General features: G+C 40.0%; 2 protein-coding genes and 1 long non-coding RNA gene across 4 annotated transcripts; 2 read left to right on the forward strand and 1 right to left on the reverse strand.

Annotated features, from left to right (window-relative positions):
* Positions 1-2,542: 2,542 nt before the first annotated feature.
* Positions 2,543-79,692, reverse strand: LOC137605898 (roundabout homolog 1-like). 2 transcript variants are annotated; one of them, XM_068330809.1, is made up of 29 exons: positions 78,875-79,692; positions 63,805-64,131; positions 24,524-24,681; positions 20,797-20,917; positions 20,078-20,216; positions 19,847-19,974; positions 16,127-16,251; positions 15,879-16,050; positions 12,782-12,987; positions 12,613-12,694; positions 12,368-12,533; positions 12,116-12,282; positions 11,872-11,993; positions 10,934-11,168; positions 9,733-9,854; positions 9,404-9,575; positions 8,710-8,907; positions 8,099-8,125; positions 7,119-7,158; positions 6,766-6,920; positions 6,254-6,619; positions 6,063-6,182; positions 5,845-5,974; positions 5,588-5,719; positions 5,069-5,463; positions 4,649-4,789; positions 4,344-4,565; positions 4,122-4,258; positions 2,543-4,013 (listed from the first exon to the last, which is right to left on the reverse strand). In XM_068330809.1, exons 1-28 carry the CDS (start codon positions 78,936-78,938, stop codon positions 4,122-4,124), a joined length of 4,569 nt encoding a protein of 1,522 aa, XP_068186910.1. In that variant the 5' UTR covers positions 78,939-79,692; the 3' UTR covers positions 2,543-4,013. The 2 variants fall into 2 exon arrangements, with proteins under 2 accessions (XP_068186910.1, XP_068186909.1); XM_068330808.1 differs by having other exon boundaries at positions 5,069-5,499; positions 78,875-79,690.
* LOC137605899 (uncharacterized) lies at positions 24,017-24,972 on the forward strand. The gene is made up of 2 exons (XR_011037803.1): positions 24,017-24,099; positions 24,573-24,972. It is a non-coding gene; the product is annotated as an uncharacterized lncRNA (long non-coding RNA).
* A 17,576-nt stretch (positions 79,693-97,268) lies between the features above and the next one.
* LOC137606029 (protein phosphatase 1D-like) lies at positions 97,269-102,718 on the forward strand. The gene is made up of 7 exons (XM_068331054.1): positions 97,269-97,912; positions 98,352-98,580; positions 98,746-98,870; positions 98,982-99,163; positions 99,304-99,531; positions 99,743-99,830; positions 100,535-102,718. The coding sequence occupies exons 1-6, from the start codon at positions 97,396-97,398 to the stop codon at positions 99,824-99,826; spliced, it is 1,365 nt and encodes a 454-aa protein (XP_068187155.1). The 5' UTR covers positions 97,269-97,395; the 3' UTR covers positions 99,827-99,830; positions 100,535-102,718.
* Positions 102,719-117,921: the final 15,203 nt, after the last annotated feature.

Raw genomic sequence — 117,921 nt, forward strand, 5'->3', positions numbered from 1 at the left:
TTCCCAGGTTAACCAACAAACAAACCAAGAATGTTTTCAAAACCTGATAAGTAATATTCTGAGTTGAATCAGACATGCCTAGATAAAATCAGAAGTAAACTGAGGTGAAACAATCTCTCATCAAGGACATAAAAAAGATCACGGTACCTCCTAATCTTATCTCATCACCGCTGAGTGGAGCTGGTTCAGGGTCAGCCTCATTAATAAATCATGAGATCTGTTTAATTTTAAAATCACTATAATTGTGAATAATGTACCACTTACCGTATTAGTTGAACTTGACACTTACATTCATACATAGACTTTGTAAGACTTGTGTGAAAGACTTTCAACAGCTCACAGCTGCTCAGATGAAGGTTCATAAGTGAGGTTAATTAAACAGCGCGTCTCATCTCGTCCTCACAGCTTTCCTCTCTCTTCCTTATCTCCTTCACCTCGATTCACAACCACACAACCGTTCGGTTTACCAGTGAGATGAGCTACAAGTAACAACTGGCCACAGCCCAAAATCAGGAACTGAACTGAAATGAAGAATATCTTTGAAGATGTATCAATGTTGAATAGCATTACCATGTAACTAATGACTTTTCTGGATCTGTTGGTGAGATTCTCAAGAGTAGTTTGCTGTTTGAAAAAGTAAGATTAAAATTTAAATTTGTGCAGAAATATTCCGTGTGGGATACTTAAAAGAACGAAGGAGGAAAGTTTTCTTTTTCCTTGAAGGTACTTCTACACAGACTACAGTTTCTCATATCTCGTTTTTTTTTTTTTTTTTCAGGCTCTTAGTTCAATAGAAATGGGTCTGACGTTATTGCCATCCACTATTTTAAAGCTTTACTGTGTGTGTTTTAAAGGTATACAATGTAGGATTGGCTGGTTGGTGGTTGTAACAATGCTCCTTCCATTTCAAAGATCTGTGGGGGGTGCTTCGGGAGTATGGGGTACCGAACCCCTTGATAAGGGCTGTTCGGTCCCTGTAGGACCGATGTCAGAGTTTGGTCCGCATTGTCGGCAGTAAATCGGATTTGTTTCCAGTGAGGGTTGGACTCCGCCAAGGCTGCCCTTTGTCACCGATTCTGTTCATAACTTTTATGGACAGAATTTCTAGGCGCAGCCAAGGCATTGAGGGTGTTCGGTTTGGTGGCCTCAGTATTGCGTCTCTGCTTTTTGCAGATGACGTGGGGCTGTTGGCTTCATCAAGCCGTGATCTCTAACTCTCACTGGAACGGTTTGCAGCAGAGTGTGAAGCGGTTGGGATGAGAATCAGCACCTCTAAATCTGAGACCATGGTCCTCAGTCGGAAAAGGGTGGAGTGCCCTCTCCGGGTTGGGGATGAGATCCTGCCCCAAGTGAAGGAGTTCAAGTATCTCGGGGTCTCATTCACGAGTGAGGGTACGATGGAGCGGGAGATCGACAGGCGGATCGGTGCAGCGTCTGCAGTGATGCGGACTCTGTATCGGTCCGTCGTGGTGAAAAAGGAGCTGAGCCGAAAGGCAAAGCTCTCGATTTACAGGTCGATCTATGTTCCTGCCCTCACCTATGGTCACGAGCTGTGGGTCGTGACCGAAAGAATGAGATCCTGGATACAAGCGGCCGAAATGAGTTTCCTCCGCATGGTGTCCGGGCTCTTCCTTAGAGATAGGGTGAGAAGTTTGGTCATCCGGGAGCAACTCAGAGTTGAGCCGTTGCTCATCTGCATCGAGAGGAGCAAGATGAGGTGGCTCGGGCATCTAGTTAGGATGCCTCCTGGACGCCTCCCTGGTGAGGTCTTCCGGGCCTGTCCTACAGGGAGGAGGCCCTGGGGACGACCCAGGACACGCTGGAGAGACTATGTCTCCCGGCTGGCCTGGGTCTGGGCTACCCTGCTTAAACTGCTGTCCCCGCAACCCGTCCCAGATAAGCGGAAGGAAAATGGATGGATGGATGGATGGATGGATGGAAGGAAATTAGTCAAATTCCACATTTATTTTTGGATTTTCCAAACTGTGAAGGAACCCTGTTGTAAACATGTCTTTCAAAAATCTTTCCTCAGCAGCAGCACTGTGAGCCAGAAACAACCCAGAAACTACTAAATAATAAAAGGATATAAAAAATAAACAAATAATCCAGGTAGAGAGCAGGATCTCTTACAATTTTTTTTTTTTTCCAAAAGCGAAACAAAGGAGCCATGAAAAACGCTGACTTGAAATTAGCAAGGTGTCTCCCTTAACTCTCATGTATAACTCCATCTAATTAGTCTGTTCCACCTACTTATCCTAGTGAATTTTAGAAAAAACACATGAAAAACATTTTAGACAAAATGGCAACTAAAAGGAGATTGAGGTGAGAATCTCAAATTTGTCTCCTGAGCTATAGAAGAGCAAGCTTTGAGCAGTAAATTTTTCCTCTGGGAAGCATTGGTTTTTGCAAGGACTGTTTTTATATGATTCTAAAGTCTCTCATTATTTCTGATTGGAAGTCAGCGTTTCATTTGCAATTACAAAAATGATATTTAAAAAAAGTTTAAAAGAAGAAGCATTTGGTTCTTGTTGTTTTTGTTTAAAGAACAGCAATATTTATTGAAACAGAGTATTTCAAAGTGACATATCCACATGTAACTTACAGAATAGGGCTGGACAATATGACCAATATCTATCACACAATGACTTTATTACTATAAATAAACAATATATTTACTGTATAACCTTTACATGTTAGTGCTAATTTTATCTAATAATAATAATGATAATATGGGTAGACTGGCTTATTGAATTGTGTTAAATGGTTGTTGTGGTGCTGTATGAGTTTAAATTATGTCATAATTCATAATCAATAATACAACACATTAAGTGTATTGTCCAGCCTTACTCCTGAAGTGTAGGTTGAGGAAACAGGACTAAATAAAACCGATTCAATGTAGAGAAAAAATAAATGTAAGCAGTCCATGTCCAGGTTTTTCCATCATCCCAGGGCGGACAAAGCAGTCAAGATGTTGAGTGAACCATCCCACAGGTGAATCTGCATGCAATTCTTTCAGTACACAACTGTTCAAATCTGAATGAAAGCAGCGCAAATGTACACAACTGAATTCACAATCACAATCAACTAGCATTTTGTCAGTCTAAACTGCTGACACGATCAACAAGAATCCAAAGAGCTTTTTCCTCTAGGCTGAAAAATAATATAACGACGTAGAATAAAATTAAGTGATTGTGCTTTTATAACCAATGTAGAACAAATAATACAGAGACGAGATGTACATCACTTATAAAACATTAACACTGTAATATAAAATCTTAATTCGAAGCACTTCTGTGGCAGTAAACAGTTTTAAGGATTTACAAGATGGCTGGCAATGACTGAATGACAATTACAGCAAAAAAACGAAACAACTGACGAGCGTCAAGCACTCATCATGGACAATACTCGCGTAGACACTTCACAACCACCATCAAATGTGCATTCATCTTATATGGTGCTGAGAAACCAGCGGTTCAGGCTTCCGACAAACTGGTCACCCATAAAGCAAACAATCAGTGCAGACTCAAACATTCCACTGCAACTATTAACTGATCAACTGATTAGTTGTTCACTGTTAAACTAATGGCCAAATATATAATGTTTGAGTAAGAAGGGGAAATAATCTTTGATTTCAGCATCTTAACAGTGAACATTTTTTGATTTGTCAACTCCCCCATGACAGTAAACTGAACATCTTTGGGTTGAGGACAGAACAGTGCATTTGAGGATGTGATCACAACCTTTGGTTAAAAACGAAGAAAACATTTTTTGAGTGATATTTCACATCACAACAACTAATCAATTAATCGAGCTAATGATCCACAATGAGAAAGATTGTGAGTTGCAGCCTTACTTAAACATGAGAGCACTTTTTTTTTTACAACACCTAATGAGAAATGCCAAGAAACAAAGCCATGTGTTGTGGAGTCTTTTTCCATATCATGAAGGTCATTGTCCTTTCTGAAGCAACTGTAGGTCATTTGTGCTCAGGCTGCTTCTTAGTTATGCATGAACTGTGGAGATAAAGGCACATTTATGCCATTTAATTAATTGAAATTGTAACAGGCAATGAATGGATAACACAATTATATAAAGTAAAATATCAAATTAGAAACATTTACCTATTCCACTTGTTCCATCTGTTTGGTTAATGAGTCTCCACATGAGACAAAACTGGATGAATTAGCACCATCGGGTTCCTTCTGAGCTTGACCCGATGGAAAAGATGGACGACTGTACAGGAAGATGTCCCCAAATTCTAAAGGAGGGAGAAAACAAATTCTAAAGGAGGCTTCATCACTCAGTGAAAACAGAAATATAATATAAATAAAATCCATGCATACCTGAATGCTGTTGACTTTTGTTGTTTCCTTTTCCTCCGTGTGGAGTCCTATGTCTCTCGTGGCTCTCCCTGTCATCTGATGCAGCATCCTTGACCCTGTGATTCCCAGTGCTGCCTCGACGACCTCTGGGCTCCCCGGCGCCCATCCGTGGCAGTGTAGCCCCCCTCGCTTTGCTGTCACCGTGGGACATCTGGTTGGAGAAATTCAGCGGCATGCAGGAGTCTGGGGAAGCAGTAGAGGTCCAACTGTTAGTGTCATTGGGAGAGGAGTGGGAGATGACCTCTAATCTCATTCCTGGTTTTTACCGTCATTGAAGGCATCGTTGGGTTGGTAGCCCTGCTCTCCAGATGGGTTCTGTTTGTGTCTCCTGGGCCTTTTATGTGTTAATGCAGGACTCATGTTGCTGTCTGTGGACATGGGGCTGCTGGGTCGCTGGTGCCTTCGCCCTGAAATCAACACAGGCATTCACCACATATCATTATTATTATTGTTGCAGTTGTTGTTGACATGTTAGAAAAAGTGAAATAATGATGTTGTTGTAGTAGAAATCTTTCATCTTGTTATATTTATTATCTCTGGCCAGTTTCATAACCACCCAGTAATTGTCTTGATGTTTCAGGCTGGCCTAAATTATTGAATTGAATCCCTCCAGACACGACACTATTGTACTAATGTACAGTATATGAAAGTAAAGTAACTTCTTTCTTCCCAGCAAGCGTACTCACCTCCCTCCTCTGTGTATCTGCACATGCGAAGGCCTACAATATCTCGTGAGGAGGCTACTGCCTGGTTGAAATCGCCGTCCGTGAAGAAGGATCCTTCTGAAGTGCTGACGATACTGGACCTGCCCGATGATATGTTGTCCTCAGAGGCAGAGCCCCAGCTGTTAATCATGGACCCTGTGACTGATCTGTCCAGATCCCCAATGCTGGAAGCTGGGGTTTGCTCCAGCCCGTGGAGGAGCAGCATGTGTGGAGATGGATGGTGTAGCTGGTGTTTGTGCTTCTGCCGGAGGGGTTGCTGGCTGTAGCGACTTCCAACGAGTTCTGCATCTGTCTCCTCATCCGCTTCTTCCTCGTCCTCTTCGTGCTCATCAGTGTCCACAGAGAGGGGTATGGAGCTGTAAGTGTGTGTTGGGGAAAGAGGGCGAGGAGGGCTGGTGATGTGTTGATTGGAAGATGCATTAGAAAGAATAGTAACACTGAAAAGGCTGACATGGTGTCTGGAGGGTTTAATCTGTTTACCCGTGATACTCGGTTCCATCTTGCAGGCCATTGCTCAATTGAGCTTGTGACGGTGTCATAGATAGGTGACTATATGATGCTTCAGTAGGGGGTGCAGTAGGGCATCCTTCTATGGTCTCTTCTGGATCAAAACTGTTAAGAAATATACAAAATAAAGATGATGCCCATGAACACAGGGTGCTGGAAGCCCTGGCAGTTTCAGTTTGCAACCAGTGGAAGGTGTACTGCAGAGAACTACATGCATTTTCCTCCAATACCTCCTTTCCATGGGAAGGCTGTACTCATCGCAGTCACAGGCATTTGCATGTGGAGGCGTTTCTACCCAGGTTACTGCGTTATGTTTTGGGTTCTTTGGAGCCCGCATTCCCTTCTTTTGATTTTGACTACCTGAAAAGATATGAGAAGATATCAATGGTAACACAGACGTATGGTTCGCCTCATTAAAACCCACCGCTGCTGTAGCTGACGGCCTGACCTGAGGTGCTGCTGCTGCCTCTATCTGAGCTGTGGTGTGAGCCCCCTGTGCTATGATCCCGGGTAAAGTTGTAGGGGATAGTTTTTGGATGGCTCATTCCTTCGGTTCTTTGTAGATTATCTTAAGAAGAAAGAACCAAGTGAAAACTCCACATCTTTCTCATTTTCATACACAATTCCAGTGGATTTTACCTTTATTAAGCAAGTTTTGCTCAGATATGTTATACTGCATCTGTGCTGCCATCTCCTTTGGTAGTGGAGGTAAGTTGGGGGGCTGCTTCCAACATGGTACGTCCAGAGGTTCTGCTACAGCGCCACCAGTGACCGTCTTATTTTTAATGCTGGCCTGAATGAGCTGCGTGGTTGCATAAGGAATGGGTTCATATGTGGCTGTTGAATCTCCGCCTGGACTCACATAGCTCAAGTTGGAATTGGCGAATGTTTTAATCTCATTGAGCTTGTTGGAGAGGTTCACATCGCTGTAAATGGCCGTCTCGGAACCAAGCTGTCCCCCTTGTTTGTTGTCTGGATGGTTTCCATAGTTGACGACACAGTCGGCTGAGGGGAACAAAGCAGCGCAGGACAGCAATAAATCACATGATAAGGCTCCAACATAATAGGAAGCAGATTTTAACTGATGCTTAACATATCTCAGAGTCTCTAAAAGCACCTGAAATATGACATGACCTCAGTGTTGCACAAACCTGGTCGGCTGTATGTTGTCATGTTGCTGTCACTGGTGCCATTGCCGTTATTGCAGCAGTTGATGCTGCAGTCCTTGTGATTGGCACATGCGTTTGGCCAATTGTCTGGCAGCCACAGCTGGTTTAGAGGTTCGCCCATGCTGAGAAGGCCAGGTCTGCAACAAGGAGGACCACAGTGCTGTCACTCAAGAACTGCTGTTCTCAAGTCTCTGCTGAACAAGTATGGTATGGCTGATGCGGAAGGTTCATTCTATAAAGCAGGTAGACACCTCCCCCTGGTGTTTCCACAATGCTAGTGCATTGTCTTGTTCTCTAGTCTTAATATAACACAAAGGAATAAAAATATCACTCACCTGCCAGCGTTGCACATAGACTCTCCTCTTTGATATGCGACTGCAGAGAGAAACAGAAAAACATTAAACCTTGATGAGCTGACAAAAGTGGAAGTGCCAAAGGCAGAGAAAACACATGAAAGGCGAGTTATTCTAAGCAGAGCACTTAAATCAAGTCTAGACTGACTTCAACTCCTGTTTCCATCAATAGGCCAAAAAGTCTATGCAATGGTTTAATGTGCATGAAGAAAACACAAATAATTGGCTCTGCCTTTACTGATCTCAGCTTCAAGTGTTTGAGATGATTCCTCTTTCACTACAAGTAAAATATCACACAAATATAGAATACATTTCACATATCCCTTATTTATTCAAACGAACATAAACTAAGGAGCAGGATGGCTCGGCAAACTATCAGACAAGAAATATTCATACAGAAACATAGTGCCTCTCATTATGCCCAGCAAAGTCCAGTGTTTATTTCATTGCTGAGGCTGCAACCATGAAATTCATAGTGTCGATTTGAGGGCTAAATTCTTGCATCTGCTGTATTCTGCAATTAGATGTTTATAAAAATCCTACATACACTGTGTGTTATTTTAGCTTTTTGTGATCTTTCACCTGAGTTTGCCATATTCAGATTTCTAAAACAAAATCCATTTGTTCATTTTCTGTACCCACTTTTGTCTGCTAGGGAGCTGAAGCCTATCCCAAACAACTGGGGGCCTGAGGCAGGGGGCACCCCGGTGATGACACCTATGCACCACAGAGCCACACATAGACAGACAAACACTCACGCACGCACACCTACGGTCAATTTCATAGTGGCCAATTAACCTGAAGCGCATGTTTTTGGAGGTGGGACGACGCTGGAGAACCCAGAGAGAAACTACACAGACAAGGGAAGAACATGCAAACTCCACAAAGTGCGGGACTCCAACTGGGAACCGCCTTGCTGTGCAGTGACAATGCTGCCCACAAAATATCAAAAAGACACATACCTGTAGGTGTAAAGGTGAATGATGGGACTGTATGGTCAGAAAAAGACAGGGAAAAGTAGACGATGAGGAAATTTAACCCCAATCCAAACTTTACTGTAATAATTGCTGCCCTATCGCATAAATGGTTCTGTTGTGTGCATGCATGTAGTTAACGGTGTATGACGAACATTTCTTTATATGAAACAAGTACAAACATGTAAATAATGATGTACTATCTGCTTTATCGCTGTCTCTGACATAAGTGTCCAGGTGATGATTAGTGGTCGGTGACAAGCAACCAGAGAGTGAAAATTGCAGTAGTGTTGCAGCAGACATGATAATAACAGGCTGACAAGCTTGAACTTGAAGAACTGTACTTCGAGGTGGAAATTTTACCCTTTGGTTTGACATGCTTTTCACCCTCTGAAAACATTCCTTAATATCACTTTAATGAAGGCTTGCTGTGTTGCGTGATAGAGTGGCAACAGATCATAGTGTGGTCTACTTTACAGTGTTCATGTCTTTCAAATGTGCCCAGAACTATAACACGAGGAACCCATTTTCCATTCATGCGCTGTATGGTTAGCATCTTTAACATATATCAATTTAGATTTCAACAGAGAAATACAAACCTTTGCGAATGCCTGTGTATGTGCTGCTGAGACCTCTTCTCTTCTTCCGGTGACGGTACAACCACACGCTGAAAATCATGAGGATCAACCAGCAGGTGGCGCCAATGCCAGCAATAAATGCTGGTTTTCTCACCACATCCGAAATCTGAGACAAAGTGCCTTTGTCCTCACTGATATCCATCATCTGGCCTGCAGAGTCTAAACAGTAAAAATAAGGTTTTAAAAAAGCAGAGGGAGAGAGGGAGAGAGGGAGGAGAGAGAGAGAGAGAGAGAGAGAGAGAGAGAGAGAGAGAGAGAGAGAGAGAGAGAACTAATAATGTGCATGTAAATGTCATGCAGCACATGCAGCATCAATGATGAACAAAGACGTAAATAATAATTTTAATTTATAATAATTTTTAATTAAATTTAATAATTTTTTTTACAGCGTGCTATATAACAGGGTGTAGTGACACTGAGATACACTACACACTGTTGATGACCTGGTTTCGAGACATCAAACTCAAATTAAAATCAATCAAATTTGTGTAGTGCCCACGATTAGCTGCAGTCTCATCCAGGGTGTACTCTCACCCGTCGCCGTCTACAAGAAAATTGATGGATGGTTGTAAATTTGTACAGCTCAAATTGTCATATGACAAGTTGCTTCTGAGGGCAAACTAAATAGGTAGATGTTTTTAATGAGGTCTCTCACCTAACTGAAAGAAAGTGATGTCACTCTTCACTCCAGGTCCAGCACCATTGCTGGCTGCAACTTCTACACTGTAGCGAATTCCCGGTGCCAGACCGGGAATGAGCACGGAGAAGGTGGAACCTTCAACTGACTGATTTACATGGTAGCGACTCTCGTTACCCAGACACCAAATCTGTCAAGAGAAGGCAAAGAGAAGATGAGATGACAGAGATTGCCCGAGGGACTCATCCAACAGCACAAGACACTATTGCGGAGATGCATTTTACAGCTTAACTGGTCCACACTGATTCAGAACATGAGTGCAGGAGATGGCAGGAGCATTATCCCACCTTGTACTCCTGAATGATTTCAGCTTCTTTTAGTTCTGTAGGCGGTTTCCAAGCAACGAGAATGGCAGTCCCATTGGCATCACTCTTTGTCACTGTTACACCTTGGGGTGCTCTACTAGGGGCTGCAACAAGGAAGCATATATTTTACCATGTATGCCATAAACATGACAACATTTGATGCTATCAGGTTTCCTGGAATGGCCTATATCTCCTTATGTTATCTCTTTGCACGCCATTAAAAGTGATACAAGCAAACCTTGGTTTTCGAACGCTTTGGACATCAAACAAATCGGAATTCGACCAAGAAATTCGGAATTTTTTGTCTTGGAAGTCGGACAAAATTTGGAATTCGAACGCGAAACAAATGCAGTAACATCCATCCTCCTCCCATCCTCTCCAACATTCATGTATGCCAACTGCTCACCACCACAAAGGTAAAAATTCTTATCTTTATTGTTCTAATGCTTTAATTGTAATGTGCTCTTTATTTTAGTTTTCTGTATTCAATAATTTTTCACTTAATTTGCATTCCATTGCCTGTGGTACGAGTTACGGTACCGTAAACTTCTGTCCAAAAGACGACCTTAACTCGTACCGAATCTGCGTGGTGAATGATAAGCGACGAAACAAAATAAGTTTTTCTCTTCTTTATTGAACCAGAGCCCGCTACGCTCACCTGAACACACAATTGAACACAGGCACATTACGCATGTGGCACTCAGTAGAACAAGAGCATTATATTTACATGCAACCTCTTCCGGGTACAACAGAAAGTCCCACAGGATCGTACTAAAACTCTTTCTAGTGTTTGTTTTCTTTTACATTTCTTTGATATGTTTTCTTACTATACAATTTTATATATAAATGACATTATGAAATAACATATAGTACACGGATACAGCGGCATAAAATGGGTGGATATTATGTTGAGAAAGGTAGTTTTCTTGCGTCTTGGAACGGATTAAGACCATTTACATTATTTGTAATGGGAAAAATGCATTTGGAACTCGAACAAATCGGTATTCGAACAGCCTTCAGGAACGAATTGTGGTCGGAAACCGAGGTTTGCCTGTACTTGGCTTTTGTACTATTTTTCAGATAATTGCATGCAAATTCTAGTAAAATCGCAGCACTGGTATTCAATGTCTCTGAGCTATCTTTGGATATACTGTATTTCATTTAGAAAAAAATTCTAAGTCACCTTCTTCCAATGTCCTGACCACTTTCACCTCACTGTCAGCTCCTTGGAACTCATCAAAGAAGGGACGAACTTTGAACTCATAGATGGATCCTCTTTTCAGTTGACCAATTATCACGCCATCCTCTCTTGGGGCATGTACCTCTAAGATACCCCACTGCCCTTCTGGCTGGCCATGCACAGCGGACAACCTATAAAGCACCTTGTAACCCTGAATGTATGGGGAATGTTTCTCGACCTGGTGGAGAGGAACGGATAAAATGAGTAAATGTCATGTAGTCTAATAATGAGACACTTAGGGATCATGACCAACTAAGCCTCTGAGTCTGAATTCAAGAAATGCAAATGATGATGCAAATTTGCAAGTCAGAATCACATATCTAGGGAAGTTCAGAGTCTTGCATTGTGTAAAAGGGAACATCCTGCAGGACTAATACAACTCTGTTCATTCCCTTCCCCTTGGGGTGATGCAGATTAATATATCCCATATCTGAGAGTTCTCGCTGTACACCTGATACAAGGTCAGCAATAGTTTCCCAACAGCATGTTTTTGGTAAAATTCAAGCCAAGAGGGGGCAAAGCCTCTCAAAAAATTAAAAGATCTCTTAAAAGATTTCCGCGGAGCAAAACACCGTATATCACACCAATGTACAATAAAGTCTGTGAGCAGCGGATTTATGACCTGTTGAGAAACATTTCATCAGGAAATAAATGCTTCATTTCACTTAAGGCAGTTTTAGCCTAGATGCTCCATCTGAACTACTCCAATGTCTGTCGAGGTATCTCTGAAAGTGTCTTTTCTTTTTCATCAAACTACACCTCAGCAAATATGTCAGAATAAGATATGAATCATGCCAGGCTTTCATAAGATTTATTGATGATACTTTGAAATTTTGTCACATATATCCAATTTTCTAGGTGTATGTATGTCATGACATTACCATCCAGTGCACCCTGACAGCAGAGGATGAAAGAACGGTTGGTGTGTGCAGGTGGATAACCACATCTTCCAACTCCTTCTGAATGTGATGGTGATCCACTCCCTGCATGGTAGAAGTGCCATCTGTAGTGCAAATTTTATGGTAAGAATAAAACAGAAGGTCAATGATCTATTAATTTTAACCTAGAGAAAAGATACAGTTTAAAGTAAAACTAGAAGAATGGAATAAAAAGCTTTAAACTGACCCTGTGTTCGGACAGAGTCGGAGATTGGACTGGGGTCACTGAGGCCATAAGTATTCACTGCTCTGACCATAAACAAGTAGACTGTGGCAGGCTTTAGGTTCTTCAGGACAAATGTCTGTGATTTCACATGGTCAGCCAGGGTCATCCATCTGCTGCCTAATGAATAACTGCAGGGAGAGTTGAAGCCACATCAGATTTCAGATACACCAGTAAGCAGGTAGGAGCTGAAACACGCTTTTGCAAACATCTAACCTGAAGGCCTCGATTAAGTAAGACGTAGATGTTGGAGGGTTGAGGTTTGATTTCCACGACAGAGTGACAGAGTTATGGCTGATGTCAGTCACCTCGGGTTTGGATGGAGCGTTGGGAATCAGGTTAGGGTCGACAGGGTGATTGGAATGAACAACGACTCCAAACTCTGCCACAGTTAAAAACATGCCAACTTAAGAACAGAACACATAACCTTTAATCAAATATTCTAAACATGTGTAACCTACCCTCCACCTGTAAATATGCTGTCCAGGAAGCCTCTCCATTGGGGCTGGAAGCCACACAAGTGTAGAAGCCTGTATCTCCCAGCTAAAGAGGGCAAGAAAAGGAGCAATGTGGCATCAAAGAACCGCTTCAGCTTCTACTTAAAAAATAGTGTCTTTCTTTACCTATTACCTTAGCGTAGTGGATCTCCAGTGATCCTGTGGCTGCTATAGACACACGGGAGTCCACCAGAGACACCACCACACCATCCCTTTTCCACTGGATGGTAGGAGGTGGAGACCCAGCAGCCTGGCAACCCAGGACAACTGTGCTGTCTACAGGTACGGTCTGATTGAGGGGACCCTGCCTGATCACAGGAGGGGGGTGGTCTGACCCAGCTAATAAAAAAAAACCCAAGAGAAGGAAGTAAAAGAGTAATAATGCTAACAATTGAGTTTTAAGTAGGGTCATGCAGAATGTTCCCACAATGTCCACAATGTAATACACAGTGAAGATTAATGATCAACAAGCGTAACCCTATGTGCCCCCTTAGGGTGGACCATAAAAACAGGAACTGTGGGGGGGAGACAAATGTCAGTTATGCGTACTGAGCATATATGAAACTTTGTTCAGCTGTTGAAATTCAAATCTACAAAGTAAATAAAGACAAGAGTCAACACAGGATTCCTGTCAGAAAATTATGAAGCCACAAAGTCAAAGGTAAGAGGTCTGATGGAAAAGATATCGTTCCTTTATTAAATAGAGGACTGTGCAAACACAATTGCATTCTGTTGTTCTAAAGTGTTATACTGTCAAATGTCCTAGAAATATCACTTTTACATTATATTAAGACTGTTGAAAAGACAAAAGTCGAGTAAACTGTCTTTTTTTGAACAGTCTAGCACGTTAATAAAATTCAATGTTTGACAGAATAGAGAAGGTCTGCAGTTTCAGAAGGACACAAAGACAATGGGACAAAGGACACAGATGCTCCTGCTACTAGAGAAACTGAGTTTTTGCTGATGTGGAAGGAACACAACCTCTATCACAGCAGATTAATAGCAGTTTAAGACAAAGGTCAAATGTGCCTAAAAATGTTAAAATAAGCAATGTGTGAAAAAGCGAATAGATCAGACCCCCATTGAATCTCTTATGTAAGGACTGATGGACAAACAGCTGGACAAAGATAGCCCTACAATACATCAACATACCAACAAAACAAAAGTTAAAACCGTTTCATAAATGTTAGTGTAGTGATGTTTCAACTGTTAAAAAAATTAATTCATGATTGGTGGTGATTTTCCAGTACTTTCTGCTGCTATCAGTCAGAGATATATTTTTATTTGCAATCCAGCAATTCAAATGTAAATGTATTTTAAAGCTATCAAAAACATGATTTTTTTTTTATTCAAATGAAATTAAAAATTACTGATTACTGCAAACACAATTATCCTCTTGGTCTATAGTTTCTGGCGTTTTGTTTGTGTGTCTTCCATGATTTACCTAGAGGATCCAGTGCATCTTAATTCATACCCATCACAGGACTAAAGCTGAATGAAGGACCAAATATGTAGACCAGATAAACACAACATCCCAACAACATTGTTTGATTCCATCAGACTTCTTCCCCTTTTCTTGTTCTGTCCTTTCCTGCCTCTATCTTTTCCATCACAATTTAATCAATGCAAAATTTGTAGAAAAAAAGAAGAAAAAAACAGCACACCGTTTCCAATACATTATGGAACTATAAATTGGGAAATAACATTCCCAAAAGATCAAAGATATGAAGTCAGACAGACAGAAAAGTGAAAAAAAGATGAAAGTGTAGAAAATGAACATGAAATGCTGCCAAAGAAAATGAAAGAAAGATAAGATGTGAAAGATACTGAGAGGCAAAATTGGTAAAGGGAAAACAATGGGTTTATGTGGATGTGCAGGCGGTGAAGGGAAAAAAAATCAACTTTTCCCCTCCAGCGGAGAGCAACTAATCGTTCACTCGGCAGAAGGTTCTGCTGGAGCCAACTCCAATCACAGTGGCAAAGCCCAACTAATAACAATTCCACTTAGATAACACAGCTCTCTTTTCTCTCTCTGTCTAACATTTTAAAATTCAATGGATGGCGAAAGGGGTTTAAAAAAAGTGATGGAAAAATGCCAGAGGTAATGTGGACCAGTTATTTCCATACAAATGCACCACTCCAAATGGGAACGAGAGGAGTGTGAGGCATAGTGGGATAGGAGAATTTAAGGGAATGGAGGATAGAGAGAAACAGGTACAAATGATTATTTGCAACAGAGTGTGTGTGTGTGTGTGTGTGTGTGTGTGTGTGTGTGTGTGTGTGTGTGTGTGTGTGTGTGTGTGTGTGTGTGTGTGTGTGTGTGTGTGTGTGTGTGTGTGTGTGTGTGTGTGTGTGTGTGTGTACATACACATACACACATACACTGTATATATTTTACTCATTCATTTTAAATACCTGCTTCTTTACTGTATATACAGTATATATGCACATACATACACACACATAGTATGACTTGTTTTCAACAACTTTTATAGATTTTCCCCTGACTGCAAAATTCACGACCAACATGAACAGTAAAGGACTAAAATTCTCAAGCTGAAGTGAAAAACCTCAGTATTGCTGCTGTCTGTTTAATCTTAAAGCAATTATCTTCTAAGATGCACAAGGTACAAATTTACCCAGACCCACACATGTATTCATGATCACACATGTTGTTTAATTGGGAGCTTTGCTAACGGTAAGTAATTAGTTATATGGGCCTCCAAGCACATTTAAATTGCTTTTTCAAACAATTAACACACTTATTTCATCACCTAGGATTTAAGTGGTAGTCTTTCAGACCACACACACAATATGAAAGTACCTAAAAATGTAATGTAGTTTTTTTTTTATAAGCATTCAAGTTATCATTATTTAGGTTGGTACTGTACAGAATAAAGTCAGGAAAGTCCATGAGAGGTAAGGAAGATAGGACCAGACGCTAATACACATAGTCGCCATGGAAACAGAGCATTTTTGAGCAGATTGTGTGATCAACACCTCCTTAATTTCCTTCTGTCCTGAAAACCAAGGCCAGCCAGCATACCTACAAGTCAGTGTAGTCACCCCCCAGTCTGCAATCAAGGCCATTTTGTAGACTAACACGTCTGCTCACCAAAGCTGCATCAGCAAAGTAGTCTGTTTAGCCAAAAGGCAAAATACAAAAGGTAGGAATGGGATAAATTAAAGTACCACCATCTGCCCTTCATCCCTCATTCCCTTAAACTCACTGTCTGTGACCTCTAGCAGAGCTTTGGTAATGACACTGCCAGCAATGTTGAGAGCCTGGCAGCTGTAGAAGCCGCCATCTGAGCGCTGAACATCGGTAATGGTCAGGCTGCCCATCTGGGAAACGGAGAGACGGCTGAAGGGCTGTGGAGGCTGGTAAGAAAAGAGGAGACTCTAGAGGGGAAGACAAAGATCACAGAGTTAGTCTGTCATCACAGTAAATCACTATTCCATGCACACAATGTCTCACCTCGCTGCCTTCCTTCTGCCAGAAGATAGCAGGCTGTGGGTTGCCGGTGGCCTCACACTGGAAGCTGACCACTCTGCCCACTGCCACCGCCTGATTCCTAGGGCGTACGACAAACGCTGGGGGCACTGTATAGGAACAAAGTCCCCAGTTATACTGCAGCAATACACATTTTATCACTTTTAAATCAACAATAAAAAATTTTTAAAAACAAATATCTATGGAAATGTAATTTAGAATAAGAAATAAAACAGCAAGCTTCAAATCCTTTACCAACACATGACAGTAATTACATACTGCATTGATGGATGGAATTACAAATAGGACAACAGGGACTTCCATTTGCTGTCAGATGGTGGATGATGGATGGATGACAACTTACCAGTATGGACTACAAGGAAAAAGACACAAAAGAGAGGACTGCAATGAATAATAAAGGCATGTAAAAAGCGATGGAACTAAAATGACATGAACATTATTGTGAGAATAGCAGAAGAGGGAACAGGTCAGAAATATAAGAATGAAGACAAAATCTGTATTTACAGATTCTTTCATAAATGTCCTTTTATTCCCATAATTCTACCTTAACTTCGTATTAATAACATTCACATTATGCTTTATTCTCATATAGAGAAATGTGACAAAGGGGCAAACATTTATAAGTAAAATTATGATCTCATAGTGAACCTGTATTCTGTTTCATCTTTTCTTTACTTCCTGTTTCCTAATGTTGGTGTGTCTCTCTGTTTGTGTTTGTGTGGCCACCTCCCGTTTCCCCAACAAATATTTTCTTATTTCAAACCCTTAATCCTCTCACCTGTGTTTATTCACCCAGGAATTTGTTCTTGTTTTTTTTTTTTTTTTTTGTTAATCTCCTTGGTGGTTTGTTTTGCATTTCAGTACAGGTTTGTGTACAGTCTTGTATTATTATTTTTTTTGTTATTTCTCCACAACCTTTTTTTCATGAGCTGGTTTTATAAAACCTATTCAGGCATGATAAGTATGATAATTATGGTTGTCAATTTTCCTTTTCAATCAAGTTGAGAATTAACAATCTGCTTGTGAACAGGTGGTTGGTGTTTGCTGTCTTTCACATTCATTCATCTTCATAACCCGCTTGTTCAGCTGTTGCGGGTCGCAGGGTGCTGGAGCTTATCCCAGCTGGCTGAGGGCGTGAGGCAGGGGACACTCAGGGCACGACGCCAGAGCATGTCATCCAAGTCAATTTAAAAATATGTTTATCACTTTTTTTGTTGGCAGTAGTGAAAAAAATGTACCCATAGATTCATCTCAGTACTACAAATACAGCCCAGCAAACTAACATTATAATGTGAGACAAAATGTTCTAAAAGTGTCATGAGGTTTTGCAAACTGAACACAGAGCAGGTCTGACTCTTATACCCAATTACATGTGTCCACATTTCCCTCATTTGCTTTGCAGGTTCTTCGCTTTAACTGCAAATTCTTACCTGTTTCCCCTTATCAGCCACTTAACTGGACAGTTTCTGTAAGGTCCTTAAATGTCAGGTTATATGTGGTGCTATGTCCTCTGTGCGTCACATTTTCAGCCTCTGCACTCTGGTTCATTTAAACGCCTCTGTCTGACATTTCGGATTTGCCGCTGTATCAAGCTTTCATTAGCCTTTGTTTTGCTGTTATACATTAGTACAAATTCATTCCAAAATCTCTGAACATAACCTTATGTTTTCCACTCTGTGAGTCAGTCAGATTGACAGAAAATATGCATGTTTTTCATATATTCTTGCACCTTTCTTTAAAAGAAAAGAGAATGTCTTTGTCCAAAGAACAGGGAAATCACTTTCTGTTCAGTCATTTCTGGACCCAGCATGACTATGAAATGTGAAAAATACAAATTACTGCAGGTTTAGGTTATAGAGGCCCTTATAGCACACGAGGAAAATATGTAATAGCATGGACCTGTGAGAGGTGAAAAGAGCATTGTGTCTGAAATATAAAGTTTGAAGATAATAGTGTTATTGATGTAGGAAACAACTGTACATTTTAATATCTATGAACTGCATTCAAAATGAAATTGCTTCATAAATGTTGTCTTCAAATAATTCTTTTCTAAATGAACATGACAAGTCTCCATTTGAAATATGTTTTTCATGTACGTGACAATATAGTTTCTCCCAAGTTAATATCTGAAATTAAGAGCCTTTTTAAAGTCAGTCAAATATAAGCTGCTTTATATCAGTCTAATTTTCAAATTCAATGAAATGATACCACATCACCTGCCATCATAAAAGAAAAAAATGGAAAATGGGAAAAAAAATAATTAAATGGTTTTATTTATCCAGTGATTTGTGTTACATAGTTATTTTCCATTTAATGTCACCAATTTTACATTATTTTTTACTCAAAATAGCTGAATTTTCACATTTACCGCTGAAATACTGAGAAGAGACCTGCAGTGAGGCACCAGGCAGCCGTGCCTCACCATGGATTGCGCAATGGCTCAACTAGCTGTGCTGGCAGGCTTTACAGTGAGACCGTAATGCCATCTCTCTATATGTCGCTATTAAAATGTTCAAACACGTTTGCTCTATGAACTGAATGTCCATAATTTAGCTAATGTATATAATGTACGCATGGACTTCATTTATAAGTAAATATAACATATAAAAAAACATGTAGGTAGCAACATAAGTTTTTTAATCAAATGTTCTTATTTGTGTGTTACAGTTTGTATGTGTTAATAATTCTGCTACCAGAGTTTAAAAATAACCCACTCATTGTTGCTTATTAAATGGTGAATAAGCTACACTGTAGGTTAGTATTTTGTAAACATCTTCATCTGATTATGATGAAGTCAGTGCCTCACTAGCCATGAACCTCACCCCACGTCACTGTGAAATAGTGACCCACCGTCATTGTCTTTCATAGTGATAAGAAGTGCCTCATTTTCACTCCGTCAATGTGGATCGACCATCTTCATCAGTATCCTTTGCCTCATTATTCCGCTACCGCCTGGATTCTAACTTGGTGTTGCTAAGTGCAGATTCCGTTTGATCACAAACTGCTAGAGGTCCAGAAGCCAGGAAATTTCTCCCGGTATAAACATCATATACCTGCTGCAATAAACATTATCCTTCCTTCATTCACACATCTTTACCGATTGAGCATATTGCTGCCTTTGTCTATTCAGTGACCAAATTGCCTGTGATCTCCCCTTACTGTTCATAATCTCAGGTTTGTCCTGGGAGAAGAAGGCAATATAATTGGAACCATCTCCCAGCATGTCTTATCTTTAATTAGTTATCATGTCCTTGCAGTCCGTGACACCAACTGTGCCATTCCTGAGTGGGTGTACATACAGTCATAAAAAGTACTGTGTGTATGTGTCTGTTTGTCTGTCTCTATCATAATCTACTGTATATACAGTATCTTTCTGGACTCTGCATCAATGAACTGAAAAACAACACACAAACAGAAAAAAAGAAAAGGGAGAGGAGATGGATAAATTATTTCTGCCTGTATTATCTTGAGAGCAACAGCAGCCTGGGGTGAAATAATGGAGAGTTGGCCTGGATGAAAGGTGAGTAAAAAAATCATTGCCTGCTAATGTGTGACACTACAGGGCACTTAGTTCTGCAGTTAGAAGCAGCTGTCTTGATCATCAAAAAATGGGAATCAGAGGCTTTGAAAGTAGAACTTTATGCAGAAGAGAAGATCAAAATTAGGTTGGTGGGTTGCACTGACCGTGTACTGAGAGCATGGCAGAGGCTTCAGATTTTCCCACCATGTTCTCCACCACACATGTATAGGAACCCTCATCAAAAGAGGTCACTTGGCGAATGACTAAGGTATTGTCCTCTAGGATGTCAAATCTGGAGGCAGGACGGACACACATAATCAAGAGTTGAAGGAAAAAATGGAAACACTGCATTTGGCTGCTAAAATTAATGTGCATTGAGGGCCTTTGTGCATTACCTGCCCTTTGGAAGGTCAGAATCATCTTTCCTCCAGCGGACAGTGGGGACAGGGTCTCCTTGAACAACACAGTTGAACTCCACACTTTCATCTGCCAACACCACTGCACTGCTGGGCCTCTTCACAAATGTTGGGCGCTCTAGAGGGCAGCAAAACTATCAGTATGATCATTACTGTCGTGGCTGTTATAGCCCTATACTTTATGCTGTATCATTGCCTTGATTATATACTATATTCTGCCTGTGTAATCTTTGGAAAAATATAATAAAATAGTTATAAATTGTTGAACCTCTTGGGTAGTTACGATAAAAATATTTTATTATGCACAACCTGCAAAACTACAGAAGTACTAGTAGAAAGGAGGTACTACACCCTAACCTCCAACAAGGTCATATAACCAGGCAGTGCAGAGAAGAACTCCCTTCTAATGGGCAATGGTGTGTGGGAGATGAAAACAGTTTTTCTTGCATATAGAGGGGTCTTGCAGGTTCAATGGAGAGCTCCTGGAATGTATGGTTTGAGGGAATGTTGTGTTGCAGCGGGAGATACTGTGCACACTTTCACTAGAACTCTCAGAAACAGATGAATTGGATCGTAGCATTGTTTTATCAATGTAATTAACAGATTGAACAGAACAGATCGGCAAGATAAACCACTGTGAAATGAGGGGCCATTAAGTGGAGCACTGCCATACGGGGAAATGCAATCATGAATCTCACCTAACACAGTGAGTTCAGCAATCTCACTCTCCCTCTCTCCCACCATGTTGGTTCCAATACAGATGTATTTTCCGGCATCGCTCTTCCTGGTGTTGGTGATCATGAGCTTGCTGCCACGAATCTAAAACAAAAAATCCAAAAATATTTGCATAGTTAATTTTGAATTTAAATAAATGTAGCTTCAGCTGTGGATGAAAACTTGAAATCCTGACTTCACCCACACATAATCACACCTTTTGTTCTTTCGATCAGTTTTCAAACATACATTTCTATGCGTGGCATGACAGCAAGTACTGTTTTATATGTGCACGTGTATGCATCTCTTCATCTTAGGAGGAGAATTTGTGTCTCCTATAAGGCTGCACAGAAGGTCACCTATTATGAAATTCCATAATTCATATCCAGTCCTACATTAGAACAGAATTTTGGAAACAAAGACTCTCTCTTTGTGGAGACGTTCCTCAGATGTTCGATCAGCCCGCTTCACCTTTCTCAAACTTTTTACCTTTTCTTTTTCTGTGCCAGTATCTGCAAACACACAACCATGCGCATACTTAGATGCCCTCACACATACATCAAAAAGATGGAAGATATAGGCATTTCATTCATTTTGTAACCTCTCCCCCATACACCCCCACAGGCTATCTTAGCTGTTTTTAAGGTGTTTAAAGTGTGAACTATCCTGTGTTAGAGGTGACACCATAGCCGCAGTGAGCAGATGTAAGCTACTGCTGCGGTCACGGGAATACTGATTCAAAGACCTCAAAAACAAACACCCACACAACTGAAACCATCTCCCAGGCATCAACTTGCATTAAACTTTCATCCCGCTTACTGTGATTCAAGATTTCCTGCTCACCCAAACTGATGGGCCTTTTCTGTTGATAAATGCCTACAAGAGACACGCATTTCTTAGCAGGGGTCATAGGTCAAGGCTGCCTATGCTGCTGTGTCCGTCAAGCATGGATTCAGTCATGCTACGCAGCATCTAACATAACAAGCCTTCTGCGCTCACCAGAGTGCAGATGGAACGCATCATGCTGCAGAGATCAAACCATCAGCCTTTCATTTACTAGCCATCCCCTCTCTGGGCTGGCCTTCATACCATACAGGGATAAATAACAACTAAGAGATGCCAAACTGCGGCTGATTTGTAATAAATATGTTGCAAATTATGTGGCTTTAATAGCTAGACAAAAAATAGGTGGTGTCTATTTACTTTTCATAGACAACGATAACCAATAGTAATCACGAGAGAAAGTGGGTGTCTGTGGTCTTGAAAATTCAGCATTAATTAGTTTGATGTGAACGCATGGATTCACATTAAAGTCAATAAAAAATGTTTTCGTAAGGCTGCAAACAGAAATATATAATTGAATACAAACACTTCTGCTTTCGGCTTTTCCCTTCGAGGGTACTCCATTTCTCTTCCTATCTACACCATGATAGAACAACTTGAACCCTGCTCCTAAACTTCTAGCCTTGCTACCTTTCCACCTGGTCTCCTGGACACACATTATGTCTACTTTCCTTCTCTGCATCATGTCAACCAACTCTCTAACTTTTCCTGTCATAGTTCCAACATTCAATGTCCCTACTCTCAGTCTTATACTCTTGGCGTTCCTCTTCTCTCTTCCAACAAACACACTTTCCTCCTCTCTTTCTTCGACCAACAGTAGTCCAATTTCCACTGGCACCCAGTAGGTCAACAGCACTGATGGTGGTCGCTGTTAACCCGGGCCTCGACCGATCCGGCATGGAAGTCATAGATTGGATTTGTATGTTTGATATGGCAAAAGTTTTATGTTGGATGCCCTTCATGACACAACCCTCTGTATTTATCCGGGCTTGGGACCGGCACAATAAGACACTGGCTTGTGCCATCTTGCAGCTACATTTCCCCTTTTGCGGCTAAATTTGCCCTCTTGTGGCTACATTAAAAATTGAATACAAACACAGGGTATTAATACTGCTTGTGATTAAAAATGAACCCACATTAACGCATGAGTAGCATGGCAGCATTATTAGAATCCTAGCAACAAAGAAAGGCTTTGACAGGCAGCGATAATACTTACAGTGTTTTATTGGACCAGAACATTCATACTAAAATAGATTAGTTTATTTGTAATACAGTTGAATTACTAACACCTAAAATGAAACTGTGTGATTAAAACGCAGTTACTAATAGAGTAAAATTATAATATGTCAAATATGAAATAGATATTGTGCCAAGAATGATTTTGTTTGTTCAATTGAAGGTTGGTAAAAATCTAATATTAGCTCATTAGTCATAACATTTCCCAAACTGTATTGTTCCATTCTATATAGTAATCTTTAAAATGAGAGCTCCTTCAGTTGAGACTAAATTATCTACTAGCCTATGCTAATATCATGTCAATATAATGAGATGCTTGTAAAGTTTTCTTAAAGCAGATGATCCTACTTCAAATAATTCCACTTACTAATGTTTTTCTGCTTTGCAACATCTTGCAGTTTGCTGGAAATCCTGCAGCAGCTGATTAAAGAGCAGGCCCAGTGTTTTTTTATTTTTTTTATTTTCCAGAATAACTGCTCCTCTTTTACCTTCACCCATCCTCACATCCCCCACGGCTACATACTGAAGTAGCTTATAGCGTGATGATATGATTTTCTATATTAAATGCCGTTAATTCATATCCAAAAATCACATTTTTATGTATAAAAGTCTTCTGAAAGCAGCTATTAAGAATGAACTCCAAACTTTATCTGCATATTGATTAATAAATGATGACCAGGCCGGAGGGAAACACTGACAGGAGACTAGTGCCTGTGAATAACTTCTTTCGTCTTTGTACAGTAAGTGATGTCTTTGAGTGAATTCAAAGACATATTTTCATGCAAAGAAGATGATTAAGAAGGGCAAAGACAGGCAAGCAGAAAGTACAAAGCAAAAAAGCAGCCTTTGTATTTTCCTCAGAGGAGCCTCCCCCCGGCTGGTATCCAATGCCGCTCCTTAAATCAGAGATAGTTGCTCTGTCCATCACAGCCCCCAGGAGACACTCTACCTGTCACTCCACACTAACATGAGCTTTGAATCTAGTCTTGTGCATCCCTGAGAGCATGCACAGACATTCAAATAAACAAATCAAAACACGCACACACAAACACACACACACACACACACACACACATATGCACATGAAATCATGTGATTTACTGACACCTGGTTCCTGTTTTGACATAAAGGAATAAGGAGTTGTCCTGAACCGTCATACTGGTCTGGAACCACTTCAGACTCAGAATAGAGAATGTCAGCTGCGTATGGTATGTCATATGTACATTTAATATATCAGATTTATAATGTGCTATATCTCATATGATGACAAGTAGTAAAATAAAATTATGGTTGTGTTCTGCTATTGTGGATTTTTACAGTCAGGATCATAAAGGAGTATATTTCACATACAGTATGTACTGGTTTCTTCACAATTTCAGTTTCTGTGGATTCTGAGAAAACTTATGACTCATGTTTTATTGACTACAGGGCAATTATTTTATGATCTCAGCTTGACAAGCATGTTTTTCCACAGTTAGAAGTCAGTGAGGCAAGAAGAGGTTCTGAAAAGAGCGACCAAATAAGATTTATGACAAAGGAGATGCATTTCACAGTTAGAGATAATGCGTGCAAATTTATGTGCTAACTATTGACTATATGTGATATTTCAGGACAAAACAGCAATCTACTTACAGAAATGCGTTCATCTTTTTCATTAAAACCAAAGCCATCTTTCCTCCAGGAGATGGTGGGTTCTGGATGTCCTCGGGGTGGTTGACACTCCAGCACTGCGGGCTCACCCACTGCCACCATGACGTCCACTGGGTTCTGTCTGAAGTCGTCACGTAAAACTGGAAAAAACACAGCAAATACCAGGATTTGACAAACGTTGGCTTTTATCATCAACACCTTTAACTTGGGATTTTTTTTAAAATTGTGACAGCGAAATTAGTCAGTTTTAAATTGCTGACTGATCTTCCATTAAAAGCTCTCATGAATGTGAATGTTGGAAGTGACACACTTATCTAATGCTTTTAAGTCACAGGACAGAGAAATTTGTTATTTTTGTCACTTTCCTACCTATTTCTTGATCGATGTGTGATCAAATTATGCATTATGCATTAAATCCACTTTTGACACTGGCATTTTTATTGTCGTGCAAAATAACTGCATGTTCAAGTGGTTTCATTCTTTGTTTCTGATGTTGAAAATGAATCAATTGTACTTCACAAAATAATAAAAGATTATGGCTTTGCTAGTCACATATTGTCAGAAGAGCACAGAAACTCAAAAAAACACCTTTATCTATTTTAAATTTTAATTAACGTAAATCAGCACGGAAATGTTACCACAAAACCTGCCAAGATCATTCATTAAATGTACTCCCTAAGTTAAGCAGGGGACAATGTCCATTGAAAAACACTGCTGAGTAAGCTGGTGGTCTGATTGCTGTTAATAAGACAAGGAGACACTCTGTTAGGGAGCAATTTGGAAAGGTGAGATCCAGACGGCTCTGCTTGCAGACAGTAGAAAGCTGCAATTGCAATTTATCATCTCTACAAACTGAATAGCCTGCATTCAGAGAGGGAGCTAGCCAGCCGGCAGCTGAAACGAAGACAAAGCAAACTCACATCCGGCCCTACATGATAAGCAGGAGTGTGACGTCTGCTGGCCATTAGCAGCTCTTTCCTGTCTACACCATAAGAATTCCAATGCAAAGCCCAGACAGCACGGGAAGCAATCTTCTGCAGACTCCTAGGAGATACTTAAACCATATAAGTGGTAAAAGAAATCAGCCAAACCAATGTCAGAGCCTTACAGTGAAACATTGCCATATTACTTGCAAGATGACGACATATCATGAATGAAAACAACCTCCAGTGTTGTGTAACTGAGAGATTTTCTGCTCCTGATGAGGTGAACAACATGTGCTAATGTGGCTGCCAGTGCATGAGTGACTGTGGTTAAGCATTCCCAGTCTTAAATTTTGGGAGGGGTTGGAACCTGAACAAGCCAAGGGACCAAAGCCAGCACGGAAAGAGCACAACAGCAGATCTCAGAAGGGGTTGGGGTGAAATAGACAGGAAACAATGAGGAAAAGACATAACCACTCACAGATGGTGGTGACTTGTTCACCTCTGGCTATGGATTTGTACATAACGCTAGACAAGGAGAACGGAGACACCGGACCAGAACCAAAGATATGGGAGAACGAATTGGGACGACCTTCTAATTGGAAGCATTTTGGCTCATGTACTTCTATGAGCCATGCTTCGCTGCTCTGCCCCCTTGAACCTCTGAGCAGGGTTGCAACTGGCTGACTGGAGTTGACTGAGCGTTGATGGGAAACAGCTGTCTGACGACCCCCACCAACACCACCACTGTGTCACATGATAAAAGGCATTCCTCATGAGACACAAAACTCTTGTTGAGGTTACTTCAGCAGGAAGACAGTGAGACCATCACAACTTTGTGTAAAGTGTATTTGGTTTGTGAGTGTGAGTGTGTGTCTGTGTGTTGATAGATTAACTGATAGCATCTAATAATTTCACTGGTAATCAGGTTACACGTCTGTTTTTTCTATCGTGTGAGGTCTAAATGGCTCCATATGATCTCAGTGCATGGGCTACTTCCCCAAATGCTTTTATTTGTGATGATAAATAGGAGTTAGTGTAAGAGACATGGTGAGGAGACTTAAATGTTGAAAAGAGGAGGAAGCTATGAAGGTTTGCGAAATATGCTTTTGGAAGTGTGCATGCTTCTCCATGTGATACTACAGTATTGGGTAAGCACACAAAAAACCTGGAACATGCATATATAGAACTGTTCATATTCTCAGAAGGGAGCACATCTGTTTATTATGTTTTAATAAAAACTGCATGAGAATACGCAAACGAAAGCACTTGGATTCTCAAAACCTTAACTATGCTAAAGCAAATTCTAACAGTCTTGAATGCTGTTTCTTGTCTCATCATGCATCTGCACTGCTAAATATATATAATTTCTAGTTATTTCCACTCTTTTCCTGACAAGCTACATTCTCTTGGAGTGATGTCGCTGACAACATTGTCTGAAAACCCTAAATCCCTAAAGTCAATGGTGTCTGCAAATTGAAGCTTCATTTGACAGATGCATACATTTTTCAAATGTAGGAAAATAAAAAGTGTTTCAATGGTGGCTCTGATTTCAGGGGCATTTGAAGGATTGTGCACCACACATTAAAGCCCCTCTTTTTAATGCTACTATTACAATTAAGAAAAAATGTCTCATCAGGCTTTGAGATCAGAATCACTAATATTTCTTTTGTACGTATTTCTTGTGTCAGTTTCAACAACAAAACCTTTTTACTTCATTTTATTTTTATCTCTTGCATCTGTACAATCAATATTGATTTATATCCTATTAAGTCTGTCAGTTATTCCCACATCACACTCATGTATTTTGCAGATTGGACATATGTGAATTTCATCATTTTTCAAAGCCCTTCATCTTATGTTTGGACTGACTCCTAGCAGTGAATCCTACCTCTTTTTAAAGCTAACTCAGCCTGCCTATTTAACAGGAGCCTTTCACCTTTTCTTCTTTTCTTCTACCATCCAATCCTTCTACATGAAAATCTCATAGGCTACTTCAAAGCACCAGCTCTGGGCAATACTACCCTGGATCTGACAGTATCTGACATGTTGTTAGTCTTGAAGAGCTTGAACTAGATCTTGAAAGACCTACTACAGCCCTGCACAAACAATCCTCCGTTCAGATTTGAAGTGGACCAAACAAGAAGATTACAAATGGGTGGGATGCAGGCACACATAGTATGAATGAACAAATGTATTGCATGTCCAGTTGCAACATTATATTACCGTAGCAATTATTTGGATGTCTTATGGTTAGCATCAATATCATTGTAGAGCGGTAATTGAAATTATAACTTAGATTTGCCGAACAGCTGTGCATTCCTCTGCATCCAGCTGACATTACAGCACTGCAAGACAATCAGCAATCAGCTTATTCCAAATCTGAGGACAATGAAAGTTGATATTTCCATATTATGCATTGGAGATGTTTTATATTTCTCTAAGATTTGTAAAGTGTAAAATTATTTCTAAAAAAATTAATAAATAAATGTAAAACCACGAATACAAACAAAGAAACATGCCACCATGGCATGAGGTCATTACAGACTTATGATTTAAAATAGAACTTCTTTTAAATTTGATTTAGTAGGATCTGTGGTTGATAAGCAGCTGCCAGCTCAAATTTATTGTGAACATAATGGTTTGTTTTGAAGTGTTACAGTTAACAAAGTCATCTTGAAGTTAAAATGAAAAGTGTAAATATTTTTGTTTGGTGAAACTGCCATTTTTTTCATACGAGTGGAAATTGATAACTTATAACTGACATCAACTCTGTCTTTGCATCAAAAGTCATTTTGTGGTAATAAAATAAATGAACATTGTAATTAGGGATGAGCGAGTACACCACTATCTGTATCTGTATACATATATATATATGTATACATGTATGTATACATATATGTACACATATATGTATGCATGCGTTTGTAATCAGTAGCTAGAGTGTGCTTTCTTAATTTCCCTTCGGGGATCAAACCAGTATATAAAATTTTAAAAAAAAAAAATTAAAAAATTAAAAAAAATTAAACCATCTAAATTATCTCTATCCATATCTGTACTCGGAATGGGAGGGGCTTAAACCGGACGTGGGTGTGATTTGACCGGAAATGGGTGGGGCTCAAATCGCTACATTATTTTAAGTCTGAAATTGATATTGATTGATCAAAAGTTGCTATATTTATTGTGTATTTAAAAATAATTTACAGAACAGCCTCTAAATTGATATTCAAATCAATGATTTTGAGCACAAAAGTAGGAGCAGTAAGTTTTTTATTAACTCAACATGAAGTGCATTAATGAATAAAACGCATGCAATAGGAAATTATGAAGTACAAAGTATGCATGAACAAGAACTGTCATACTCAACACAAGTTTCAATTTTTATTTTTTTTATTTTTATTTTTTTATAATCAGTTTTTTGTTTTTTGTTTTTTTTATATTACCACCTAATGTTCTTGCCATTTTTTTTCACACGAAGTTAAACAATGTTGATTAACACTTGAACTCCCAAGGCAGTCATTTTGACTGCTTTCAAAATTTGCAATGTCATAACTTGGTTTTAAAAAAACACATGTACCTCCAGGAGCCTGACTTTTCCTAAATGTGTGTATATTTTATTCTGACATTGTTTGATCATTAAAATTCAAAAAACAAAAGAGATCTGAGTATTACTACCTAGAACTACCATAGGCAGTCATTTTGACTGCTCGGACATTATTTGTATATAATTTGGATTATCATTAAAATGTCCAGGATTAATTTGGGTGGAATACGTAAAAACACATCAGGACACTAAATCAAAACTATAATGATTGAATGTTTTATTTATTTAATTGACACAATATACTGTAGTTTCTCTGGAATTATACATTCAAATTTGAACTTTGAAATAAAAACAAATGTATCCTGCTTCAAAATAGTTTAGTATCATCTGGAGGCCCTAGCAATGAAAATTATTAACTATTATGAGTAATCCGAAATGCTATGATGGCTGCCATCCAGCTGGAGACACTGATGTTACAATGCCGAGATGGTTTGCTTATGGCTCCCAATCACTCACAGTCAACACAGGTAACCTGTACCTTCCTTGTGCAACTCATGCTAACTTGTGACATTTGACACAATTATAGTTTGCTTTATTATTCTTACACATTTGCTTTATTTTTATTACACACTCTTCACCTGGTACTGCTTTCTCCTCTCCATATTCTGCTGCTCCAAATGGGAGCACCATCACTTGTCAGGTTTTGCTTTCATGTCTCCTGAGCAAAGTTCCTTTGTGAGTCACATTATGAGGTTCCTCTGTGACATCATCTTATTGGTGCATTTCTTGAACAGGATCAAAGCATTTATGGCAGCCAGGTTAGGAATATTACAAAACACCACCAATGGCCATCATCATGTAGGAGCTTACACTGAATATTCCCTCCCCATTTGATCAAGCACATCTACTCCAACCTTGATTCTGTTGTGGTACTGTACGTAACAGTCTCCAGTTTAGCCTCATGGCCACTTGTGATGTTGACAGCTGTGTGGATTGTGTTTAGAATGGAGACATTATTCCTTGGTTAGCATTGATAGACTTTTAGAGTTGCACTTTCACATTTCAGCAGCTCTTCAGTGTGCAGGGCCCTTTGCTCCTCTATAGATGGAGGAAGCTCTTGTCTACTCTTATTTACTGGACCAACAAGGCAGGTTTTCTGGGCTTTTAGTGACTTTGAAAGTTCAAGAGAAGTAAAGCAGTTATCAGTGATGATATTTACCCCCCTCAACAAAAGTTACCTGTGTTGAATGGGGGACATATCAGTGTTTATGAGCCACAAGCAAAACAACTTTGTGTTGTAACAGCAGTGTCTCCCGCAGGCTGGCAGCCATCACAGAATTATTGAATGTTCATAATAGTTAATAATTTTATCAAGGTCTAATGATGACACCAATCTATTTTGAAGCAGGTTACAATTGTGTTAATTTCAGAGAGATACATTTGTTTTAATTTCACAGTTCAAGTTTGGATGTGTAATTGCAGAGAAGCTATGTTGTGTCAATAAAATAAATGGAAAAATTCAATCATTATAGTTTTAATTTAATCCTGATGTGTTTTTATCTATTCCACCAATTTATTTTAAATATTTTCAATGATAATCCAAATTATATACACATAATATATACACATAAGCTCACCATAGAAATGCAGCAATCATCCATACCCAGCAGAAACAAAATCCTTGACTTTTCTCACAATCCATGTCCTGACCTTTGTCTGCCCCTCCCTCTATCCCTCTGCCCCTTTATCCTCCTTCACCATCTCCTCATTTTCCTCCTATTCTTTTCCTACCCATTACAGAGTCTGGTGAGACTGCAGGAGAAACTGCTGCTCCATAGTAAAGCCAATATTTACTGCTCATACATTGGGAAGTTAGTAAGATAGACTGAATACATATGAACATGCACATATACAGTACATTGACTCACGCAAGAGGTCCAGAGGGTCCTGTACCCCTTTGGAAACACATAGCAAAGCCAATAACACAATATGAACTGCAACCAAGCAAATCCAATGGAAAAAATGCAGGTCCTCATACAAATTAGTATACACGCATTAGCTCAGCTTCATAACTATACCACATGAGATTTGCAGAACACGCTACAATCCAGAAGACACTGCAAGCTGCTTATAAAGGAAACAAAAATTCCTTGGCTCTTATCCCTAAGCTCCCCTATTTGAATTTCATTTTCTGAAAAGAAATCATTACTTACAAAAATCCCTGGGCAGCCAGTTTTTTTCTTGTTTTGTTTTTTGTTTTGTTTTTTTGCTTGCATGCATGCAGCGCAATAAATCCATCTTAGTTTAGCCCATTAAATCAACACAGGGGCCAATTTACCAGGATCAAGCTCACGATCAAATTTCACACCTAAACTTTTCTTTTCTTTCCCCCTCCTTCTGTCTTAGACTCAGATAACCTTCCAGAATAAAGCTCTATCAAGCCAAGGTATTAGTTTCATGGGCTGCACCTCTACACCAAAGATGCCTATGTTAAAAAAAAAAATTGTAAACATGTTGAAACAATGGCTTTGGTTGTCCTATCTACAAAATAAATAAATAAATAAATAAATAAAAATTGCACCACAGTGTTACAACAATAATTAATTTTAATTAATTTTTCTTCATCTTTTTTCATCTCCTGGTACAAGTGGAATATAAAAATGTACTGTAACTCCACAGACATTTGAACTTTTAAGATTAATTCAAATGAATTTACCCATATTTTACTTGTGAAGAATTGTTACATTCTGGCAGTGTCTGTGTGTGTGTGTGTGTGTGTGTGTGTGTGTGTGTGTGTGTGTGTGTGTGTGTGTGTGTGTGTGTGTGTGTGTGTGTGTGTGTGTGTGTGTGTGTGTATGTGTGTGTGTGTGTGTGTGTGTGTGTGCACATGCAAGCGTGCGTGCCCGCCAGCGCCGTATGTGTGAGTTTGCGTGTGATAGAGGAACCGGTTCATCAGTTCTCAGATGTTCTGCCACTCTAATCCTGTTGATGTATGTGCAGAACATATCAGTCGTGAGGGGCAGACATTAAAGCCAGCTAAAGGGATTGTGTAACCTCCATTTTAATCCCTTCTCCTCATCCTATCCCTCCGTAAGAGGAAGGATAGGAGAAAGAGAAGGAGGAAAAACGGTGCTGAGAATAAGGAGAGGACAGATACAGACAGACAGACGTGCATGAAACAGATTAGGAGAATTAGAAGAAGAAGAGCTGAGTAAAAAAGGAAATTGTCATTCACGCAGAATTCCAAGATGTTGACTCACCTTGAATAAAGTTTTGATTTCATTCATTTGCTTTCTGAAAGTAAACACTGAAATATGTAATAACAGCTGTGCTGAGATGAATAAAAAGTTAAATGCTGTAGAAAATTATTTTTTTTACTGTGCAGCCTTCGCTGGATCACATTTATAAAATTACAATGAGATTTCAATGAAGTTGTAAACACATCACATTGCAATTTTTCTTTGACTTAAAAACCTGATTTCAGCTGTAAAAAATGTATCAAGTGCAGGTTTTGTGACTAACAAATTAAGACCACATCGACACATTTCTATCCTACAAAGGCACAGTGTGGTGTTTTATTTTTTTAAAATCTAACTTTTTGACCAAATTAAAATTTTTGTGTGATCTGTTCAGTCTCTCATTGCAATTTTTTTCTACTGCTGGAGTGAACTGTCAAAGCAAAGCACAGTAACCAAATTAACCTACCTGCCACTCTAATCTAATAAATTCACTCATCTCTGAACACATTAAAACTGCATGATTATATTATTATATTATATACTGTATATACTATAAATGGTTACTTACCATACATTTTCACTTCACATCATTTCACTGTACGGCTAATATGGTCACTTTTGCAACACTCTAATCTTCTAAAGCACAGTTCTACTTTTCTTCATGGAAATAACATCCCCAGATATAACCCCAGTCTTTCCCCACTGAAGCATACAAGTAAAAGCAAGAAGATTCTTCCCTTGAAGATCAGTCACTTAAAGGATATAATATTTTAGCACATAGTACTTTGACACAATGAATTACATACCAGCTGTATATGCATCAATTTTATTTCAAAGACAATATTGGTACCGTGCTGTAATGCTATGCTGAAAAAGTGACTCCGCTGTGTAATCCAATGTTTTTTGCTTTCTGTAAAGTAGCTCAGTGTCAATTAGAATGGCTTTATAGTCTACACAAATAGTTCAGAGACCAGGTCAGGGTATGCTTTGATTCGTACAGACTTGACTTGAATGGCTAAATGTCAAGGATACAATCAAACCTGGCCAAAGACATCTGCTACAAGTCCATTCCAAATATATTGTTGTCTTTCTTTCCAAACAAACGAAAAAATCTATTTCAACTCTAAGTCACTTCAGTGTTGAAGTAAGGCAACAGAGGTCCACATTGTTCAATTTTGGGCCCATGTACTTGAATCCTTGAATCCTTGGAAAGTAAATTAGAAGTCTTTTTTTTTTTTTTAAATATCATATTGCATTATTTTCTCTATCATCGACTGAGAAAACACGACTATCTGAAATGGTAAATACCTTTAACAGCATGTTCTAATTAATTTTCCTCAGGCTTTGTTTCATTAAATAAAGTTTGTAAGATACAAAATGAAATAATAGAGAGTAAGACAGCAACCCACCATCACTCTTCCCCCCAGCCTCTCTTTCTCCTCCTAACCTACCGACACCCCCTCTGCAGCAGCGGAGCAGCCCCCCTCAACCCCCCTTCCCCCGAGCATCCCTCCTCCCCCCATCCCACTGCCTATCCTACCTCCCTAAAGCCCACCTTCACCTATCCTAGCTCCCCCCCACTCTCCCTCTGCCACTCATTCACCCCCAAGCCCTCCTCTTTACTGCACAGCCTCCCACCACCGTCCCAGCTCCCACCACCATCACCCCCTCCTCCCTGCTTCAAGGAGGCCTAGGTGAGAGGAGAACTGAGGAAGCTGCGGCCCCAAAAAGCAGCAGGACCAGATGGAGTGAGCCCCATCTCGTCAAGGCCTGCAATCAGGGAACCACTGCAACAAGTCTTCAACCTGAGCATGCATCTCAGGAAGAAGCCCACCCTCTGGAAGATGTCATGCATCTTACCAGTTCCGAAAAAGAACCGGCCCAGCGAGCTGAACGACCTCCGACCAGCTGTGCTTACATCACATATGATGAAGACTCTGGAGCGGCTCTTCCTCAATCTCCTCAGGCCTCAGGTGCAACATGCTGTTGAGTCTTTACAGTTTGGAAAAGGTCGGTCTAGAGGACGCCATCCTCTACATGCTACACCGAGCCCACTCACATCTGGACAAGGAAAACGGCACTGTGAGGATTCGCTTTCTGGATTTTTCAAGTGCCTTCAACACCATCCAGCCCTGTATCCTACAGGACAAACTACTACAAATGCGAGTGGACCCCGGCCTGGTTGCTTTGATACACAACTATCTCACCGACAGACCTCAGTTCATCAGGCTAAAGGACGTCACGTCTGACACAGTGGTCAGCTGCATTGATGCTCCACAGGGGGCTGTCTTGTCCTCCAGGGCTCTTCACTCTGTACACGGCGGACTTCTGTTACAACTCCGAACTGTGTAACATTCAGAAATTTGCAGATGACACACCGATCTTGGGATGTATCAGAGACAATGAGGAGGAGGAGTGTAGATGCTTGGTGAGGGACTTTTTCGACTGGTGTCACAGCAACAGCCTGCAGCTCAACAACTCCAAAACTAAAGAGCTGGTCATTGATTTCAGGAGGGACAGACCCAGACCTAGACCAGTTCTGATAGGAACGGAGGAGGTGGAGGTGGTCCAGACCTATAAATATCTTGGGCTGTGGCTGGACAACAAGCTGGACTGGACCAGCAACACGAGGCAGCTGTACAAGAAAGCTCAGAGCAGGATGTACTTTCTGAGGAGGCTGAGGGTCAACATCTGCAGAACATCTGTGGATGTTCTACCAGTTTGTGGTCACCAGTGTCCTGTCGTACACTGTGGTGTGTTGGGGAGGGAGCACGACAAAGGCAGATCTCTCCAGGCTGGAGAAGCTGATCAGGCGGGGCAGCTCAGTGGTCGGGATGAAGCTGGACCCTCTGGCAACGGTGGCAGAGAGGAGAACTCTAGACAAACTGCTGGACATCATGGACCATGTCAGCCACCCTTTGCACACCGTTGCAAACAACCAGAGAAAAACTGAGAAGCCTGACCAGCCAGAGGCTGCTCTTCCCAATGTGCAGGACCAACAGACTGAAGAACTCCTTCAACCTCCGAGCCATTTAACTGCTCAACTCCTTTCTGGGAGAGAAGAAGAAGAACATGAGAGTCCACGCAAGAGCTGAGGGATGATACGTACAATAACCATAACAACTGCAAACACTATAAACACTTTAACTTTTCCTATGTGTATGTATGCCTTTTTATCCTATGCCTATTTATGCCTTTTTAAATGTATATTCATGGTGGGTTATTTTTATTCCTTCTGGGTGTTGGTCCTTCTTTCTGTATGCTTTTTCTGTGTGCTTTTGTGTAGTCACTGTGCTGCATGTAGTGCGACCGAAAAGTTATTTTCCCTGGAGGAACCTCCTTAAGGGATCAATAAAGTTCTACTCTACTCTACTCCACTCTACTCTACTCTCTAAATTAGAGTCGATATGGTTGTTTGGTCCTTTCAATCAGTGCAAATGATTCCAAGAAAGATTCTTATTCCTTTGGGTTCATTACACATGTGGAGGACAGAGTTCGTTGAAACGTGTCTGCAGGCTCTCACCCTTTTGTTTGTCATTGCTGTGTTGCTGCAAGCCATGTATGATTGAATAAAATATTTATATGTGGGGGTGGGGTCTGTTTTTACTACCTGATAGTTGGGGGAAAGCCTATTTTTGTATAGCATGAGCATTTTACCCCCAAGCTTTAAATTCACACAATCACAAGTAAACAATGCTCACTAAACTAAACTCATTAAGCTTTAATTACCAGTCACATGTGGAGCCACATTCTGGTCACAAATGTCCCTTTAATTACACCAAACTAAACTCCCACAGGTACAAGTGATAATAGGACTCAGGGAGGTTCACAACAACAGCAGGTTAGAATGGTCATAGAACACCAGCAATACCTGAGAATTGTTGAACTTAAAGCAGAATGACCTACATACTGAGATGTGTACTAACAATACCTCCCCATTGAGACCTGACCTCCTCCAGGGAGATGGCTCCCAATTTGTTCCAGTGGTGCACAGCCATTGCTTTGTTACATTTATGGTCTGCTGATGATGTGAAGTAGTTCACTAAGAGAGAGACTTGTGATTAAATAAGATAAAGTCTCACAAGTAGACATACACACACAAAAATAAGCTGTTTGCACTGTAAATTGTGACAGCAACAGTGGACACCTGAATCTTTTATATAGCAAGAAGATAGAAGGAATAGTAATAAAACGGAGCATAAAACCAAATCAAGCCCTCTTCTTCTGAATAATGAAGCAAGCTGGAGGCAGAAACCCGGCACTTTTTCTCCAGGGCAAAAGCCCCTCGCATGAGAGTGGAGAAAACCACACACACACCACCCTTTAACCCTCTCATTAGTGTAATCCTGCATGTGAAGAGTAAATTGTCATGAATAAATCCACTTAGAAGCCAGCGAATGAAAGACTTTCACTTTGAGATGGTTTCATTACCATTTCAATCAGCATGCCATGCTGCAAAATGTTGGCAGTGTTTGACAGAGTAATTGGAAACATTAACGAGTAGATAAAATATGGTAAGCGAAGGGAAGCGTATCTGTGAGCAAGCCAGTGTGTTATTGTGTCACTTGGGTTGTTTTTAGTGACAGAAAACACATTCTTGGTTTTTTTTTCCCATGGACAATACCAGTAAATCCCCCTGAAACAGAGAGTTTTGAGATATACTTTTGAGTTTGTTGGACAAAACAAAAGAGCTGGAAATTAGACAAAAGTCATACATAGAGACAAATGTATTATATCATCTCCGCCCATAGAAACCTTTGTTTGAGCAGTAAATTGACCTTCGCAATGGAGTTCACAAAATCTCCTTGGGCTAGGTTGAGTTCTAAATAAGCACATTCTCTGAACTGTACGCAAAAAAGAAGTACAGAGGGGCAAACTTCAGGTTATGTGCAATTACACTCTGCAGACAGAGCATAAATCTGAAGCTTTGTGGGATACCCTTTGTTTAAATGAGTATCTAGTCTAATTCCTACCTGGCTTTTGTTTGTGAAAAAAGATGGAGTGGGCAGAGATAGAAATAATAAAGAGAAAAACCCAGGAGAGATTCTCCAAGAAAAGAGTGCACCAGGGTCACAAAGAAAGGTGATGGAGAGGAAGAAGAGGAAGATCTCGTGGTGGGGAGGGGGAAGTATTGTAACAAAGGGAAAAGTAAGCCAGACAGACGTACCAGCTTGGGTATACAAGTAAAAGATGCAGACACAAAGAGACAAAGAGCTACGGTGAGCGCAACGCCAAGCGAGACGGCTCAACTCTGCTGCAGCACAGTGCTGAAATAGGCCAAGTTGTACCGTGATGAACACACCTGCACACACTCACATGCATGCAAATCATACTAAGCATGCACACACACACACTCGCTCAGTTACAGCTATGTTCCACATCCTAATACACCCCGAGGTGCCTTAGTCCTTTCGCTGTCATCAATCTGAGAGACAGTTCAGGACCCAGGAGAGAAGGAGGTTGTGGGCAGGTATGTAACACTCTCTAGTGTGACGAAAAGGATGATATGAATCAGAAGACACTAGACAAAATCATAGGCCTTTTTCAAAATAAAATCTGAGACTATGACATTATATTCCAAGTCATATTATGCCGATTGACATGTTATATTCTGCAGAGCAATAAGCAATGTAGCACAACAATGCGTTTATTCAACTGGGAAAAATTCCAATTGCGATTTGGGGAAATGTGCTGACAGTGCAAATACAAATAGCAGAATCAAATGTCTCCAAGGCGAATTTGATATGATCCTGTGCATATTATTTATGTACAAGCGATGGATGCTGGTATACTATGATGCATAAGAGTAAAAAAAAATCCTGAATGATTGGCTGATTTGGAACCATTTAGTGCAGCATATCTGGTGTTTAAAACTGATAATGATGTGTGAAGGAGGGGGGAAGTAGATGTGGTAAGCGCTGCAACACTGCCATGGTTATCAAGCAGCTGGCTTTCATTTTCATAACCATGTATTTCCACCCAGAAGAGGTTTCAAGACCAAAAAAAAAAAAAAGACGGAGTATTACACATTCAGCGGGTGTTTCAGATAAATAAGCATTTCTCTATAAATTTAAAAAGCTGACAAACAGTAGTCTTTGGCACTTAAAATGCCTACAAGTCAAGGAGGAGCTGGAGATTTACAGTCGGAAAGGAAAGAGAATTCGTCTTTAACCACAACCTTGTTTGGATTGGACAAAACTGCACTAGAGAGGAATGACTGCAGAAAGAACCTGAATGAGGGGTGAAAGATGAAACTTTAATGATCTCTCTGGGGAAATCGGGTCATTGTTGCAGTGTCAAAAAGGGCATAGATAAGAGCAGACTAAAAGTAGACTGCTGTTTGTAATAAAAGTAATTAAAACGAGATAAAACGCATTACAATTATATGTTCTTTAATAAATTTGAATGTCAAAAATGTCTGCATGACTGTCAAACAAGTAAAAATGTCAGATGTCAAAATGTTGTATTGGACACAAGTGGAAATATGCACTGGGAAATGGTTTAATTATCAAAAATTGCACATTGCAGATGAAGACTGAAAAGAGTGAGGACAGAGTGAGTGGAGGAGGGAGGGAGACAAGGAGGACTGTGCTGAAACAGTCTCTCAGCCCCTTTAATTGATAGGAAACAAGAGGTCTCTGAATAAACACCCGCCACGAAGGAGAGCTGGGCTTATTTTTTCCCTTCTTCGTGCTATACTTCTTTTTTCTCAAGTATTTTAATGACGTTAACTCATGTCACGCTTCCCTCAAAGTTCTTCTTTCTCCTTCCTCTTTTCACTTCCCCTTCTCAAGATTTCCAAATACAACAAAAAAGCAGATTTCCAATCTGCCCATGTTTTGCAATCCTTTTTTACCGTCTCTCTTGGCCTGCCTTCTCTCTTTTATTACTGGTTTCAGGTCTTCCTCCTAATTACCTTGTGGAGGATGAGGTTGCTCCCTACCATCCCCCATACCTACAGCACTGCTACAGAAAGACCCTGATGAATAATTTCACGTTTCTCTCGCCTTAATTCTCACATACTCAAATTGATTATTGTACAGAAAGCACAGCTAAAAGAGCAGCCGACTGGGTAATTTGTCTTTTTGACGAGGCAAGTTCATGAATAGGTGTGGGGGAGGGAAGGAGGGCTAGAAATGATATCCAGAGGAGGAGAGAAAACGAAAAAATTTATATTGGAGGCTTCGCCTGGTCCTGACTCTCATAGTTCATTCTGTTTGATGTTATGGTCAAAAGCACAATTAGAGGGAGTGGACATTTGCATGTGCGAATGCTCCTAACAAAATGAGCAAATTGTGATACGTGCATCCCTGAGAAGCATGTTTAATTACATAAAGCCCATTGGAAAATAAAGCTAACGCAGCATGGCCGCCTAATTCCTATTGCAAACACTGCTGCAGTCTTGTGGCAACAAACATTCATTTCTCAATTCTTGAATCCATTTAGAAAAAATATGATGCCCTGATGGACGATGTCAGCATCCAGGTGTTTTCAGCTTCCACAATGACTAGATCACTGTTCGTGTGCCAAGCTGAGGTGATGACAGGGATGAAGAGTATCATTTGGACATCACAGGAACAATCACTGGGTATACGCAGGACCGTATTATTAGTGTGAGGCATTTTATGAACCAGCTCTGGTGAAATACACACATCTAACCGGACTCGTTCTTCTGCACCATGAGTCACTAAACTGGACTGAGATTAGGTGCATCCCGTTGGCACAAGCTTTGCACTACTGAATTCTGTATGGATGCCAAACAGGATAGATATGCAGGATCTAGCTTCAAATTTGATTGTCTACCAGTGGAAACTAAGCTGAATCAGCCCCCCACCAAGTGTCTTAGCTCTTTTCTTTCCTGCATGTACAGTAGTGTACACCCTCATCACTCATTCTCCCTCGTGTTTTCCTGTCTTCCAGCTTCAATCTCTGCTTACTCTCATCTCCTTTGTTTCCTCTAAGCTATCTCACCATCTCTCCAGGCTTTGCTCCACCCCTGTCTTTTTTCTATCTCTCTCTCTCTCTCTTCTGCTCTAAACTCTTTCAACTATGCTAGATTTGGCTCACTGATTTTTAGGCTCATGCATGTCTCGTTCTGTCCTCTCCCCGTTGTGCATTCTCCATCCCCACCACCACTCCAACCTCCCCAAAACCTCCTAATGGATCCCATGTCAGCAGAATACCAGAGTGAACCACACAACTGTGCTGTGGCTTTATGTCTGTCTCTGCTTCAATGCCTGTCTCTTTCTATGTATAAAAAAACAAGAAGAAAACTGCAGCCTAATATTACAGTGAAAGAGCTCCAATAAGATTTCTCTTACTGAACAAAGCTGTGTCTTATATTTCAAATAAATAACTCTACAGGAGCACATTCTGTTGTCTGGCAGCCAACACACATCTATTATTTCAAGATTACTTTTGGGATTTGGACTCTTTTTTCAGGATTTTTTTTTTTATCAAATGTTTTACATTTCATTATTTTTCATAGCTTGAGTTTAAGTTTCCTTTATCCATGTAGCATGGACAATATTCATAAAATGATGAGTCTACAATTCAATCTGCTACAGTTTAAACTGTAGATTAAATTCAGCTTTTTGAGTGTATGACGACACATCTAACAATTTGTGCAAAAGCATGTATTGTTAAAAAAAATTTAGTTTTATTTTTCTTAATGAGTATATGGTTCTGCTTCCAGAAATTCTGTTGTTGTTTTTTTTAAATTTCACAATTAGCCTAGAAAAAAAACCTCCCAGCTGAATGCTTGCTTGTGGTGACTGACGACAGACATAATGGTCATGGTTAAGCCTGCAACCACCACACACATCTTACTGGTCATAATGGTTGATTTAGGATGAAGCTGATGCTTCAGCCATATGCAAATATATTTTTTATATTTTTGTAGACCAATGATATATGGATGAGATTCATACCTGCAGGCAGTCTGGTTAATCGATGAATCAGGCAGCCCAGCTCATAAAATTTAACATTCTGGTTGGGTCCACCAAATTTACAAACTTGGAATGAAAACCGAAAGTCAAACCAACATGTTTGAGTTGATACTGAATGGGCTGTGGATGAGCAGCAGGCATCTCCACATCACCAGAGACACTGTGAGTTCATTTACACATGAGACACAGCAGCTTAACTACTCTCATTATTTAAAGGTACTGACATGGCTGCAGGTTTGGTCAGGATCTCATGTTAATTAACATGTTCATTAACGTGGGTTAATCACACAAACCATCTAGGTCCATATAGTAAGCCTGCTGTGAGTAAAGCATGCTGTCCTCCTTTCACATACTGAAGCATTTGAAATACATTTAGATTTATAAACTGAAAGCCTAATACCGTTGCTTCAGAAGAGTAGCATCTATCCAATTATGTATCAACAGTTTTAAGAAATGTAAATGCTTAAAATACTGAAAGCAGCCTCTTTCATAATTTAATCATTCTGTTCAAGAAAACACATAGACTACATCAATGCAACCCACATCATAAAAATCACCTGGAAAGTTTGTGTTGCTTGAAATATTTTAAAACCACATTTAGCCAACAGTGACCAGTAGGAGTGGAATTAAATGTCTGTTGCAGTGTTGAGTTTAACCACGCCTGTTCAGAATGGGCTGCTGGCTCTGTCTGTGGTATTGCTGGTAGTCATTTTGTTGCTGTTAGCACAGTAGATTTGTGAGCAGCATCCAGCAGCAAAAGTGACCTGCAGTAAATAAGGTGTGGTGAACGAAGCCCAGCTAGGTGAGGACAGATCCGACTCGGTCCATAGAGCCCTGGAGGTATGCCTACATTTTTGCCACAAACAGTCCTTTGCCCAGTGCAGACTCACTCAACAGAAGTTACAGCCCAATTTCTGCAAAAGACACGGTTGGCCTAAATGTATTAATATTGAGTGTGTGACCTACCCAAACTCAACTACATTCAACAGAAGCAATTCCATGGGCTCCCAACTCACCAGCCAAGTTTGAAATAGATCAAACAATTCTCAGAGTAGGCAAATTATGTACAGACAGACAGACATTCCTCGCTTCATAGTTATACATTTGATCCTGTCGGCAGCCTCATACGCTTGCTTTACCTTCTACTCGACATATGATTGAGAGGGCTGCATAAGTCTCAACTTGTTCTCTGCTTTGGTGAGAAAGTGACTTAGTAACAGTGCATGCACTGGCTGTAACATGCTCACGGGGACATGTATCACATACAATTGATGAGGACATCAAGTGGAACTAAATTTCACATCTCTGCTAGGCTTTACACTCCATGGGTCAGCCCTTTAGGTGAAAAATGGGCTCAATTTCCATATATTTATCTGCCTGTTGCGTGGACCACAGAACACATGCTGATCTCGTCATCATAAACCTTCATCCTGTCAACACAACGCCATTAAACCATCACATTAGACCTCCCAATGAGCACAGACTTACCACACTTGTCAGCCCATAATCCATAAAGTACATCAACACATCATGACAGCTAAGAGGAGGCAATGATCATATCACTGCAGACAGGCAGTATGAGTCTTGTGTATCCAGACACAGTAACAAAAAATAGAGGTGATGCACTCAGAGATTAAATCGGGCCCAAAGTCACCGCACTTATGACATAAAAATAAATTCCTGCTGTACAAATAGCAGAGCCTGGAAGAAAGCCAGTGACCGTGATGGGGTCAGGGGAGAGGGGGAAGCACACATTTATACTGTTTAGATTTGATAAGGCCTGGAAATTGCTGTGAGAACCCCCCAACCTGCCGCCCCACACCATCTGGAGAGATAAGCATCCTGCCTGTCTATGACACCAGCAGGGTTGCCTCAGCGAGGAGGCCTTGCAAGACATGACGTCCCCTCTGCTATTAACCTTTGCACCAATATTTTGTGTCTTACAAACATATTCATGTCATCAATGTCCAATCTACAAACACTACCCTAGAATTATTGTTTCTCTCTCTGCAAGTCAGCTCACAAACAAACCAATTTCACAGCCTCAATCACACCCCCTTCTCTTTCAATGAAATTAACGAACACCAACATAGTCTTCCTGCTGGTTTTGTCATATTATCTGACAGAACACCGACAGATTTTTTTGCTCATTGCCAAGCGAACAGCGGTGTGAAAGGTTGAGCTGATAGATTTAATTATTGCTGTATCCATATGGATTGCGAAAGAGGCAGGCGCATGCATAACGGAAGACTATGTCACATTTCCACCTGATCAGCTCTTAACATTTCCTACGGTGGCATGCATGCACAAATCCACACATAAGTACCCACACCAGAGGAAACAAGAAGGTGTGTGGGGGGGCTGTAGCTTTGTAATTAAGTGATTTCTTTGCTGTAAATTTAAGTGGTTGTAGCACCTATGGAAAATAAAACAATCAAGATGGCTTGCTGCACCATGTGCACAGAGACAGCTGCTCTGATGGGTAAGAAGAAGGAGGGAGGAAAGTGAGTATATTGCTAAACAGATTACTTACCAGCAAGCTTGATAAACAACATACTGTCATCCTCGCTACAGAGGAATACAGATGGATGGAGGTACATGTTAATGTACCTTTAATGCACCATACTTGCGGACATTAATTTGGCCACTCATTCACCTTCCTGCACATTCATATTTCACAGATTTTTATTAAGGATTAAGAAATCTACAGCGACAACTGTTTTTTTTTGTGGTTGATGATGACTTGATATATTTTTACAGGTACATGTAAAATTTAACATATGCCTAGCATGCTTTTCAAAAGCATTATAGTATCAAAACACAAGATGTGGTTTTATTGGAAACTATATAAATTAGAGTAAAATTGCACAAAAGTAACAAACATGTCTGTTTAACGCCCTTACACCATTTTGCATTTATATTTATATACAGTGGTACCTCTACTTACGAATGTCTCTACATACGAAATTTTCTACTTATGAGACGCCTCAACAGGAAAATATTGCCTCTAGTTATGAAAGACATTTCGAGTTACGAAAGGTAAAAATTCAGTATGGGCTGCTACTCGTAGCTCCCAAAGGTTCCTGAACGCAACATTCTTACAGCTTCTCTGCCATTGGCTATTAGCTAGCATCCTGGCATCCCATTGGCTAAGAGGGACCTCTATGTGTAGCTAGATAGGTTTCTATGCAGCGTCCTCGTCATTCGGCCCTCGACCCATGAGGTGTTCTAATAAATGTACATAAGTATATTAACTTTTAGCGTATTCGCCAAGGACCCCAAGAAACTGATCAAGAAAAGAGGAACAGAAAAGACGAAGAAAAGAGTTTTTAGTCCGTACAAAGCAAGAGATAATAGAAAAGCATGAAAAAGGGATGCGTTTGGTTGATCTCACCAAAGAATATGGCGGTAATGCATCTACAATCGCCACGCTGTCAAAAAAAAAGGAAGTCTAAGGAGTTTAAGGCTTTGCGGGGGTGGTTGGAGAAGTTCAAAAGGAGGACTGGAATTCACTCTTGTTCGGCATAGTTAGGCAAGAGCGCATAAACCAAAGAGGGTTAAAAACAATGACGACAGTAATTAAAAGGTATATGACCATCATTTTTATTTACTCTATTCTTTGTTTTTTACATTATGCACAACTCTCATTTATTGTGTAATAATCTAACTGTAACATGTATTTGTTACATGTTTTGATGCATTTTTATGCTTTATAAAACATTCATGACTGAATTTTGGGGGTCTTGGAACGGATTAGGGCTTTTGCACGGAAAACGCATCTCTACTTACGAAATTTTCTAATTCTACTTCTTCCAGAACCAATTAATTTCGTAAATAGAGGTACCACTGTAATTCAAAGAGAAGATGTATGCCACCAACATGGCATACATCATGAAAATAATAGAATTATTAATTAGACATTATTATGCCCTCATGGAAAAATCCTACTTACTTCTGTTCATTCTTTCACTCACTCTTCATTCGTTTGTAATCAGTGCAGATAAATGATGGAGATAAAAGACAAAAATTATAAAAGTATGTTTTAAAATAGTGCCGTAAACCAGACACATACATCCACCATATTATACAGTATGCACTAGATAGTGGGACTTGACAGGAAGAGAAGGCAGGGATTTTTCACCTGACCAATGAGATTTCCTTTATTAAAGTGTCAGTTAGTCATTTTAAGGCCAGCAAATGAGTCAAATAATCTTTACGTCTGGAAACATGTAGTTTCACTAATGGATCTGCAGCCTGAATGGATGGTTCCTTTGTCTCATTGCTGTCCTACCGGTGTTGCCAATGCACAAGACAAATAGCGTCATTGTTGATGGGTACAGATCAGGAAAAGAAAAAATGTCAATAAGGCCATGTTATTCTTTACCATTACCAAAACCACTTAAACTAAACTGTGGTGTTTAGTTTCAGCTGTATAAATCGTGAATAACTCGTCATGGTGCATACAATGTGGTGAAGGCTAAGCCATTTTTTTCCTGCAGCTAAGCTCTGTGTGAATAATAGCATAATCCACTAGAATTGTGTATAGATATCTAACAATTAGCTTACTGTAATCCATCCAGCTGATTCCTGTTGGTGGGCTCAGAACTGTCTGGCTCCAAATAGGAAGAAATGGGAAAAGAGGGCAGTTATGGATAGGAATATCCTTCTGTGGGAAGGATATTCTGCCATTATTGACTCAAGGAAATGTTGTCCTTCATAGCCTGTGGAGAGACAGAGAGAGAGGGCTTCTTTGTGTCTCTAAGGGTTCTATGGAGATAAAAATGGAATGCAACAGAGTCGAGGTCAGCCGTAATAATCATTTCTACTTCAGCAAAACACTGAAGCCCACATTATGGGATGGTTCCGTTCCAGTTTTCTTGATTTCAGTATATCGTTTTACGGCAGAATGAAAATTTACTAGTTTACTGTTGTGTGTGCCGCTGAAATGAAACACTGCAAGTCGTCTGAGGCTTATTTACAAGACAGGGAACAGTGTGATTTACTAGGGCTGAAACAGGTGACTCTGTGAAAGGTACCCTGTGTTTAATAGCATCTATTGAAGCATGCAGAATAACATGCATGATTAACATCCCAGTATTTGTGAGCATGTTGTTCTGTTCAGAAACCAGATTGGAGTGACAGGGAGGACTATTGAACATGGCAGATTGTGTATACTGTAAACATTGTACAGCACATTCCCCACTGTGTGCTCACGGGAGTGTGAAGCTTCGTGCACTTCTCCCACCCTGAAGCAATTTGGTACTGGAGTTGTCTAGCTGTGATGTTTCTCACCAACGCATTCACATTCTCAGGGAGGATATCGAAATATCTATTGGGGTTGTTCTGTTCGACAACATCACTGGAACCTTTTTTTTATTTCATCTCTCATGGACAGAAATGTTTTCTTACTTTTGCATAGTGATTGTATTTATACATGTACTGTAGTTTGCTGCTACCCCAATGCAATGACTCCGAAAAGCGTGTTTCTAAAAACTTTTTAAAAATGATTTGAAATAGCATTTCTTCGTCAGACAAGTTGTCCAGTCATGATACAACCTTGAGCAGCTTTGACAGAACTACCTTCTAGTAAAAAAATATTTCCCAACAGAAACTATTGACATGACTGAATATTGAAGTTGGGCATTGTCTGAGAAAAAATGGTTCTATTGAGCTTGAGTTTCTGTTGCTCACATTGGAAATTTTCTGCCAGACATCACTTCACGAAAGTGTCAAGTGCACAAATCTCCAATTATTGCTGTGAAAACTCTCAGAGACGTATCTACCAGAATGTATGAAAGCAACAATGTTCAAGGTCAGACTGAGCCGATCTTTAGATTCATAATGAGAGCAGGAACAAAAGAATGTCTGCAAACGAAGCACCTAACCTCAATCACATCTGCAGTACTTTACACATGCACGTGATGTCTACTGAAAAACACAGGCTAATAAATTTGGTTTTAGTGATACCTGAATATAAATGGTGCATGCACTCATCTTTTGCCCTCTCCTCTGTTTTTTCTCCCCCTAGCACCTCTCTATCCAGTGCTCCCTCCACCCCCCTACGGCAACGTGAGGTGGGAAACAGTATCCACTCCATTACAGAACCTCTAGAGATATCTGCCTTCTCAGCATGCATGAGATAGAACCGTTGAAAGAGATTCACACACATACAGTGTAGTATGTGCATCCACAACCACGCAGACACACACACCTAGACACGCACACACACACGCACGCACGCACGCACGCACGCACGCACGCACGCACGCACGCACGCACTCACACACACACACACACACACACACACACACACACACACACACACACACACACACACACACACACACACACACACACACACACATAGTCATAATCAATGCCAACAGAAAAGCAACAGAGAGAGAAGAGAGAGGCCAACCCAAGGCCAAGGTCTACTCAAACAAAGATAAACCAAAAAAGAAAATATAATGGGAGAGGGAATATGAATGCCCTGACCCAAAATATTTATAATTCTCTTGGTTGTGTACAGTATATTTAACAAGAATACTTCAGACTTACAATGTACATCAGGTTTTAAAAATGTAGCTCAGTTTGAGACAGAAAAAAACACAATAGAAAACTAAAACAACAAAACTACAGATTAATATAAATGTATTGTACTACAAAAATAAATTCATGTAGGAGAATGCAGAGGAATGAATTAAAATCTACAATTAAATGGGGATGTGTATTTGTAGGTCTATGTCGCTATGGATTTTTGCTTGTTTTCCCAGAAGTATGAGAAATATGGGGGAGAAGGGAGGAAACAAACATGTCTCTGGCTTTTCTTTATTTATAAATGGCACTTCCTGTGAGTGAGAGAAAATAGGTGGCAGGAAAAATTTAAGACATCAGACTGACAGGGATCCTACATCACACTCGCTGTCGAGGCACATGCTGTCGACAAACCTTGAGGAAAAACTGACAAGATGCGCAGGTGTCCAATGGCTATTAGTGTGAAAACTTCCACATCTGTCAGCGAGGAGAACCAGTTCACGAAGCAGCTGTCAATTAAACAAGCACTCAACTTGAGAGGCCTCTCACTCTCCATACACAGTGGACAAAGAAATAATAATAAATCACAGCTGTTTCCGGTGAGTGGGACATGTTGTTGGCCATTGACATTTTGGTGCATGATGATCTCATAGCATTCAATTCAGGCCATGAGGAAAGGTTTTGTCCTGTGTACAGGTAGATCCAAAATTTATTGATTATGAACAGTTTTGTTCATAATCAATAAATGTTAGTCAAGTTCAATCAGACAAATTTAAACTGCATGAATGCATGATGAGTAGGGATGCAACCAATCACTACTTTCATTACCCTTTAACTTGTTAATATTTTTAACAATTAATTAAATTGATAGTATGTGACATTTTTTTATGTTGCTTCTTTTGACCAGTCAAAAATCTAATGATTCAGTTATATTAAAAAAACTAAAAAAACTAAAAAAAACAAAATTCTTAGGTTAAGGATAACAAAGCCAATAGATACCTGAAAAATTATAATTTATTCATTGTTAAAGTTGGCATTAATTTTTGACTCATCCATACTGCACATGGTGACACCTTACAGACTCTACAGCTATAAAGATCTAAAGCTATCAAACATGTTCATCTTCAATCAGCAATTTCCATATTTCTTCCACACACATGCTGGTATATATATATATATATATATATATATATATATATATATATATATATATATATATATATATATATATATATATATATATATATATATATATATATATATATATATATATATATATATATATATATATAGATATATAGAGTGTGTGTGTGTGTGTGTGTGTGTGTGTGTGTGTGTGTGTGTGTGTGTGTGTGTGTGTGTATATACACAAATTCGATACCTCTAACACTTAATTGTCTCACTCTGGGTTTGACTTACAGGAATATCTGAGTAAACTCAAAGTAGACCACATTAGATTATGACACAACTTTGCCAGTCCTCTCAGACTATAAATAACATTGCTGTGGAAAACGGAGGATCTATAAAGTGTAAAGCACATAAATCTTCCAGCTTTTCTGTCAAGTTTTGGACTGGCAGTCATGTTTCATGTCAAGTTTGTAACATTTCCATTCTGTCTAGTCGCACTTTGTTTTACTGTCCTTGTGCACTTATCATTACCAAAAACATATAATATAATGTTACCTTGATTGTAACATACAGAAAATGAGGCACAGGTAGAGTTTACTATATTAAACAAATCAAAAGGTTGAATGGCAAATTTATACAGTATATGAAATAAATGATAAATGAGAAGAAATAATTTTGTAATTAAATAAGAACCAATATTTCTGGGTTGATATCAAGAAAAAAAATGTTTGATAAAAACCTACTTTAATATTCCAATTAACTGCTCTCATAGAAATAGTATATGTCCATACAGTATACTGTATATTAGATTACAATATACTATATAAAAACCTTCACTGTCGATGTAGCTGAGGACATGCAGGGAGCAATTCCATGCTGCTGCACGAGCACCTTTTTGGGTGAAGCCAGACTCTGAATAGCATGTAGTGTTGAAATAATGGCTGACAAATGAATTTCTGCTTAAGAAAAAGCATCTGAAATAATACAAAAACTGGAAATTTTAAGTTATTTCCTCATTCACTCTTGGTCATTCAACTGAACAAAATTTAAGTAATAATCAGATGAGACATTTTCCAATTTGCACAGTGCAAAATACCCCCACACTTAGCTAGAGATTGTTCTCAGGTAGAACTATTCTTGAACCCCTGGATGTGCATTTTTAGCCCATTCGCTGCCATCCTGGCATAGTTGTGATCAATGATGTTACCTGTGCCAATACATCCCAGCCACTTATGCACAGCATGCTGCTTATTTTTAAACACTGAGAAAGGAATCTAACTTGCAGAAGTATATTTATTTGCAAGTCAGACAGTGTGCATCTAAAAGCCATACCTATTTGGTGATGGGTACATAAAATGGTATAAATGCATGTCTGTGTAATGGCATCTATGTGTGTAAATGAATGAGTCCCAGTGCTGAGGGCTATATCACCTTGAAGATCCTTTTAATTATCTTCAGTCCCTCTTCAGTGTCTCACCATTTTCTTTCTACCTCCCAGTTTCATCCTGTCCTTTGGCTCATAGTGCCTCATTTTACGCTCCCTGTGTTTGTGCTTCTCCGTTGAGTCTCTGAAATTGCCTTGGGAAGTCTGAGAGAAACAGTACGGGGAGTTTTCCACAGAGAAAAACATGGAGTGAAGAAGGATAAGCAAACAGAAGGGAAGGCTTTATTGGCAGAGGGAGTTATGCATAATGAAGTACATTTATATATTCTTTGGCATTTGAAGAATTCCCACATTTGAGAGAATGAATAGAATAGAAAATTTACCAGATTTCTAGGCAATATTATACTGAGGAAGTCTCGGTAATTGAAACCTTTAAAATGGGCATTGATCACAAACAGAATTTAGTCCTTGGGCGTGGAAGGAAGATGCAGCTTAGCAAACTAAGAGATCATGAAGATTAATTATTTCTACATTGGTAAATAGCAGCACAATTAGTCTGAAAAATATTGAAATTGCCTTTGGTAAAAAAGTGACGAAAAAAAGAAAGAAAAGAAATGAGACAGTGTGGCGCAATGAGCCAGGATCAGACACAATGTTGGGTAATTCCCTATTTTTCAGGCACTTAAAAATTAATTCCATTCAAACATTTTATCTTGCGTGCATGCATGCATGCACATGTGTGTAACATTTAAAATAAAATATATAGAATAAACTTATTTTAAGGACAGAGAAAAATAACACAAGAATAACACATAAACACACCACTGTTTTACTGTCTGCTGCTGCATATTTCGCACCTTTAAGAGACAGACACAGACTTGCATACCATTTGTATGGTGTGCATGAAAGTAGTGGGAAACACAACCCTGGTCATCAAAGCTTTCAGCATGCAGCTTCAAAATCACCAGCTCCAAACCTGTCTGCACCTTCCAAAGTATTCCCACTGGAGAAGAGGAGGAGGAGGAGGATGAGCAAGAGGAGGAGGGAAAAGGCAAAATATAGGGGATGCACAACTGACAGCCAGGCAGGCACAATAATGGTTATCGTGTGTCGGAACTGTTCATTCCTTTATTCAGCTTTCCATTGAGAACCACTCCTCTCTCTCATTATTCGTGCCCAATTTTGGTATGGCATGCCATGAATCACCACATCTGCAGCCTATTAGAGGGGATACTGGGTCTTTGGTTGTGAATGGTATGCAGCAGGAACACCACTGCATAAACGTGCATAAATTTTACTGTGCTGCTGCACCAGCAACTGTCTGTCACTCCACTGTGGTGTCAGTTATGTGTACCATTATATTAAGACACAGTATTCATTTAAGCACAGTACCTTTCACATTATTGAAATGTAGGCTGCTTGTAATTATCTGCATTATGTTTGGCTGACATACCTGAATACTCAATTTCAAAAAGTTATGTGTAAACATTGTTTCGCTGTTATCAATTTAATGTTCATAACTGCCTCAGTTCATTACCATGTGGATGATATTCAGATTTATTTCTCAGGTAAACCGAGCAATTTCAGTTTGTGGGTTCGATTTTTCTTTAGCTAATAGCAGTGAAATAAAACTCTCACAGCTGCAGATTTACCGTGCAGATATGTGAGCTGTAGCAGGAAACCAGCACTTCAGTATTTGGACTTTAATTACCTCTGTGAAGGAAGTAATTAAAGCTTTTGCTGCTTTGTCTGTCTGCTAACAGGGCTACACAAAAACCACTTCACAGATTTCTCTGGCACTTGGTGGAAGGATTGAGCATAACACATTGACAAAAGCACTTAATTTTGTCACGTATCTGGTGAATCCAGGAATTTATTTCTGTGTGCAACATGGGGCTTGTTTTTGAAACCATTCCCATTGATAATGCATGAACACTAACATGAATTTTGATGAAGCTTGGTCGGACAGTTTCAGTTAGGAAGATCCTGTACAATTTTGAGTGGATTGGTTTAAAAGGCCAAAAATATGTAAAATTATTTTTACAGGTTTGACCAATGTAATTCTTGGACTGAAGATTAGATATAAATATTTCAAGGTGATCTTGAAACCAGGTAGAAGGGTCAGTTTTTGGATCTTAATTCTCAGGGAAATGAATACCTCAGAACTATAATTGTCTGACAAGCAGAGAATAAAGAAGTTTTCATCACATCGGCTTCATTTCTAAAGAGGTAAATACACTACATACAGGTATGTACATTAGAACACAGAAGTATAGGAGCAACATTTTTATTTTGGAAAAAAATGCTAAATTAAAAGCAATTTTTAAAAAAAACCCAATCTATTCAGCTCAAGGTCCATTGGGAATTGTGGTACTCTACAATATCTTATGTAGTTGGACACACTTTGATCTGCTCCCGCTTACTGTGTTGTGCTTTTCTCATCTTGCTAGGTGGTAAAATGGAGAGAAAAAACACTAATTGGTTTCTTTAAGACACAAGGAGTGAGAAAGCAAGAAAGGTTTCATTGCATCCTGTGCTACATAACATTTTACCTGTCATCCTGATCATTCTTTGACCACAATAGTGAAAATAATGCAATTAATAATAACACCATTATAATACTGCATACACAGCAGTCGCTCGAAAATAGACCCACATTGGTAGAGTCAAGAAAAGCACACCAGTAAAGCAGTGAAAAGTAACACCAGTGAAAACTGATGAGGTGAAGGTTACCTGCCCACCCGGTGATGCCTACATTCCCATTAGCAGGATAGTTCAAGGCTTTTTGTGCCTATTTGTCCAAGAGGCCAGACTATCAAACCCCACATTGCTGCGTGTTGAGCAGGACATAATGACTGGCAGGTTTCCCATCATGATTGGTAATTGAAGCATGTTTAGTCTTAATATACTTCTGTTATGAAGAAGTCAGTCAGAATGAATATGAATTATTAATTAAAATTAAAACTTTCTATTTACTGCATCCCAGCACCTGTCTGTGTTACTGCCTGGGTTTTTTTGTGTGAACAGACTTTGTATTTGATTGCTCTGTAGTGCAGTAGACCTGTTTTTTAGACACGGATTTACACAGCACAAAAAAAAAGCAAACAGCTATTTTATGGTTGTGGATGTTAAAATGACTTAATCCCAATAAAACCCTAGGGTCTCTTTGCTCAGGGTGCAGTTCCGCCCTTGCTGTCTGGCATTCATTCTGGCTTTGATAAGCAGAGTCAAAGCAAACCACAATTAAATAGTCATATCGAGATTTCTCAACCATGATGCAAGCCAATAACAGCTACCCTCAGAAAAATTTCAAAATTTCAAACTGAGCACATGACCTATGGGACATTTCTCTTGCCATGATACACAAACCGAAAAGAAAAAAAAATTATATAGATATAGATATAGATATAGATATAGATATAGATATAGATATAGATAGATAGATAGATAGATAGATAGATATAGATATAGATATAAAAATAACCTGACACGGAATTCTATCAGTAATGGATCAAATCTGGTCATACTACTACTCTAAAGCTGCAGGGAAAAGCAACCAACAAAGATATTCACTGCTCAGCGAGGAAAGATATAAAAGATTTCATTTCATTATCCAGTAACAGCTACAGCACATGTGTCAAACTCAAGGCCCAGGGGCCAAATGTGGACCGCGAGACCATAAAAGGTCAGAGTATCTAAAAATAATTAGGTAAAAAAGTGTGTTTTCACTAAAACTACATTTCCCACAATGCAGTAATTAAACCCATTTTAACATTAACAAAAACATTTTGAACAAAGTTAATGTCCTAACTTGTGTTTGATGTTATTTCTCTTTATTCTCTTGGATAGTGGAGTTCTATGGGTTTAATAACCTGACAAATTAAAAAGATTTATGTTATAATAGAGAATCAAACATATTTTTTGTGCAACTGTAATGTTTGTAACTTGAATAAGTAATAAATACAGAGTTAAACACTAAAGAGTAGTTACCTTTATTTTACATTACATCGAGTTACATCTGGCCCTTTTAGGACAGCCATAATGCTGATGTGGCCCTTGGTGAAAATGAGTTTGACACCCCTGAGCTACAGCTACAGCTTTATGTTACCAAAATGTTGTGATGTGGTGACATAAAGATGAAATGGAGAGCACAGAGATAAAACGGTATCATCCCAAAATGAGCACAGAGGAGAATACTGTACACAAACGTCATCTTAAGACAGATTTGTTGATTTGGCTCTTCAAGGTCCTCAGCTGCCCCCCCCCCCCACACACACACACACGCATGTACACACACACACACACACACACACACACAAGCACACACACCCCATGGCATGTCAGCCTCACCTTGTCAGCAAGTTATTCTCCAAAGAAGCTCAAAATGTGTAAAGCATGAAGAGAAAAAAAGAAACACACAAACACACACACACGCACGCACGCACGCACACACACACACACACACACACCAATATTTCGGATAAAGGAGGCTACATACTGTATGTCTGCAGTGTAGTAAAAACCTTGAACGGTACAGATACTTCACCATGCCTGCGAGCTTATTACAGTACATGAAGCAAAATGCTTGTTTCATTTTACTGACAAAGCAACAACAAATTAATGACTAATAAAACAAAGACTAATGTAATATGCAAAATAGAGAAAGCATTATGAAATCAAATTTAGCTACAATTTCACAAAATTGTTAATTCAATTAACTTGAGAAATGAATTAATTTTGTCTTGTCAAAAAACAAGACATTTGTCATTTATGGCACATGTGTATAGAACACAATACTGGTTTAACATACACAAAGACACACACAAAGAGAGACTTTCCCATTTCTGACATTATTGCCACACAACCAGGAGCCATATGGTCTTTGTCTGCAGCTCTTTAGTACTTCCTCTCTCTTCCCCTTACGCCGTGCTGCAGCGAGCCAAATGAACTCCACATTCTGACACTCTGGCACAAATCCTGCTCTTGGAAACGTTGAGCCTAGGAGAATATGGGGGCTAAAACTGTTTACACAATACTTGCAGTGCACTCGCCCCTGTCTCCAGACTGTAAACACAAACCAGCTGTCCCCGGAGTGTGATACTTATTCGCTGACTGATCTAAACGTAGGCCAACTAAGAGAGAATGAAGCGCAAAACAGGATGAGGCACATGAGACTCCAGCAGCATTCACAGATCCTCATGGACAATTAGAAGTAAACAATGATATCTGAGTTTGTGGCTGCAAATCAGGAGTTCTTGCAATGTGTCGGCATATCAAACTACTGTTACTCATCCATGTAGAAAGAACAACAACTTCTCTCAGATAGAAAGAACCACTAGAAATGTATTATTGTGTACATCCTCAGTGATGACTACAGACTGCTGTGGGCGATGGTGACGGTTACCTGAAACACACAGCCATTAGTTAATGGAGAGGGCCGAGTAGAGGAGGAACCTGACCTTTGAGAATCCGTCTTTCTCCTCTCCGCTTTTTATGTCTTCCTCACTCCCTCGTTTCCAGCGTAAGATTACAATCAAAAGGAGCAGACAGGGAGGCTGACCAGGGGTCCCACCTTGAGCTGTCAATCTCACAGTGTAAGTGAGCGGCACACATCCCATGATCCACTTCAGAGAGCATGGCATAATGATGAACATGTCCGTCATGTTAATGCACTCATATGATTGCCGCAAACTATCTCATGCCTATACTGCTGGCTTTTCTTTTTCAGGATTTCAAAAGGAACAGGGCTTCACACAAAATGAATGTTAGAATAAGAATACAGTATGGAGATTTATGTTTTATGGTCCATGCATGCATAAAATATGCCAGTTTAAATCTAGCAGCTGTTATCTGGTGTTATTTGAAAGTTATCTGGCAGAAGATTGAGATGGGAAAAAAAAATCCTTATTAGGGATAGAAGTCTGGATACCTTTCTTGCTCTGTTCATCATGTCAGTACTTGTCCTTGTGTTGTTTTTCAAGAGTTCTTTCATGCTGACCAGGAACATCCCTGCATTCAGGATCTCTGCTGTTGCCATTAACTCCAGCCCTTATTGCCTACGCCGCTCAGGTTCAATGCTCTAGAGCAGGATGTCTCAGCTGGACTCACCTACCCTCCCTCAAACCTCAAAGGACAGTAAATCCAAACTAATCTCCTTCTCCTCTAAGGCTGCTTCTAGATCTAACAAGAAAACCCTCAACCATTAGAAGTATCAGTAATGAAAGATCATTTAAAAAAGAGTTTTGCATATTTCTGATTGATACAAGTAAAGAGTATAGATAGGAATGGTGTCAAATGCCTGTGATAAAATATAAATCCATATTTAGAGAATCCCTAACTCTTAAACTTTCTGTTCATTAACATCTTACATCATGGGCAAGAATTTATGACGAGAGGGATAACAGCTTCAAGGCACAAATGTACAGTAGTTGCTCTTTTTAACTTTTCTCTGTGATTTCCAAGCCCCTCACTTTTTTACTTTTCCCTGAAAACAGAGTTACAAGGGGTAGTGGTTGGAATCGTTGATCTGGAAAATAAGACACCACTCATCACGTCATCAGATAGCTACGTTATGGTGAAGTTAATTATCGCAGACATTTATATATTGGCAAATAAATCCAATAGTCACTTCACCCACTCACTCCCACAGTAGTTTGGCAGCAAATTTCTTTTCTACTGGAAATCAAATTAGATGTCTGTTTCTGTTCAGGTATCCCTTGCAAACATAAAAGTGCTATAGTTCTAAGCTTGCTGCTGCTACCAGTATCAGCTAGTGACAAATCTGACCTGATTTACAGGACAGAATAAAAGAACGGATAAAAATAGCATAACTGCCAGCAAAAAAATATGTTTATTGTTCAAAACTGAATGAGGACAGAAGGTAAAAACATCTGGTGTGAACAATCCAATTACCTAATCCTATACTTCCACATTAATCTGATATTCATAAGATTTTACGTATTTTTTTGCTAGTTATTAGCAAAGATACATAACACGTATGCACTTCTTGCACCAAAACAGTAAACATTTTCAATGCATCGGTTTGCAAAGAATTTTATCACCACCTTATACTTCATATTTGAGTCTGCAATGGAAAATTGACAATGACCCCTCCATCCCCTAAATAAAGGGGACACACGAATGCACAAAATGGAGCAGTAGGTCCAAGGGATAGACCTAAGGGGGAGAATTGAGATTGGATACATGTATGTAACTGTAACAGTATATGTTTTACATTATTAAAATTAATGTCTTTTCTTTACATTAGCCATTAGAAATGTTTTCTAATAATATTATGTGTCATGAGCTAAAAGTATTTCTGTAACATTCTATTTCTATTTCTATGAATACAGGAATCAGAGGGGATCTCTACCCTTTTCTTTTCATACACTCACATATGAAGTGATGTATGTGTAAGTGCTATTTTAGTATCATTCTCTTCCCTATGGCTCATTACCACATCACTGCATCACTTCCTTCCCTCTGTTTCTTGCCGGCAAATGGCAGCATCCAATTAGTTTAAGAATATCGTCTATTCCTTTCCGTTACTGAACCCCAAAACAGGTCCACTATTCAATAAACTTTAGAGTCCACAGGCTGTGACTTTGCCTTCACCTCAATAAAGCAATCCATGATTGAATCAAGTGGCTGAGGTCAATAGGACATATGTTCATTTCCCAGGGTGCTCTGGGATCCCTGCAGGCAGAAAAAAAATATGCTGAGTGTCTTCTGTGACATTTATTGGACAGGATTTAAGTCATATGTCTTGTTTTTCCTTTTGCCCCAACATTTTATCACTTTTTTCAGAAAAGGCTTCACTAGTGGATGTCTGTGTGCAGGCGTCTGTGAACATTTTCTGTGCGCTTGCAGTGTTCCGGCCCCATGGACATGCTTCAGGCGCCAGTACATACTACATCTGTCGCTGTCTCTACCACGTCACCTCAATTTTCTGTAAACAAGTCTTTTTTTTTTTTTTGCAGTGCCTTGAAGGGCAAATATTTCTCTTTTTCAGCTTGCGTCCTTTGCTGTCAGTCTTTTCCTTTTTAAACACTACGCATCCATTAGCCTGTGTTTTTTCAGCTGTCTCCACATTTTTCATCATCTCTGCCTTATTTCACCTCAACTAAAGTGGCTTTAGAAGATGCTGTAATGCAGCAAATTAAATTTGCTGACTTGAAGATAAATTAAGTAAATTATTTTTCTCCATCGCTTTCAAATATACTTTGTCAATTAGAAATCAAGTCGATAAAGCTCTGTTGGATTCTGATGCTGTGCTGCAGTGTTTTTCTCCTGAATACACATGTCCATGAACTTATATCATATAATGTGATGTAATAGTTGTTATTATTGACAGATGCAAGATGGCAAAGGGGAAGCAGAGTACAGATCATGCCTGCATCGGGGCAATGAAGCCTTTTGACACAGCAAGAAAAGAGATGGGGTTAATCTTAAATTTTGTCATCAAGGAAAATCTCAACTTGAGTGAGGACCCCAGATCAGTCTTCTTCTTTTCCTTTTGGCTTTTCCCTTCAGGGGTCGCCACAGCGAATCAATTACCTCCATCTAACCCTGTCTTCTGCATCCTCTTCTCTCACACCAACTACCTTCATGTCCTCTTTCACTACATCCATAAACCTCCTCTTTGGTCTTCCTGTAGGCCTCCTGCCTGGCGGTTCAAAACTCAGCATCCTTCTACCAATATATTCACTATCTCTCCTCTGGACATGTCCAAACCATTTCAGTCTGGCCTCTCTGACTTTATCTCCAAAACCTCTAACATGTGCTGTCCCTCTGATGTACTCATTCCTGATCCTATCCACCCTGGTCACTCCCAAAGAGAACCTCAGCATCTTCATCTCTGCTACCTCCAGCTCTGTCTCCTGTCTTTTCCTCAGTGACACTGTCTCTAGACCAAACAACATTGCTGGTCTCACCACAGTTTTGTACACCTTTCCTTTCATTTTAGCTGAAACTCTTCTATCACACATCACACCTGACACTTTTCTCCACCCATTCCATCCTGCCTGTACACGCTTCTTCACCTCTTTTCCACACTCTTCATTGCTCTGGACTGTTGACCCTAAGTACTTAAAATCCTCCACCTTCTTGATCTTTTCTCTTACTACAGATCACAATGTCATCTGCAAACATCATAGTCCATGGAGATTCCTGTCTATCCTCGTCTGTCAGCCTGTCCATCACCATAGCGAACAAGAAGGGGCTCAGAGCTGATCCCTGATGCAGTCCCACCTCCACCTTGAACTCCTCTGTCACACCTACAGCACACCTCACCACTGTCTTACAGTCCTCATACATGTCCTGCACCGCTCTAACATACTTCTCTGCCACTCCAGACTTCCTCATACAATACCACAGTTCCTCTCTGGGCACCCTGTCATAAGCTTTCTCCAGATCTATAAAAACATAATGCAGCTCCCCCTGGCCTTCTCTGTACTTCTCTATCAACATCCTCAAAACAAATAATGCATCTGTAGTACTCTTTTTTGGCATGAAACCATACTGCAGCTCACAAATGCTACCTTCTGCCCTTAGTCTAGCTTCCACTACTCTTTCCCATAACTTCATTGTATGGCTCATCAGCTTTATTCCTCTGTAGTTGCCACAACTCTGCACATCCCCCTTGTTCTTAAAAATGGGCACCAGCACACTTCTGCTCCATTCCTCAGGCATCTTCTCACTATCTAAGATCCTGTTCAACAACCCAGTCAGAAACCCTACTACCACCTCTCCTAGACACTTCCAAACCTCTACAGGTATATCATCAGGGCCGACTGCCTTTCCAGTCTTCATCCTCTTCAATGCCCTCCTCACTTCATCCTGACTAATCTTTGCTACTTCCTGGTCCACAACAGTCACCTCTTCTAGTCTTTGTTCTCTCTCATTTTCCAGGATGCCAGATCAGTGAACACATCTTTTTTCAAACACTATTGATTTCTCCTACAGGCTGTAACACACGCTTTATTCAGTAAACCCGAGTATTTTAGAGTCATGCTTTAGAGGCATTAGCAAAATTTTTTAAAAAGTTGACAGTGAAAACCCAGGATTCCGAGATAACGGGACCAAAAAGCATCAATTCTACCTAAAATGAACTTGTATGCAGGCTGGTATGCCAAATGTCTGTGTAGGTTCTCAGTTATCCATGTCATGGTTATCCAAAGCTGTTTAAATCAATGGACTTTAAGAAAGAAAGCAGACACTTTCTTAAGGTATGCCAAATATGTCTGCTGAGGTGCTTAAATGTGAATCTTCATTATGGAGGTAAAAGCTGACACTTAGCGGAAAATTACCAACAAAAGCCAGAGGTAAGGTTGCAGAAAATATATGAGCACAAATCCAAATATAATGGAGACTGCTGGGCGTGTGTACAACATGTTTGGCTCCAGATTCAGCTGTGAACCAGCTTTTATCAAAAATGAACATTAAACCCAACTGTTCAGGAATGAAATATTTAAACATCTGTTTGACATATGTACCAACTCCATTCTCCCCAAGATTTTAAATGCTAACAGGAGAGGCTACAGCCAATTTATTCCACTGAATTTGAAGAGCTGGCACACACACACACACACACACACACACACACACACACACACACACACACACACACACACACACACACACACACACACACACACACACACACACACACACACACACACACACACACACACACACACACACACAGTGAGAGAGAGAGAAAGAGAGACAGGCAGGCAGACAGACAGACAGACAGACAAACAGACAGAGATGACGCATGTGAGTACAGTATGTATGTAACTTCCTTTCCAAGCCAAGAATCACCTACTTCCATGTAAAGTGAATATTAAGGTCAATTGAACCTCAAAGAGCAGTTTATATAGCTTTCCTTTCAGGGTTTCATGTTTAGATGGACTGAAATGAATGTATTTACAACGCAAATGTAGGGACAAAGAGTTTCGTACCTTTGTTTTGCTGTTCCAGCACTGTATTCTCGCACATTTGACTTTAATTTACTTGTATTTTAACAAAAGCTGCCTAGAAGACGGAAACGTCCTAAATACATATTTTGTTATAAATGTCTAATGCCAAAACCATCTTACTGCACACTGTTCACATTTCATGTTTTTAAACATAGATTTTTTTTTTTCAGTCTGGCAAAATCGTCTATTCTTTAGGACATCAGCAGAGAGGGAGGTTTGGTTCTTTCACATTTATAAATCAATCAAATTTAAAAGGGAAATTAATGTCATCCACAAATAACCTTGGTTATGAAAAGTAGCTTCACAAAGTCTTAGTGCCCCATGGACTCAGGAGCAACTACAATGAGTTTGAGATGAATGTATCATCGTTGTGTGTCTGTACTTTGTTATGAAAAGCCAACATTTGAAAAATATCCTTTTATCTTATTTATTTCTAAATCTATATCACAACTTTCAACATATAGTTTCTTTAAGTTAATGTCTAAGCATTACTTATGTAGTATAAGTAACAACAGGCCCATAAAGTACACTAGATACATTAGTCTATTGTCAAACATAGGTCAACTCCCTTTTTCATCCTCCCTACCTTCTCAGTCCCCTTCCGAATTTGCAAAACGGGGTTCTGTTTTACCTGCCAGCTCCAGGGTGACCCATGAATCCGTTTGACCTCTGATGGATGAAGCAGGGACACATAACTCATCTATACCACCTCAACAAGCTCACTCGTGTTCTCCTCCGACCTTAATACCTGACAGTAGATTTAGTGAACTAAGAGAAATAAACTCTCCCCTAGAGCACGAGGCTTCCCAGAGTCGGCGTGCTGATCTGGCATTACTGCAACACCATTTGACCATCTCGTTCATTATAATTCAAAAGGTGAAACAGATACTAGAGAGTTATTATTATTCTAAAAGCTATGCGGAATATGTGCCCGGAAGACCGAGCTGGCGTAAGATTGTACGCGCTGACACAGCTGAGCAGAGCAGGGGATCAAAAGTGGGGAGGGGATGGTGTGCTGCAGTGTTTTAACCCGTTTCAACATCTCCTTGACTAAATAGTGCACTGAGAAAGACGTTTCTCCAGATCCCAGCGTTTTAGGACTTGTATAACCTTCGCACCAGAGTGATTCCCACACCACCTACACTTAGTCTATTCTGTTGGTCATAAACCTTGACCTTTTACCCTCCTTCCATCCAAAGGCTTCATTCCACCCTGAACATATACATTTGATTGGCATCTGCATAGAACCTGACAGATTACAGACAGATATTTCAGGCAAAGGTTATTAAACAGGCAACTCTACACACTTGACACTTGCAAGTGCACCGTTCAGCATGTTGGCATTCACCTGTCAGGATACTCAGTATTAGTTTGACCCCAGGGGACTAAAGCAGACACATACCTGCTGCAAGTCTGGTAGGCGGGCTGTATTGTGAACTTTCACCTGTCCCCTGACCATAAAAAAGGTCCACGTCAGAAAGAAAGGAGCAAAATCAAAACAGGCTTCATGGGATTCCAGTTTGTCATAATCAGAATCTAATGATCCTAGAAGGTGGAAATTGCTTTCTGTTACAGTCACTTCGCAGGAGAACATAAGTAAAAACATGAGACTAGAGTAGATAAATTAGAATAAAAAAGAACAAGGATATTGGAGATAAATAAAAGAATTATATATAAACATACCGCGGTGCACTGGCGTCGCGCCTGGAGTTTGCCCTGCATCACGCCCTATGCCAGCTGAAATAGGCTCCAGCTCCCCATGACCCACGCAAGCGGATGAAGTGGTCAGGAAAATGAATGAATAAATGTAAACACAAATACAACACAGTAACAATAACTGCCACTTCACTGCATGTTACAGTGAGGCATTATACAGCTTGATGACTGCAGGCAGAAAAGATTTCGTATGCCTTTCAGTAGTACATTTAGGAAGGGTCATCCTACTACTGAAGGTACTCCTTTGTCCTGTCAGTGTCCTCTACAATGGGTGGAACTCATTGTCCAAGATGGCCCTTAGTTTGGACAATGTCATCTTCTCCAACACTGCAGTAAGAGAGTCTAACTTCACTCCCACAATTTCAGCAGCCCTACAGATCAGTTTGTCCAGTCTCTTGACGTCCGCCACCCCGTCCGTCCCCCAGCACACCACAGCATAGAGAAGCGCACTGGCCACCACAGACTGGTGGAACAGTATGGTTAACTAACATTCCGAACTTTCTCTTATTAAATCTAGCTGCAATACCTTCATCATGAGATTATTTCAAGCTCATAATAAGGAAGCATTTTCAGACTTTCTACATTGCCTAATCTCTTTTATGATAGATAATTACGTAGCTATAATTCCTGCGTTAATCATGCACATTGACAGTTTCAACTTTGTTCTGCTGTCTGATATCTGCATTTTATGTCTGGTTTTAGAGACAGCTTCTCAATTATTATCATTGTAGGTTTAGCAAAATGGTCGTTTCAAGAGAGAATTATATTTTATGTTGTTCTATTCTCTTCTGAGGAGTACAACATGATCAAGATATACATGTGTAATTTTACAGATTAAACAAAAGTCTCAACCACCAATAGAACTTACTTGCTACTTCCAGGGATGCATTGTGACTGATGGCCTGGCCCAGATAGTTTCGGGCCACACACACATAGCTGCCATCATCAGGTTTGCTCCGTCGCCCGTGGATGATACGTAAAAAGAAGAGGGACCCAGAAGGCAGTATCATCCGGTGGGAGCGGGGGTTGTCATACACTGTATCTACATGTTCCCCATCTTTATACCATTCCACTGTAGGAGTTGGGCGGCCCTCGGCCTTACAGTTGAGAGTAGCCGGTTCCCCTTTGGACACAATGAGGTCAGAGGGGTGCTCCACAATGCGGGGAGGGAAGTCTTCCTGGCGAAGACGAGATCCTAAAGAGGAACAATGGTATAAAGGGTTACAAAGATGTTTAGATTTGATATTTTGTATTTCTTATATGTGACTAATTTATCTATTGGTCAGTGAAAACACACCAATAAGAACCATGGTAAAATCAGTGTAATGGTCCTTCTCTGTAATCTTCAGGAAGCAATACCTTTAAAAACATTTTAATGCATGTATGTAAGGATACTAAATACTGAAATACTGTCATAGCTACATTGCTGATTTTCGTCGATACTTAGGTCATTGATATAACATTACATCTTCTAAATGTGATTAAATATTAAATAGTGTTAACATGAAGAAAAGACATATGATCTCATATTTCCTGAGGGGTTAACCGTTATGCACATGAATATGATGGTAAAGCAAGGCATTTACATCTATATGTTACAGTGTTACTGTTGCATTTCCCATAAATAACTGTTCTGATATTCCGAACAAACGAGAGAGGACACTCATTCTCAACATGATCCACCACCCTCTATCCTCCACTCATCTGGACTATACAGTTATTTTGCTTCATGTTCACCATGTGGAATCAATTTTAGCACAGCCTCTGAAATTCTTAGACGTGCCATAGAAATACGAATCAATAACTCCAAACATACTCACACTAGCAACCACAAAATCACCTCTAATCCCTGATACACTGTTGAAATGTCAATCATGCCAGTCTTTCCACAGAAACCATCTAACAATGAATCCCTGTGAGGCAGAGGACAAAGCAACCCTCCTTAATGAGATCCAGGTACACAACTCCAATCCTTTGTACATCTCGCATTCCCTCCATTTCTTTCCAATACCCCAGCAGAGTCAATCCAGCCCACCTTCAGTCCTGTCCAAACACATCCACAGTCATTATTTATCCATTGTTCCTGTTCCTCAGGGTTGTGTAAATGCTGGAGAATCAGGTGAGGATTCAGCAAAGCTGCTACAGGAGTTACTCTTTGGTTAAATTTAAACCAGATTAAAAATAATCTTGCATTTTAAAACAAAAATGCAAAGGAAATCACACAAAACCCTTCGTGACTGAGCAAGCAAGTGAAGAAATACGATTAGGAAAAAGGAAATGTGGCAGGCTTAGTAGTGTAAGTCACACAGCCACTGTTAATGGTTTTAGTGGAGTATGAAGACTTTGCCGTTCCTTTGACGATGCTAGAAACATTCGAATACAAAGCCTTCAGCAGATCACCCTTTAACATGCCAATGACTCTGTGAAGCAGATAATCATCAACATGGTAGATCACAATGAGCTCCTATACTCACACTGCAAGCAATACAACCCTGTATTGACTGTCTTTTCCAAAAGATTTAAAAGGTGAATGGGATTGTGCTGCACATAGCAGGTACAGAATATATACAAAGTGTTTGAAAAGTGTACAATCATTAAAAAATGTGATCGTACATATAGTATGTACAATAAGATAACATGCCTGGAGTTTGCGCAACCTCACGCCCTAAGCCAGCTGGGATAGGCAAAAGCTCCCTGTGACCCGCTACGGCGGAGAAAGCGGTGATTAGAAGATAGATGGATGGATGGATGGATGGATGGATGGATGTTTTACATTTATAATACCATGAAAGGACAGTGTGTCTTAAGATGGATGTGAACTGTTTGCAACCTAGCTATTAAGATGCACATGCTTTGCATGCTAATACTGAGAAATTTTAAATAAGTGGGATAAAAATTTTAAAAAAGCAGTTGATTATAAATCTACAACCTTAACAGCAATGGACCTCATGTCATTTTTACCAGCAGCAGGACGTTCCCATCATTACCTGCCAATTTTCAGTCAAAAGACATTTAAGAAATTTACTATAATTACAAGAACATATTTAGAGTATATTGGCAAGTTCACAGGTGGGTTATTACAGATTTATAGTTTTTACGAAGTTTATATTTTTTAAGGAGCCAGACAGGTTTCAACGATGGTTGTTGAAATGTGAATAGCACTGATTACACCCCACAGGTAAATTAAGCTGAGACAAGACCAGCCACCTTTAGAACTGAAGTGGCCTCTTGGATGAGAGGCAAAACATCTTCAAGAAACGTTCTTGAAGTCCAGTGGATTGATTTAAACAGCTTTGGATAGCCATGACCTGATAAACTGAGAACCTACACAGACACCTTTTGCCACCTATTAAGAGTAATTTTACACACGGTCTAGACATTTAAATCTGTTAAAAGACAATATATACAAAGCAGCCACTGTGCACACATGCTGCCTACCTTTCTTAATTGTATTTGGCTGATGCCTCAGGGTCTACGCAGCTCCCTAAACTCCTTGGCATTACAGAAAACAATATCAGCCTGCCACAAGTGGGCCCCCAGAAGACCATGCTTTATCTGGAAAGGGCCAGCAGCCAGCTTGCAATCAGTATGCAAAAAACAACCATGCAGTTGCACAATAGAGTACACATATACACAACAAAGGTCATTTGTAGCACCTGTATCCTTACAAATATGCTTTTTTCTGTCAGTCATGCCCGAGGCTATTCGGTTGTCTTGTGAAGATTTGGCGCGAGAGGGGGGGCGAAGAGCAACAAACAAAAGAGAATGGTGCATTTTTGTGTTGTTTCACTTCAGTCGCAAGAGACAAAGTGGGTAGTAAGTCTGTTTTTTCCACAACTGTGACTTCAGGGAATAAACAAAAACATTCAGTAAAAAAACTGAGAAGGCCACGTAGTTGTGGAATAACAAGGTATTTTCTATTTTATTCAAGTAGATTTAAGGAATATGTTCTGTAAAATTGAAGGTATGAGGGGATCAATTATATGAGAAAAGTAGAAGATGCCAAAGGGTTTTTTGTGGGTCTTTAACGCAAAAAATAATAAGCACTCAGATTATAATAACAGAATGAAGCAAACAAGAGTGGAATTTACCACAACGTTGGTGGTCCTAAAACAACCTACCCTAGTGTTTTTTACAGTAAAATACTGTATTTCTTCAGAAAGCATGAAAAGAGATGGCTGTGACTGTACGTACCAAAGCAGGAATACAAAAAGATTAGATATCTGACATCAGAACCAAACAGCGTTGAAGCTGTCAGCTCAGATCAACAGATACACAGACCTACATACCAATATACGTTTTTTGATGGATAGTGTCAAGCAAGCATTAGAAAAGTAGTGGGAGAAATAATGTAACTCATTATGGACTGCCACACTTTGGGGTTTCTTGTGTAACAATCAGCTTGCTCTGTGTGTGTACAACTTAACCAGAGCCACGGTGGTGCAAATGACACATCTTCACCTGTGGTACCGTGGGATTACCTGTACTTGAGAGCCACTCTGGAAGAGTAGCTGTCAGGACCAACTAACAATGGCAGGCAGATTGTCAGGAAGCTTAGGAGCGTGCAAGAAATGGAACAGCCATGTCTTGTTAAAGAAATCACGTCAGTTTGGACTGTAAAAGTTATTTGGTTTTCGTTTTTTCGAACTCCAGGACAAGATTGTGGTTTAAACTTTACCCCTTAAAATGACGAGACAGATATTTTCAGGAGACTGAGTTTACAGCAGGCACTCCTGTATGTCAAATAACACTACAGATCACTGTCAAGACAGCTCAACAAGGCAGGAACAATGAGAACAAAAGTAGAAAACATATAGAATTAAAGGCTTAAAGTGAATCTGACAAGAAATTGCCACACCAACTAACATTGTAGCAAAACCTCAAAACTGCAAACTATTAAAGTTGTTCCTAAGTGGAAAAGAAAATGTCACTTTTACCATTAGATCAGCAAGTGGATAGTTGAAGCCAGATTTAAACTGGTACTTGTCTGAATTTGACCTGACATGCATAACAGTTTTCAATTACATAAAAATAGTGGATTAAGCGTGAGTGAATGTTAATGAATGAAATCTGGTTTTAAATGCTGCCAACAGTCCAGAGCCAGACATCTTCCTGACAAGAGGTTGATATTATGTAAGGGTCTGTATAACAGCTATGCTATGTCTCTATGCTTATTTACTTGTCATACATTTTTTAAATTTCAAGTAGAGGTTTCTTTTTGATGATATTGCTACTTCAAGTACTGCATAGGTGCAAACATTGTTTTCTTAATTGTACTTACATAGGCTAAGAAAGTAGCAAAAATGTGCAGAAATGAGCTTTGAAGGCACTTATTACACTAAATTTGAAGACACCAAATTTGTCAACATTGGGGTCATGGAAGGGTAAGTTTTAAGTTTGTCTGAGATCAGTGAAATAAACAAATCAATCAGAATTTCCCTTTTTTTTATGCTCTTAAACATCTTTGGTGGGTTAAACACAACAAATGGGTTTTTAACCTACATGAACTCCTTGCTTTAGCTTCATATTTATCCTAAAGACTGATGCAGGCAGGACATCGATCTCATCCAACCGTGCATGAAATCATAGAAGCACATTTCCCAAAACATTGAGGTGACTCACTGGAACATAAACCCCTTATTTTACACATTGTCTTTGAAACACACACACACACACACACACACACACACACACACACACACACGCACACGCACTCGCGCACACACACACACACACACACACACACGCACACACATCCACTCATTTGTAAAGTAAAACACAGGCAACCAATAAATGCCAGACATTCTTTCTCAGGCTGTATAAACTACAATTAAGTGGAACATTCGAACACTGTCATTCACCCAAGTATGTGGGTTGAGGTATGTGAATTGTGTTTGTATGCCTGTGTGTGGCCAGGACAAGGTGTCTAAAACCATACTCTCTCCTCCACTGTGATGTCACATTGTTTACACTTTAATGATATAAAACCCTATTAGAAACTTTGATTAGAATCCTGTAAATCAGAGACTCTTTCAACTGCTACACCAACAACGGCAAAATTCAACAATGAAGCCATTTCCAGAGAGGATTGCCAAGGTCACAGACATGATAACACCTCCCAACTGCAGCACACAGATGTTCAGGGCAAGATACCAACTAGGTGTAAATGTGTGAGGACTACACTCACCCAGCAGCTTCTTATGAATTAATGTAACAAGATGTAAGGAAAGATATTATTATAAATCATAAAACACAGATTATGATTTTACTTAAACATTTTGTGGAAGTTTTTTCGAACTGTCTACAGTCAATATTTTTCTCAATTACGTTTTTTTTATTATTACATTTTTTTATTTGCATTGCATAGTGATATCCATAATCATCATCCTACATTATATATGTACATTCCTTTTATTTAAGTTCAGACTAATTTATACGGTGCAATAATAAAGTACTGAGAAAAAAATTGACCTGAACCAGCTTTTAATAGCTACAAACAAACATGTCCCAAGGGCAGAACAAGACCGTCGCTGGTACATGATAAACATTACAGTCAAGTAGGTCAGCAGGACACTTTAACCGCAGAAAAAAATCATCAAGCTGTCAACATCATTAAGGTTGCAATCTTGATTTTTAAAGTCAAGATCAAAAACACTGACAAAATACAATGCAATTCGCATGTAATACTCCGGTAAAATCATTTCATTTTGCCATTGTTACTACACCGACGCAGCTGAAGACATTAATATCGCATTAACTGCAAAGTCATTGCTAGCACATGTCAGTGTGACCTACATTTATTTTAGGACTTAATTGGGCCCCTGGTAATGACTACCCAGATGTGAAAGGACTGTCATAACGTGGACAGAGACTTTGCCCCAGGCGTCAAACTATAGCTGCCTATAGTTAACTCTATTGTGTCGAATTTCATACATGTAAACATGAAACACACATACTGTACATGTAGTCTATTGGACAATATCTCATAGTGAGCATCAACGGCAGAATACAATCAATGGCATGAAATTATGTGTTTATCCAGTGTTTTTAGATAAATATGAATTCTTCTTTCTTCCCAAGAGGTAAATGAGAATAATTAAATAACCCAATGTGAAGTATAGAAAGGTAGAGCAAAATGCATTAAGTAACTTTTTCAATTTTCCAAACTACTACTTTAAGAAACATCCCCGCTCTAATCTGATTTAGAGCTTGTCATACTCAGCTGTCTCAGCTCCCAGCCACCTGTTTCACTTCTGTGTGCTCCTTGATTTAGGCAGAATAACAAAGAACAAATTAAAATCTTTATACAGATGTCTGCAGCATAGGTAGTTTCACTGACATCTTCTTTTTGGTGTCTAAATCATCTTCATTTAGACTGTCTGAATAATAAATTAGTAAAAAATGGGAATTTAAAGAAAACATGTTTAAATGTGGCATACTGCATGTCCTGCCTCATAAATGAACACACTGGTGTGACATTGTTTATAAACATAGAACACTAAAATGTGTTCTGGTTTAAAATATTAGGGCTGCAGCCTGTTAACCTCAGTGTCTGACACACAGGTGGAAGACGAGCCAAGGAGCATCACTAAAATCTTATGAAAACACAGCTGCTGCTGCTGGCGGTGGTGGTAGTGGTGCCACATGGTAGAGCTACAGTCCTCATTTTTAACATCCAATCTTGTTGAAAATGCTTTAAAATTCCTTCCTTTATTCATTAATCCCAAACCAATTATGTAAATATGTGTTGTTAAAACCATGCATGTATCTATAGATACGTTGTATAAGAAGAAACCCTGATGCACTATGTATTTTTTTCAGATTTTATTTTCAGACACTAGTCTATCAACAGTACCTTCAGGGAGCTGCAATACACCAAATGGCAATAAAGCACTGTTGTGGGGAAAGTCGACAAGTTCAGAGATCAGCGTGGATGAAAACTGGCATCCGGGACTCCATAATATCTTGACCCTCGTTTTTCATTGCAAACCTGCTTGTGTCAATCACTTCCAGTGGGCAAATATGATTTCAACTGTGTCCCTGACAAATTGCTTTGCAGCTCATCTTTTCTATGAAGAAATGAAGAAGAGGAAGGAATAAGAGAACTTGTAATAGAAGAAATTGCAAGAAACTGGGAAAGAAATATAAAAGGAAACATCTGATTGTAGTGACTAAATCATCAACAAAGCAAACGTGTTTGGACTGCTGTATTTGAGCTGATTCCAGTCACTTTTTTTTTTTATGAATAGTTAAAAGCTTTACCGTCTGATGAGCTTTTCCAAACGATTTTCAGACGGTGATTAAAGCTGCTCATCTGGTAGTAATTTGAAAATTTATCTGTATGAACAGCTTTTTATTTGGCTCCATTCGTGTCATTACTACTGATCGCTTATGCTGGCACAGGACTCGGGGATTGGTTGTTGATGTAAGGCATGCTGTTAGACCTCAGCTCTCCAGCTTGGCTTGTTGTGTTGTGTGGTTTGAGATTGAGAACGTAGGTCCAAAAAAAAAAGTCTCCATGCTTCCATGATTTAAAAATTCAAGTCATGTTTTTGATTTTCTTTTGCAAGATTGAATACATTTCTTTCTGAAAGCAAAATTTGATTATTGGCAATCCAGAAAATAACCTCGCCAAACATTTTAATGATCAAATACAGGGGAGATTTGTTCAGCTGTTGGATATAGTTGATGATCTCTGAAAGAAAAGGCAACAGTTTGGCATTGCCAAAATAGGTATTTGTGTGAAACAACTGGCAAATCTGGCTCCACTTGATAAAAATCTTGCATATCACAGTTGTAGCAGTTCCGTTAATTGAACAATGAAGAGAAGCATATGTGCTACGTCAATCCCGACAGGATGGGTGTTTTGTTTTTGGAGTTTTATTTTAGTCAGATCGTATTTCATTGCATAATTTCTTCTCTCTTTACTTACTAGTTTCACCTGTCCTTACTTAGCCTTTATTTTGTGTTTGGTCTTTGCACTTTGTGTTAAAGTGTACAAGTATTTCACAACACAAGTATTGTGTTTTCGTCACCATTTTTTTCAGTCCCTGCATCATTTTGGATTTTTGGTAGCCCCTTGGTATTATTTGCCAAACTCGGACAGCTACTATGTTTTGACACTTGTCTGCCTCAGTTTTCTTCAATGTAGAGGAGATGCATTTATTAATACCTAAACTGTACCTCTTGCATCTCGCATCAACCATTGTGCCCATTTCCTGGCATAAGGAGAATATTCAGAAATTCATCACGAGTATCGACTGGCTGACTTCTTCTTTATATCTGCATTCATGCATGCAGATTCTGTGCATCAGTTAATTACTGTACTTCATAACACAGCCACTGCCAATGTCACAGTGCTTCCCTCTTCCCAACACCTTGACGCTCTTTCTATCCACACTTCACTCTTTATCTGGCTTCCTCATTTACCTGAGGCAATTTTTTTCAAGTATGATAAGATGTCATTGACTACCATTCCACTCTGAGACCCCTAGTTTTTGCGACTTCAAACGAAGGCCTTCGGCAACAATGTAACCCGGCACAGCATGAGAGAAACGGAATGTAACAAAGTATAGCCTGTCTCCAAGACACTCTTCATTCTTTTATGATTGATACAATTTTTAGTCTAATTTAAAGAAACTTTATTAGCAGACAGAAAATCTGAAGATCAGATGGAAACAGATGATCAAAAAATATTTTGTGTGTGTGTACCAGTTATTGAAGTGGCAAGGAAATGTAATGAAAGCACTGATACTGTAGGTGAAATACTGAGGATATCGCAACAATGAGTGTCATTAGAATGGAGCATATTTAATCCTGTTGAAAGATGTATGTGTAACTCCTGCAATAAATCACAATACTTTAAGCGGATTTAAATGTCTCTTCAGTGGAATGAGCTGAGTGTAACCATTCTGAGATGTTACAATTCAGCCAAACTAAACTCAACAGATAACATCTATTTGTTTTGACCAATAAAGTGAGCCCTCGTTCCTCGCATTTAATGCGTTCCAGGAACCACACGCGATTGACCGTTTCCGCGATAGAGCTACAAACTATGTCTTATTATTTATTATTTACACTTCTAGATGCCGTCAGCTAATAGATACAGTATCATGTGACTGCCTACCAAAAATCCCCAATGAGGTGAAGTCGCAAGCGTTGAATGCGCAAATGCGCAAGGGCGCACAGCATCTCCTTTTAGATCTCCTTTGATAGCAGGTGGAGCATTCTTAGAATGTTCCTATATAAAACCAATAGCCCACTGGCTCTCCAACTGGCTAATGAGACTGCATATTGAAATTCTCAGGATGCTTCGAGAGACTGCATTCCAGAGTCAACCCTTTGCTAACGATGGTAACTTTAGGTCCACACTCTGCGTGTTAATGAGGTTAATCCTGAGGCTTTCCTGCACATGTCAGCTCTCAGATTCACCAATTCTCCTCATCATCAAGGACTGGATTTGAATTTGAAGCTTTCCGATCAAGGTTGTCAATAAATTTAAATTTTTAATATTGGAACTGTAAAAAAATACCAAAAACATATGAAGGTTTATAAAAATGGATTCTTGATTTCTTATTTGACAGCCAATTAAACCGATTGAACCACTCTCCAATGGTAGCCTGGCTCATTGATTCTAGAAGCCAAGACGCTGGGAACATATGGACTTTATTGATTATTAACCGCCTGACTAGAGAAGAGACGACTTGTACAGAGGTCATCTTCAGAAGCCTCTCTGTGGTCATACTGTTGCCATGACCTTTTAAAGGCGTTCATTCAAAAGATTAATTTTAAAACCCAAATCTTTGAGGAATTATCAGCAGCAGCACAATCGATGCCACAAACAGTCAAATTGTCAGGTCATCACTTTCTTTTAAAATGTTTGTGTGGCAAAGAACAGTCTCCTCTAGACTTTATTATGAAGCATCCAAAATGTATTAAAACGATGCCTCATAATCGGAATGTCAAAAAACTCTGAAGGTTGGAATTATTGACAGAGGTAATTATCCAAAACACCTCCTTGTACGTTTGTAGCTGGATGCTGACTTCAGAAAAGGGAAACTACAGCTTGCAGAAAACTTCAAACCAAGAGGATTTATGAGCTGGTCAGTCATTTTCTACTCTTTATTGTCCTGACAATTATTTTGAGAGGACTTCTGAGCAGCACCTTGAGGTGACAAACACAATGTTAAGAACATGAAATAAAATAAAATTGAACTCAAAAATATTGGGATAAAACCTTTTATCCCAATATAACTTATTTATTATGTTGTGTATGTCTACAAGTGTTATGTTGCTTTTACAATACTATGATGTAACCTGTGGAAACATGGCCACATTCTATCAGACTAAATAAAATACAGAGAAATTTAGTTCGTGCAAATAATTTCTAGTTGATATAACATCGAGGTAGCAGTGACCCTAAAACTTCAGGTCGATCTTTCAACATTATCCTCAGCTTCAGTATATTCTAGTTCATGTCATATTTATTTTTCTATTTATTAATGTTCATTTTCACTCATGCTGGAGTTGCTGTTATAGCTGAAGAAGAAATCATGTACTTCAACAAATGCCTGACAGTTTAAACAATGAAAACAGCTGACTGAACAAATGAACTACACTGTGGTTCATTTTAAAGAGATGTGTAGTAAGAGTGCAAGGAGCAAGATGTAGGAGAATCTTTCAGGCAAGGAGCCAACAACCTCTGTGGGGCAGACGATAATCGATCCGCCTCACTATAGAAGTGTGCAGGGGTGTGTATGTGCGAGGCTGTGTGAAGGTATGATGACCTCTGAACTGCAGGCCCAAAGGCACTTGTTAAAGCTCTCGGCAGATTTCTTTGCAACCAAGCTCAGCCTCGAAGCACTACAGGGAACCAGTGAGTAAACAAGGGAAGCAATCATGAACCATATCTTTCAGTACACAATCTGTAAACACACATTACACTAACATCATTATACATGTATTTATGCACATTCATTCAGAACCAAACAATTGCAGCAGCATCGGCAGAGGCTTGGGAGAAACAAGAGATACTGTCCCGGTTATTCTGCCACAGCAGTTTCTGATCGACAACGTTCTTATGAACATTTGTCAAGAAAATGCACCCGTGTCTCTTTTGGCATCAAATCATTTTTGCAAGGGCTGACTGTGGGAGCTTTGTGTGATTATGACCATATAATATAAGGTTTAAGATGATCTAACTTCACAGTTCCAATGTATTAATGCACAATCAATTAACTGTTTCTACATGTAATAATGTTATTATAACACGTAATAATGTTACATGTTATAATCATGACTGAGAATTTTGGAAAATGCTTAAAAACAGTAAATTGAATAAAACAAGAAGTCCCAAAGTTTCTCCCAAAATTTAAAAAAAAAAAAAAAAGTAAATTAGCAAGTACCAAGCAGCAAGTTTGGTACTTGCTATGAAAAAAACAAAAACAGTGATTTCAGCGGTTTCACAACCATTATAAATGAAGCAGAGAGCAACACTTTGAACACACATTCCATTACCGGCTGCTCTGAGTATACTGCATTAATGAAGATGCCTCCTCCAACCAAAACAGGTCGCCAGTTAAGCTTATTAGATTCTTAACTTCCAAAGAACAGAGGAAATTTGACAGTTTCATCCATTGAACAAAGCAACGCTCATACAAATATGTCTTGTCAGCCCGTTCATTCTGAAAGAAAAACTCCTCATTAGCAGTGGAATCCAGCTCTTCACTGTCACATCACAAAGACTGTTGTGATGAGCATAGCAGAGGATGCGGTTGGCCTGTCATCCCCCAATCAAGCCATTACATTACATCATTACTTAAATTTATATATTCTGTAACAATGGTCAACCTCTTGCCTCTATGTACAACAGGTTTAGGTACATGTCAATTCTGATCGACGAATAACCAAGTCCAAAAGGTCAGTCTTGTATCTCAGTTGTAATATTTTCCTTCTGGTGCTGTGACACCCACCAGTGGTGGAAATTAACTATGTCCAGCTGGTCTCAGAGCCCCTCTTCTCCTTACCTCTGCACTAATAACACATGGGTAAAAGCAGTTGTAAAAGTGAAATCAGCCTCGTGGGAACTCGGTCACTTATAGTTAGAGTAATTAGCCTAGTTATTACCTACGCTACTATTATATAGATATAATTCAAATGCACTGACAAATCCTGCACTGTTTAAAGATTCCATATTGAGTAACTGTCATAACAAAGGATAACAGGATGGACAATTCTTTTATTTTCCTCAGCTTCCTGTTTTACACAGGGTTTGTAGACCAACAAACAAAACAGGTAGAATGGTAATGCTAGTCCCAGCATTACTCTGGGGATGCATAATTTAGATCGGTCGGATGAAAGAGACAAAGAAATCTCAACACAAGCATATGGTTTTAATGGCTATAATTTAGATTATTGTGTATCATCCAATTACCGTCTACATGATTTATTACGGAGAGATTTAACTCTCGACTAAGGGCAGTCCTGGGTTCCCCTTGCTTCCGAGTATGATTAAGTTTCCTAATGGTACAGCTGTAAGGGTGTAATATTTTAACAATGGAATGTTGTATATTTCTGTGCTATAGTGAAGATTCCACACCAGGGGAGAGATTGAAATGTATTACCAGTAAATAAAAGAAGTTAGGAAAAAGAATCACAAATTTTTTTTTTATTGTGATTCATTAAGCATGGATCGTTTGAAAGGACTGTCATTTAAGACTGTTATAACCCTGCTGATGTCTTAATATTCCTGTAATAAATTAATACATGATGAGATTTGGACCTCATGGACAGATTTGCAAGTTCAAATATCACCAAGTCGTTTACTGAATCCCTTATCACCTCTTTAAAAGTACTTCTTTTTTTTTCCCCAAAGCATGCAGTGCAGGGTCCATCAGTGATAATTTGTTAGATGTCTGGTTTGTTGGCCAAAAATGGCAAGCAAACAAGTTATGTGACTACTGAATAAATATGCCTGGGAGGGGCTTGACTTTATGAAAGGGCCCATTGAGTGAATAAAGCAATATTTTGACAAAATAAAAGATTTTATCCAGCCTTGAAACTCACACTGAAGCTTGCAGCTTACAGTCTGAAAGCTCAATTGTACTAAAATGAATGCACTTACATCTTGCTGAAGGATCGGAGGCCTTTCTTATAGACGGGAAATGTCTGTCTGAGGCAAAAAAAAAAAATCCCCTTGAACACTCTTGGAACACTTTTGATTTCTCGGTAACCAAGTTTGTCAGTTTGTAAATTTAGAGACTACGAACTGGAACATTGGTGTCATACATATTTTTGTGCTCTTGATGTGGATAGCAAACCCTTAGTACGTTTCCTTTTCTGAGTCACCACTGAAAGTGAAGAAAAGAGCTGGTAAAAGGGTGAATTGAAGTTTCTATGATCAGAGAAGGTAGGGAAAACATTAAATGCATTGTCTTTGGTTTGGGAAGAGTTGGCTGGCTAAAAATACTGTAATATGTTAATTTTGGAATTGTGTCACATCCAAGAATAACTCGCACACTTTCTGAAGCAAATAACTTGAACTTAATCTTCATCAGAGCAAAAACCTGTCAAAAGAATGAAAGTCTAACAACAATAAAGTGATCGCCATCAACACCTAGGAACACTGTAGCGCTGCAAACATGCTGTTCTTTTTACGGTCTGTGGCCTCTACTAATGTCACTGACAGCCGCCTTTGTCTTACAGAGTGAATGTGACTGATGCCATTGGGAAATTTCAGGGACACTTGAGTTTTTTTAAACGTTGCTGGTGAAAACTATCACACAATGATGAAGCCAAAAAGATATTCAGTAGATTAAAACACCTTAAGAGAATTCTCTTTTTTCTAATATCTGGACTGAGCCAGCTGTAGTTGATGCTGCAGTGTTTTTTGACATGAACATGATTTATTAGTCCTATTGGGGGGATGGGTTGATGGTTCTTTAGTCTTTCTCAGCAGATACACCTCCTCCAAGATCTGCTGAGTGACTGGAGCACAGTGGTTAATGTCAGCAAATCTTCTTAAATATGTCCACATGTCAATAATCTCAAGGGGAATTTAAGTATGTCATCAGCACATCCAGAAGACACTCTTTTCAGTCTTATCAGTATTACTGTATATACATGTTATGCCTAGGATAATTCCCCCAGGACGAACCTTGACCCTCCAACAAAAGTGCAGCAGCTATAGCTGACACACACATGCATGAGCCCAAGGCTTTTCATTTCTTTCTCTCTATCTGCAACAGATAAGGCAGACTGATATGATTTGTTATGTGTATAGAAATCTCAAGTCTTTCAAAACTAAATGCATCATTTAAATATTCCTTTCTGAATAGTCAGTAATTGAATGACACTTGAAGTGCATGGAGTCTTCTTTCTCCCCTCTGCTAGAAATAATATATTGACACTGGTGCAAAGGGATAGTGCAATGATATCTCCACGTTCCTCATTAATCTGCACCTCATGTAGTGCATGTACCCACTAGAGACTGGGGATGATAACCTCAGGTGTGTGCGGGTATGCCACTGATGTTATCATGTCCAGTAAAACATTACCTTGGTACCTTTCTGACTCTCTCGCTCTCTCTGTGTCCCTTTATCCCGTTATTGCGGTAATTAATTTATATATGAGATAAGAGCTGCTGCTTATGTTTAACGCCAGCAGGGCCAGTGTAAAGACAGATGGGTGTCTCAACGATTACGCATATTAGGGGGCAAGGGCCGCATGCGGGCACTGTGGGCTACACAGAGGAAGGGTGACTGGAAGGGCTGCAGGGTGCGGGTCAAACTTACATTCGTCATCATCTCTTTTGCCATAGCACTTTATATTTTTTTTTCTTCTAATATACACAAGCTTCACGTTCAGTACTTAATCTTTTATTCTGAAACCTCCCATCCCGAAAAAAATCAAATCAAATCAAAAGCTCAAACAAGTCATACCTGAACAAATCCGTAGAAAAAACAGTAGACAAAAATAAAATCCGGTCAAACAGGCAGGCATCATTCAAAAGCAGCTGGAGACAGTGTATATCCAGTTAGAATGCGCTTTGTTTGTGGTATATTTCATCTAAAATAGAACTTCTGCTCTAAAGCCGATGATGAGAGTCCAGGTGGAGAGTTCCAAAAACTCCGCAGGAAAACACTGATATTAATGTTCAGAGCTGCTGCACACAGAATTCAAGTTCAGATCAGTCGGAGTCATTGTCGTGGGTTACTTGCGAAGTAATCCACTGAGCACTGGGATTTTCTCCACTTCTGTCCAACTCATCTCTTCCAAATACTGATAACTTCGCGGAATTCATCGGTGGACAGAAACGCCGTTAGTTCCGATTCACAAGAACCTTTACGTGTCTGACTGGAGAGCAAGAATCCGAAGAGCAGGCGCGCGTAGTTGGACTCACTTTAAATGGTTTAAATGTGGAGTTTTGCCCCGGTTCAGTGGGATTGGCGCTGGTAGGATGAGGCGCCGTGCGTCTCTACACTCAGTGATGGTTTGGTTTTCCTTCCCAGTCAGAGGATTTTCTGTAGTGCAGGGGAGATTCCTGCGAGTCAGGCACCATTAAACCGCATAAGGACACATTCGCAACACCAGGCTCTACTTGGCTTTAAAAAGATCCAGGCAACAGCAGACTGATTAAAAAAAAAAAAAAAAAAAACTGGTAAAAAATAACTGCAAACTATGGAGCACAAGTTTTAACATCCAATGGAAGAATTTCAAGTCCCGTAATTCAAATAGTTTCCTATTGGATAGCTGCAGCCTGCAGCAAACTGAGGGTTTAATTAGCTGCACCAATTAATTGCTTTGCTTTAACTATTTAATCAGTGTGAAATATGTTAATATTTCAAAGTGTGTGTCTGCAGTTGAATGTGAACAAAATTTGACCTTTATGAATGATTAATGCGTTTTTTATTCTCCTATAAAGTCGGAGTGACGTGCGCTTTCACTGAGTCCTTATTAAAATATAAAGGAACTGATTTAGTGAGAGTTCTGTTAATGACCCAGAGAAATGTGGCCTCATCCGTGCCTGGCAGCAGAGACACTGACCATCTTCCTCCTCTGTCAATATGTCACTGGGAAATTAAACTCAATTTAAAGTTCATTAGAAAATAATGCTGAATATATAAAGTCTTAATAGCCAGCATTTTGAAGTAGCCTTAGTATTACTGTGCCTAAGTGTAACTGTAGTGTATATATTCTCAATTAAGAGAGATTACCATAAATGTCAGGATGTCTGTGGAGATTTAAGGGGCTTGGAGCGCCCTCTTCTGGCTGTTGGCCCACATCGTAGTCTAGTGCAAGGAGCGTTTATAATAGCTCATTGTTTAATTGTCCTCAGTGATCTCAGCAGTCACGGACCGACAAAAAATGTTAGTGTAAGCTTTCTAAAAATTACTGGTAATATTAAAAAAAAATTTGTTTTTCACAGTGTAACAAGCATGACGGTTGCATAGCTCTAAACATACTCCAGTTTCTGCACCCGCAGATTTTCTGACATAAAAGATGTGCTTGACTATTCCTTGACATCCAGTCAAGTAAGCTTCATACAACAGAAATTACCTTACATTGTTTCATCTAAATGCTGAGGGCGAAAGCAGTTGCTGCCTCTGCTTTTTTTTTTTAAATCACATGAAGACTGAAGCATTTTTGCAGACCTCTTGCCTCAAATCCTTTAATTGCCCATTGTGGGCCGCTGGTTGTTCTGCAGAATGGAGCTTTTGCTAGAAGCCGAGCCATCACAGTTGGTAAACAGCCAATAAAATATGGGAAATTACAGTTTCAACAAAAGCACAGTTCTGTCAGCATCTGCACCATTGTTCTCCCCTTCAAGAACACTTTCCATACTTCTCTGTTTGATTTTCTTTTCTTCTATGCCGCATACATAAGATGCTTGTAGCAATATTAGCATTGAATATATGCAAAAAGGCACTTTCATTTCATTCATGTTTCTGGTTGCAATCTACCACTACATGACCCTGACTGAGACTGCATCAGGATAGAGACTCAACAATAGGGCTCTGGCTTAATACATGCATTCCCCCATCAGTGCACAAAGTTAAGAGTGGATGTAGTGAATTCCATCATTTTACAATTGGTTTCAATACCATGCACCAATATCTCCAGACCAGGTGGTTAAAAATGGTAACAAAGCATTTGCGTCTTCGTGGCAACAGATGAAGTAAAAATGGCAAGGAATTAAAGGAAACCCTGCCAAGAACAGAGGCCTATATTTATTTATTTTAAGTCTCAGGAAGCTAGCCAGTTGGTTCAGAGCCAAGGGGCCTAGAGAATACTGAGAAGACGGAAAAAAAAAAAACCGCGCAGAACCAAATCCAAAAAAATATTTATACAGGAATAAATAATTTCAGGGCAGTGAATACATCCTCAGCGAGTGATTTTTTTGATTCAACTGTCAAGAAAACCCACAGGTTATTCATCCACAGCTGATGGAGGAGTGGAAGAACCTCGACTGCTTAAGCTGAGCAAATGCAGGTTTGAACAGTTATGTGAAGCATCAATATGAACAATGACATATTCCACATGATGTTGCTCATCCAGGGTTTTAGTTTCAACAATGTCAATAATCTGTTCCCTACTCTGTGTTATCTGTGTTGATTTGCAGTTCTTTATACTTTTGCCTATTCTTCAACTTCAGCTGCGCACTAGCAACCTGCTCAGGGTCATACATAGTACTGGGGCTGCACAAGAAACAGGGTTCATGTTCGCGACCAGAACACCGCTAAAAAACTACCGAGTGGTCTAACGGACGTTCTTCTCCCTCTCTCTCCAAGTAGGAAAGCCGGCGGCCACCTGGATCATTGAGTCTCAGACATTCCTCCTATCTCTTATGTCTGTGTCGACGAAAGAATAGGTTAGAAAAAGAGGAGATGAAAAATCTTCTTTTGTCTGTTAGCATCACAGAAACTCAATCAACAGCCAGTTAAAAACTCAATGTGGATTATATGGAATTAAAAAAATCTTTATCTGCCACACATTAAAAGCCAAAACATATAATGTTTGCATTGTATGTGCTTTGTGTGCATTTGTAATTTGGCTCTAGGTGTCAGAGAGATGATGCAGCATGTAGTCAGAATTCAGCATCTTACAAAAACTATGAAGGTTTTAAGGAGGGATGAGCTTCTTATGGTTCCAGCTTTGTTTTTTCTGTCTGCATCCCATGTAGACCCTTACCATAAAATGTCAAACCAAAGTGCGAGGGGATTGACCCGTGTTAGCTTTGGATGCAGCGCTTGGGTTCTGGAGCTGCTGAACTGGCATTAGCTGCTGAAGTGACATTAGACACTTTGTCAGCAAAAGGAAACCTCATCCTCTTCATGGAAATTGGGTTCAGCCTTGTATCTTTCAAAGGACAAATATAGAATCAGCACAATCTGGAGCACCGCTTTATTGAGGACTGGCTTTTCTAAGCATGTTGGTTTTCCAAGACAAAGTGAACCACTTTGAATAATAAAAAATATCCACTGATAGTTTAATATATGCTGTTGGTATTATAGGTAGGTTTTTTTCTTTTACAAGAATCTAAAGAGTGACATGCATAGGAATGTACCACCGACCTAGTAAGTAAATGCAAAAGGCTGTCTTTTTGACAGGACTACGCAATATGGTGGACTTCAGTGAGGAGGATCTGTCCCCTTTCAAATTGTAAAAGGTTCATTCTGCTTTTTCTCCTCCAAAAGAGAATATGTTTATTGCTCCTGATACCGAAACAATTGCACAAATTTAGGACCATACCTTTATATCCAAGGCCGTTGTCTTGTTCCATTGCTGGTTCAGATACTGGTGTTTGGGTGATAAAATCACGGTTTCTTTTGTTTTTGTCTGCATCTGGAGAATTACAGAATATTTTTGGTATTTGTTGACCAAAAAATTCATACAGATTATGAAAATGGCAGAAGATACAATTTCATACGTTGCTTGAACATGTTATTTTACTCTTCTAAAGTATGTCAAAAAAAGCTCCTTTGTGAAGCTTTTTTGACAACTTAAGTCAGCTCATGAGTCATCGAGTAGAAGTTAACTTGCAATTGTTTCACAAATAGATGAAAGGAAGGAGTATTCCCACTAAATGAATTAAAGTTTCTCAGGAAGCATATTTTAGGAGCGCTAACCCTGAGGATTAAGCAAATTTACTCAGTCAGGATGGTGGAGTGTATGAATACATTCATGCCTCACAAGAGGAAAAAGATCTCTTGCATGTAAGAAGAAACTAAATCATTAGATTTAGCACACATACCGAAACTGCTCAGGGAAAACTATCAGAGCAATCAATAAACACCTTGCTCAGTGTAGAGTACTCAAATTGTCACTCTATTGATGAACACAATCTGAAAGAGGTTAATTATACATAATAATCATAAATCAAATGCTTGCATGCACAGCCATTAGTCTCCAGTGATTAGAGCCACTGTGGCGCTTTCCTGTCAATGATGTGGTCTACAGGTCTACCACCAGATGGCGCTACTGTTTCACCAGTTCAGTGTGGGTCCAGACAGTAAAATCTAATAAGTACATTTCTCTATCTTTTGTTTGCTCGTTAAATGGAGGGTGGATTTTAAAGAATGAAATCAGAGACCCCATTTAACTGTTATAATTACTCTCCTGATTGTCAGTAAGTCAATTATAATGGCACGATTCTAAAGTAGGTGTGAATAGTTACCCAAACAAATACTTAACGTAAAGATTGAACACTTAACAAAGCTGTAATAAATGACTGTGGGTTAGTAATGTCTCATTACACTGAATTAGTGAAATAAAGACGGAAAAAGAAAAGGAGAACTAAAAGGGAGAAAAAGTTGTTGACCTTCTGCTGTATGAACATTTAAGAAATACTGCGATACATAAAAGATAATCCATGTCAATGTTCCGTGTCTTTAAGTCTTTGTTCACAAGAGGGCAGCATACAAACATTTTCAACTTGCAGTATAAATTTATTATACAGGTACTATCTTGTTAGCGGGAACCCGGGGAAATTCCACGATAAAAAAATAATATCACTTTGTTTTCTTTTTTTTTCTTCGCCATCACAAGACAACAAACCGCTGTCTCTGACAAAGCAACAACGGCTCCGTGTGGGATGAACACAAATTAACTTGTCTCCAGTCAAAAACAACCATTCCCAGTTCTGCTTGTAATTTATTTATGAATGCCAATTCAATAAAATTTGGTTAATCCAAATCTATTTTAAGCTTACAGGCAATTAAATGTATTTTTTTAATATAGTACTGTATATAGAAAACACGTCTGTCTGATAAGTCGCCTTCTTGTCTTCAGCTGCTGCTTCCGCATTGGGGGTCACTGGTGCTGCTATAGGCTGATAATACAATATTATGCGTTTTTATTCCCATTTATCGTACTGTCAGATGATATTGTGCACTTTGAACTGGTTTACTAGTTATTTCTTGCGATTCCAATGTTCGTGGCAGACAGACATAAATTACAGACAAAAAACTTGCCGTCTCGTACGTCACCATGTTAGTTTTGTGTATTTTTTTGAAAACCAGCGTACAGTAAATTTGAGAGCGACTTAGCTCGAAATGACGTAAGGTATACCTCTATGATTTTTCTGTTGGCCAAAGCTGACATCACAGGAGAACCTTACAGAGTTAGGAACATACTTACAGATCAGGAGTTCATAACAGTTGTAAAGAAAGGGTTTTGCTCAGTAAAAAACATTGATCTATCTTGTTGGATGTATGTTGCTATTCTGTATTTGTATTACTGAATTAATCCTGATATTCAAAACCAATTAACAGTATGTTACTCAAAAGACATGATCCAAGACCCGTCTAAAAAATTCAAATGAGAACTGCTAACCGATAAAGAATCATGGGTGCTACTGTGTTGGTCTGATAGATGGAGAATCTCACCTGTAATACTTGAAGCAAGGCACTGCTGCAGCTGGCTGACACAGAACAGGCTTGTGAGAAGAAATGTGACAGGTGATTGTAGAGCCAGCATTGTCCCTGAATGGCCGAGCCGGCATTCAAGATGACCGAAACAAACCTGGAATAAGGAAACAAAGATGGTTTATTAGGGAAGTCTAGACAGGTAGGAGTAATAATGATGTCAGGATACTCCAAAGGAGTACTGTATTATCATAACTTTTGTAACACAATAACTTGCCTCACATGTCATTTTATGCATTTTTATATTTTTGAGGAAGGTTATACAATTACATTCAAAAAAGTAAAAATCGCACCCATGCACCATTTCAACCTGCTGGTGAGCAACAACCTTCAAGCATTTTCCCATGTGAAATTTCACTATGAAGAAGAGAAGAAGACAGATGGACTTTCTTCTGAATCCCACCCAGCATGCAGCAAAATTCTGAGTCAGTCTGTTTTCATTCCCATCCAGATCCACACATAGAGAGGGAATGCAGATGACTAGAGATTCAGTGCTACATTTACTGCATTCATACCCTTGTAAATCAAAAATCCCATGGTGTGAAACTGTGCATGCACACACCTTTTCTTCCAAAGCCCCATCAAACATACAAGTGTTCAAACATAATCATGGTAATAATCCACACATTTACCTGAACATCACAATCTTATCACTCCAAAACAAATACATCTCTACACATACACACAATTAAAAAGCACATCCGTCCTCACAAGTGAGAGCTGTGATGAGACGCAGTGACAGCACTAGGCGAGAGAAATAAGAAGTCAGTTGTACTGATCAGCCATCTGTGGTACAAACAGCTTTGCGACTCATCCTGGCTGTCTAATGGACAGCCAGATTCCTGGGATGTCTTGGCACCCATGTGTCCACCAGCTCAGTGTTCCACTTTAGCTGTTCTGGGAAATCCACAGCAACAGCCAGCATTGTTAATGCGCCAAAAACTTCAGCAAAAACTGAATACAATGATGATAAAAGGAGCTTATTTTTTGTGGTTGGTGGTTTTTGATAAAAAAGAAGCCTACGTAGATTCTTTATTTGTGTTTTTAAACTATATCATATGGGATTGTGGAATATTGTGATCCACTGATGTGCATTAGGATGAAAACACAAAGGTCTGAAATATGGATGAATTAATTTGTGTGGATAATTTCAACAATTCTCTCTGTCAGTAATATTGAAATGACTATTTAATGGATGCTTCATGTGTATATTTGAATGTACTGACATTGAGTTGCAGTTCACATGAGTCTTGAGAGGAAAGAGTCAAGTGGTGCATCGAAAATCCACACCACAAGCATCCAGAAAAATCACTCAAACTAATTTAAAAAAAAGTTTATGCTTGACACGATATTGTCAACATTTCACAGCACAAACACTGAGCAGTGGGCTTACAGTAATTACAAGTCAATTTAAGATTAGTTCACCTGTTTTGCACAAACCCAGCTTCAGGTATTGCTCTGTGACCAGACTTATCTCTTGCCGTCCTTTAAATCAAATTTTAAAAGCATTAAACATATGCAAACATGCAATATTTGTGTACCTCTGGTTGATAACATGACAGATGAGATAGCAAAAAGAAATAAACAAAATTAATTTACAGATTCTAACAGTGATAAATGATCTAACAGATCTAATCAGTCGGGTCTCAATCTGCCAGTTTCTGGATTTTGTTCGGGAGGCTGAACACAAATTAATTCCCAGATGGAGAGCCACAAAATTTGATGCAGATATTTGTGCTTCTCACAGGATGAATAGTCATCCCATTACATTTTTCACAGTGCTAGGATGGGGTTGCAACTGTAACTTTACTAAAGACCAAACGGTATATCCTTTATCACTGCAAAAATCAGTTGTGCTTTAATTCAGTGTTTAAAACCGATTACTACTATATTAGCTCATGAAACTAGGAATATGAACATGGTGAACATTGCTGGTGTTAAATGTTTTTATATTACCATTGACATCGGGAGCATGTTAGCATACTGACATTACTACAACACAAAGCACCTCTGAGCCGAACTCAGTCTCCTGTGTGATATAAAAAAGTGTATAATGCACGATAACATTGTTGAATAGTGCAATAGTGACATCTTCTCTTCTTCCTCTGACATTTTACTAGCTAGCCTTGCAACTCCTGCCAAATCGAATCCAATTTGTTCATATCATAGTCTGTTATTCTTATTCTACATCGGTTTCATTACAATGTGTTGTAATTATACTTTGCAAATTAATACAGATGTAATAAAAACTATACGGCTGTGAGGTAAAACAACATTAAGGTTTTTGAGTGTTTGCTCTACTGTAATAAAAATGCTGATGTTTCAAAACCTAGAACAAATAATGTCACACTGTAATATATTATTCAGAATGAAAAGACACTCATTTTGAAAACTGCTGATGCAAGCATCTAAACATGGATCTATTACTATTACAATGAGCGGGCTAGGTTACGTTTTGTCATTCTCCTATCATTCTATTCTTGCTTTTCCTTGTTTTCACACAAAAGGGGAATGGTAAAGTTGGTGTAGAATGGAAAAACAATAAATACAAGATGTCATTTAGAAAAATAGCCCTGAATGAAAACAAAAAAAACAGAAATAGCACCTAATGTGAAAGTAATACTGCAATAACTCCAAGAGTTCTAAAACCTGATATTAAAAGACCAAAGAAGAGAGTGAAAAAATAAAAATCAAATTCATAGATTAACATTTGTTTGTCTGTTCGTTCCCTGTTACCAAGCTTAAACAAAAGTTACTTTTAGTAGGGCCCAGGTTTTTATTTCCCTTTATTTAACATTTCATCATTTGTTATTTATTCGGCTTAAACTACCATATGGATTTTTATGAAACTCAGTAATAGGGTTTGGGCATGTAGCATAGGATTTTTCTCCTTTCGGACAGTGCAGAATTCTAATTTTTGGTCTGACTTTTTTAGTTGACATTAAACTGTTTGAGGTATTATGTGGAAACTGGGTGGAAGAGTGTATAATGTTCAATAGAAGGAACCATTGAGAGAACAGAGTTGGACCGATCCTTTTTTATTCTTCCCTTAGCATTGGTGGAACACTGAACATGTAGCTCAGTACAGATTTGCATGAACTTTCATTAGATTAATCACCTGGACATCTGGGATAGGAACAGAACAAGTCAAAGTTCTGGGTTCATGTTTTTTTGGTGATTGAATCAAAGTACAAGAGTTACATATTATTAATGGAAACTTGTAGGGAGAAGGGACCCTTTAGAGGGTGAGTCCTCCTGCTTTCCTTACACTGTCTTCTGTGCTTAAAAGTGAAATAACATACACTTTTAAGCACATGTGTATGTTTGTCTGCAATGAAACCAGACAAACATACACACCTGCAAACCAGTCTGTACTGAACGAAATGACGATAAATATCTATTAGTGGAGTAGCACAGGCTAACAGGTCTGCAGATCAGAGGAGACAGGACCACTGATTTCCCTTTCCGTTGTCTGTCCAATGGGGAATAATCACAGCTTACCATCTAACATATTGTCAATAAGACTGAACAGGAGCTCCTCCATACCACAGCAGACAGATCACATACTGCAGAAAGCGCTGGAGCATGAACAGAATCAGCTTTCAGCATCCCCCTCCCCATCTTTTCTCCCATCCTAGGTTCAATCCCCTGTACTCACAGAGACAGATGCATGCAATACAAAATGTTTTACCAGGTATGTCATGCAATGAATATATTTAAATGTAATTGAACAATTTAATTTGGCTCACTTGTACTGATATTAGTTTTAAACCATAAGATATATTGTATTGGCTATATTTATACATCCTCTTATTTAAGGCTAAATTTATATAAATCTATAAATCTATATGCAGACAAAAATGGTTAATCAGAAACTGTGCAGGATCAGCAGGACTCAACCAGGAAGTATGATTCACTGAACCTCAAAAGAAATAGAGTCTAAATCAAGGCAACAGCAGGAGCTTTGTGGAGGAAGAAGCTTACGCTTTCAAGAAAGATTAAGAAATCTGACGTACACACACCTCACAAACAGCCCACGCATATTACTGTCAATCAACTGAAGTCATACATCATCTTACACATGGTGCACTGTCTCCTCTTGTAAAAGTAAAGAGTTCTTATCAACAGCTGACACTCATCTCATACGTATAGCCCTGTCTTTTGGGGAAATGGATGTGGAGGCAAATATGGACTTCTATCACTGCCACAATGATGCATTGTGGGAGTTATCGGAGCAAGACAAAGTATATAAAAGTATGAAAGGAAACGTCTGAAACTCTGTCACGGCTGATAGTAACAAGTCATAGTCAGTTAAATAGGTGTTGTGGAGGAGAAAATCAAGCCTGGGGAGCATCAGATGATCAAGTTGGTCTTTCCACAAGAGGCGGTGACCCTTGACCCCAGAGGATAAATAACTGATATAAGTATCAACTCAACACCATGGATGACTAAACATGCAGTTGGATTAACTCCCTTCTGCAATGAAAATATGTGTTTGCTGTGCAATATTAATAGTAGTACAAATATTTGATAAGGAATGGAATGGACAAAATATTAATGACTACATAGCTGAGTAAATACTGCACCAAACCATTGTTTCATCTCTCCTTGGTAAACACCTAAGGCCCACTGAAGGGCATTCAGATTAAGGGATTTAATGGGAATTGAATCCACTGAGTCCACTCAATTTGAGGCGAGATTTTTCAGTCAATGCTCTCTTTCACATGTAGAATGATAAATTCTGCAGAGAGTAACTTTATATTTGAAAATGAAGGGTTTGTGAATAGCACAGCCAAACAAACTAAATCTAATCAATTAACCAATCCTTAAAAATGTTTGTGTGGGTTAGTTTAAATATAATTCTGGTAATTGACAAGAAGCAGAGACCAGAAAACTAAATCTATCCATCCATCTTCTAATCACCGCTTTACCCGCTGTAGCAGGTCACGGGGAGCTGGAGCCTATCTCAGCTGCTTTAGGGTGTGAGGTGGGGGAAACTCCGGGCACAACGCCAGTGCAGCGCAGAGCCACACAGAGACACACAACCATGCACAGTCACACTCACACACACACACACACACACACACACACACACACACACACACTACGCAGCAATTTGGAACGACCAATTACCCTGAAGTGCATGTTTTTAGGAGGTGGGAGGAAGCCGGAGAACCTGGAGGGAACCCATGTCGACACAGGGAGAACATGCAAAGTTCGCACACAAACCATAAATAGAGATAAAGTTTGTGCTAGATCTTAAAACTATAAGGGGTTTTTCCTGTGTTTAAATAATACATAACTGAGCATAGTTACCGGAGTTCTTCGACATTCAGAACAAAGCTGTCAAGATAATAATTTTCATACATTATGGTCAAATTTGTCTGATAATTTCAAGAAATAGACTTCATTCCTCACATGCCAGCTGTCAAACTAAATGCGTGGAAAGAGAAAAATGCTAGAATTAGACTCTGCAGTTGGGCTCTGCAATCATTGCTTGTTTGGCGACATGCACTCATCAGAATACAAATGAGATTTTCTACAAATCTGAATGTGCCTCAAATAACTTTCAGCACTGCAACATGTGGAAAACATCTGCTTATGTGAATCATTGAGCAAAGAAAGCATTAGATTTCCTTCGAAGAAAAAAACCTGTGCACTCATGATCCTAAAATTACAATAGATACCAGCAAAGCCTCTCTAGTACAAATATAAGTACAACTTTACAACTTACCCCTACAGGTTATTCCTCCAGCATCATTGTTCCATTTTCTTCAGTGAAGCCAAATCTCTGTCAGTGTGTGCTTTTGAGGCATCCGAGCACCAGACAATGAAGGCAAGGGCAAACACAAGACACAACGTTGAATAGTAAAAACTGAGAAAGAAAATCAAAAGACAGAGCCTATGGTGAAGAAAAGCCTAAATAATCCATCTGTGATTCAGGAGCTGCTATCAGATGGGGTGCATACAAATCAAAAAACCTACCTCTGCAGCACCCAAGGTCCAATATCCTCAGGGTCCTAAGGCTGCACATACACAATTCATACTTATGGATCAAGCTTGATACCTCAGACACTCAAAGACATGGTGACATGTAGAAAATAAACAGCACACCTCTCATTTTCATTTATTTTTTAATAGAAAAAGACACTTTTATTTTATATTGAGCTCATATGAAATATGATGAAAATTACTCTGAATGTCTTTACTAAATAAACTACTAAACCTCTGAATTAGTGTGCAATAAATTCGGAATAAAGTGCTACATTTCAAGAGTGAACATTGATCAACATTTCTTCCAGCATCAACAGCTCTCAGGTATTTACTATTCTATTGACCGGCTGTACTGCACATTCAGCTGTTGTTACCCATGGTTTGACACAATTTGGAGCTCAGCATGCATGCATACAGTATGCTGCCTGTGTGAAATGCTATTCCCAATGAGGCATCATACCTCAAGCTTCTTACAGCAAATGGAAGAGGCTCACAGTGAGAGTTGCTTCACTATGGGGACACACACCTACATTGTGGTTCTCAATCGGCAGAAAACCATCCCACAAGGTTTCTGTTCACCTGCACTAACATCAGCCTGCCTCCATCTCCTCCATGGAGGGAAATTGAAATTGTCTTGCTGTATGTTCACTACCTGCGTTTTCCTACTGAGTTTGGTTCATACAGAGGGGCAGCTGTAACATTAGCATGCATATGAAGTTGAAAAGAACCAAATATGTTGTTAAAATTTGCAATCATTTTTATTTTTTGCAATAATTACCATTTTTCTCTCATTAAAACTAACATCCATAATGACAGATGGGAGCATCTTCCTCTGTGTAATGATCAGGGGTGGACAGTAACGGAGTAAATTTACTTAAGTACTGTACTTAAGTACAGATTCTGAGGATTTTTACTTTACTCAAATACTAGAATTCTTTCATACTTATTACTCTTACTCAAATACATTTCCAAGATAAGGATTTTTACTCTTACTCGAGTTAATTTCTGAGAAGGCTCATGAATACTCATTACTTTTAGGTTTGCCTGTTGTTTTTTTGCCCCCCCCCCCCCCCAATGCAATTGGCCACATGCAGTGTTCGTCAAAGAAGGAAACCTATCACAGCACACGTTCTCAACTGGGATTTACGTAAAAGCGGAATACGTCCCCTACCCAATCATCTCAAAAAAGACCGCGGTGGCAATGGCGACTGCCGAAGAAGCCTCCGTTGAATCTGATGAACATGATGAGCCGGAGTTTTATGAGGTGGAGGAAGAAAATCCATGGCCTCATCTTAAAGATATGTTCAAGTTTGTTGAAGTGAAAAAGGACAACGCGGACTCAGAAAATAAAAAGTACATTTTAAAATGCTTATTGTGTTTGCTGAAGAAAAACTGACAAAAGTCACACCTAGAGACCTCTTGTCAATTAATTTTACAGTACTACAGACTGACAGAGACTGGCGGACACAGGGCCACAGAGACACACAGACTTGGGGGGGAGACAGACAGACAGACAGACAGACAGACAGACAGACAGGTGGGGGGAGACAGACAGTCTGGGGGAGACAAATATTGTGGTACTGGGATATGTCCTTCCTGTAAACATTGAGTTGTTGAAAGCAGAGATTTAGTTTGTTGTAAAGCAGTGGTTCTCAACCAGTAGTCCACCAGTGTGTCCTTTAGGGGTTCCAGTTGGTCCCCAGTTAAACGAGTTGGTTGGGCCTCTATGGCTCCATTTGGTCTTGTGTGTGTATGGAAGGGGGGAATTGTTTAATAAAATGTGAAAATGACATAATTGTCCTCTTTGATGATTCCATTAATTGTATTTCCATTTTTATAGATGTTGGGGAAGGCTTGGTACAGTATAACAATGGTTCTACAGGCAAGCACATCAGTGCAGGTGGTTTCAAAGAGTTTTTTTCTGAAACGAGAGATACAAGGTACTATATATAAAATTGTAAAATGACAGTAATTCAGTCAGGTCCATTCTCATCAAAGATTAAAAAAAAATTTACTCTTACTCTTACTTTAAGTACATTTAAAAGCATTTACTCTTGAATACTTAAGTACATTTAAAAGCAAGTACTTTTTTACTCTTACTCGAGTAATGTATTGACTGGGCTTCTCTTACTTGTAGCGGAGTAAATTTTGAGTATTTGTACTCTTACTCAAGTACTGGGGTCAAGTACTCTGTCCATCTCTGGTAATGATTCGTGGACCAAAAGTGTTTGGAATCAGCAGCATTACTCATCCATCCATCCATTTTTTCAGTTCAATCTACCATAGAGCAAAGTGATGAGCTGTGATGATTAGACAAATAAGGCAAACATGAAGGTATTCTAAGTAAGATTGTATTTTTTCTTCAGTTTTATTTAGCAACAGAAGTTTATTTTCAGAGAATTTTATTAAAGATAGATATTTAGCTCCATGTCCTTCAAGATGTCTGTAGGCTATATTTCTCAGAGAAGATGGGGAAATAGTCTGATGCTGCATTTGTGGGGGATTGGGGCATGTGACCCAAGGCAATTTTCTTTTCAACTACACTCTTATCAACTGTAGTCTTATCAGGATCATTCATCTCAGTCAGCAGTGCAGTTTTGAGTCAACCTCAAGTCAATATTTTTTTATCTACCATGCTGGCAGGAGCAGATTTGAGAGCGTGACATTGGAAAGATAATCACTTCAAGAGGACACATGGTCTTCTCTCACAAGAGCGCTGCTTAAATGGTCGGAACCAAGTAGCCAAGTCATTGTGGTTTAAACCTAAAGTGAGATGCATAGAGTGCATGGCTATTAATAATTTTTAAAAATCCTTTTTGCTACTTACAGGATGCAGAATGACTCTTAATTAACCCATTTACCCTTTCTGATCATTGTTTGCTATAGCTCACTTCCATAATGTAATTAAAGGAATTGATTGTCATGCTTATTGCAACAACTTGTTACAGACACATACAGTATCTCATGAAATGATAGCTGTACTGATTAAGTCTGGATGAGGACAAGGATTGTACTAATATAATTCAGTGTTGAAATTATATCATGTATTTATTCAAGCTATTATAAAAGAAAGGGCTGTTTCCACCTCATTATGTTGAAATATTTTAGAGTCTTCACAAAAGAGCTATTTAAGGACATTCACGCCAAAGCAGTGACATGATTAGCCTTTATTCTACACTAACTTCCTTGCATGTTTAGGAGAATTCCTCATGTCTTCTTCAGTGACTAAAACCAAAGAGGAAATTGATTTGGATTGAGGTCTAAAAAACCTAATGACCCTTGTTCATAGCCTCTTTTTGCTCTATTCAATTATTGATCTAAATATTTGTTTCTTTAGCGCCATAATAAACCTGTCACAATGACTAATGGTCAGTCCTGAGGTCCACTGAGGTCCAACTGCAGTTTATTTACCTTGTAGCTTAGCATATGATGAAGAAAGTAATCCCATCCATACAATTGTGCCCCTCCACCTCTCTTGCCCCCCTTCTCTCTGACACTTGTTTTTAATGGCATCATAAATTATGTTTAAACAAATCAAATACCGTAACACCAAACACACACACACACACACACACACACACACACATACACACACACACTGGGTATCTTAAAAACAGAAAAAAATTACTAGCGGCCATAATATCCTACATTTATATGATAATATTTCAGACCCTTTTCCTCTTTTCTTTAGTCGGTCTGACTGACACTTCAGCATTTCGACAGTCAGGGAGTCAAACAAAGCTGTTTTTATGGATGGACCATTATACAAGAACTGCATGGGGAATCTATGAGAATGCAATCCAGGTGTCACTGCCCCTTGGTAATGTCTCTCGTCTTCAGGAATTCATTTTCTCAGCAGCACCACTTGAAAATGACATTCCGATACCATTTACATGGAAATCACTTTGCCTCTTCATCTGTAATAGTGGCTTGTCTGCAGACAGGACCTCTCTGAGGGCTGGACTATTAATGGATATTACAAAGTAAAGACAGACAGGGAAAAAGAGAGAAAGAAATGAGAATGAAAAAAAAAATAAGTCAAGGCTTTGGGTATTAAAGGATGAAATGGACTCTGAAACTGAGAAAGCATAATGAACTAAAGTCCCACTTCTACTCTTAAACATGTGAATCCTCTCTTTCATTTAATGCATAACGCTCTTTCTCAAATACACAGACAAACATTTATCACAGTGTATGAAAACTAACTTTTTATTTTATTTTTTTATTTTTTTTGGTCGTCTTTGGAAAGATGCATATGAGCATATTATCTTGTGAGACAGTTTATCTAGTAAAAATACATTATTGCCCTGTGATGGCACCATGAAGCAAAACAAAGATCTCAAAAAGACATTATAAATGATAGGAAGATATAACAAAAGCAGCGTTACCTTAGTTTAAATAGGATTGTACGCAAAGCGTTTCACAGATGCTGTTTGCCTCTCCACACTCTGCAAGGACATGAATGCATGCTCATGCATTGTACGAACAAACAACACCACAGCTGGGACTACAATCTGGAAGCAAAATAATTTGAATGTAATTCTTGTTTCTAAATAATAACCATGGCATAATGAAACTAAATCATGTGTAATATGCAAAGCCCCCTTTTAGAACTGTTCACATAATAAATCCTCTTAATTTTTGTTTGTTGAACATCCCTGACAAATGGGGATAAAGTTTGGGCATAAAGGTTGTTTGATTGGATTAACACTGCCTCCACCTGGCATTACAGTAGCACTACTAGATGGAGCTCATCACGCCACATGTACATAATAATAATAATAATAATAATAATAATAATAATAATAATAATAATAATAATAATAATAATAATAATAATAATAATAATAATAATAACATTATTATTATTATTAATATGGTTATTGTTATTTATATTTTAATATTATTATTATTCATGTGGCCGCAAGGGGGCACAAGCCAGTGTGTTATTGTGCTGTCCCCAAGCCCGGATAAATACAGAGGGTAGAGTCAGGAAGGGCATCCGAAATAAAACTTTTACCAAATCAAACATGCTTCTCAAATCTATGATTTCCATACCAGAGCGGTCGAGGCCCGGGTTAACAACGACCACCATCGGTGCTGTTCACCCACAGGGTGCCGGTGGAATTGGACTACTGTTAGTCAGAGACGGAGAGTAGAAAAGTGTGAGAAGAGAGAGAAGCGGAACGCCAGGACTGAGAGTAGGGGTGCTGAATGATGGAACTATGACTGGAAAAGGTAGAGAATTGGTAGACATGATGCAGAGAAGGAAAGTAGACATAATGTGTGTCCAGGAGACCAGGTGGAAAGGTAGCAAGGTTACAAGTTTAGGAGCAGGGTTCAAGTTGTTCTATCATGGTGTAGATGGAGTAGGAGTTATCTTGAAGGAGGAGTTTGTTAGGAATGTCCTGGAGGTAAAAAGAGTGTTGGATAGAGTGACGAGTCTAAAGCTAGAAGTCGAAGGTGTGATGGTCACTGTTGTCAGTGGGTATGCTCCACAGGTAGGATGTGAACTCAAGGAGAAGGAGAAATTGTGGTTGGACTTTGATGAAGTGATGCAGAGCATACCTAGAAGTGAGAGAGTTGTCATTGGTGCAGACTTCAATTGACATGTTGGTGCAGGAAACAGGTGATGAGGAGATGATAGGCAGGTTTGGTATCCAGGAGAGGAATGCAGAGGAACATTCCTCTCCTGGAAATGGAAATGGCTATAGTGAATACTTTCTTCCAGAAGAGGCAGGAGCATAGGGTGACATATAAGAGTGGTGGTAGGAGCACACAGGTGGACTACATCTTGTGTAGACGGTGTAACCTGAAGGAGATCAGTGACTGCAAAGTAGTGGTAGGTGAGAGTGTAGCCAAACAGCATAGGATGGTGGTGTGTAGGGTGACTCTGGTGGTGAGGAAGATGAAGAGGGCAAAGGCAGATCAGAGGACAGAATGGTGGAAGCTTAAAAAGGAAGAGTGTTGCATGACTTTAAGGAAGCAGATAAGACAGGTGGTCAGGAGGTGCTTCCAGGCGACTGGACAACTACAGCTAATGTGATCTGGAAGGAAAGTAGAGAAGGAGACTTGGTGGTGGAATGAGGAGGTACAGGAGTGTATACAGAGAAAGTGGTTAGCTAAGAAGAAATGGGACACTGAGAGGACTGAGGAGAGTAGACAGGAGTACAGGCCTGTCTGTACATAGCTGCTGAAGCAATATTTCTGATATCGTCAAATATGCAGTGAAAATGGTCACAACACTCTAACTTGCAATTTTTGTGACGCCGTTACGATTACTTAATTTCCGATTTCTTTAGAGTCTTTAAATGCAACATTAGTTATGCGTGCCATGCGTGTTTGCAAAGCCGATAGGTGGAAAAACACAAACGTCATCACGTAGAGCGGAACGTCTTGGAGAAGATAAACAAAAAGGAAGGAAGCCTTCGGCCATACAATCGCGGCAAAAATTGGTTCAAAATTTTAGCCTGCAAGCTACAGTTAGCGGCTACATGTGCCCTCATATAGCTTAAGTAATCATCTTTAGTTCGGTCGCAATCATGGACGAGGCAATAGTGTTTCGTATGAGTGCATTTTCCGAACAAGGAGGGAGGAAATACATGGAGGATGTTGTCGAGATAAGAATCGAGTATGAGCCGACGTCGTCGCCAGTCGAAGATTATCCAAAGTCGCAGAGACATGGAGGACAGGGAGACGCGGAGAACGAACCCACCAAACAATCGGAAAGCGAGACACAAGACCGTATAGTGACTACCGAATCTGGGCCAGTGACTGAAATGTGGGTTGAGAGTCTATCGAGTGAGGACGGTGACAAACACAGTGAACCGGCATCACGAGAAAAAGTCACGGAGCATGAAGTCAACACGAGGAAGTCCGTGGCGTTTTTCGCTGTGTTTGATGGTCACGGAGGCCGAGAAGCTGCACATTTCGCGAGGGAGAATCTGTGGGATTTGTTGAAGAGGCAGCGAGGGTTTTGGTCAAAGGATCACAGTGAGGTGTGTGTTGCTCTTCGGAAAGGGTTCATCGCCTGTCACCATGCTATGTGGAAAGAGCTACGTGAGTAACTTCACTTAAGCTTGTCGTTCATTCCCGTATTTCTACTACTGCCTGTGTTTTGTTTTGTTGTTGTTGTTGTTGTTGTTGTTGTTTGTTTTACGGCGCATTGGTCATAATTGATTACTGATTTAAAGCTGAGACAGCATCCTCCGCTGCTGGCATGACGGTAAGCGATCAGACTAGTTATAAGACTAGTTAGATCAGATTAGTTATAAGATGGTGAGTGGTTTAAAGGAGAAACGCATTCGTATTACTTCGAGCAAGTTCAATTGACTAGTTGACAGATTTGAAGTCAATATGCACAGTCTCCTCAGTCAGGTGTGTTGCTGCTGTGAAATATATTTACATCTGCAAGTCTTTTACAACTGTTTAACTTTGACCACAATGGATCAGATCAAATGAATCAGTTGACTTAATATTCTGTCTCATTCTCTTATAGCTGAGTGGCCAAAGACTATCACTGGCCTCCCCAGCACATCGGGCACCACAGCCAGTGTGATTGTGATCCGAGGAGTTCACATGTACGTTGCCCACGTTGGAGATTCGGCAGTTGTGGTTGGAGTCAAAGAAAATGACTCTGATATCACACTTCAGGCTCTTGAGCTAACTCAAGACCATAAACCTGAACTTCCTAAAGAAAAGGAGAGGATTGAACGACTGGGTGGCAGGTGAGTTAGTGAACATCACCTCATACAGGATATTTCCTGTGGAGATGCGTTTGTGGGTAAATATTAGAGCATCAACAAATTGAATACCACAAATAGGGCAAATGTCTTCTTATGTCTGTTTTTTGTTAAACGCTGTGTCACATTTGTTGTTCTTTTTATTATTAGTGTAATGAAAAAATCTGGGGTGAACCGTGTTGTATGGAAGAGACCAAGACTGACCCACAATGGCCCTGTTAGAAGGAGTACAGTCATAGACCAGATCCCCTTCTTAGCTGTGGCCCGGTCCCTTGGTACGAGTGACATACTGTCTGCCTAGATTTGTCTTCATAAACTTGTATTTGTGAATACCGTCTTGCTGCAGTTATTCCTGCATAAGACAGTGTTTTCTTATGTGTTGAAAGGTGATCTGTGGAGCTATGATTTCTACAGCGGGGAGTTTGTAGTCTCTCCAGAGCCTGACACCACTGTGATGACCCTGGACCCCAAACGCCATCGCTACATCATCCTCGGCAGTGATGGACTGTGGAATATGATGCCGCCCAAGACTGCGGTTAATATGTGTTGTAGCCATGACAAAATGGTGGTAAGTAATTATGCATAATCACGGTTTCTTTCATTTTTTAAACTGGGAGTAGTTTCATTTTTGACTGTTTGAAGATGTTGGACCCTTGGTCACTGTTTCTTATGTAGTCTAATTTCAACATGACTTAACTGAAATTCAAGGGCCCAAAGGGGATGTCCTGTGCCCGCCGTCTGGGATGTACAGCCCTGCTATTTTGGAAGGAACGCATGCTCCGTGCCGACAACACAACAGTGATTGTCCTGGCCCTACAAGAACGCGAAGGCCCACCCATCCCTATGCATCGAGATGAGATCGTTGTTGACATGGCAACAGGAATTGACCACGTTCCATACCCAGGCACAACTTACAACACGTGTGAAGTCCCAAAGGTACCATAGCTTTGTTTCATTAGGAATAATGGAAGAGTGGGTCACTGCTGAATATTTTTATGTATTTGTTTGTTGTTTGCTATTCACTTTGTTGTCCTTTTCTTCATCCCAATCCATTCCTATTACCAGTAGGTTTTAAAGGTTTCTAGTCGGCATTGCTTGTTAACGCGGTCATGTTCAATGCATCCCTTCTTGTTTTCGGGGCCAACAGGCGGAGCATGGGGATGACATGTTTTATGAAGAAGATGAGATATATGGAGAAGATCATGAGGGATGGCCGTGCCTGGAGTGGTAGTGAGGTGAATGCTCAGATATAAAAATTTGTCAGCAATACCTATTAGTGATATAGCATGTAAGGAAAGTGCAAGTTAGTCCTTGCTCAGACAAGTGTTAGCTACATTGGTATTGATGCTTCGCTGCTATAGAAGATATGTCGTTATCTATGGTTTATTGTATTTCTTCAGTGGTTTTGATTTAGACATGTCAAAGCTTTTCTACCCAATTTTGAGCCATTTCTCTAACTTCACTCTTTATTTGACTGAAGCACTATTTAAAGGCAAGATTCTGCGTTTTCTAAGTTTTAGTAGTGCTTTCTGTAGCTTTTACAGGACAGTGATTCTCTTTCCAAGGTTTTTGGGGAATTTTTTGTATTTTGCTTCAAAAATACATTTTAATTGACATTTATGTAGAAAATAAGTGCGTAGATACCTAATCAAGAGATTTACAGTACAAATACTTTGCCAATCACCCTTCAGCCTCAGCATTTTCTGTTTGAAACACATAACTGTATTTACTTCGCACATTTTTTCCAATCCACTGTATCATATTTATCATTATCAATCATCTTTGTCTCATCTTCAGTGTTACGTTGACAAATGACAATTTCCGTTGAATTTTTTTTTCTTTTTACAGTTTATTTCTTCTTAAAAATGAATGTGTTTTATTTGAACTAGTGCATGAATAAAATGATTAAAAAATCAATTAAATTGTACTTGTTTTCCAGTGGAGTGGAGCGCTGAAAGCTCCCTGGCCGTTCAGAGAAAGTTCCACGCCTCTGGAACAGACATTCAGGCTGTGTGAGGCAGCTTTCTGCGCCACTGCACAGCTCTTACCAGACGTTACCACGCTGCACCCCTCAGATGGTCCTGTGACCATTTTGGAAAAGCAAGACTCTACAACCCAAATGGACTGCACTGCTTCTGCCCCTCCTCTGAAAAGGTCTCGCCATTTCCCAAACACGCACCCTGAACTCAAAGGTCCTCGCTGTCAGCTTTGTCAGTCGTCCGACAAAAGTTACCCTCAGGAGACGGCCCAGAGCAATGAACACACTGAGCAAACTCAAACTCACGCTCAGAAGAGGGAACGACACGCCTCAGACGAACATGGCATCCTACCGCAGCATCACAATCCCGCTTTGTGCGTGTGCTGAATCTCTTCGTTGTTGCTCTGTGGCTGGAGAGATCATCTGCATCATTTGTGTATTGGGTGTGGCACAGGCGTGTTCATAGATGTATTTGTTTCACATAGAGTCTTTGTTTTTGTAAATATCTGAGAAATTTGAGATTGTATATGTGTTGCTATAGAAAAGGTTCTTCCTGCCCTCTTCCATGCCCCTCTTTAAATTTTAGCATGATTTAAAATTTTAGATTCCCATCGATCTGCAGAGTCTATTTTCTTATGGATTAAAAGTATATACAAAAGACTTATTTCAAAGAGGATATGTCTCTGCAATCTGATGGAATGTGTGACACATGCAATCCTATTTCTATCACCAAAAAAACAGTATTTTAAATCTTTCGATTTGTTGGACATCCTGAGTGAGTCAATCCCTGACTGGGGTTAATATCTCAAACCGGCTGTTCGGAATCATTCCTCATTGATGAAATAAGCGGTTCGCAATCATACAATGGTAAAAAATAGTGGACACAATTTCATGAGCTATGGTTTCAGATATCATGCAGACTTTGATTTTATGCATTATTTATTTTACGTGTGTTGAACACTTGTTATTTATGTACTGTCTTGATGGCAGGTGCTACTAGACCAGTTGGTGTCACATACATTGTTTGAGAGGAAGTTTTAAAGGGGATCGGTTCCCCCCAAAGGAAGAATCTAACCTAAATTCCTTTTCTTTGCAGTCATAGTAATTCATTCCTTCTGTCAGTCCCTTTGAATGATTTAGAGAATTAACTCAATGTTACATGTCACTTTGAAACTTTGGGCCTTCAAGTGCATAGGTTTGAACTGTAGGCCGTGGAGGCTGTTAGGGGTGACGGTACTGTACGATGATGTAAAAGCCGATGCCTGAAACTGACTGTATGATGGTCTGGAATCTACATTTTAATTTTTTTTTTCTCAGTTGTAGTGTCCTCCAGGAACTAGTATCATTTTGATAGGTCTTCCTCTAATATGATATATTTATACCAATGTGTGTGGTTTGCTTCCAGAACGTGCATTCTTGTCTGCACGTATAAAACAACATATGGTACAAGTGTCTAAATTAGTAAATTACCGTTTCTTTTTATATATGATAAATTTCAGTTACAACTGGTGTTATTATGGCAGCTCACTTATTCTAGCTAATTTTTTTGGCCTCTTTTTACTTATGTAAGTGTCATGTTTGCCTTAACACTGAGAGGTCACCAGTGCTTCTTCTACTTGTTTACATGTCTGGGACTTCAGCAGATGAGAATATCTAGGACATTTTGGTGTATGTGTGATTGTGGCCCAGCCTTGACCATTCGGTGTCACTTTACCATATAGACTACAGCATACTAAACCTGCTCCAACACCTGATTTGTGATTTTTTTAAGTTATATTACAGAAGAGTTAGTGGATTTTGTACAGTACGTGAATATGCAATATAAGTTGTGCTGTACAATATTATGCAAAGTATTTGGATTTTTCAGGATTATGGCATGCTCATAACTGCTGTGTGTTGTGAAATGTCCAGAGGTAATGGATGCCAATGGGCATGTGGTTTTGTTTTTAAAAATTACAATACTTGGCTTTATATCCACTGCAGCCATTTTCTTGACTAAATATACAGTATAGCTGACATGCTTTGAAAGTGACTGGATATACAATGTGTGTTGTAATAAAGTTCTCATTTTCCAAATGAAGTGGTCGTGTCTGTTGTGACGTGTGTTGTTGAGGCAGGGAAATGCCATTGTGACATGGATGACTAAACCCAACTATTTTTGGCTGTATTATTCCTGAGGATAATGTAGAGGTACTGGCTCACGTCACAACTCGTCATCTCGACTTTACTGCCATCTGCAGTCCCCCAGCAGATGGCAGTAATGTCCAGGCATTGAACAGTTGCGATTACAACTTCATAAATCTTGAGCAGTGTCTTCCAATTCACTCACATACTCACAGTAAACCCAGCTTTTTAAATAAAGTTGGTTGAAAATGATTTTGTTATAAAGTGGAGTTAACTTGTAAATTTCTTATTTTTTATGCTAAAGGGTGACTAAATTCTAATTATATTCAAGTCCCAAATCATTTTAGTTTTGTATTTAATAAAATAACAGAACCCCTGAGTTCAGATGGTTTTTTTTTTCAGCTTCTGTTTCAGTTGTTCCCTGGAAAGCAAGACTTGTAAGTTAACATAGAGGAAAGATTAAAAAATTGCTCAGAGAAATGCTAAATTAACATTTAACAATTACCTGAAAAAACTGCTGATGTCATTAAAATATCCCAAACAAGTGAGAAAATGGATCTTGAGTTTTGTAAATGTTCTGAATCTTGCACATTTGAAATAACTGTTTTTTAAATTAACCTAAACAAATTGAAGTTTCATAAATGTAAGCGGCTCAGTGAATGTTGAACTGTTATGCGGAATGTTAACCAGCATAGAGATGGCTGATTTTTAAATGTGATATGAAATAGCGTCAAAAAAAAACCCAGAATTTATTTTGAGACATGATTTCTATATGACTTACAATTTACTGTACTTTGGAAACACATCGTCTTTATTCAGTTTCTTAGATGTTACAAACATCAGATCGGTGATAGCAATGTCTTAACTTCAATATTTTATTGACTGTCAGCCCAGCATCTGCTGACCTGCCTTATATGCAACACTCCCCACTTACTGCAGACAATCTGTCACTGTATATCAGCCAGTGAAGCGTCAGTGGCCGCCATCTCTCCCTCCTTTCCCTCTTGTATTTTACTACAAATCACCTTCATCATAGCAACCTAGCAGGAACTTGGGATGAAATGCACTGGCTTGCAGTGCTAATACTTTTTACATCACCAACAACATAAGGCCTTTATTTCTCACCAGTCACCAAACTATACATTCAATGAGCAAAGTGGGAAAAGATTTCACAGACAAATTGGTAAAACCATTAGCACTTAAGTAAATGATCGTATTTTCTATCTGCTTCATATTAACGTTCCCTGAACACCTAAACGTAGCTACAGAGGTACACGGCAGAAGATGATGATACGGACCTAAAACCCTCCAGATTTATTTTCCATCAAGCAACTCTTGAAAAGTATGATCCATGGAGGCCCCACCTCCCAACCCACAGGCAGATGGCAGATCTGCCAGTGATTTAATGCTGGATCTAATTTGCATCCTGCGGGTTCTACTTCCACTCTGTCTCTGTAACATGCATGTCACAAATGTGCATTAGCTTACAGCTACAACCTCTCCAAAGAGTGTCCAATGAAATTTTGAATATCAAATTAGACTGATGTTCATCTTGCATCTTCTCGTTCTTAACATGCACTGGAGGAGTGAGAGCTGTGAGCATCGCAACCTTTGATGGAGCCCGTTCAACTTGTTCCTGTCCAGGTCCCCTGTCTCTTTGTGACAATATCGGGTGTTTCAACAGGCCTTTAATGGCTTGCCCTTTGCCACTCTTGGGAGGCTCTAGAAAGTGCTATGAGGAGAAACACACCTCCAGTTGATGGGAGATGACGTGCCCTCCTTTTGTCTCTTCTCTTTAACTTCAATAAGGCAGGAAGGTTTATAATCAAATCCTTTTCACCATAAAAGCAATTAATTTAATGTTTTACCCTTGTAAATGATTAGCCTCTGTTACAGACTTGGGTTTCTCCTGTCATCAATATTTATATGCGAAACGTCTCTGGTCTTGCTCTGTGGCTCACTCTTGTAGGATTTTCACAGGCATCTTGTGATGAATCAGTACATTTGTGGTTATGCTTTTTAGCTGATTTTGATGATAACAGCTAAATGTTTTAACACAATGACTTCCTTTTGTGGCAAGTCATGAGATCCACGCCACCAACATGCATCAGGCCTCTAGACCAGTGGTGTCTAGTCTGTGTTTTTGATCAGCATCATGTGGACCTTCACAGTAGACAAAGCACTTCCACAGTGTTCACTATCGATCAGGTAAAAGTCACCCACTTAGACGCAAGGCACCTTCACGCCTCACAGCTCACTTTTTTCACATCCTCACAATCACAGTTAATTTATTCACTCTCTTGAGCAAGAGTTGTGCACATTCAGCCTGACCAAATATTATACATTTTTTAGATTGCTTATGTACTTCTATTGCTGCTGTGGAAGTACAAATTTAGTTATTGCAGGATAAATACAGGACTGTATTATCTTATCTTGCTGCAAGTTGCACATAGTCATTTTTGACAGATGAATGCGAAGCATACTCCAAACCAAACTCTCTGATTTATAAATGTATCATTTTAACAAGTAAGCAAACAAATTTGCAGGTTGAGACAAACAATTTTATCAGCCTACAAATCCACTATGGAATATTTTGATACAATTTGTGTTTCTTTGAATTTAATCAAAGTTTAACCTTCCACTCCAGCCAACATTAACCCTTACAAAGCAGGGGTTTACCTTGAGTATGAGCTCCAGATTTTTAGCCTACAATTTACTTTTAATATCTGAATTAACATATTAATGTGTCAGAATACAGTTGTGTCAAGTGTTGAGTCCAAGAGATGTGGCCCAAGATGCTATGTTCTCATTTTGGAGCTGGATTTAGAGGTTTGTTGAGGCTAAGATTCTTAACCTTCTTTAAATCCTGTCATATATTCTTAGTCACACGTATTTCCCTCACCTCTCTAATTAAGGGCTAAAGGCTGATTGGCATGTTCAGATCCAAAGATTGTTTGTTAGGAATCAGTACTTCATGGGAACACATATAATATGATGTTTTGCATCTGGCAAATTTAGTAAAGAAACCTTTATGAGTCATTAAAGTTCTGTAAATCTTTCCAATGACGAACAGGACACAATCACTCAAGGCTTGGAGTTTGCTTGCTTGTTTTGGGAAAACTAAAATGCTGGAAAGTTATTGGCTTCAAATTCCAGATGAATATAGTTCAACTGCCAAACCAAAGGATTTATGAAAAAATGTGTGTCAGTGATAAGTGCTACGGTGTCTGTTAAGAACATTAAATGACGGAAAGCACTTCTTTTTTTTTTGAAGTCCATGGAAAAAAACATTTAATCTTCTGCTGGGGCTTTTCAGATCGCTTTCAGACATCCATCTGACCTCATACCTCTGAAGCCTGGATTATTACGCCATAGAGGGTCAATGGTGAAGCACAGGTGTTCTACCGAACACCCTGCACTCACACGTACGGGTTCATTGGTATTTGTGAATAGGTCTATTACTAATCCCGCTGACCTGATTTAACAGTGTGAAGACTTTAATCACTTTAATCACCTGTAATGCATTGTGCGTGATAGAGATTATGTGTCAAGAACTTTAGTGTAAATTCAAACCACTCAAAAGATATAACAAAAAAAACAATTACACGACACTCAAACACACATGAACCAACTGATATGGCTTTATTTCAAATATATTTATCCATATTGTAATTTGTCTTTTTTTACTCATAAATGTTTCATATAGTGTTTTATATTTAACTTGTTTTTAATGGCATCATAAATTATGTTTAAACAAATCAAATACTGTAACACCAAACACACACACACACACACACACACACACACACACACACACACACACACACACACACACACACACACACACACACACACACACACACACACAGACATAAATGGACTATGAAAAACAAGAGATGTAACATATAAATATGCTTCCAAACCAAGACTTTGAGCTAATAGACACAACTATCTTGGTAATTTGTGAATAACGTTCTCTAAAGGCGTTATCACTTTTTTGCCTCCACTGCCATCAGTGGAGGCAACTGATTCGGAGAAGCTACTGCTGTGCAAATACTTTTCAAGTCCTCTCAAAAGGGATCTTTTACATGAACACACTCAGACTCAAATTGGAGAATGTGAACACTGATCACTCCTGTCAGTCCTCCTAGAAAATGCGTACGACGTCCATAATAAAACAACCTGTAATGTAATGCAAATCATACCTATGAATACAAACATGATGCCATTGCTGCAAAGAATGCTTGTCAATGTTTGCACATACCATAAATGTCTGATTGTTTTGGTCGACGCTGGTTGCTCTTAACTATATTTTTGTCATGGTGTTTGTGCAAACGCTGAATATATACACACACAAAAGAAAATACATTTATTATAATGACATCTATGTCATTATATTAAATGGCATGGATGATGGACTGCGCAAGTGACAATTGCATAGCTTTGAAGCTATGCACTAGTTTTGACCATAGATCAAAGCTAGTGCATATGTAGATCAAAGCACTAGCTTTGATCTATGGTCTTACACTGGCCTTCTCCCTCGTGTTTCTATCTTATCCGGCTCCCGAGTGTACAAAAGTTTAAATTTGACCTTGACCTACTTTTCTCAAGGTCATCATCTCATTTTCATCCCCTTTGCCGCCCAAGTAATCTGCTTTTTGTTTCATATTTCTATCTGCAACGGTTGCAGATACGTGGTGGACTAATGAACGGAAGAACAAACGGACGAAGGACGAGCACTGACAATTACAATACATCACCGCTTTGAAGTGGGATGCAATTAATGACACTGATGAAGGTCTTACATGTTTTATTGAACAGTGAATTTACAGTGAACAAACTATTGAAAAAATGGCTTCCTGACTGTTTTTTACCAGAATTTAATGGATCACAGAAATCGTTTAACTTTTATGTTGTTGATGGCCTTTGTTTTGAAGTGGCATAAATGCCTCCCATATGCAGAAGCACACAAGCACAAACTGCCCTCTTGGTTTGTAATAACTGTGCTGGTTTGTTCGTAGCAACAGTAGCCAGTAAGGGAAATTAGCAAGGTATCCGTCATTGGATTTAATAAATGAGATAAAAAACAAACATCGCAAACTGTTTTCTGAGTTGATTTAACAAACAGAACTCAAACTGCTCAAACTCCATTCTTTAACCCTGTCATGCAATTATTATCACCACCACATTAAGCAGTTGACTTACATTTGATATACGACAGAGAGCAAGAATCCTGAGCAGCTCTTTGAAATGAACCTAACAGCCTTCTATGCTAGGAATGCAAAGATCTGAAGGTGAACTCTGCGTGAAGAGAAGACAGCATTCATTTCAAGTCCTTTATCAGTCCAGGTTTGGATGCCAAACTCCCTCTGTGTTCCACTTCTGTCAAAAGGAACATTTAAAATTCTCCATTGTCCATACCTTGGTTTATGATCATGTACTTTTAAAAAAAGGAGCCTCCACTGTACATTTTGTTTACTGGCCTTTGGCAAATGTCAGCAGGCTAACATGGTAATTATTATTACATCTTGCTTCAAAGCGGTGATGAATTGTAATTTTCAGTGTTCGTCTGCTCGTCCGTCCATTCGTTTGTCCGTCCGTCCGTTCATTAGTCCACCAAATATCTTCGTTGCAGATAGAAAGATGAAACAAAAAGCACATTACTCGGGCAGCAAAGGGGATGAAAATGAGATGATGAACTTAACCTTGAGAAAACTAGGTAAGATCACATTTCAACTTTTGCATACTCAGGAACTAGATAAGGTAGAAAGACGAGGAAGAAGGCCAGTGTAAGACCATAGATCAAAGCCAGTGCTTTGATCTATGAAAGTAGGTCAGAACACCAGCTTCGATCTGTAAATAGGTCAAGGTTTAAAATTTTGAATTCAGGGGTGTTGCGGGATGTTGCAGTCTCTGACTGCCTTATTACCATTTTCAATCAGCATTGATGTATCACCTTCATATCAGTCAAATCTGTCCCGTGGCCATTCAAATGAGATGTCTTTCCAGTCTGGGTCTGCATTCTGCACACATCAGCCTTCTGGGCATCAGCTGATGCCCAGAAGGCTGATGTGGACTTTGTTCCCATTAATTAATATAAGATGAATATGCTGGGCACAGGGAGCAATACACACACATCTAATTTCCAATCTAAGTTCTAAAATGTTCATCAAATAATTCTTATGTGTAATTATTGTAGTGTGACAAACAGCGGCCTACAGTTATTTAGAGCAGACACAGCACATTGACATTCATGCAGTCATGAGTCTGGTCTCTTGACATTTCTGAGCCCAATATCCTTTTAGCACAGGGCTGATTTGCTTTGCTGTCTTCATCACCCTGACAGTCACCAGGATTACAAAGGGCTTATTAGAAAGAGCTGCTTCCAGCTGTAGGAAATATGGTTGATGAGACTGTTGAGAGGGAGACACAAGTTAAGTTTCTTAAAGACTTTACAACAAATCTATTCAAATGTCTCTACAGTTTTATCACAACACATTTAGACATATCATTTGATTCAATATTTATATGTTAATTAGTGTGACTTTAAGGGGGTGGCAGTGGCTCAGGTGGCTCAGTGGTAGAGCGGGCGGTAGAGCAGGTCGTCCAATGTTCCGAGATTGGTGGTTCGATTCCCAATCCCCCCCAAAAAAACACCCGGAGTGTGACCTGACAGTGAGAGGTGTCAGTTCACATCCAGAGCACTGCCGAGGCGCCCTTGAGCGAGGCGCCGTCCCCCTTACAAGTCGCTCATTTGGGTGCACCACGAAAGAGCTGCCTGCCTCCCCCTGCATGTGTACAGGCCCCCTGAGAGTGTGTGTGTGTGTGTGTGTGTGTGTGTGTGTGTGTGTGTGTGTGTGTGTGTGTGTGTGTGTGTGTGTGTGTGTGTGTGTGTGTGTGTGTGTGTGTGCGCGTGTGTGTGTTTGTGTATTCAGGGCCTGTCCACACATGTATATGCATGATTCAACTAACTAGAGTGTGCCACTAATTTTCCTTCAGGGACTGAAATCAATATATGATTGAGACTACACGAGAGACCATCTGTTCGACCACCTATGCTCTTTGGAGGCAGCACCCGGACGTGCTTGTCATTATCACCGGTGACTTTAACCTCGTCACCTTGGACTCATCTCTCCCCACAATGGTCCAGTGTGTAGACTGCCCCACACGGAAGAACAGAACCATCGATCTGTTCTACACTAATGCTAAGGAGGCATACACCATCACCACCCTCCCCCCACTAGGTAAATCAGACCACAACCTAGTGTACCTACAGCCCACCTACATTCCGCTGGTGAAACGGCTGCCAGCAACAACACGACAGGTCAGGAGGTGGTCCTCGGAAGCAGAGGAAACGCTGAGGGACTGCTTCCAGACCACCAACTGGGATGTCATCGTGGGCTCACAGGGGGCGGACATTGAGGGGGCAGCTCAGTGTTTTACAGATTACATGAACTTCTGTGTGGACACCGTGGCCCCTGTCAGGACAGTCAGGTGTTAAGCCAACAACAAACCCTGGGTAACAATGGAAGTCAAGGCTGTCCTGAACAGGAAGAAGCGGGCGTTCAGGATCAAGAATGAGGAGGAGATGAGGAAGGCCCAGCAGGAAGTGAGACTCTGCCTGAGGGAAGCCAAGGAGGCATACGGTAGGAAGCTGGAGAAGCAGCTGGGGCGCAACCAGGTGCGGGAGGTCTGGAATGGGATGAGAACCATCACCGGACACGGGAAAGGGCGCAGCACTGTGGAGGGGAACAGTGAACAAGCGAATGAACTAAACAGCTTTTTCAATCGGTTCAGCTCCCCCACCACTCCATGCTCCTCGTCCCAGGCCTCTCCCGGCCCTTCAGACTGCTCCACTGATGCTCCCTCCTCCTGTGCTTCCTCTCCTTCCACCCCTGCCACTTCTCCTTCCACCCCTACCCCTGCCACTTCCCCCGAGCCCACTCCAAGAGCTTTGAATCTCAACGGCCCCACCTCAATCACTGGACTTCCAACCTCGCCACAACCTCCTGCTCCTCCCACGACCGAGATAATCATCACTGCAGACCTGGTGACGACAACCCTGCGGAGGCTCCATCCCTATAAGAAGGCTGGACCGGATAAGATCTCCCCAAGACTCCTCCGAACCTGTGCTTCGAAACTAGGGGACCCCCTGCAGTGATTGTTCAACCTCAGTCTGCGGCTGGGGAGGGTCCCGTCACTGTGGAAGACCTCCTGCATCGTCCCGGTACCCAAGTAAAGACGCCCTACTGAGCTCAACGACCACCGACCGGTCGCTCTTAACTCCCATGTAATGAAGACCCTAGAGCAACTGGTCCTGGAGCTCATGCGTCCACAGGTGCAGGGTGCAATGGACCCTCTCCAGTTCACCTATCAGGCCAAGGTTGGGTTTGATGACGCTGTCTTGTACCTACTCCACCGTGTGCTCTTCTACCCGGACACCGGGGGCTGTGCCGTCAGGGTGCCCTTCTTTGACTTTTCGAGCTCCTTCAACACCATCCAGCCCCGGCTCCTGCAGGAAAAACTGACCTCCATGGCTGTGGACCCCCACCTCGTGAGCTGGATCACGGACTACCTAACGAACAGACCCCAGTACATCCATATGAGGGACTGTTTGTCTTCTGTGGTGACCAGCAGCACGGGGGTGCCACAGGGGACCGTGCTCTCTCCCATTCTCTTCACCCTCTACACATCGGACTTGAAGCACAACTCGGATACATGCCACATACAGAAGTACTCCGATGACACTGCGATTGTGGCATGTATCCAGGAGGGTGATGAGGGGGAGTACAGGGCATTGGTGGCTAACTTTGTGGAGTGGTGCCAACAAAACCTGCTCCAGCTCAACATCTCCAAGACAAGGGAGATGGTGCTGGAGTTCCGGCGGGCATCTCCCTCTCCACAGCCAGTGATAATCGAGGGCAGTGAGGTGGTGGAGGTGGTAGGAAACTATAAGTACCTGGGACTGCAGCTAGACAGCAGACTGGACTGGTCACTCAACTCGGACTGTGTGTACAAGAAGAGGCAGAGCAGGATGTACTTCCTGAGGAGGCTGGCCTCCTTCAACATCTGTCCTAAGCTCCTTCTCATGTTCTATCAGTCCATAGTCTCCAGTGTGCTGTCATACACCATTGTGTGTTGGGGCAGTGGGGCCAGGAAAAGAGACATGGACCATCTTAACAGACTCATCCGCAGAGTGGGCTCAGTGATCGGGCTGAACCTGGACTCTGTGGAGACAGTTGTAGGGAGCAGGACCATGTCTAAATTCAGGGCCATCATGAACAACACCTGCCACCCCCTGCACACCACCTTTTCCCAGCAGAGGAGCACCTTCAGCGGCAGACTGCTGTCACACAGTGCCTCCACAGAGAGGCCGAGGTCCTCCTTCGTGCCCCATGCCATCAGGGGGTACAATGACTCTCTCAGGTGGAGTGGGGGGAGGTGGCGAGGTCAGCACGCGGTTAAATGGATTTAATTTAAATTTATACTGTTTATATTTTAGTTATGGTTTAGTATATGTCCTGTTAATGCTCGTGTGTCTGTTAGTGAAGTGTATGTCTTGTGGTATGTTCTGTTTTGTTTTTGTTCTTTCCTGGTGTTTGGCTGAGCAGTGGATATGCAGTGGAGCATATCCACCGGGATTATTAAAGTGTCTGTCTGTCTGTCTGTCTGTCTGTCTGTCTGTCTGTCTGTCTGTCTGTCTGTCTGTCTGTCTGTCTGTCTGTCTGTCTTGTCTTTCTGTCTGTCTGTCTGTCTGTCTGTCTGTCTGTCTGTCTGTCTGTCTGTCTGTCTTGTCTGTCTGTCTGTCTGTCTGTCTGTCTGTCTGTCTGTCTGTCTGTCTGTCTGTCTGTCTGTCTGTCTGTCTTGTCTGTCTGTCTGTCTGTCTGTCTATCCATAAAAAAAAAATTAAGTATGACATCTTTGTGGAATTCAGTATCAGTGGTGGCGTCACAATGGCGTTTCACTTGTAGCTTAACAACCAATTATGGATCTTACTTGGCTAAAAAAAAACATATATATATATGGCTAAGGGATGGGGGTTAGGAATGGTTGACTGAAGGCAGGACAGTCCTGATCATGAAAGACCCACAGAAGGAATCTACCCCATCCAACTACCGGCCAATAACCTGTCTCAGTACAACATGGAAGCTCCTGTCAGGCATCATGGCCGCTAAGATGAGTAGGCACATGGATCAATACATGAGTGGGACACAGAAAGGAGTTGGTAGTAACACCAGCGGAGCCAAGCACCAGCTACTGGTGGACAGAGCAGTACACAGAGACTGTAAGAATAGGCAGACCAACTTGTGCACCGCCTGGATTGACTACCAGAAAGCCTACGACTCAATGCCACACACGTGGATACTGGAATGTCTGGAACTGTATAAGATCAACAGGACACTAAGAGCCTTCATCAAGAACTCAATGGGGAAGTGGAAGACAACCCTGGAGACTAACTCCAAGCCAATTGCCCAAGTTAACATCAAGTGCGGCATATACCAAGGGGATGCACTATCACCACTGCTGTTCTGCATAGGCCTGAACCCCCTCAGTCACATCATCACAAAGAGTGGCTACGGATACCAATTCCGAAGCGGGACAACAATCAGCCATCTCCTCTACATGGATGACATCAAGCTGTATGCCAGGAATGAGCGAGAAATTGACTCACTGATCCACACCACCAGGATCTACAGCGACGACATAGGGATGTCATTCGGATTAGACAAATGTGGCCGGATGGTATCAAGAAGAGGCAAGATGATCAGAACTGAAGGGATCAACCTACCAGGGGGCAGGATAGAAGACATCAAGGACAGCTACAAATACCTTGGAATCCCACAGGCTAATGGCAACCATGAGGAGGCCGCAAGGAAGTCATCCACAGCCAAATACCTCCAGAGAGTAAGGCAAGTCCTGAGAAGTCAGCTGAATGGCAAGAACAAGGTCCGAGCCATCAACATGTATGCACTGCCGGTCATCAGATACCCCGCTGGGATCATAAGCTGGCCAAAGGAGGAGATAGAAGCCACAGATATCAAGACTAGAAAGCTCCTCACCATGCATGGAGGGTTTCACCCCAAGTCCAGCATCCTGAGGCTGTACACTAAGCGGAAAGAGGGAGGCCGAGGACTAGTGAGCATCAGGGCCACTGTCCAGGATGAGACATCAAAAATCCAAGAGTACATCAGGAAGATGGCCCCAACAGATGAACTGCTCAGTGAATGCCTTAGACAGCAGAAACCTGAGGAGGAAGAGGAGGAGGAGGAGGAGACAACATGGAGGGACAAGCCCCTACACGGCATGTACCACCGTCAGATAGAGGAAGTGGCTGATATCAAGAAGACCTACCAATGGCTGAATAAAGCTGGACTGACAGACAGCACAGAGGCACTGATCATGGCAGCACAAGAACAGGCCCTAAGTACAAGAGCAATAGAGGCCAATATCTACCACAGTAGATCTGACCCAAGGTGCAGGCTATGTAAAGAAGCCCCAGAGTCAGTCCAGCATGTGGTAGCAGGGTGTAAGATGCTCGCCAGCTCAGCGTACATGGAAAGGCACAACCAAGTAGCTGTGATAGTGTACAGGAACATCTGTACCCGGTATGGACTAGAAGTACCCAAATCCCAATGGGACATACCACCGAAGGTGGTTGAGAACGGCAAGGCTAAGATCCTGTGGGACTTCAGCTTCCAGACCGACAAACAGCTACTGGCTAACAAACCGGACATTGTGGTGATGGACAAAGAGCAGAAGAGAGCAGTGGTGATAGATGTGGCGATTCCAGCTGATGCCAACATCAGGAAGAAGGAACACGAAAAGATTGAGAAATATCAAGGGTTGAAAGAACAGCTGGAACAGATGTGGAAGGTTAAGGTTAATGTGGTCCCCATGGTAGTAGGAGCACTTGGGGCAGTGACCCCCAAACTGGAAGAGTGGCTCCAGCAGATTCCTGGAACAACATCTGAAGCCTCAGTCCAGAAGAGCGCAGTCCTAGGAACAGCTAAGATACTGCGCAGAACCCTGACTCCCAGGCCTCTGGTAGAGGACCCGAGCTTGAGGATGACACACAGATACCACCCCACAAGGGTGAGAGGGACATTTTATATATATATATATATATATAAATATATATACGTACACACAGTATATACTGTATATACACATATACTCATATACTGTATACAGTATATATGTGTGTGTGTGTGTGTGTGTGTGTGTGTGTGTGTGTGTGTGTGTGTGTGTGTGTGTGTGTGTGTGTGTGTGTGTGTGTGTGTGTGTGTGTGTGTGTGTGTGTGTGTGTAGGCAGGTTTAAAGAGTACATTGCCATTATGTGTGTAAAGGCAACAAAAAGAGAATCTAACAGTGTTTCTCTGTAAAGTGAGCTGCAATGCCCTGCGGCTACACTGACTGTCATGTAATATTGAGTACTGTGGAGCCCTCTCAGGTCCCATCCACCACTGTCACATGGCCTCAGGCACACAGGAAAGCATATTTCACTATGACTGCTATGCACGGTAAACACACAGGGCCTTAAATATTACAAAACATTACAAACAACCTGATATGTGGCCCAAAAAGATTCTTCTGGTGACTTCCCTTTTTCTCAGATTTTAACATTTTCAAAACCAAATGCTGCACCGGAGTGTCAGGCTTGGACAGGCAGGGAATAAATGATTTAATGGCAACACTAAATAATCAAAGACATTCTGCAGGTCTGGTGTGTTTAATTTGATTTTTTTTTTTTTTTTTTTTTAAAAGGAGAAACCCGTGTCATCCTGAAATCTGATGTGTTAAACAGAATCATGCTGGACGCTTTCAGAGCTGAGGGAGACATGTACAGTAGTCACCAGTTGTTGATTAGACTTGCAGTCCCTCTTAATGCCTCATAAATTAATTTGTGAAAACTCGTCTTCTCATAAAGCCAATAAATCATAACAAACAACATCAGTGGTAGCGCACAGCGCCTCGACAGAACAGAACTAGGACAAAAAGTCTCCAGTCAAATGTTTAACTTGTTAAGGAAGAAAAACATGTTTTCATTAAGAGAGGCAAATTTGCTTTTTTCAAATCTCGTTGAACATGTAGCCAGTATTACACCTAACATTCACACAGCTATTGACTGGCATCTATAGTGTGTCAATTAGGTTCTGATTACATTTGGAGCAATACATCTCCAGTCCCTGCAGAATGAACAACAACTCGGCCCTCTCTTTATGATGAATCCCACACACTTGGGAGTCTGTGCTGGAAACACCACCACAAATGGATTAATGCAACCCAAAATCCAATTTTATAACATTAGGTTTATCTAGCAGATGAACCTAATGTCAAAGGTCAGCAGAAAAACAGAAAAGCCAGTCACATTAGATTTTATAAAGTTTTATTTATTTATTTTTATTATACTGTCATGGGTCTCAAAGCTTGGATACATGTACACAAAGGCCTCCAGAAAGAATGGTGCAGTAAAGATTGAGGGGAAATCATATCGCGACACCCTGGTTTTAAGGGGTGTCCTGCAGTACCCAGAAAGTGAATTGGAACCTCTTCATGTGTATATCCACACTCATTCTGTGTTCCGTGTTGATTTTGAACTGGCCAACCTCCAAGCCAAGCCTCCCACAGACTGAGTTACTTCTGTCCAGACCTACATTAGTGTAGCACCTGAATAGCCAGGATCAAAAGATCAGGCTTTATCACCAGAGACAAAAACCCTGCAGAGCTCAGGCACATGGGTAGCTGCTGTTTGGTCCTCTCCACTCATGCTCGAATTACCTCTTTGTCCAATTCTTCTCGTTTATCATTATAGATAGATCTTCAGCCCTCCAACGTGAATAGTACTTTACTGGCTTGCCCTTTGGATGACTCACCAGGAGCCCTCAGTGGCCTAACATTCTTCTGAATCTGTCCCAGGTGTGGACTGTGACCAGAGAGGTGAAATTCATGCAGCATCACTCAGATTGATTGCCTCTTTCCTGTTTCTGGTGCTTCTCTTGAGCCGTCAGCTGGAGCTGCCCCAGAGAGGCATGGTAACACCATTCCTCACGGCAGTGCTGAGTGAGAAAAGGCAGACCACAGACACTCCCCTCTTCAACCCTAAACACTCTTTCTAGTGTTGTCAGTGCCTGTGTTGGACAGCAGACCCCGTACATGCCATTCCAGTGAAGATATACCAAAACGAACATAGGATGATGTAGTCCCACCCTTCTCTTCATCTGAACTCATGGCTCTTTTGGCTTTGATTACAACTTATTGCCCTAGACTACATGGGATCCATTCATCATGTGTCTGACCTGTGAGATCACTTCCTATCCGGAGCCTTGGCTGCCTTGTAACTTGTCAAGCTGCACTACACTTCATCTTGTACTTATTGTAGTTTGGCTTTTAGTAACCAAGAGATGAACAGTGAAACGTATTTCATGTTCTTATTTTTATCCAATTTTATTCGGGATGGTGAGTGTCCAGTGAGAGATATTGTCTCTTTTATTATCAGAAATTCTGTCTCGCTCTATGCGTGTGTGTGAGTGTGTATGTGTGTGTGTGTGTGTGTGTGTGTGTGTGTGTGTCTGAGTGTGACTACTTTCAATTAAAGTCTTGTGATATTTGACATTTTGTGTAGAAATTATTCAAAACTATTTTATCTCTTAAAATCAGTCACCTTATTTCCAGTTATTTTATTGGCCGGTGAACAGTGATTTCTGTTGAGCTGACTTTGCACTACCTTCTGCCAGTTTATACAGCAGTTCAGTAAAATATGTTACTGGGGTAAGAAGATGTTAACAACAAAGACAGGTAAAACTCCTGCCGTTCAAAAGGGAAAACAAAAAAAACAAACAAACATCTTGATTTATTCAAGATGTAAATTTTAAGTCTGAGAATATAAAATTTTCAAGATTACATATCAAACGTTCTCATGGATTATTCGAATTAAAATGTATAACAAAGTTCACAATCCTCACCAAACGTGATAGGACGTGACAGCAGACGCGTTGGTGTCGGTTGTTGTGTTGATGTTTACGTCCTACTCTCCAGGATCCTCGGGGAAATGCGGACTGACAGCAAAGACACTATTTGCTTAAGGAAACACAAAGTACCGACACTTACGCTTATAACAGTGAAGCATGATGCTGTAGAAAGAAGATTAATAACATTTATTCGACGTAGATCTGTAAAGGAAAGATTGTATTTCTCGACTTTGCTTAAATGGACAATGGAGTTTA

Source organism: Antennarius striatus, chromosome 13 (genome assembly GCF_040054535.1).
Source record: "Antennarius striatus isolate MH-2024 chromosome 13, ASM4005453v1, whole genome shotgun sequence".
Taxonomy (NCBI): Eukaryota; Metazoa; Chordata; class Actinopteri; order Lophiiformes; family Antennariidae; genus Antennarius; species Antennarius striatus.

Coding starts and splice junctions, on each gene's coding strand:
- LOC137606029 (XM_068331054.1), top strand. CDS start 97,396: ATGGACGAGGCAATAGTGTTTCGTATGAGTGCATTTTCCGAACAAGGA. Junction 97,913..98,351: donor TGCTATGTGGAAAGAGCTAC/GTGAGTAACTTC, acceptor ATTCTCTTATAG/CTGAGTGGCCAAAGACTATC. Junction 99,164..99,303: donor GTAGCCATGACAAAATGGTG/GTAAGTAATTAT, acceptor CTGAAATTCAAG/GGCCCAAAGGGGATGTCCTG.
- LOC137605898 (XM_068330808.1), bottom strand. CDS start 78,938: ATGATGCCTGCCTGTTTGACCGGATTTTATTTTTGTCTACTGTTTTTT. Junction 9,855..10,933: donor GGTCAGGACATTGGAAGAAG/GTGACTTAGAAT, acceptor TCCTTGTTGCAG/CCCCTAGTAGAGCACCCCAA. Junction 5,500..5,587: donor GATGGAACCGAGTATCACGG/GTAAACAGATTA, acceptor ACACATCACCAG/CCCTCCTCGCCCTCTTTCCC.